At 38.2% G+C, this 131,359-nt stretch overlaps 12 protein-coding genes across 16 annotated transcripts in view; 4 read left to right on the forward strand and 8 right to left on the reverse strand.

Moving 5' to 3' along the window:
- Nucleotides 1-1,332, reverse strand: part of LOC105233097 (gustatory receptor 5a for trehalose-like) — a 2,870-nt gene extending 1,538 nt beyond the window's left edge. Inside the window, exons 1-4 of the mRNA XM_011215053.2 lie at nucleotides 1,141-1,332; nucleotides 861-1,055; nucleotides 534-805; nucleotides 318-472 (exon numbers count right to left, since the gene is read on the reverse strand). Of these exons, the coding sequence (XP_011213355.2) occupies nucleotides 318-472; nucleotides 534-805; nucleotides 861-1,055; nucleotides 1,141-1,303 (785 nt within the window). The 5' untranslated portion in view covers nucleotides 1,304-1,332. The remainder of the gene's footprint in view (nucleotides 1-317; nucleotides 473-533; nucleotides 806-860; nucleotides 1,056-1,140) is intronic.
- A 9,053-nt stretch (nucleotides 1,333-10,385) lies between these two features.
- LOC115066667 (gustatory receptor for sugar taste 64f) lies at nucleotides 10,386-19,040 on the reverse strand. Its single transcript, XM_049459242.1, has 9 exons — nucleotides 18,762-19,040; nucleotides 18,209-18,342; nucleotides 18,088-18,156; nucleotides 14,908-15,099; nucleotides 14,290-14,484; nucleotides 11,583-11,854; nucleotides 11,353-11,507; nucleotides 10,998-11,250; nucleotides 10,386-10,614 (listed from the first exon to the last, which is right to left on the reverse strand). Exons 1-9 carry the CDS (start codon nucleotides 18,899-18,901, stop codon nucleotides 10,492-10,494), a joined length of 1,533 nt encoding a protein of 510 aa, XP_049315199.1. The 5' UTR covers nucleotides 18,902-19,040; the 3' UTR covers nucleotides 10,386-10,491.
- Nucleotides 19,041-25,185: 6,145 nt separating this feature from the next.
- Nucleotides 25,186-35,195, reverse strand: LOC105233089 (gustatory receptor for sugar taste 64e). The gene is made up of 10 exons (XM_049459245.1): nucleotides 34,948-35,195; nucleotides 34,769-34,845; nucleotides 34,364-34,438; nucleotides 30,276-30,467; nucleotides 29,993-30,187; nucleotides 29,640-29,914; nucleotides 29,323-29,477; nucleotides 29,043-29,205; nucleotides 26,865-26,954; nucleotides 25,186-25,339 (listed from the first exon to the last, which is right to left on the reverse strand). The coding sequence occupies exons 1-10, from the start codon at nucleotides 35,046-35,048 to the stop codon at nucleotides 25,256-25,258; spliced, it is 1,407 nt and encodes a 468-aa protein (XP_049315202.1). The 5' UTR covers nucleotides 35,049-35,195; the 3' UTR covers nucleotides 25,186-25,255.
- A 7,589-nt stretch (nucleotides 35,196-42,784) lies between these two features.
- On the reverse strand, nucleotides 42,785-48,867 carry LOC105233096 (gustatory receptor for sugar taste 64c-like). Its single transcript, XM_011215052.3, has 9 exons — nucleotides 48,786-48,867; nucleotides 48,482-48,676; nucleotides 48,147-48,347; nucleotides 47,928-48,088; nucleotides 46,572-46,694; nucleotides 46,245-46,399; nucleotides 44,504-44,666; nucleotides 44,252-44,341; nucleotides 42,785-42,977 (listed from the first exon to the last, which is right to left on the reverse strand). The coding sequence occupies exons 1-9, from the start codon at nucleotides 48,865-48,867 to the stop codon at nucleotides 42,882-42,884; spliced, it is 1,266 nt and encodes a 421-aa protein (XP_011213354.2). The 3' UTR covers nucleotides 42,785-42,881.
- Nucleotides 48,868-55,691: 6,824 nt separating this feature from the next.
- LOC105233095 (gustatory receptor for sugar taste 64b) lies at nucleotides 55,692-63,340 on the reverse strand. The gene is made up of 8 exons (XM_049457841.1): nucleotides 63,292-63,340; nucleotides 61,191-61,382; nucleotides 58,341-58,538; nucleotides 58,086-58,246; nucleotides 57,850-57,972; nucleotides 56,614-56,768; nucleotides 56,373-56,538; nucleotides 55,692-56,083 (listed from the first exon to the last, which is right to left on the reverse strand). The coding sequence occupies exons 1-8, from the start codon at nucleotides 63,338-63,340 to the stop codon at nucleotides 55,730-55,732; spliced, it is 1,398 nt and encodes a 465-aa protein (XP_049313798.1). The 3' UTR covers nucleotides 55,692-55,729.
- A 2,550-nt stretch (nucleotides 63,341-65,890) lies between these two features.
- On the reverse strand, nucleotides 65,891-76,410 carry LOC105233094 (gustatory receptor for sugar taste 64a). Its single transcript, XM_049459244.1, has 9 exons — nucleotides 75,949-76,410; nucleotides 73,775-73,966; nucleotides 73,476-73,670; nucleotides 73,231-73,406; nucleotides 70,561-70,683; nucleotides 70,350-70,504; nucleotides 69,528-69,690; nucleotides 69,236-69,325; nucleotides 65,891-66,706 (listed from the first exon to the last, which is right to left on the reverse strand). The coding sequence occupies exons 1-9, from the start codon at nucleotides 76,250-76,252 to the stop codon at nucleotides 66,617-66,619; spliced, it is 1,488 nt and encodes a 495-aa protein (XP_049315201.1). The 5' UTR covers nucleotides 76,253-76,410; the 3' UTR covers nucleotides 65,891-66,616.
- A 3,853-nt stretch (nucleotides 76,411-80,263) lies between these two features.
- Nucleotides 80,264-93,376, forward strand: LOC105233093 (centrosomal protein cep290). Its single transcript, XM_049459224.1, has 17 exons — nucleotides 80,264-80,647; nucleotides 80,713-80,816; nucleotides 80,888-81,067; nucleotides 81,131-81,565; nucleotides 82,082-82,668; nucleotides 82,730-82,919; nucleotides 82,981-83,104; nucleotides 83,157-84,287; nucleotides 85,687-85,840; nucleotides 85,898-86,123; nucleotides 86,184-86,971; nucleotides 88,970-89,102; nucleotides 89,175-89,734; nucleotides 89,800-89,932; nucleotides 89,996-91,035; nucleotides 91,098-91,293; nucleotides 92,911-93,376. The coding sequence occupies exons 1-17, from the start codon at nucleotides 80,425-80,427 to the stop codon at nucleotides 93,238-93,240; spliced, it is 6,534 nt and encodes a 2,177-aa protein (XP_049315181.1). The 5' UTR covers nucleotides 80,264-80,424; the 3' UTR covers nucleotides 93,241-93,376.
- LOC105233088 (nedd8-activating enzyme E1 catalytic subunit) lies at nucleotides 93,255-95,145 on the reverse strand. Its single transcript, XM_011215044.4, has 5 exons — nucleotides 94,851-95,145; nucleotides 94,110-94,779; nucleotides 93,944-94,025; nucleotides 93,649-93,874; nucleotides 93,255-93,585 (listed from the first exon to the last, which is right to left on the reverse strand). Exons 1-5 carry the CDS (start codon nucleotides 95,032-95,034, stop codon nucleotides 93,377-93,379), a joined length of 1,371 nt encoding a protein of 456 aa, XP_011213346.2. The 5' UTR covers nucleotides 95,035-95,145; the 3' UTR covers nucleotides 93,255-93,376.
- A 736-nt stretch (nucleotides 95,146-95,881) lies between these two features.
- Nucleotides 95,882-102,428, forward strand: LOC105233087 (citron Rho-interacting kinase). The gene is made up of 7 exons (XM_011215043.4): nucleotides 95,882-96,336; nucleotides 96,396-96,640; nucleotides 96,708-97,058; nucleotides 97,193-98,575; nucleotides 98,638-99,330; nucleotides 99,573-100,626; nucleotides 100,677-102,428. The coding sequence occupies exons 1-7, from the start codon at nucleotides 96,057-96,059 to the stop codon at nucleotides 102,344-102,346; spliced, it is 5,676 nt and encodes a 1,891-aa protein (XP_011213345.2). The 5' UTR covers nucleotides 95,882-96,056; the 3' UTR covers nucleotides 102,347-102,428.
- A 1,294-nt stretch (nucleotides 102,429-103,722) lies between these two features.
- LOC105233086 (protein LSM14 homolog B) lies at nucleotides 103,723-111,766 on the forward strand. 5 transcript variants are annotated; one of them, XM_029553332.2, is made up of 7 exons: nucleotides 103,723-104,300; nucleotides 105,055-105,915; nucleotides 106,768-107,216; nucleotides 107,329-107,499; nucleotides 107,982-108,211; nucleotides 108,299-108,630; nucleotides 109,207-111,766. In XM_029553332.2, exons 1-7 carry the CDS (start codon nucleotides 104,180-104,182, stop codon nucleotides 109,212-109,214), a joined length of 2,172 nt encoding a protein of 723 aa, XP_029409192.2. In that variant the 5' UTR covers nucleotides 103,723-104,179; the 3' UTR covers nucleotides 109,215-111,766. The 5 variants fall into 5 exon arrangements, with proteins under 5 accessions (XP_029409192.2, XP_049315190.1, XP_049315189.1 ...); XM_049459233.1 differs by having other exon boundaries at nucleotides 103,724-104,300; nucleotides 105,055-105,492; nucleotides 107,386-107,472; XM_049459232.1 differs by having other exon boundaries at nucleotides 103,725-104,300; nucleotides 105,055-105,492; nucleotides 107,329-107,472.
- Nucleotides 111,767-121,371: 9,605 nt separating this feature from the next.
- Nucleotides 121,372-122,584, forward strand: LOC105233085 (fat body protein 2). The gene is made up of 4 exons (XM_049459261.1): nucleotides 121,372-121,569; nucleotides 121,638-121,865; nucleotides 121,943-122,116; nucleotides 122,193-122,584. Exons 1-4 carry the CDS (start codon nucleotides 121,474-121,476, stop codon nucleotides 122,472-122,474), a joined length of 780 nt encoding a protein of 259 aa, XP_049315218.1. The 5' UTR covers nucleotides 121,372-121,473; the 3' UTR covers nucleotides 122,475-122,584.
- A 5,048-nt stretch (nucleotides 122,585-127,632) lies between these two features.
- On the reverse strand, nucleotides 127,633-129,977 carry LOC105233084 (alcohol dehydrogenase). Its single transcript, XM_011215040.4, has 4 exons — nucleotides 129,568-129,977; nucleotides 129,265-129,492; nucleotides 128,015-128,188; nucleotides 127,633-127,949 (listed from the first exon to the last, which is right to left on the reverse strand). Exons 1-4 carry the CDS (start codon nucleotides 129,658-129,660, stop codon nucleotides 127,686-127,688), a joined length of 759 nt encoding a protein of 252 aa, XP_011213342.1. The 5' UTR covers nucleotides 129,661-129,977; the 3' UTR covers nucleotides 127,633-127,685.
- Between the last annotated feature and the right edge of the window lie 1,382 nt (nucleotides 129,978-131,359).

Genomic DNA, 131,359 nt, shown 5'->3' on the forward strand with positions numbered 1-131,359 from the left:
TGAGAGTAAGTCATGCCGCCTGAATGGATGAAAACGCTCCAGCTCAGAGGGTATACGACACATTACCCGCCAAGGTAAGCAGAAGAAGACCTGGAGAAGAACCTGACTACTCTTGGAATCCCCTAAATGACGTAATTTCCTTTTTAAATAGCTATGGAGCTCAATGCTTTTCCCGTGACAAGCTTTGGGAGGACCCAATTTCTTATCCACCTACCTAAATAACGCCGGAACGCTTTTTGGTGGGAAAATCCGACATTTCAGTGTTTATATAAATTCAAACAAATATATTGCTGATTGAGGTCTTTTAGAATACTAACTTGATGCTCCTTAACAATTGGATGCAAACGAAAAAGAGATTATTAGCGAACGAGAGCATAGTTATGCCGGATACAGCAGAGTCCACTTGTTCTATGAGATCACAAATTAAACGGTATTGCAAGCGGGTTCGCGTCCAATAAGATTCGGGCATCACCTGAAATCGATGGGAAGTAGCTGAGAACTAAAAGTTATATAATTTACTCCAAATATATTACCTGCCCCTTGATAAGCTCCAAACCGCTCTGTACTTGACCGAACAAAGATGAGAGCCCTATGCCAATTATCATTAGAAAGACATCCATGTAACTCCAACCAAACGTCATGAACACATTTAGTATCTTTCCGAACCAAGCCAACCATGTGGAATAATCGAAAACTAAAAATATGTGTGAGGAAACCGCTGTGAAATATGATTCGACGGCATCGCTCTGTGTGGCGCAATGAATTGCAAAGTGAATAGCCGAAATGGTGCTCAATAGATGCTCAGCTGAAAAGGATGATTGAATTAAACCTCTGCATAAATATTTCATAGAATCACGTACTCAGCGACAATGAGATCAGCACAAATGTGACCTTATGGACCCGTACTGACAACGCCTCGCGCTCACGCCACGACTGATGGGCCGGCATCAGCAGTTCCACACGCTGCCATTTTCGCATCAACTGCGGCCATTTTCCGGCCAGACGCAGGAAGCCGATTGAAACTAAGAGAGCATTTACATGGAATACCAATGGTGCTAAAAATATATGTAAGTACAACAATAAAACTTAAGAATGCTAGTATCTTAACCATCGATTGTACATATGTACATAAGAACTTACAAATGCTGTCCACCTCCAATGCACTTCTCACGGTCATATTCAGAGTTAGACCAGTGCAAGCGGTTGTTAGTAGCGTATATATTAAGCAATAGTAAGTACGGAAGCTTATCCAGCTGAACGATAATCCCTTTGCAGTAGCGGCGAGTATTCCGCGAACCGGCATAAGACCGAAGCACTGAGCAATCACAAACACTGAAATGGAAAAAGCTGTGAGTATTTTTTTGACCAAGTACTAAAAAACATATTGAACAATTTAAATTAAATCAACTCCACCCCAAAAGCTCCACAATATTTCGCTAAATTAAAATGTAGCTCTTCTTGATAAAAAAAAACTTACTTAATCGTGCCAATCTAGACTCTAGAGTAGTCCAAAACGTTCGAGTCTTTGACAACATATTCTGGGAGTAAGGAAAAGGATTCCTTTCTGCTATATTAGACATATATTTGTATGTTTTTATAAAAATATTTTTATTAACAAATATTTACAAAATAGCAACTATATAGTTAAATCTTCAGAATACACTTTTTCACGAGCGGGTTCCTAATTTACAACTTTTTTTAAAGAAAAACCACAAAAACTTCAAATTTAATGTTTATTTTCATTCGAAAGAACGTTCTTTGTTATTTCTTTTGAAATATTGTCTCTTCATCGAATATTGTCGAGATCACGGTCTACGATTTCAGTCATGACGGTTACGCTCTCAGGCATCATTTTTGAAAAAATGATGGACCGATGATTTTACCGGCTCACAAACCACACCAAATCCTTGTTTTCTTTTCGGATAAAATGGCAGCTCTTGAATGTCTTCAGGTTGCTCTTCGTCCCCAAGTGCGGCAATTTGCTTGTTTAAATACCCATTGAGTCAGAAATGGGTCTAACAGCTAAAGAAAGTTTGGCTCGAAACCATCTGATATTCTTGGAGTTTTCAAATGGCCATTGAGCGAAGCAAAGCTGTTTTGTACGCTTTTAACTTAAGATCTCGACGTAAACTATGAGCGATAGCTGCTATATTTTCTTCCTGCGTGCTCTGCGTGATGTATTCGGTGGAATATTATCAAATAATGAATGCTGGAGCTCAAGATGAAACAAAATAACATGACAGCTGGACATAACTCATATATGATCTGTCAAAAAAGTCTATTGAAAAAAGTACGTCAACTTACCATCAAAGTACATACGTTTTAGCTTTATCAATTTTTCATAATGTTAGAGTTTGGCGTACCGAAACTGGTTCACCCGACCGTTTCGACACTACTGCGGGTTTGGCGGAAATTTTCAACAAATTTTACTAATTGAGTAATGGTTTTGGTCCCTGAAAGTGTAAAGAGTGATTGACCTCATCTTAGAAGATTAGATATATTAAATGAAACAACTGCAATGATCAAAAATAATAAGATCTGAACAGGGTTGATCCCAGCAGGAGTCTCATTTTAATAGCTTAGAATGCCGGTACGTTGTGATCCCTAAAACTCCTATATAATAGATCATAAAACAAATCGACAAAGTTGAGACGGTTAATGTCAGTTTCGGTAATGTCACCTGCTTTACCGAAAGTAAGACTAGCGAGATATTTCAACCTTTTTCTCGCAGGCTGGGCAAAGGAGGAGAAAGAGCGTAGATGTTTTCACCTCACTCTCCTCAGTAAAACTCTGAAAAGTTGCGAACAAGTAAGAACTACTATGATTGTACTAAGATGAAACTCAGTCGACCAGTGCCTACTAAAGCGTACGTGAAATACATTGATCCAGTGCTATAACGCAAGACGGCAATGATTATTCAACTCGTTCCCATACCGATGTGACCAGGGCAAAAGTGTATGCACTATCTAGCTGCTCTGCTTTACGGTTACCAGCTATTCCGCTATGACGAGGCACCCAAACGAGTGTATTTCTAGTGAGAGCAGACACTTCTTGCCTACCTTTGAATGCACAATACTAATATTATCGATCTGTTGTCGGAGTGAATGCTCCCTCTCTGAAAGAACCTGAGCTTCGCAGCAGTCTACTGACACCTTACACATCCAACCTTACTTCTAGCATCGACCTATCCGTGAAAAAGCTCTCAAGCGATTTCCTGCTTATCCACATATCCCTTTTCGACATGTGAGAAAAAAATATCCGCTAGGATAATCCCTACGACGAAGTAATTCAACTTTTCAGGAATGCAGTTGAAGAAGGAGAGAATTCGGCGTATCCTTGTTCAGACCCCTTCATATGCACAGTTGTACTGAGCCTTAAAGGGCACTTCGCAACAATGCAACTGGCGGTAGTGTGCATGGGTACGTATTTTATGTTAAACGGCATTAAGTGCTATTGTTGGTATAGTATGCAGTGTACCGAAGATGCTTTCCATTAGAAAATTTAATTGGATAAAATTGAAAAATGAAATGGGAAATTTTTTAAAAAAAAAAAATTTTGGAAATTGGAAAGATTTGGAGATATGGAGATGGTCCAATTTATATATACGTAGTATAATGAAAAGGAACGACTTTCTGGTTTCACTGGCAAATGGTCAGTTTAAAACAAAAAATAATAATTCGCACAATATTGCAATACTCAGAATTTTTTGGACGTATAATTGATGTCCAAATACCTCTTAATCTTACATCAGAGTTTCCATGACTAAACCTTTACCATATGTTTCTACAGGATAGTTATTAAAAACAAATAAAAATAAAGAGCAAAAAGGCAGCTGCGCCGAAACAAAGCAAGACCTTTAATTTATCCCTTTCATGAGCTTGGGAAGGAACAAAATGTCGATCAAATATTAATTCAATTGTAATTTGTGCCACATTTGTTGCACAACGTCAATAATAAATAAGAAGAAAGGAAATAAGTGAGGATAGTAAAGCTGAATTGTTGAATACCTTAACACTCTGAACCCACGTCAATGTCCACTAAATCTTAGCAAATCTCAAACACACCGAATTTACAATACAATATCGACTTATAATATTTTTTGTTAAGCACAGCTGCCATTTTAAAGGTACTCTTGTTTTTAGTCAAAATTTCAAATAACGGGTGAACCAAGTAAAGGTACTTTTTTCAATAGCCTTTCTTTGATAGATCACGCGTGTGTCGTGTCACGCTGTCATGTTATTTTTGTTCAGTATTTTTTAATATTTCATCATGGGAGGACTTACGCCTGAAAAACGTTTACAATTCGTTCAACTTTATTACGAAAATTCATGTTCTGTAAAGAATGTGTTTCGCGCGCTTCGATCAACTTATGACCTAGTACATAATCGGCCAACAGAACGTACTATTCGCAACACTACCACCCTTGAGATACAGCATTCATTTTTTGATAATATTCGATCGAATAGACCACGTCCAGCATACAGTGGAGAAAATATAGCAACCGTAGCAGTATATTTTTTACAAAACCCACGGAGCTAAATATTTTTTCAAGTAGTTTGGAAGCAAAATACAAATTTTTCGAATTGATAATATGTAATCCGATAAATATCAGTTACAATTAAGAGTATATACTTCGAAAATCTTACTTAAAGGGGCCTATCAAGCAATTTTTCCGAGTACTAAGCGAAAAAAACCTTCGCTTTTTACCCACCCTAACATACATTTAACCCTACAGCAGATTCAATTAGTGCAAAGAGCTATGTGCAGCCGTTTAGAGCAATAATAAAAGTAAACAGATATTTTATACTTACCCGGCCCGACTGCTTCATGAAAGCTGCCATTATGACAAAAGTCAGCGCGCGTGCCACGTCGGATGCCTCCTTTTTAAATACAATATTACCAAAAAAATAGGAAATTATGAAGAAGTAAAGAAGTTGAGTTTTTATGAAAGCAAATAAGTACAGCCTAAATTAAATGCTAAATGTTACATTAATTGTCCTAATCGCTATTAGCACATAATTACCCAAAGGTTAGCGTTATTTCATACCTGGATTGAAGTTTTAATCGTACTTACGTGTTATCCAGTATCGTTGTGGCTTCAGCTTATACACTTCTCTGTTTTTCTTTAATTTTTTATTCAGCATAATTGATATTTGCTTTTGTGACAACTTGTGCGTTGTAAGGTAAGGTAAGTCATTGTTAATTACTTGAGATTGCTTTGATGACATTCCTTCGATTGCCTTCTCCGTTTACTAGAACTAAAGTGAGTATTAAGAAAATTAAATTAGGCAATGGGAATCGAAACAATTATGTAAGTTTGTACAAAAAATATACACCTTTGAACGACCACTTATCTGCAAGCTAGATAATGGTATTTAGTTTATAATATATATTCAATACAAGTGAAGATGTAGACACCTAATTAAAGGTATCAAAATACTCGCTACTCTATCTAGTACGTAATTCTACTATTCTTCATGATTTATACAAGTTGTTTGTTCCATTGTCTTCCCTCAACGATTTGGTGTATAGAGCTCAGCACAGCTGGCTGTAATAACTAATATGTTATAATAGGTTTCAGACAAGGTGACTCACTATCGTGCGACTTCTTCAACTATGTACTCCTACTCGTAGAGAAAATAATTCAAGCTATCTATAATAGTGTACAGCGGCTGGCGTACAACGATGATATTGATAACATTGACCTCAACAATCGCGCCGCTAGTTCTGCTTTCTCCAGATGGGACAAGGAAACAAAGCAAATGGATTTAGTATCGAAAAACAGAAAAACGAAATATCTCCTGTCATCAAACAAACAGTCGTCACACTCGCGAGTTGGCTTTCACGACAGTATTGATAGTCATAACTTCACAGTCGTAGATAATTTCGTCTTTCTGGGAACCACCATCAACCTCAAAAACAACGTCAGCATCGAAAAACAACGCAGAATAACTCTTGCCAACGCGTGCAACTTCGGACTGCGTAGGCAATTGAGAAGTCCTCTCTCGATGAAAAAAAAACCAAACTCTATAAGTCACTCATTATTCCCGTCCTGCTATGTGGTGCAAAGGCATGTACGATGGCAACAACTGATGAGTGGACGTTGCGAGTTTTCGAGAGAAAGGTTCTGCGAAAGATTTGTGGTCCTTTGCGTATTGGACACGGCAAATATCGCATTCGATAAAACGATGAGCCGTATGAGATTTACAACGACATTGACATATTTCAGCGAATTTAAAGACAGAGACTGCGCTGGCAGGGACTATACTCCAGCTCTGATAGTATTCCACGCAGTACCCGCCAGGGGTAGCAAAGGAAGAGGAAGACCTACACGCCGTTAGAGACATCAGTTGGAGAAGGATCTGACTGCACTTAGTATCTCGAATTGGCGCTAAATTTCTAAAAGAAAAAATGACTAGCGCGCTGTTGTAAACTCGACTATAACCACGTAAGCAATCTTGACTATAACCACGTAAGCCAATAAGGAAGAAGAGGAAGGAGTTTTTTTCAGAGTTAGAAGAAATCCCTTGTCTACGCAAATTACCAAGAGAGGATTGAGACTTTGAACTGATAGAAGAGAATATTCGCACGTTATTGCTGACATACCGCTCGAATTGCTGCAAAAGTTGTCAAAAGTTGGTCCTTTTGGTTGAACATTATTCGAGCCAGCCGAAACGGTCACTAACCCGAAATCAGTTTTAAGACAAAAAAGCTTTTTAATAAAGGTTCATGTTTGGTTATGTCTAAAAACGCATCCTTTATATTGGGAACTGGATCAAGCTTCAATGTGAATAAATCATTTCTTCAAAGCTTTTTGTTATTTCCAATACTATATTGCCATGCTTCTCTATCGGTACCCAAGTGATACATAGATCCACTAAATATGGAGAAACGTGACTCGTTAGTTAAAACAATTCAACTAAATATAGCACCTATAACTAATTATACAAGTATAACTTTTCTTATTTACTGAATATCAGAGCTGATGTCTAAAGGATGTTCCGAATAATTTTACAGAAGCACGTAAGCATAGCATAATACCTAATCAAAATATATATATAAACAATCTCTTGCAACATCCAATTTATAAATAACAAGCACACAACAGCAAGTTCCTAGAACACATTCACCGTTCACCAGTATTTTGCTGTAGATGCGTAATTTTCTTCTCTTTCAGAGAAACCTACATCAGTCGTATTTTTGCAATTTATTTATAATTTAGTCATGGAATACTACAAACATGTAGACAATCTTGACTATGCAGATGTCCCTAAAAGTTTTTAATTCACCTCATGTTGCACACACATACTCGTATACATATATTATTGTCAGCGAGACCAAGTCTAATTTATTTTTATATTTTCTGACTTCTTTGCTGATAAACGAGAGATTTACTCCGATTTTCAAGTCCTTTCCGATAGTTACTTATCTACGCTTTTGACGAATTGAATTTATCACGTTGCCAATTACTGAAATATAGTTGGCAAAATGTCGAGTTTTCATAACAAGTTGCTATGTAAGTAAGCAAGTGTGTATATTCCTACTGTAAACGAGTATTTTGTGTGGTTTTCAGCATTAACATTGTAACCCAGACAGTTTTGTGTATTAAGTGGACAATGAACGCAAAGGACCGATATCATTTATCTGTATCTTTAATCGCGTAATTGCACTTTTTGCCTTGCTTACATTTCGCGTTATTAGCATACACTTCCACACATATTTTTCGAGCTTTATTTACGCTGCTAAATATGAAATTGATTGTGCCACTCGGATACTTGACAGGTATAAAACCTTGCAAAAAGGAAATATCTATTTAATTGCTTATACGCCACGTCTTCCGTTTCTTAAAGTAGCTTATTATTAATTTTATATTAAAAACATAATAAAACTATTGCTAACAATATTAATAGCAATATTTGTAATAAAGTCGAGCGGACTTGAAGGAGGTATTCTATTCACCGTACTTTACTGTGATTGTGTCCTTTTAAGTACAAAATTATTCCATATTATTCATAGCAAGGGATGTAGTGCAGGTCGCCTCCATGTTGGTGTATCCTGAGCATCCTGGGCATCCTGCGTTCTTTATGGTCTTTCAACACCAGGACGACTTTAGCTGTGAAACTGGATTATGAATAGGATTAACTCCATAGCATTTTGGTAGAACCCTGGGCTGGTAATTGCGACTTTCTGATACCTGAGTATGAGAAGACACTCATTAAAAATGGCTAACGCTCACTTTGACCTCGTGACGACGTGGAATTCGCCAGCACTAATAAACCTCTGCTAGACACATGAAAAGCTCTACAGGGGCTCCCTCCAGATAAAGGTGAGTATATAGCTTTCCTAAAGGTGGTCAGAAGAAACTCTGGACTGCCGAGTGGCACCATGATCTTCATAAACTCATTAGATATGCCGATGACCGATCGGTGTCCTATACACGAAGGCAGTCTCTCGAGTGGAACAAATATTCTTTTAACTTACGCATCCTGTTTCTGTATTCAAATCTCAAAACCAACCAAAATTTGTACTTACCTGAGGAAATCACGTTTTATCTGTATGTCATAATGTCGAGCTATTAATTTTCGTTGCGAAAGAACTGTATGGAATGGCTATCGGAAAAAACTAGAAGTCAAAAATCAGAAATAAAAATTAGAAACTAAACGAGGTTTTTGGCTGGAAGTGTGCACTTTTTCTCATTCTTCTTCTTCTTTACTGGCGTGGATACCGCTTACCGGTTATAGTTCAGTTAACAACAGTGCGCTAGTCGTTTCTTTTTTTGTATTTGGTGCCAATTCAAGATACCAAGTCCAGCCAGGTTCTTCTTCACCTGATCTTACCAACTGAGTGGACCTCTTCCTTTGATTTCATCGGCGGATACTGAAATGAAAAGCCATAAAACTGGAATAATCTCTTCCATCCGGCAACATAATTTAGCGAGCTTAGCCGATGTTTCTTGAATCGCTGAGCTATATCAAGGTCGCCGATTAACTTGTACAGCTCATCGTTGCATCGACTGCCGTACTCGCCGTTGCCAATGCGCAAAAGACCATAAATTTTCTGCAAAACCTTTCTCTCAATCACTCTTAAGTCCGACTCATCAGATGATGTCATTGTCCATGCGCTGAACTAATGGCGCGGTTGTTGCGGCCAATGATACCGTTATGTTTTAGAAAAGATCCAAAGGTACAGCTTATCTTTTGGAAAAATCGATGCTTTTACCAAAATACCAGGTAAAGGCATCTTCGAGGTATGACAATTCAGTATTACACCATCCCCTACCATCCCCTTCAAAGTAGTCCCCTTGGGCAGCTATACAGCGATTCCAGATCGTTTTCCATGCTTTGTAACATTTCTGGAACGCTTCGACTGGGATATTCGCGAGTACCCTCGTCACGACCGCGTGTGACTTATCCCTTTAATTTATATTGCTTACAGTTACGGAATTATGCTTCAATAATGTTTTAAACAAACTAATAAAGGGTGATTTTTTAAGAGCTTGATAACTTTTTTTTTAAAAAAAAACGCATAAAATTTGCAAAATCTCATCGGTTCTTTATTTGAAACGTTAGATTGGTTCATGACATTTACTTTTTGAAGATAATTTCATTTAAATGTTGACCGCGGCTGCGTCTTAGGTGGTCCATTCGGAAAGTCCAATTTTGGGCAACTTTTTCGAGCATTTCGGCCGGAATAGCCCGAATTTCTTCGGAAATGTTGTCTTCCAAAGCTGGAATAGTTGCTGGCTTATTTCTGTAGACTTTAGACTTGACGTAGCCCCACAAAAAATAGTCTAAAGGCGTTAAATCGCATGATCTTGGTGGCCAACTTACGGGTCCATTTCTTGAGATGAATTGTTGTCCGAAGTTTTCCCTCAAAATAGCCATAGAATCGCGAGCTGTGTGGCATGTAGCGCCATCTTGTTGAAACCACATGTCAACCAAGTTCAGTTCTTCCATTTTTGGCAACAAAAAGTTTGTTAGCATCGAACGATAGCGATCGCCATTCACCGTAACGTTGCGTCCAACAGCATCTTTGAAAAAATACGGTCCAATGATTCCACCAGCGTACAAACCACACCAAACAGTGCATTTTTCGGGATGCATGGGCAGTTCTTGAACGGCTTCTGGTTGCTCTTCACCCCAAATGCGGCAATTTTGCTTATTTACGTAGCCATTCAACCAGAAATGAGCCTCATCGCTGAACAAAACAAATAAAATTCAATGATTTGCAAGCGTTGCTCGTTAGTAAGTCTATTCATGATGAAATGTCAAAGCATACTGAGCATCTTTCTCTTTGACACCATGTCTGAAATCCCACGTGATCTGTCAAATACTAATGCATGAAAATCCTAACCTCAAAAAAATCACCCGTTACATCAAATTTTTTACATTATTATTTTTATGTTTAATACAGAAAATCTATTCGGCTTACAGAGTCTATAACATTTATACTTGTATAACAATTAATTGCATTCCAGCTACTTACTTAAGTTCAATGCAATGTGTTGTTGCCTGGAGATGACAGTGTACGTATGCTGCTAACACATTCTGCAAGTTTGCTATCCTGATGGAATTGTATAAGCACCAGCTCATATGTCACTATAGTTCCGGCAACCTAATAACATTGAACACACAATAACAGAAAGCAGCAGACAAGAAGACCAGAATCCCAGAAAACCAGAAAAGCAAGAAAGCAGACTATTAATTATGTAGCTTGAATATGGTAAAGTGATACTCGTGTATGACAAAAGGAAGGTCAATTTAAGGATAGACAACAAAAAGCGTGTAAACGGAAATCAGAAATCAGATTGCACAAAAAGGAAGTAAGTAAAGTTCAACACACAACAAAGCAAAACAGGTCGAAGACAGTGCAGTGAGGCATGGACAGGAAAGTGTGAGTGCAGAAGTAATGAATAGGCGAATAATCGCCGAAGTGCCTGCACACGTGACTGCTCATGGACAAACGACCGGCGAAATGCAAGGCTGCACGGTACTTACGCTCAGCACCAATTTCCGTGTGAGATAAAAGAATTTCATGCCACTTAATGCAACCAAATCGGTGCTAATATCCTCCGAGAAACGTTTCACCTCAGTGCACCAAGACTCCTTCGGCACGCAGCGTAGCACGCGCAACGGCTTCCGTGACTCATCATTGATGCTGGCCGAATACAATGAAACGGCCAACGTGCGGCCGATAAGAAAGAAGAACGAGAAGTAAAAGTACGCGACATGGGCGAGCGATGGCATTTTACTACAATAAGACAGAGAAAAACAGACGAGACATAAAATTGCCGGCTATTATTCACCAAGCGAACTAAATTATATACCATTACCGAGGCATGCGTAAACTCACTTAAGACTACGCAGCAGTTGCACACAAATGAAATACAAATTATTCGAGAAGGATATCATCGTGATGAGCGATATGGCGCCGTCAATGCGTGTGCAGAGCTCGCACAAGTTCCGGTATTGTTTGCGGCGCGTCGACCAATACATCTCAGGCATACGCTGTGTCGGTCAGGCGGCCATGGAAAGCAATTAAAAATGTAAGGCGATATTTGAAAGTGTGTAACGTAAGCTCACCATGCCCTTGAACTTGAATAAGTTATCGTTGAGCTGCCTAAATTTCGCTGCCAAACCAATGCTAACAATCATCACGAAGACGTCCATATAATTCCAGATGAAAGTGCAGAGTATGTTCTGCACTTTGCCCCAAATAGCAAGCGGCACGGAGTAGGAGAAAATCATAAATAAGTGCTGATTGGTTAAAATAAAGAAGTTTTCGATTGGGTCCTCGCTCTGCGGACAATACTTGGAATAGTGTATATTGGATAAGATATTCAGCAAGTGTTCGCCTGAAAATATAAAAATAAAATTAAAGAAAACCACATGCCCGTAGCATATTCAAACGAAGGCATTTCGGCAAAAAAGCACAATTTAGGCTTTTTGGCTACCCACAGGATACTTGGTCTAAGTCGTGAGGGCCTCATTGGAACCGTTGTCAATATTGGACATCGATCATGGTACCGCCCGTTTTTAGTGGAAATCATGTGCGTTAGGAACTTATCTTATCTTCAAAAGATACCGTAATTTTTCCGTACGGTGTGCACGAATCATATTGGTCGCATTAGTCGCTGAAGCGTGGACCAATACGTGTATTGCTAAACCCTTAACTCCATCGTCATTGATTGTTATTTGCCTTTACATCATAAAGCCAAGCTTTGCCATTCGATTCGTCAGTCACGCCATTCTGCCCTACTCCTCACTCAATCTTCTGATTTCGCTGCGTTGGTACTCTTTTCTTCATAGCACTTTTAGAGCTATAGAACACCACGCTCTCACATTATCGCACACTTGTTTTCATTCAGTCATAAACAATGTTATCCGGTGGCACTCGTTCGGTTGACAGTTTCTCTAGATCGGCTCTCTGGCTTGTTTGCTTCTCATCTTTCCGCTTCTGCACCGTTACTCGCCTGCCCAGTCTTGTGGACTTGTCGTAAACTCTTTTGAGTTCCATTGCCATTACGGGTATCTCTTGTGTGATGATGTCCGCTATAATTCCAAGTGCTTCGTGGAATGCGCACGTGATCCTAATTGCACTGAGCTGCATTGCAAAGTTCCCTTTCTTATCATACGTCTTTTGCTGTAGTTCTGGTCCCTGTATGGGCGCCGCGTTCATCAGAATTGATTGGCTCGCCTATTTTGATTTGGTGACCATTATTCTAGCTAGAGCGGCTGTTACACGTGCTGTTTTCTCACAAACCTTTTCGATGTGCGCCTTGTAGCTAAATCTATTGGCTATAACCTTCTGTTTTTTGTCCAGCGAATGGAAGATTTGTTGCCATGAGCCATTCTTTGATTGTTGACGCCGCATAATTGCAGAGGTTCTCAAGTTGGCCAAGTTCTTTTGCTGCTACATTTATGGCAATATCATCAGCGTACCCGATGATCTGTACCTTCTACGGCAGTGGGAGACGCAAGACTCCGTCGAAAAATACGCTTCACAACAAGGGGTCAAGTACAAAACCTTGTGAAACTCCGCCCGTTCTGCATTTTCTTTATCCGTCATCCGTATCACGATCAGACAAGTGGCTGGATATAATTTTAATCAAGCAAGCCGAGGTCTCGTTACGTTCTAGTGCACTTATAATATGGGGCCAGTATGCCGAGTTAAACGTGTTTCGACGTCAAACGTGACTACTGCGCAGTATTCCTTTGTACCATACAGCCATTTGGTACATTCTATTGTCTTGTTAGCTATGTCAGTAAGCATCTTAATCGCATCAGTGGTTGATTTCTGTTTGCTGAATTACTCATGTCCATTTAATCACCCAACAGAGTCGATAATTCGAGCAAGCATAGATCGGTTTAGCTCCATGATTATTTTAGTGGATACTGCGTATCCTCAGAGATGGCATACAGTGCGTGCCAATTACTGATATACAGCAGAGTATCATGGAAGACCCGAAAGAGTCAATCCAACATTTGGAGCCGTGCCCATCCACTTTATGGAAGATTTTATGGAAGGATATTGGTTTCGGGCTTGAGAAATCCAACTCTTGCCAAATTTTCATAAAATTTCTTCAGGGATGAAGGTCACTTTTGGTTAAAAAAACAAAATTGTCGCGTTTGCAGTAATGATAACCCAGAAGACACTATTCACTAACTGTTTGGTGTGATCTATGGACAGAGGAACTCATTGATCCATATTTCTTTAAAACTGAAGCTGTTCATAATGTTACACACAATGGGAAACGCTACAGGGCCCTGATTTCATTGACTTTACAATAAGTTTTGCGCAGCTGAATGACAGGATGTTGATATGGACGACATTTGGTTCCAAGAAAACATGTCATACATCCAACAAAACAATCAATTTATTGAAAGAAACTCTTGAGGAGCGCACTATCTCGCGTCGTGAACTTATGGCGTGGCCTCCAAAATAAATCTCAAGATCTGGACTATTTGGGAGGGGGTTATGTGTAGTTACTTGCCTAAGGCGATTAACGCCTTGGAAGAACGATAAAAATTTCAAAAATCGGCAAGTAATTCCTCGGCTTTTAGCTATTAAACCCGAAATTTACCGTTCCTTACATTTCCGAATGTGAAATATGTTTTAAAGTATAATATATATATTATTCCGTTTTACACGAACGTGAGCATGGCTCTTTTCTCAGACTGCTAATTGTAAGAGGTTTCATCATTTTCTCTCATTTCCCTACTCCTTCACTTGCACCTACCCCCACTACCATATGTACTCTATGTCATATCAAATGATCATCCAACTTACCGAGTGACAACGTCATGGCCACAACTGTCACCATTTTAATCCTGTACGCCAGACGTCCTTTCTCCATTTGCGTTAAATACTCCGGCAAGTCGCACTCGATTTCGTACCAATCCACCATCAATGCCGGCCATTTGCGCGCCAATACGATGGCACTGATGCAAACCACAATAATGGACAGACGAAATATCAGCGGCTCTGTACGATGACCAAATGTATGTACGAGTTTGAATATGTGAGTAAGAGAGCAAGCGTCGATGTTGGCGATCCAGGTCACAAAACGAACGGCGCCGAACGTAGGACGGTAAACAATTGAGGAATGATGCAGACATGACAGAGATAAATGTTTATGTAATAAAGAAGTTACAATGCAATTTCATTAAAGTAAAATTGTATGTTTGGCTTTGTATTTTTCCTGTGTGACTTAAACAAGAAAAACAATAAAGCGAAACATTAAAATGATAGCCGTCTAAGTGTCAAAGGCAAAGCTCAATTTATGTGCATGCGACCACTTGGATTTTCACATTTTCTACCGTGACTGTGATTAAGTTGCCTCGGTTCTACATCCAGTGCTCTGCATGCAATTCTCTGCATTTATGCGCTTAAGTTCTGGTGACTTACCCACACTGTCGAAGTTGATTGGTTTGTGAAGCACTTTGTTCATTGTCAATCCCAAATCAATTGTTGTCGTTGTTATGAACAACAAACAATATAAGGTCCGGATATTTGTCCATGAAAACGACAACTGCCCTGGGTGGGGCGCTGTGACTCCCTTGACCGGCATTATAGCGAAGAACTCGGCGAAGAGCAGTACTGGTTGATCAACGGCGGGAGAATGAAAATGTCACAAAAGAAAAATGTTGATTAGTGGAGGACAATGTGCAATTACTTATCAATATGTGGTGTTGTTGTGTTGGTGATAAATATCTTAAGAGTCAATATGTGAAACTAGGAACCACAGACTTTATTATGTGTTACTTAATTGTTGCTGTGGACTGCGACATATGTGATATTGGCTTCTGATTGCACAAGGTTATGGCTATCGAGGGAAAGAAATTGAGTAGTTCAGTGGAAGAGAATTTGGTGCAAAAAGTCGTATATAGAGTGGGACAGTATAGCATGTATTAAGGTTAGTGCCATTGCGGCGTTTAATTCAAAGAAACTTTATAAAACAATATGTATATAGCATCTTGCAATAAGTTAACAAATTAGGATAGGTTAACTAGGAATCGGCAGGGACTAGATTGATCTTCTTAGATGGTATTATAATATGGCCGAATTTACAACAGCGTGTCAGTCGTTCTTCCTTTTAGTGTCTCTTGATTCGCTGAACTATGTCAACGTCGCCGTCTATCTCGTAAAGCTCATCGTTGCTTTCGATTCTACACCATTTCTAGCAAGTCCTATATGATCGTTGTTAAGTGAAGGCACATAGTTTAATGGATTGTATCTTAGAATATTTCATCCATGGCTCGTTTGATGTTGAAACGTAATTGCAGTTTTAAAATTGCAAGCAACATAATTCAGTAAAAATTCTTTCCAGAAGTTGAAACACTTAAGGAGTTCTGAAAGCTCCAACTATAGTACTGGATCAGTTACCTGAATAGCATTGGCCCACATTGCCGTCGATAATAACACTGAGAACCAGCTGAACTTACAATATCTACACAGACGGATCAAAAATAGCTACTACAGTGGACGCAGGAATCTATCGCTCTGAGCTAATGATCTAATGCGACCCTTCAAGCTGCTGGAATATTAAAATATCTTCCTAGCGGAAATCCTTGTGGTCAGACAAGCGACTGACGAAGCTTAGAACGCAGAAAACAACAAACAAACGTCGATAGCCAGACGGCAATTGCGGCAATAATCTCACATCACAATATGTCAGAGAATGTCCTTAGAAGCAAGGAGGCAGTAGATGTAATGGTTGTCGGAAAGCGGCTGAATATACATATGGTGAGTTCCAGGCAAAAAATAAATTCTGCAAAATTAAATAGCTGATTAGTTTGCCAAAAGTGCCATCTATTAACGTAATATGAAATGCTTTAGGGACATGCAGGATCGCCCACACCTCGACGGAAGAGAAGGACGATATGACCAAAGTGTCCTTTTATGAGCGGCTAGAGCGCGCTTATTACAACTGGCCCCGCCACGATATAAAATTGTGCTTGGCAATTTTAACGCCAGAGTGGGCAAAAGAGCTATCATTGGTATGACAGTGGTCTGGTCTTCAAGTGCGCTGATGCTGATCGACTTCGATAGAGCCCGAAATATGGTTGTCTTTAGCTGTAGCTACTTCGCTGTCTCCAGATCAAAAAGTTCATAACCAGATCGATTATGTTGTGATAGATGGAGGTCTGGTCTCCAGCGTCCTTGATGTGCATACTCTCCGATGACCTAAAATAAACTCGGACCACTTGTTGCCTCTGTACAGCTAAGCATGCCCGTCAACAAACAAAGGTATGACGTCCAGAAGCTACTAACTGGCAGCGAAAGGGTTTCTAATCGAATTGCACTCCTGCTCTCTCAGAGCACTCCTTAGGAACTCGGTATAAAGGAACTTTGTGACGGCATTTCAAGCTCTTAATGTACAGCTACAAGCGAAACCATTAGTTTTTGTAAAAATGGAAAGACCAGCTGGTAAGATGCGGACTGTCGTGTCGCAGTAGAATGAAAGCAGACAGCCAACCTCGCATAGCTGTTGTTGACCACAATACGACCGGGGTGGGATAGTTACCGAAAGTTGAAGAGAAAGGCGAAACGCATATGCAGACAAAAAAAAGAACGAGGCCGAAATGCGTGAGCATGAAGAGCTTGTGAAGCTGGCCGACAGGTATAATATCCAAAAGTTCGGCAACTAACAGTAGGTTTCAAGACCGGAGCGTATTCTTGTAGGACCTAAAGTGAGGAACACTTCACCAGCCTGCCGAAAGCTATAACACCTGGAGATGGCGAACCCGATTCCCCAATAGATGACGATGCAGCTACCCGCTTGAAAAACAATAAAGTGGCAGAGGCCGATGGATTACCAGCGGAGCTATTCAAATACGGCGGCGAAAAATTGACAAGGTGCATCCATCAACTTCTTTGCAAGATATGTTCGGATGAAAACATGCTCAACGGTTTGAACCTAAGTGGAATCTGCCCAATTCATAAAAAGGGGACCCCAAAATCTCCAAGTACCGTGGGATAAGCCTCATCAATATCACATGTAAGCACTTATCGATCGTAGAGTGTGAAAGACTGTCAACAAACTGTTCTTTTTAGTGAACCCACCGTCAACAAACTGATTGGACCTTAGCTGTGTGGCTTTAGACCTAGAAAATCTACAATCGACCAGATTTTCACATTGCGTCAAATCTTAGAAAAGATCCGTGAAAGGAAGATCGACACGTACCACAGCTTCGATGTTAAAGGTGCCCTGAACAGTACGAAAAGGAACTGCCTATATCTCCTTTCATCAAACAAACAGTCAGGAGTGTTCGAAGGAAAAATTTTTTTTGCGGAAGACTTATGGTGCTTTGCACAATGGAAACAGTGGACACAGTCGATGGAACGATAATCTCTACGAGATATACGGGGACATTGACATAACATAGTTCAACGAATTTAAAGACAGAAGAATAGAACACTCCAACTTTGAAGGTTTTCGATAAATTGTAGTAAGTGAGAAAAAACAATTGATCTACAAACACAAACTCTAAACTAACGCGGCAGTCAGAAAAAGCATTTAATTTAAAGATGTAGAGATCGCTTTCATATTTTGTAAGTCAAATGTCAAGTATGTATTTGACTCACCTCTACCGACAGCCTGATGAAAGCTGCCATCGTGTTGAAAATCCTCCTTCACCGATTTGGCCAAAATTTCTGACAAAAATTTATCAATGAACAATAGCAATGGTGTTAATTAGTCACTTACTTGGTGGTTTATCTATTTGCAGTTGCATCAGTTCCCTTTGAGCCACAAACTCCGTGCAGGTACGTCTAATTAGGGTAGATTTGTGGTTCGGTTTCTGCGGTCCATATGTGGCGGCAGCATCAGAGCCATTTTGGCTGTAAATTACACATAATTTAATAATCAAATGAAATGGGGTGACTGAACAGTTTTGGAAATATTGCCGATTTAAAATAATGTTGATCCAAAAATCATGGCAGACCGCAAAGCCATGGTCAATATTTTGAGCAACACATTCGTTTGTAGTGCTACTAGGCGTCTCAATTTTAGTAGACGGCCAGCTTGGATTTCTCATCTGAAGACATTGGACTGTTTTCGGAAGTACCGTTCAAATTTTGTGCCCAGGCTTTTTAAACATAATCAGGAACACTTTTTTAAAATTTAAAATTAAAAGACACCCACATGGTAGGTAAGTTTGCGGATCCTTCTAACTCACTTGAACTATTTTTTAAAGAATCACCCTTTAAAATTTCACACGCTTCATGCACAAAAACACTTACTAGTACGAGCCACTCACCTAAGCCGACGTATACCGCGCTCGCATTGGCGCCGCCACAATCTACGATTCTTGCGTGCATCATGTTGTTGTTGTACACGTAAGCGCGCATCCGCGGCTACGTTACCGATTTTCCAACCGATTTTAAATGCGAACTTCATAACATTACTTCACAGATGAGTTATTTTGGTGGAAAATCGAATTGCAACGTCGTTATTGTAGCTTCAAATGCGGCACGTTGCAACATGAGTGGCGTGGCACACTCGACTGGCAATGCTCCAAACACAATGTAGTCCTGATTAGCATTATTTACTTGCAAGCCGGTACCTTCGATTATCACACGCGATTTATGTACGTGTAATGAGTGTAGATTTGCTTATGATTGCGGCACCTGGCGCATTTCCCACAATCTGCATGCGAAGTAAATTTATCAGTGTCCCAACAGTTAATAGCTGACTGAGCAATTTCGCAGTGTGAAAAAGAATTATCATAGCAAGTAAGGAAGAGCTAAATTCGGTTGCAACAGAACATTTTATAACACGACAATTGAAAAGTCTCCGACCTTACACATACATAGATGGCGCTACTAAAAATAAAACCATATGCTTTTTAGTTAGCCGTAACTTTTAAAAGGCACGTGTATAAATTTGACTGTTGTCAGATCATTAGTTTATGATAAATTATATCATTTTGAGTTAAGCAACTTTTGTTATTATGAAAAAAAATGGTTAAAAAGGAATTTCGCGGATTAATAAAATATTGCTTTTGGAATGGAAATATACAGTTGAAGCAAAAACTTGGCTCGATGATGAGTTTCCGGACACTGCTTCAGGTAAATCAACGATCAAGAATTGATATTGCTAAGTTTAGACGTGGTAAAATGAGCACCGAAGATAGCGAAAGCAGGGTACGCCCAAAAGATGGGTTTTTATGATTCAGAGCAGTGCTTGGAGATGTTCAAGCGTAATACGAGGTATGACAATTAAGTAATGAGACTGATTTCATAAAAACAGTACATTTGAAAATTATTCTACAACTCTGCCACCCCCTTCAAAGTAGACCCTTGGGCAGCTATACAACGATTCCAGCGCGTTTTCCATGCTTCGTAACATTTCTGGAACGCTTGGACTGGGATGTCCGCGAGTACCCTCGTCACGGCCGCCTGGATGTCCGTAATCGACTAAAATGGGTTTCTTTGACCACCGATTAGGTTTTAGGAAACAAAAAAAGTCACAGGGTGACATGTCGGGCGAATAAGGCGGCTGTTGCAACACGGCGATCGCTTTAGAAGCCAAATACTGGGACACGCTGAGGGCGGTGTGGCACGGCGCGTTGTCGTGATGAAGGATCCAGTTACGAGCGATGTCTGGGCGCACCCAGTTGATTCGTTTTCGCAATCTTTCGTGTACTTGGCAATAGTAGACTTGATTCACAGTTTTCCCCGGTGGAACAAATTCTTTGTGGACGATTCCACGGCTATTAAAAAAGGCAATAATCATCGTTTTCACCGGGGGGCGCGCGGGGACAACCATTAAGAGCTTTGCCGTTTGGTTTCCGGGTCTTATTGGAAAAACCAGCACTCATCGCCTATAATAACTCGATCAAGCTGCGTCGGATCGTTTTCCACTTGTTCCAAACAGTCTTCTGCGACGGTCATTCGATGCTTTTTTGATTTCGTTTTTCCATTTTAGTGACGAGCACTACATACACACGTCTACTCAACTTGACGCAGCAGGCGAACGAAACAAGCTAGAGCGATGGTATATCAATGGAGAGGGGAGGGATGCCGGAAAAATAGAAAAGAAATTTCAAGGTCACAGGTTTACCACAAGCGTGGCAATAAAATCAGTCTCATTACTTAATTGTCAAACCTCGTAGCCCCGAGTTTTTTGCATCGATATATGAGAACGGATGAAATGTGGTTCCAACATTTCACTCTGAAATGCAATCAACAGTCATTCGAGTGGACTGCACATGATGAATCCGCTTCAAAGCGTGGAAACCCCGACAGTAGGCTGGTAAGGTTATTGCGTCTGTATTTGGGATGTGCATGGCATGAATTTTAATGACTGTAGTAAAAAATGAAGAACTATCAACAGCGGCTATTACATATTGGACCGCTTAACAGACGCACTTGAAGGAAAAGAAAGTGCTGTTTCACCCAGACAATGCACTGTATCAAAAATCATTGAAAACGGTGGTCAAAATGCGAAAATTTGGTTTCGAATTGCTTCCACATCCACCGTGTTCTCTAGATCTGGCTTCCAGCGCCTAAAAATGATTCTCGCTGGGAAGAAATTTTCGTGAAATGAAGAGAAGATCGCCAAAACTGATGGCTACTTCGAAGCAAAAGACAAATTGTATTACAAAAATGGCGTCGAAAAGCTGAAAGATCGGTATAATCAGTGTATGACCTCAAAGGGAACTGTGCTAAATAAAAAAGTGTGATTTTTTTTTCAAATGACCTATTACTCTCAAAATTTGCAAGAATCCGACCCGGGAGATGCAAGTGTTGGCAGAACTTTGTAGTAAATAATAACATATTTTATAGTCTCCTCTTCTTCTAACTTCTCACTGCTTCTAGAATCGTCCCTATATGACGTTCTCGGAAAACTGGCAGAAGAAGAAGGTTTTCTTTAATTACCATGATCTCCGCATGGAAGACACTATAGTAGTCTGGTAGGTGGAAGGCGAGTTTGGTATTTATTTGCTGAAAAGGTAACACCTCCACTCGATTATCTAGTTTAAGCCCATCCATATCAATGCCCTTCTTTAGATGGGAATGCAATATTGGGGATCAAATTTAAATTCAATTCTATAGGTTGTCGAAGATCCGTGGCAATCGGTACAAAGGAGAACTTAATAGATTTCATATCATGCTCATTGTGATTGGCGACTAATAGGAAAGATATCCCAAGTCTAACAGCTCAATTCGCTGCCAGTTGTTTGCAAAATAAGTCTCTAAGTCCGTGTGTAAAATGACGTTAAGAACCTGGCCTGGCGTTGTTCATAGAGCTCCACTGCCCCAAATACTAGCTGTTCCTTGTATCCTTTTACTAAGGCCACCATACTAATATACCGTAAGTCATAAATGACCTTCTTTGCCCTAACGTCAAAGCAAACCTACTTTCTATGACAGCTTCCTATGTAAAATTAGACTTACGTAGCTTCGCAGATCTTCTATTGCGAGCATTTTACGATTTAATAATGGTGGCACAATTTCTACAACTCAATATTTCCTAGTGAACAATATTAGCTCTGTCTTGCTAGCATTTAATATTGCTTGCACAAGGAGATTATACCGTTGCCTTGAGGTATAATCCATGCTAAATTTTATGAAGATATTTTACAAATAAAAGGGGGGTCTCTCATCCGAGGCTGTTGTTTCTTTGCATTGGGGGTGTTTTTTACGTGGCGGGTTCCAAACTCAGCGCACAAATCTATGCAGGGGATGTTTCAGCCTTCTCACTTTAGCTCGCCTTCAAACGGATGCCTTCTTAGGCTACCCAGAGGATACTTGGATCCAACGAGAAGTCGTGAGCTGCTTGACGGTCATATGTAAAAGAATCGTTTCTGGCCACTCACAAGTGAATGGTGATCAGAGAACTTTCCTCACTTGCGTGAACTTCTACACATGACTCCCTCCTCCAGCGTAAACACCACCAACAATGTCAGCCTGGAAATCCAACGAAGGATTACTCTTGCCAACAGGTGCTACTTGAGGAGTAAAGTCCTTAGTAGGCAATTGAGGAGTAAAGACATCTCTCGACAAACAAAAACCAAACTCTATAAGTCGCTCATAATTCCCGTCCTGCTATATGGTGCAGAGGCTTGGACGATGACAACAACTCGATGAGTCGACGTGCGAGTTTTCGAGAGAAAAGTTCGCACGAAAATTTAATTCCATTTTTGGCCGAGATGAATTTTTTAATTCGATGTAAATAAAACAATTACGATTAAATGACATAACGTTCAGCGAATGTTATGGTAAAAAATGTCAAACTTTCCAATGGAAATGTCAGATTGCACCTGGCAACACTAGTCCATACGATATATCCCATAGATTTATGACATTTAATATTGCTTGCACAAGGAGATTATACCGTTGCCTTAGGGTATAATTCATGCTAAATTTTATGAAGATATTTTTCCAAATAAAAAAGTTGTCCATGCGATGACTTGATTGGGCTCAACCAGACCATATCGTATAGTCATATACAGTTCCGATATCAGCGGTTTCGATAAATAAGCAGATAGAGCTTCTGGATAATAAATAATTTATTTAATTCAAATCGCTCCAACCAAAATCTGAAGCTTACATCATTCTTTCTTTTATTGCCCTCAACTTCATATTAGCTTATCTTTTGCACTACCTTACAAATCGGTAGAGTTTAAATCTTCCACAAAGTAATCCTCATGACTCTTATGCAAGCAAGGAAATGACAAAATGTCTTACAATGCAAATGAATTTGCTCCTTTCAATTACAGAAAACTCATTTCTTTCAATTTACCTCGGGGCAGCAACATTCTTTTAATATCTTTTGGTTGTTGGTGCACCCTCTTCAATGGAATTTTAATTACAAATTCACTACAACTTTAATTAACACCAATAATGATTCGCATTTCTGCATACTGCAATTATGTAATACACAAATACATGCATAAGTAAACACATATATACAAATGTGCATATATATTATATATTTTTCTTCCTGCTCACGATATCCATTTTCAATTCATTTCTTAGATAACGGCAGGTACTCACCTGTGTTGTGTAGTTTTATTTCAACCTTGCTGGAAGATAGGTTTGCCTATTCGATAAGCTAACTTGAAATAATATGCTGAATTTATAACTGAAAGAAAAATAGACTCTGAGGCTGTCACTAACTGACCGAATCAACCTTTCAGCCCTCAAAGGGGTTTGAGAAATTGAAAATGACAATAAATATCAGTTGGGCATAGCTCAGCTATTCGCCATTGCCAAAAACTAGATTCTTGAAAAACGACACAGGTATGGTAATATCAAAACATATATGTATGAAGGTCCACAGCAAAAAACTCCTATTGGAATTCTTTCCAAAGAACGAAGTAAAAATAATTTTAAAAATCGGAACGCTTTAATTCTAGGTTATGAAGCAGAAGTCTGACTACAAGTATGCTTAAAGTATTCATAGAACTCTGAGGTGTCGCCGCACTCTCCTTCATCTTCAACAGCGCAACAGCGCATTCCAAGACTCCAATTGGAATTGAAATACTAGGTACTTCAAAAGCAAATGCACTTAATAAATACTTTTATAATTTATTTAGTTTTTTGTTTGAGGCTCTTATAACCTTACCGAAAAGAACATAATCCCGCGACAGTGCCTTGTAATCTTTATTCAGCCTTGTAATCTAAAGGGTGATTTTTTAAGAGCTTGATAACTTTTAAAAAAAAAAAAAAACGCATAAAATTTGCAAAATCTCATCGGTTCTTTATTTGAAACGTTAGATTGGTTCATGACATTTACTTTTTGATGATAATTTCATTTAAATGTTGACCGCGGCTGCGTCTTAGGTGGTCCATTCGGAAAGTCTAATTTTGGGCAACTTTTTCGAGCATTTCGGCCGGAATAGCCCGAATTTCTTCGGAAATGTTGTCTTCCAAAGCTGGAATAGTTGCTGGCTTATTTCTGTAGACTTTAGACTTGACGTAGCCCCACAAAAATAGTCTAAAGACGTTAAATCGCATGATCTTGGTGGCCAACTTACGGGTCCATTTCTTGAGATGAATTGTTGTCCGAAGTTTTCCCTCAAATGGCCATAGAATCGCGAGCTGTGTGGCATGTAGCGCCATCTTGTTGAAACCACATGTCAACCAAGTTCAGTTCTTCCATTTTTGGCAACAAAAAGTTTGTTAGCATCGAACGATAGCGATCGCCATTCACCGTAACGTTGCGTCCAACAGCATCTTTGAAAAAATACGGTCCAATGATTCCACCAGCGTACAAACCACACCAAACAGTGCATTTTTTCGGGATGCATGGGCAGTTCTTGAACGGCTTCTGGTTGCTCTTCACCCCAAATGCGCAATTTTGCTTATTTACGTAGCCATTCAACCAGAAATGAGCCTCATCGCTGAACAAAATTTGTCCGAAAAAAAAAAAAACCGAACACTGATTTTGGTAATAAATTCAATGATTTGCAAGCGTTGCTCGTTAGTAAGTCTATTCATGATGAAATGTCAAAGCATACTGAGCATCTTATAACCTTACCGAAAAGAACATAATCCCGCGACAGTGCCTTGTAATCTTTATTCAGCCTTGTAATATATATATTGTACAATATAAGCCTTTTCGAATACATGGACCACGGATCACCCGACTTTTGCCCTCAGTTAATTGTCAATCAATCCTCGCCCTATATCCTCAGTGAAACACCCTGTTATTACAGTTTCGCAATATATTTCAAACAAACATACTAGCTGCATATACATATATGTACTTGCTCACAATATATCTACTACGCCCGATAAACGCTCAGCCTTCGTAGCAATCGTTCACTTTACCCTCCTTATTGAATTGCAATAAAACCAATTCGTAGGTTACAATGCTGCCGGCTACCTATAAAATACAGAAATGAACTGATGAAATGATATAACATACGAATGCATACATATAAAGAACTCTGAAAGTAAGTGCTCGAGTATACTATATAAATATGCAGAGAAAATAAAACAGTTAATCAAAATATAATAAAATAGAATTGTAAGAAAGAGAAATATGCTTTGGTAAGTCGGTTTATTATTTTGCGGATATGAGAGATATTCCACATAGTTAGTATATTAAACGATTGATGCCTATGCACTGTATATGTAAGTCTTTTAATTCTTAAGGGCCTTCCGAGACCATCATTTGAAAAAATTTGACCTTGGTGTCGCACAGATGTTTATGCAATACACGTCGCCATATCAAATTATAGGGTTTCCAAAAGCTCATTTTAAAAGCCAACACGACATTGTTCAACATTAGAACATTGTGTTTGATATCTTCAAATACGAGTACTTATATCGAGTTTTATGCCCGAAAAATAATTTTTGCGGATGGTTTCTCTTCAGCACTTTATGTTAGTTTAGATTATGTTATATACACTAGCTGTCGGTCACGCTTTACATAAAGCTTTAGACCCGAGCTCAAGTTTACGTTGTGCAATCCATTTTATAGTCCTTGCGAGACCATGTGACATGCGTGTTTTTCTTTAGACCTCCTACACATGATTTTGGCGATCCTGTATAACCCTAAGACATTGCAACTCCCCTTATCTGTTTGTCAGCCCTTTTGGAAATGTCATGGTATATCACTCTTAGCGCATTGTGTATTTCCTTTGAACTGATTCGGTATCCAATCAGGCGGCACTTTCAATAATCTTATCAGCTATTTCGTTTCCCGGAATTCCTTTTTGACCAGAAACCCTGCATATACTCAGCAACCTTCCCGCAATTACTACATCCACTGCGTTCTTGCTTTCAAGAACATTCTCAGAAGAAATGCGATGTAGGATTGCGGCTTTAATTGTCGATTGGCTATCGAAGTATACATTGATGTTCGTTTTGTCATTTTCTGCCTTACTAGTTATCTCAATAGCTTTCCTGAGCACAGAGACTTCTGCCTGAAAAATACTGCAGTATGCCTTGAACGGTCGCTGAGATCAAGCTGCGCACAATGGATCCCGACGCCCACTTCATCAGCCAAAAGTAGCTCGCACAACTTAAAAGTGATAATTTTGGCTTGTGAGACGGAGACGGTCCTGTGCGGCCACGTGAGAAACTGGAAGCATTAATAGATTTAAATTATTTTCAAAGACGAGAACGGCTTTTGAGCGATCCCGTACATCCGTAAACGATGATCAATCTGAAGCAGTCTTCTATTAACGAATAAATAGGGTTGCTAATAACAGACCTTAATATTTTGCAATATAAAAATTGAATTTAGAAATGCAGCAACTTTCTAGACAACCTTAAATGAATTACAGTGACTTAATGTTTTCTTCAGTGGCTCTCGTCCATGTGGTATTGCTTGCACATCAAATGAACAGTTTCACATACATAAACAAGTAATAGATACAAACATTTATATACGATTTACTTACCGTAAGCACAAGACCACGGGTAAGATGAAAGAATTTCATGCCTGACAACGCAACTACATCTGTGGTCACTTCTTCCGAGAAGCGTTTAAGCTGCCAGCATAAGTGGAAGTAAGTGGCATCGCAACGTGGGTATGGATATTCCGAAATAGAGAATGAGAAAATAAAATAATAAATGTATATAATGTATACTAGATATAAACTTTTACAATATCAAAGCCAGTGTATTCTTTCTAATTCACTTTTCTACTCACAACCTGTCGTAAAGCATCGTAAAATCGTAAAATTATAAATTTTTACACTTGTTTAAAAAAATATGTTGTTGGATTTCATACAAAAATGAGTTTACCATTTACAATTTTCAATGCTATGTTTTCGAATCGTTATAACTTACAACTTTATGAGACTTGTGAATTGCACAAGTATTTTGTTATACCCGTCGTAATCGTAAAACAATAACACATTCTTCGAGAGTTTTTTAAGACCACACATTTGTCAGATCTCCAAATTATTAGCTAATTGCACTTAAGATCCGATCTCAGGGATTTAGTATTTCGATTTCTGCTCCAATGCGTTAGGTTTTTTGCTTACCATCGTTCTGACACATCGTCCTTTCGGTTTTTTTCGTTACTCTTCTTATGTTCGCTTGACTGATATTAGCACTGTTGATGTGAGATGTCATCGACGTCATACAACAGTAGACGCAAGAAACGTGCTGTTTCCACGGGGCGGACCAAAAGAAGAAGGGTGTCAGATATGTAATATTAGCAGACCATACAAAGTGGTGAAAGAAGGGTGTCAGATATGTAGTATTAGCAGACCATGCAAAGTGGCACCCAGTGGCATACGGGGACTCATTGCACGCTGGACCTATGTTTGATATGTCAGCATCTATTCTGGATAAGTAGGAGTTTAACCTTATACAGTATCCGGAACGAAGCTGCGCAAGGATCACTCTCGTTTCTCGCAGCAACTCGAGCTTTTCGTTTGCAAAAGGTTGTGGGTTGACTCCAAGTACGCCATTCACTGAGATGGAGTCGGTGAAGTTGTTAATGGCTTCACTATGCATGTCTGAAATTAGTTGCTTCCGAAGTCTAGTCGGCGTATAGTTTTATAACAACGTAGTTGATATGCTCCGGGAGGTGATTCCGCTCCAAGCAGGTGACTGCAGGGATGACCTTAACAGAAATTGCTTGGAGAAGCGACATCAAGAGGCATCCTGTCGTATTCCGGAATGCAATGGTCTGACATGTTTGTAGCTTCTTCGTCTGCCTCTCACTATTTGAAGACAGGCCGGCCGATTGCCTTGTATGTTGTCAACAACAAGCAGTAATCGTGTGTGTCGCATTCTTAACGCCGTCGACTGTGATATAAAGGTCATGTCTTTACTCATTCGTCCAATTTATGGGAAAGAAGAAGCGAGAAGGGCCGAAGAGATAGCCATTTACGTTTGAGCACATGCTATCGATTACATTGCTCGATTATCATTCCCGGAATTGATCCGGATTTTATCCGTCCAAGGGCTATACTTTTGGAGATCTAACCACTTTTAGATCTGGATCACTGGAGCAACGCCTTGCCGAAAGGTTGCTCCGTATCCTCCTGACTCGTGCTGGCATTGAGTCCAACACGGCCTCAGAGGATTTCTTCTGCTGCATCTGCGCCAAAAGGCTCCATTCAAACTCCACCTCGGTTAGCTGTTATACATGCCTTAGCATAGAGCCACCTTAAGATCTGCTTAAGTCTTAAGACACTCAGAGAGTGTACCGCGAATTACGTGGCTCTATGTTTCCAACGTACTACTGCGACCTTAGCCTCTACGGCTGTGCAGTCTCCACCTAGTTCGCGCACTGCGCCGCCACTCCGCCGGAATGGCGGTCTATACGAGCTCAAATAAGCAGGATGACTCGCATTATGACCAATCTCCAACTAATGATCCGACAGCTGTTAAATCTATACACGGGCATTTTGAAGGTTAAGGCTAACCAAAAATCATATCGACTTCATGTATCATGCCGGGTACTTTTCAATTGATATGTTATTATTTATATGGTAAATAGATTAAATGGGATGTACCTTCATCTCATCCATGCCCCATAATATTTAATCGCTGATATACGAACCCAAGCTTTATGCCATAATATAAGCGATTTACAAACGAATAAAAAAGAGAACACTTACCTCACGGCACCAGGACACACTTGGCACACTTCGAAATACTACCAGTGGCCGTTTTGATTCATCATTAATTTCAGCACTATACAAAGACAACATTAAGGTGCGCATCAAGAGGAAGCCCAAAGAGAACCAAAAGTACATTGTATGTGAAAAAGATGGTTTTTTTCTGAAAATAAAATTAAAAACTGTTATAAGTAAAAATTTTGACCAAGAAAACATATCAGCAACGAAACTTGTGATAAAGAAAATATTAGATACAAAAGAGTATGTTTTCAAAACTCACTGTAGACTTTTAAGAATTTTACCGCAGATGAAAAACAAGTTATTGGAGAAACACAGCAGTGTGATTAACGAAATCGTATCATCAGTTGCTTCACATAATTTACACAAATTACGATAGTTTATGCGATTTTCAATCCAGAATTTCTCGCTTGTTGGCTGAAGAGAAATGAGCGAGACAGTTAATATTTTCTTAATAAATTTATCAAAACTAGAGAACACACAAATGAAGAATAGAGTATACGATGTGTTGGTAAATCAGGATCTAAAGATCAAAACATTTAAAAACACAAAAATAGCAACAAATAATGGCCAGCTTACCCGCTTAGCTACACGCAACATATGCTCGTTGAGTTGGCGAAAACGTGCCGAGAGCGCCACGCTCACCGCCATCACGAATATGTCATTGAAATTCCATGCGAACGTCGATATCACATTCAACACTTTGCCGAAGATGCCCGCCCAATCGGTGTAATCAAAGAAATAGAAATACTGCGACCAATTGGTATATAGAAAACTCCGGATAGGGTGCCCTGGCATGGTGGGACACGCATTCACATAATAGATAATGCCCAACATGCTAAGCAAGTGTTCCACTGCACAGCGAAAGTGAAATAATGAAATGAAAGCAATCGCTTAACACTCTCACGGAGGTAACTGCAGCTTACACTCACCCATGGAGCACATAGTCGCCACCAGAGTGATCATTTTTATGCGATGGGCCAACGCTGCTCTCTGCATTTCCGTCTTCAGCGGTGGCAACTTGGACTCAATACTTTCCCACTTCACCATTAACGCAGGCCACTTGCGAGCCAATTGAAAAAATGCCATCGCAATTAGAAATATTGAAACATAAAAGACGATCGCTTCTGCAAACAAAAACAAAGCAAAAATTTATTAATTAATATATAAAATAAGGACTTTATAAGAAAACTTATGTTTATGCTGTGAACTTACCCACTGTATCGAAGTTAAATCTTTCGCGAAAAGCAAAGGCGATGGTGCACAGGCTGGCCGGTCCAAGGCAAAAAATCACCAGCATTGCGTAGCAGGTGCGCACAGATTTCCACGAAAAATACACCTTCGAAGCAGTTTTCGACAATATGCCACAAACAGGCATCAAGGCGAAGAACTGAGCTAGCAGCAAAACTGAGAAAAAATTTTGATTTAAAAACGAAACTTCAAATTTCTCAACACATAGGATGACCTTATCAAGGCCACATATGTGTTAGTTCATCTAGGTTAGGTTAGATTAGATATGATGGCTAATCGCACTTGGACTACTATATGCAGTCCTTTATGAAGTCATAAAAATTGAACTCATTCTCACCAGTTCGGCGATATATCTGAAAGTGTGCTTCCAAGTGTTAAAACGTGGATCTCGCATTTGCGGGAAAATTTAAAAGGAAGTGCTGAGATGTTTCGCCCTCTCTTCTACCATGCAGTTCCTTAGAGCATGGACACCGATAGAGCATTTGCATGTTAGAATCCCCACATCTAAGGAGAGGCTAGCCTTACCAAGGGCAAACTGATAACTGAGTCTCTCATGATCGGTCTGGGATCAAAAGAATTTTACGACAGAACCGGTGAGTTTCCGCGAAACTCAACTAATCCAGTAGTAGAACACACGAGGAGAGCAATACGAATACCTCACGAATATTAAAGGTATTGACCGAAGTCTAAACATACGGTTAAGTACTGTAATTTACCATTAGCTTCAAGACCAGTTAAACTTCAAGTGAACAACTTTCTATTCCAAAAGCATCAGAATCTTGGAGTCTCGTTGAAGAACTAGAATCGACTAGCTCTTCAAATGATGTTATACAGAAACCGCTAAGAAAATGACAACCGATTCTTTATTTCATTTACCAGGATGTTCAAAAGTGCCGCAACAAATTTCACAGGATGAACTTAATGCCTTAGTTCGAGATCTAAGCCTTCCGAACTTTAGTATCCAGACTAAAAGGTTGGAACGTTCTCTAAAGTGATGTAAATATTCCTTTTTACAGAAGGATCTTGCGACAGATCCGGTGGTAGCCCAGCACAAGTCAAGTTTTCGCGAAACTCAACAAATCCAGTAGCTGAACACACGAGGAGAATAGTGCGCCGATCCGTTTCCATTCTACTGATAAGCCTTTCCTTGTCAGCTTGTCAGCTTTACAGTTGCCTGCGATTCTTTTACCAAGGCTGAATGCTCGGTGAGTGAGCTCAAGGCTCTGCTATCAGAGTTTCTCTGATGGAGAATGCACTCCGGAGCAATAAATCTAGTCATGATATTAAGGATATAGGGATAGATGAACAATTTTATTAATATTTAACACTAAAAAAATATCGTACATCTTAATCAATATAAAGGATGTAAAGTCCAAATTAATAATCACTGTCTTCATTTGGTAAGTTACTGAGAAGCCGATCCCTCTTGCGACGAACAAAAATTACGTTACATAGGTCTCCAATTATTCCCGGCATTGGAGCATTCGAGAGAACTGTTATCCGCAAGTCTTTAAACTGTCCGCGTGAGTGATAAATATCGACGAAAAAGGAACCACGAACTGTATGAGCTCTACATCGACAAGAATATAGTTAAATACATAAAGATGAGAGTTAATCACTAAACCATTTTAAACTATCTGCAGAAGGCTGGATACACAAAAAAAACGGGATGTTTGAATGCCGCATAATTTAATGCAAAAAAACCTTCTGGACCGAATCAACGCCTGAGATATGCTGCTGAAACGGAACGAACTCGACCCATTTTTGAAATGGATATTGACTGGCGACGAAAAATGGATCTCATACGACAATACCAAGCGAAAACGTCGTGGTCGAAGGCCGGTGAATCGTCCTATACAGTGGTCATGCCGAGATTGACAGCCAGGAAGGTTTTGTTGAGTGTTTGGTGAGTTTGGAAGGGACTCGTCCACTAAGAGCTGCTCCCATATGGCCAGACGCTTAATTCTACCATCTACTGCGAACAACTGGACCGCTTAAAGCAGGCGATCGACCAAACGCGTCCAGAATTGGCCAACAGGAAGGGGAAACAGATTATCGAACGAAACGGCGCATATTTGAACTAAATCCGATCACTGCAACACTCTTTATAAAGCATTGAATAAAGAGCAAAAAAGCGGAAGGGAAATATTATATTTCACAACCTAACATTATAATTGTTTATCACGAGCAAGTGTTTTTATGGGTACATATTATTCCGAGAGAGTCGTGAACGCGTTGCCGACAAACCACACAGGACGGCCATCAACATCAACTGGTGATGAACACGTCAATAAAATAAAGGAGTTGGTGCTTGAGAATCGACGATTAACAGAGACCTTATATCAGAAGGACCAGTGAAAACCTTTTTGTAAGATCATTTGGTCCTAAAAACAATTAAAGCACGACTATGCCAAAATCACTTAAGTTTTTGGAAAAACTGTGCCGTGCATTGAGACAAAAGGGTATTGCTTTGGGGGTAACTACATAGATTTCGAAGAATAAATTAAGAATTTTAAAATTATGAACAAAGTCTTACTACTATTTGCCCACAAATCTTTAAAATAGGTTATGAATTTCACAAAAATATATTTACAATAATAAATATATATACAATAATAAACACCTATATATAAACCCTCGGTTTATTGATTTACAGTCTGTCAAGTAAGAGCGTGGTCGTGTGAGTTTATAAAAAAAATTATTTTATGATATATATATATTTTATATTATTTTTTCATTTTTATAACGGGTGATTTTTTGAGGTTAGGATTTTCATGCATTAGTATTTGACAGATCACGTGGGATTTCAGACATGGTGTCAAAGAGAAAGATGCTCAGTATGCTTTGACATTTCATCATGAATAGACTTACTAACGAGCAACGCTTGCAAATCATTGAATTTTATTACCAAAATCAGTGTTCGGTTCGAAATGTGTTTATCGACAAATTTTGTTCAGCGATGAGGCTCATTTCTGGTTGAATGGCTACGTAAATAAGCAAAATTGCCGCATTTGGGGTGAAGAGCAACCAGAAGCCGTTCAAGAACTGCCCATGCATCCCGAAAAATGCACTGTTTGGTGTGGTTTGTACGCTGGTGGAATCATTGGACCGTATTTTTTCAAAGATGCTGTTGGACGCAACGTTACGGTGAATGGCGATCGCTATCGTTCGATGCTAACAAACTTTTTGTTGCCAAAATGGAAGAACTGAACTTGGTTGACATGTGGTTTCAACAAGATGGCGCTACATGCCACACAGCTCGCGATTCTATGGCCATTTTGAGGGAAAACTTCGGACAACAATTCATCTCAAGAAATGGACCCGTAAGTTGGCCACCAAGATCATGCGATTTAACGCCTTTAGACTATTTTTTGTGGGGCTACGTCAAGTCTAAAGTCTACAGAAATAAGCCAGCAACTATTCCAGCTTTGGAAGACAACATTTCCGAAGAAATTCGGGCTATTCCGGCCGAAATGCTCGAAAAAGTTGCCCAAAATTGGACTTTCCGAATGGACCACCTAAGACGCAGCCGCGGTCAACATTTAAATGAAATTATCTTCAAAGAGTAAATGTCATGAACCAATCTAACGTTTCAAATAAAGAACCGATGAGATTTTGCAAATTTTATGCGTTTTTTTTTTTAAAAAAGTTATCAAGCTCTTAAAAAATCACCCTTTATAAATATTGAATACATTACAAACAATGGTGCAATTCGGTCAATAATATGCCCAATGAAAATGACATTTGCAAAATCTCTATCAATATTCTCAGGCGCCCAAGCTAGTCGCTTTGTCACAAGTTTTTCAGTCGTCAGAGGCTTCTTCACAGCTTCGTAGCGCGACGCGTACTTAGCACTCATGGCGTTTAACATGAACCTTTGTTGACAATGCATCAAGTACAAAGCTTCCCTCTATCGGCTCACGAAGGAATTAGAACGAAATCTTTCGTTCACTGTCGATAAAGTCGACCACGCTCTTACTTGACAGGCTGTATGTAAAACATAGGTAGTTATAATGTAAATGGAATGGATATTTTCCCTACATAAAACTTACCTGGTCCAATAGCTTCTAAAAAACTGCCCGAATGTTCATAATCTTTTTTTGTACCGCGCCGAAATAAATTTCGTACTGCAAACAAAAAAAAATGTATGAAATAAAAACTGGCTGACATTTTTAAATGCTGCGACATGACAATTCTGTCACTCTAATGAAAATATTTTATGAATATTGGCACAAACTGTTAATTGATTCGCTGCAATTGTGTACCTATGCTGGTATATTCAGATATGGATGTGTATTCACTGGCATTTAATATTAAAAGTAACAATGTTAATAACAGTAGCGAATTAAAAAAAAAAAAAAAACTAGTCGATCTGGTTATATTTTGGAAAACAGCAGTGTATTTACATATTATTAACATATGTACATATGTATATACATATTTGATTTCGAGCTCACCTCGCACCATGCCAATCTGCCTTTTACGCTGTTTTGCTGATTTTGGCTTAGCACTCCATTCTTTTATTTCAAGCAAACTGTATTGTAGAATAAGTAAGCAAAAATAATGTTACTCGAATGAAATATACAATATATACAAAAATATAATATATTCGCGTGTTAAAGATCACAATGCCTACTCGCTGCCCACTTTGCGACCACGCTGCCACACTTTGATATTCTGCAAGCGCACTTGCTGACGTTGCAGCCAATTTTTCGTGACGTTTGCCGCCACCTTCATGTCGTATTGCAAATTTTCAACGTTTAATTAAGGATTTACGAGCGTGGGCACTTGATGATTTCTGCCGGCGAATAAATATGTGCGCGCCTACACATATGCAACAATCCGTTGCCGAATTTCATTTACTACTGACGGCGTGTGAAAAAGCGCTTTACTCACCGGGACACGAACATTTACAACATTGTTGCAAATTAAATATTTAAGCTGACATGTGACGACGCCCACTCTTCGCTGCGACGCGCATATTCAAATGCAATTACAAAACGCTGTTGTTGTAGCTGCAGGCAATGCCGCTGCACTTAATAGCTTTGTTATTTTTAACAGCAGAAACTCGTTAAGATACGGAATTATAAACATTATGCGACAATTTCTTTGTAGAAAATTGCAACAATTTTCGATTTATTTAGTCAAAATTTATTACATTGAAAGGGTTGAAATGATTTACCAGATATTTTTATACTCTTGCAGCATGTTGCTACAAAGTATAATAGTTTTGTTCACTTAACGGTTGTACATATCACCTAAAACTAAGCGAAATATATACATATAGGGTTATATACTATATGTATACATAAATGATCAGGATGATAAGAAAAGTTAAAAATAACTAATATTAATGATAAGAAAGGGCTTTATGGAAGTCGGTCAGAAAATTAGACGATGGGCCTGGCACCGCCTACTTTTTGGTGAAACCACATTTCCTGGGACCCGACTTACCGATTTCAACAAAAGTTGGTACATAGCATTGTTCTCATATTTCTATGTCACAGTGTGAAAATGGGTGAAATCGGACTACCACCACACCTACTTCCCATGTAACACAATTAATTCACAGTAATCAATAAATTTGATATGATTCCTTCACTATCTAGTACACATATCATGAAGAAGTTAATACGACTTGCCACCTTATGACCAAAAATTTCCCAAATCCAAACAAAACTGTTCAGGCCCCTGTGTGCCGAATATGTGGACCCCAGTGTCTATAGTTGACTTTAGACTGAAAATATCGGTCAAAATGTAAGATATACAATTGAAATTTAGAGAGAATCTTTTCCTGATAATAGTAATTCCGTGTATCAAAAATTAATTGAATCGAGTCAATACTTCTCTGAGCCCGCACATACCTAATAAAAGGATTTTTGAACTTCTGGGTGACTTTCTGCTAGATATATCGGCCAATATTTGAGTTATCTCAATGAAAATTACAGAACATAACAGTATATCTTTGCACTTAAAATACAATATATCAAATTTTGCGAAAACTTGATCTAGTCTCCACATAACAAATATCAGGATTTTCGACAGCCGGTTGACTTTACTCCATGTGATTGGTCATTGTATTTAAGATGTCAACGACGTTTGGTTCCAACAATCTCACTACTTACCCTACAGCCAACGAGACAATGAATTTATTGTAAAAAACTTTTGCTGGCCCCATTATCTCGCGTCGTGGACCTATGGCGTGGCCTTCAAGATTGTGCAGTTTAACACCGCTCGAAAATTTTTTGCGCTTTTATGTGAAGTCACGTGTTTATGCAGATAATCCCGAGGCGATTGACGCCTTGGAAGAGAATATTCAGCACTTTATTGCTGACTTACGATCTCAATTGCTGCCAGTTGTAAAATTGGATATCTCGTCTGGAATTTATTCGAGCTTGCCGCGACGGTCACTTATACGTAATCAATTTAAAACATAATGGCAATAAAGATATCTAAATTAAATAAATTATGAACTCACTTCAGTTCTTTAAGTTGACTCGTCTTCTCCTACAATGATATAGTTTGTGACCTAAATGAATAAATGTGGCTCAGTACTTCCCTAATCCTATGTATTCGGCTTATAGGTTAAAGTGTGAAATAATTTAATTATGGTGTACCAGAATTCCCAATCGATGACGATGGAGAGGACAATATATTGCTCGACTATGAATAAGTTCGAATAGCAATTACCCGCTGAGCTATTCAAAAAACTGATATTGATAGTAGGACGAAAGCATGCCCAACGATTGGAATTTAATTGTGCTTTGCCCAATCCGGGGCAAACCAGGGAGACCCCACAATATATGCCAACTACCGTGAGATAAGCCTCCTCAACATCGCACCTACGCTATTGTTTACAGTCATAACTTCGAAGTCGTAGATAATTTCGTCTATCTTGAAACCAGTTTTAACACCAATAACAACGTTAGACTCGAACGCAGAATAACTCTGGACAACAGGTGCTACTTCGGACTGAGTAGACAATTGAAGAGTGAAGTCCTCTCTCGGCGAACAAAGACCAATTTCTACAACTGACGAGTCCGCGTTATGAGTTTTCAATAGAAAGGTTCTGCGCAGAATTTATGATGTGATTATTTTTATACGAGATATATAACAGCATTGACAATACGAGGGCTGTCCGATAAATAACCGACCTCAACGTGAAGCTAGCGGAACATCTGAAAAAAAAGTTTCTACTTCAAATTGTGCATATTATAATAGCTACTCGTCAAAATTTCAGAAATTTATCTTGCGCAATTATCTGTTGACAGTCGTTTTTGTGAGTCTATTTCGGTGATTTCCCCAAAATGGAAAAAATTGAATATCGAGCTGTAATCAAATTTTTATTTTTGAAAGGCAATACGCCTTCACAAATCAAAGATGAGTTGGACTCTGTGTATGGTGACTCTGCACCATCGTTTACCACCGTAAAATTTTGGGCAGCTGAATTTAAACGTGGTCGCAGGAGCTTGGAAGATGATGAACGTCCTGGGCGTCCAAAAACTGTAACCACTAACGATAACATCGCTAAAGTTCATCAATTGGTACTAGACGACCGCCGGATTAAAGTTAGGGAAATAGCTGAGATTATGAAGATGTCAAAAGAAACTGTTTGTCACATATTAAACCAAGATTTGGGCATGAGAAAGCTGTCCGCGCGTTGAGTGCCGCGTTTGCTTACGCTAGACCACAAACGTGCGCGCATGAACATTTCCAGCGCTCTGTTGGCTCAGTTTAGAGGCAATAAAACCCGTTTTTGCCGCCGATTGATAACTGTAGACGAAACTTGGATTCATCATTATACGCCCGAAACAAAAATCCAATCTAAACAGAGGATTGAAAAGGGGGAACCAGCCCCAAAAAAACCTAAAGCTGTGTATTCGGCTGGGAAAGTGATGGCGAGTGTTTTTTGGGACAGCCATGGAATTTTTTTTATCGACTATCTTGAAAAAGGAAAAACTATAACAGGAGCATACTACGCATCATTATTGGACAAGCTAAAGGAAGAAATTTCGAAAAATCGGCCACATTTGCAAAAAAAGACACCTCACACCTCAACAGGCGCCATGGCGAAAATCCACGAATTGCGGTTCGAACTGCTTGACCATCCACCTTATTCACCGGATCTAGCACCAAGCGACTTTTTTTTGTTTCCTCAACTTAAAACTGCGCTCGGCGGCCAGAGATTTTCGTCAAATAAGGAGGCAATCTCTTTCGTGAACTCGTATTTTGACGCCAAGTAATATTTGGAAGGGTTGCAGAGATGGGAGCATCGCTGGGAGAAGTGTGTGGAGTTACAAGGAGACTATGTAGAAAAATAAAAAAAAAAATTGAAAAAGTCGCGTGCATCATGGTTATTATTTATCGGACAGCCCTCGTAAGAGGAATGTGATGACCTCCACTTCGTTAGAAAGACCAGGAGGAAGGCACAACATTAGGCCGAATTGTCCGACGTGTTCGGGGTACTTTGAAGACTCTGGGCATGTATTATTTTATTATCCTCGCCAGCGAAAAGGACGAACGACTTATTATTATTACAGATTTCCGTGATTCTAGGTTCGTACAAAGGTTAGCGAGTCATATACGAGGTATGACAATTAAGTAATGAGACTGATTCCATAAAAACTGTATATTTGAAAATTATTCTACAACTCTCCCATCCCCTTGGGCAGCTATACAGCGATTCCAGCGCGTTTTCCATGCTTCGTAACATTTCTGAAACGCTTCGACTGGGGTTTCCGCGAGTACTCTCGTCAAGGCCGCCTGGATGTCCGTAATCGATTCAAAATGAGTTCCTTTGACCGCCGATTTTGTTCTAGGAAACAAAAAAAAAATGTCACAGGGTGACAAGTCGGGCGAATAAGGCGGCTATTGCAACACGGCGATCCCTTTAGAGGCCAAATACTTGGACACGCTGAAGGCGATGTGGCACGGCGAGTTGTCGTGATGAAGGATCCAGTTACGAGCGATATCTGAGCACACCCTGTTGTCTCGTTTTCGCAATTTTTTGAGTACTTGGCAATAGTAGACATGATTCACAGTTTTCCCCGATGGAACGAATTCTTTGTGGACGAGCGTGTCATGCGAGCTTTTTTCGGGCGGGGGACGCTCGGAGACAACCATTGTGAGCTTTGGCGTTTGGTTTCCACGACTAAGAGCACTATCATCTTACATATATCAATGGAGAGGAAAGAGATGCCGGAAAAAGAGAAAGGAAATTTCAAGATCACAGGTTTACCATAAGCGCGGCAATAAAATCAGTCTCATTACTTAATTGTCAAACCTCGTATCACAAAAAAATATAAAAGTAAATACTTGACAGTTAGAGTAATGTAGGTTGTTGTCTAATATTGATGATATATCTGCATTCATTCGCCAGTGAAAATCCATCCACCTTTACTAATTCTGGTTTCAGGCTTCTAAACAGATGATTAAGCAATCGGTTTTAGAGCTAAGCTTTCAAAGGGCAGTATTACTGATCCATACTCAAACTCTTTGGAGATTGCTCGACTTTTCTTTCGATTGCATCGTGATATTTCCTAATAAACTAATATAATCTTTAGCAAAAAAGTATTTAGTTATTCGTACACTCATATTAAATTTTGGCAACACTATATGGCTTGCTTCTTGAATAACATCACTAAATCATCCATTTATTTGTGTACGATATATATATATATAATATATGTTAATCTATTCCCTGACTTAACAGTTATTTTGGGCTAAGCTGAAATAATGATTATTCTGGCATTCTTTCTTAGGAAACACTTAAACAACAATCGTCATCAGCGTCTCTCCAATCCGTGTCTTCGCTTGCCAACATTACATATTAATAAATAAATTTAGTCAGTGTCTGGTATCTGTCAGCTAACTGTCAAGAAGGTGTTTTAAATGCTAATTGACAGCAAGAAATATTCTTTTAAAAATAGACCTATTCACACACAAATGAATACTCTATGCCACTGAACTTGATGTTGCTACAACCAGTCTCATTCGTACGCAGCCGCTAGGAATAACCGGAGACGATATGTCAAAATATATGTACATATTCGTGTAGTGATACACCAAAAATATGCTGAAGACAGGAATACAAAAAGATGAATATGAAAAAAAAATGTTAAATTAAAGAACAAGGTACATTGTTATCAGATTAAAGTGAAGCAAAAGCGTGGGTCGCAGCAAGTGTACACTGTTTCTGAAATGACATTTTTGTCACCCATATCGCCATCAACGTAGCTGAGAGCTGCGGCCGACCATAAATGTCAACGCGACAGACGCGCACACAGAATTTATTGGCATAAATAGCAGATTCACAACAGCCTCCACATCGAGCGCAGCCGTCGGGCGAAGCGAAGAGAACCAACCAGTGTTAGGAAGCCACGCGCAGCGATAACGCGGCGAATATTGTTTGATAGCATCAATTGTCGGCGCACAACAATGGCACCCTTGTGACGACTCATTAGCGCCACGTCGAGTTTTGATAAAGCCAATTTAATGTGCCAAAATTTCTCCATGAAGAAGAGGAGAAGAAAGCATAAAATTCCAGCATAATTCTGGTTTAAGGCGAAATTGCGCAAATTGCTCCTTTGTTTCACATCAAATTTAAAAGCTTCTCTCATTGCTCTCACATTACGATTTAGTTAGCGGCGAGCGCTTGTTCCAAATATTAAAGTTGAATTATTTTCAACAATTTACAAATTATTAAATGGATTCTTTCTTGTTATGAACTTTTTTAAAGAAAAACCGGTGAAACTTAAAGCTTAATGAAGAATGTTTATTATCATTCGAAAGAACACTCATTAACATTTATTTTTTGAAGATTGTCTCTTTCAAATGTTGGCTACTTCATTCGTTGAATCCAATGACTCGTTCGAGCATTTCGGCTGGTGATGTTTTTCTCCAAGGCCTTAACCACAGAAGTCTAACGGTGTAATATCAAACAATCTTGATCAATCGACCGGACAAAAACTTGAAACTATCTGCTCACTGAATCGTTCTTTCAATAAATCCATTTATTGATGCGATGTGTGAGAAGTGGCGTCGTATTGGTTGAAACCGATATCACGTGTTTCAATTTGAGGCATCAAATAGTCGATTATCATGCGCAGGGCCACTCTAGATATTCGTGCAACTCGACAGCTTCGTTCTATGAGTGGTGGTTTAACTGAAAGTACGCTATTCACTGAGATGAGGTCAGTGCTTGACTTAAATGTGTTGCGTAGTCTAGTCGGCATACATTCAATGATCTCGGCGTAATCACTGCATTACCTCTTGATGCTTCTACGGATTCAGGCATTGTGTTTCTTAACAGGAAGCATGCAGACCTCACTATGTAAGAGTTCGACAGGAGGCATTAGAAGAAATCCTGTAAACGTGTGGAGTGCAGTCGTCTGCCACATCTGAAGTTTCTGGGTCTGCGATTACCTTGTATGTTGCTCACAACGTTTCTTTGTTCTTGTATTATCGGCCAGCGACTTGAGAATTTTGTTGCGAATCTGTTATTTGGCAAGGAACACAGACTGCCAAGTGTAACACCTAAAATTTTAGGGTTATTATCAGTCGGAATTTCAACGCCATCAGCTCTGATATTAAAATATTGCCTCCAGTTCGGCACTATGGTCGCTACGGATTTAGTGGTGGAACTTCAGGCTCCTTGAAGAGAGGAAGCGATAAAGGTCGGTGAGACAGCTGTTTACTTTCAAACACTTTTCATCTTTATCGTTCAATCACCATTATATAAGGTGATGGAAATTACGTATGGTCGTTGCAAGAGTTTCGAAATATAGAAGTTAAACAGTAGTTGAGAGAGGACTCCACCCTTCGAAACCCCTGTTTGATCCTTCATAACTTAAAGTTTTGTCTTTGATATAGTACGAATTATTACCGACCGGTCAGATAGTGTATAGTACACCCCTTCTGTCCTGGATGGAGTATAGATTGTTCTATGTCTTCTAGTAGAGCAGTATGATTGGCTGTGTCAAAAGCTTTTGATAAAGTTAATGCTATTAGGATCATCTTCTCACAGAGTGTTTTTTGATTTATGCGACAAACTTTCTGGGCATTTCTGAAACTAAGAGCTGTAGCGGTGCTGTGTACTTTCCATAGGTTTTTGAAACCCCAGATTTCAGTGGAGGGATTGCTGTTCAAGATCTCCCAATATTTTGCAACTAAGTGTATTGCTGTCCCTAGTAGGAGCACACATCACAATTTTCGTTCAAAATAAAAGGAGCGTGAGCCATAATTCCCCAACTCAAAATTTTACTGTCAATCAATAGCTTTGTTAAACCATATACGAGTATATGTGTATACTTACCTCACCACTGGCTAAAAGCCAATAAATAAATGTAACTATTTAACTATTTATATTATTTTAAGTCACCATAAATATTTATTTTTATTTGCGAATGAAAGATTAGTATCCTTAATGAGTGCATATGTATGTGCTTTTAGTTTGAAAAATAATTTATCTTTGCACACATTATTTAGGTGGTTTCCATTAACATTAGATCTTTCAAAGTGCGCTATTCCATATTTAACGGTGTATACCCAATTGTTGGCCTTTCTAAACGCTTAAACATTGCGTGATGTGCAAAAGTCTGTAACCACATCCTTATCCTCCACCTGATCGATTAGCACCAATTCGTACACAACAATAGTGCCAGCCATCTGATGAGTACAAGGGAATATATGTATGTATATACACTCGATTTCAAACATCACTATATACATACATATATATAAAACATACACTATATTCACCAATCCAATGAAATAGCTTAAGACGGAGCTTTAGTAATCAAAATTGGGATTTAAGTGATTGCTTTCGGCGAAGAAATATCTTTAAAGTCATGAAATAAAGATAATACTAAGAATATTAAGGGCACAATTATTTTCACAACTGCAGGTTTCCTTTAACTATATAAGAATCTCATAACTAAGTAATACATAAATGTTTCTTGGTACTAAAGATGTCTTCTATGAGCGCCTGGAGCACACCCATGAGAACCCCCCCCTGCCACGATGTCGAAATTATGCTTGGCAACTTTAAAGCCAGGGTGGGCAAAGAAGGTACATATATTTGGCACAACGGTCTGTAAATTCAGAATCCACGATAAAACATTTCCACATGGGTTGAGGCGGATCGACTTCGCCGCATAAGAAAATTTATCAAGCCACTTAGCTGTTTTCGTCCGTCTCGATCCGTTTTTGAAGCGGACGATTACTGTTAATGAAAAGTGGATTAGCTAGGCAAGCAAAAAAGGTATTGGTCAAATCGCGGTGGGCCATGATTAATGGTCAAGAGGGATTCGCTAGGCTTTTGGCAGGATTTACAGAAAATCATTTACTATGAGCTACTCTGCTACGTCCAAATTCTTAAATGGGTTTCTTACTGCCAAAAATTAGGCCGTTTGAAGTAGACTGCCGCCCAGAAGCGGCCAGCTTTGATCAATAGGTTGAAAATTTTGTTCTATCAGGCCACAGACGCTCCACGAGCTTGGTTGAAAGACGAATTATTTTACCATTAAAAATTTGCTTGTAAAAAAAATTATGAACAAGGACTGTTATGTTTCAATAGAGATAAGGGTTTCTATGTGAGTGGCTACCTTAACTAACTACCTTGGCAGAGAGTTCACGGTATATTTAACATAATTCTGATCATTTTAACTATGTTAAATAAAACATTCAATTTAATGCAAAATAATAGATTTCTTTTTACTAGACTTATTATTTCACACACGCTCCGAGAGCATTCAATTCATGGTTCCTTCTTTTCACTTTTACTAGACCGTAAATATGTATTCTTAAAAAAATCTCAATTTTCGCATGTCCCGCTCAAGCTATTTCACCGCATGGATAAGCATAGAAGTGCAAAATATAATTTCTATGCGTGTTTTTCAGTGAATGGTTCATTGATTGTCTAAAAATGATGACTCACTTACCGCAAATATGAGGCGACGCGTCAGAAAGAAGAAACTCTTGCCACTAAAAGCAAACAAGTCGTGTATGATGATTTCATTTAAACGTTTGAGCTAAAAAATAAGAACAATAGTTTTCCAAAACTGTATGAATGTTGAAATAGATTCGTAATGTTTCGCACAAGCAAATACTCGAAGGAGAAATGTTTTGGCAAGAGACTGCATACGTGGACAAGTGATTTTGTACGAACACGAATAAACACACATTTTACTCACTTCAAGGCACCAAAACTTCGTTGGGATCTCATACATAGTCGACATTATTTGCTTTGCCTCGTCATGCACCGCACCGGCTGACAGCATCATTGTTAAGATGCGCACCAACACGAAGAGCAATGAGAACCAAAAATAAAACTCTTTCATAAAGTTGTCTCGATTGCTGTGTGGCAGAGGTAAGAAAAATAAAGCAGTAACAAAATTTGTTAGTCGCTGTGTCAGACAGTTGCAGGATATTTTTATATTTATTATGATATAAAAGCAAATCGATCAATCAGCTGTTCAAGAAAATATATTCAGTAAAGGACGAAAAAAATATTGTTGAAAATATTTTAATATTTTTACGCAGTTCTCGCTACTTTCGCTTTTCTTATTCTGTTTGTAGTTGTTACATATTAAAGACTACACTTTCATTTCGTTAATGTTGCTGTCCCTGTCGGTCGTGGTACCCATTAAGTGAATCATAGATTTAATTATAGCCATGAAAATTTCTCATTATTTCAAGCTTAAGTATTTCCATGAACAAATTGCACGTTGTGCTAATATGGATATTGATCTGGTCTAAGAAAGTTTGAGACGATGTTGTAACACCCAGCAGAAACCGTTGTAAAACCTACAAAATTTTTGTCATGTCCTCCTGGCTATTTTGTACTAGTATGGGCAAAAAATAGTAAGATTTTTTAATTTAAACCTCGCGCAAAAACCAATTCTCGGAAATATTTTTTACTAAGTTTATATGACTGTCACTGACATTTTTCCCAAAACTCACATCAAAATAATCATTAGTGTGTAGTATACACTTGTCGTTCTGAAGTACATAAAGTGCCTTCGGCGATTTTTACGATGAGTGAAATTATTCAACAAAGAAGTTCTATTAAATTTTGTGTGCAAAATCAAATTTCTGATACCGAAACGTTCAGAATGTTGGAAAAGGCCTTCCATGATATACATATATACAAGTATGTTTACCGCGAGCAAGTGTTTTGATCTCTACAAATTATTTCAAGAGGGTCGAGAACGCGTAGACAACGACCCACGTCCAGAACGGCCATCAATATCAACTGATGATCAACACGTCAATAAAATAAAGGAATTGGTGCTCGAGAATCGACGATTAACAGTCAGAGATCGTACTGGCATCGTTGGAATATTGGAGGGATCAGTGAAAATCATTTTGAAAGATCATTTGGGCCTAATAAAAGTGAAAGCTCGATTGGTTCCAAAATCACTAAATTTTTTCGCATCGCGATAGTATTAGCGATGAGTCTTGGATATAGTATATGCTTATAATCCGCGAACAGATGGTCAATCGGCCGGATGGCGTGGCAAAGATGAAGCGAAACCCAAAAACCACGCCAATAAAGGTGATCAAGGTTATGTTAACAGTTTTCTTTGATTATCGGGGCGTGGTGCACGCTAAATTCCTTTCGACCCGCCATACTGTCAACAAGGAATACTATTTGAGTGTCATGCGTAGTTTGCACGAAGCTATTCGGTAAAAGAGGCCATATTTATGAGCCGGCAACTCTTGGGTTTTGCACCACGATAATGCACCGTCGCACACTGCATTGATTCTTCGTGAGTTTTTCGCCAAATTTTCAATTAATACCGTGCCTTAATCACCGTATTTGCTTGATTTAACTTCGTGTGACTTCAGTCAATTCTATGTAAATCCTACCAATTGCTTATTCTATTTGTTACTCTCAAAGACAAAGTGACTATGTTGCGGAATAGAACTTACTTGAAGCTGTGAAATATTTGCACGCATATAAAGTAGAGATTATTGCAACAAGACACAAGTATCAAGGTTGACAGTCCATCGTCGAAAAGACGCAGCAAATCTACTAGGCTCATGAAATCGTTACGCACCTCATGCCAGAAGTCATTAGGCATTTGCTGCGGATTACAAAAAATGTTTTATATTATTTAAAGCAATGAATATGCGTAAAGCATTCTAAAGCTGTACAGATAATTACAAGTGCAGATAAAAATATATATATCGAAAATGTCAGACAGATATGTGCTCGAAAGCAGAAATTTAGGTTATGAACCTAACGATCTTATTTACCTTTTTCGCATGTCGCTTAATTCGCCAATGCATTTGTCGGAAACGTATCGCAAAACAGCGAAAGATCATACTTAAAAATATATCCACATAGTTCCAAGCAAACGTTGTCGATATGGTGATCCACTGAAAATAAATATAGTTAAATTGCATCAAACGGCCGTCTCTGGAAATTCTTGCCGCGGTATTTCTGAGTTATGCGCTCTTGCAAAATCATTTCATGTGAAACAACAGCACAGGTAGTCTATTCAATTTTTTCTAAGATTAAGTAATCATTATAGTCCTATATTTCTTTCAGACTTCTTAATTAATTCTCAATTTGATTCCACCTATTTCAAATAAGCAGGATGCTACTACAAGAGTTTCGCAAATATTTACGTCTTTTAAACTTAACCGGACATGTCTCGAGAACCTTTTTGAATTGTCAGGAACTTTCAGTGAAGATCATACGAATTTTTCTTAACCTCGGAGCGCTAATAATTATCGAAAACTTTTCCGGAATAATTAGATTCTAAGCAGGGTATATTAACTCCATACGATGTTTCTAACACGCAAAATAAAACGTCGGAGACCCTATAAAGTATACATATAAACGATCATCGTAACGGTCTGAGCCGATTTCGTGTATACGCGAATAAGTCCCTAAATTTTTAAGATATCGATATGAAATTTTACACATGTTCTTTCTTCATAAAGCAGCTGCTGATTTGTAAAAACTGTCGATATCGGACAACTATATCATATAGCTGCCATACAATTCGTCTTTTTAAACTCAAGACTTTGTATGAAAAACTTTTTAATTTGGCTAAGTTTCTTCACCAAATTCGGCACAGATTAGTACTTAATGACACGCAATAATATCCGATAAAATTGTTCAAATCGATACACTATAGCCAATAGCTGTCATACAAACCGACCGATCAAACTCAAGTCCTTGTACGTTACATTTTTTATTAGACGAGTTATCTCCACGAAATTTGGCGTGGATTATTTTCCCAGGCATCGCTTTAATTTCCGAAGAAATTGTTCAGATCGAACAACTATAGAATATAGCTGTGATACAAACTGACCGATCAAACTCAAGTTCTTCTACGTTAAACTTTTTAATTAGACGAGTTATCTCTACGAAATTTGTCACAGACTATTGCTCAAGACATTGCTGCAATCTCTGAAGAAATTGTTCAGATCGGACAACTATAGAATATAGCTGTCATACAAACTGACCAGTCAAAGTTAAGATAAGCATCTATTTATACTCTCTTATGGCAAAATATGCACCTGTAAATGGTATTGTAGCATCTGTGCACCCGAAGCTAACAAATTTCTTAAGAGGCATTTGCATGAATGGAAATCAATTACCTGCACCAATGGAATCAGCCAAGCGTGGTAGTTGAATATCGAAAAAATCTGCAAACGTTCGCGCATGTAATAATTTTTCCAAAAATCCACCGTTAAATTGCACTTCTTAATTTGAAAATCATTATTGAAAATTGCAGTTCCAATATACACAGAGTGTTCCACTACGAAAAGCGAAATTCTTGCAATTGCAACAAAATGGATATTGCCAACATTGCTTACTTGCCGCACCGAACAGTAAAATAGCACCAAATTTACGAACATTATTAGTGAAGTTACGGGATTCTCCATTAGCATAGGACTTCTGTAGAAACACAGCAAGTTCGCAGCGATACATATGCTTTATCAAATCTGGCCATTTTCGTGCGAGCTGCAAAAAGCTGCTGACGCTCACTGCCGATATGATGCTGAAGCTGAAAGGACCTGCAAGAAACATACATATCGATTATAGGGAAAAGTAAACGCCCTCGAGCGAGTAAGTACTCATGTAGACACAAGCACAGAAGCACAGGAGGCATGGGACGTACTGCTGCCACAAATTTTCATTAATATTTTACCCACTGTATACAGCTTCAGGCCGAACTCCATCACCACCTTCGTCGATAGCACCACATCGATGAGTGAAAAGGCGATCATGATGAGGGAAAGGCATGATATGAGCGTGCACCAGCTGAAGTGAACACGCTCCGCATACGATTTGCGGCACGCACCACTCACCGGCAACGTGGCCAACACTTGTGAGATCATCATAACTATGTAAATACACAAGAATCGAAATGTTTTTATAAAAAAATCAAATATTGATAATATGCAATATGTGGATGCAACATGGCGCACGCGTCAGCTGCTTCATGTACTTACATGGTCTCAAGGCATGATGCATGGTGTTGGTGTTCTGCTGTGATGGCTCGCTGCTCGCCGCCACTCGATTGCCCTTTGCCATTTTCGCTGCTGCAAATATTCTTTCGACTCCAGCAGCTGCAAGGCACCGCTTTCAATAACTCAAAATACGCGAATGCAGTGCTACAGCTCAACGGTTCGAATTTTTGCATATTCCACTTCACCGCTGCACTTTTATTTTTGATTCTTTGCCACGTACTTAAGCATTAACAACAACAACATTCGCGTGCGAAGCATATTCATGTTGGAAAATTGCAAACTAACGACTCTCCCTGATATCAATCAGCATAGCTGCGCGGAAAGTTAAATAGCAGTAACGAGAAAATAAAAGTTCAATGCCAAATGTGGCACATACCAATGAGGGAAGGACCTTTCAGATTCCTTCGGCGATAGCATTTTTGCCTTTGCTCTGATTGAATATATAAATGAATGGTGTGAAAGCAGTTGAGTTGCACAAATAGTCGCAAAATATGTGTTGTAATAAGAAAAAAAGCTCTTAATTGGTTTTTGAAAATTCAATTGCATGAAAAATCTCATCAAAAGTATAAAGAGCACAATTTTTGAACAACATTTAACAGTACAAGTACTTCGTACATTTAAACGAGTTGTCACATACAATCGTGCACAATAAATCAGTGTTTTATATGCAAATTAATAAACTGCTAAGCGAAGAGATGCCGCCTTATGTTAAAAGCTTGTTTTTTTTTTTTTTGTATCAAACTAGACACAGATGAGACATCCACAATAGTACTACCACTTTATCCACATAAGGCAGTGAAAGTGTAACAACTGGAGATGATGAACCCGATTCACCAATCGAATCCGATGAAATAGATGTTCCATTGCCCGACTAAGATGAAGTTCGAATAGCAATTACCCGTCTGGAGAACAATAGTAAAGCGGCAGGTACCGAAGGATTGCTGGCCGATCTATTCAATCACAGCAGTGAAGAACTGATAATGAGCATGCATCAGCTTCTTTGTAAGATATGGTCAGATGAAAGCATGCCCGATGATTGAAATATAAGTGTGCTCTGCTAAATCTATAAAAAGGGTGACCCCATAATCTGCGGCAATTACCATGGGATAGTAGTGTGTGAACTGACCGAAGCCCGCCATCAGCAAACTGAATAGCTCTTATTAGTGTGGCTTTAGACCTGGAAAATCTACTATCCACCAGTTTTTACTATGCGCCAAATTTTGGAAAACCCGACCCGTAAAAGGAAGAACACACACCACCTCTTCGTCGATTTTAAAGCTGCTTTTGACAGCACGAAAGGAGCTGTCTTTATGCCGCTATGGCCGAATTTAGTATCCCCGCAAAACTAATATGACTATGTAAAACTATGTGTACAGCTGCTGGCGTATGCCGATGATGTTGATATCATGGTCCCCAATAACCGCACTGTTAGTGCTGCATTCTCCAGGTCTGGTAATAAGGCAAGACGAAATATCTCCTGACATCAAACAAACAGTCGTTGCACTCGCGACTTGGCTCCCACGTTCCACATCGCGGTTGCATTTGGCAAGAAGCTCGTTACGTGCTATCCTTCAATTTTTCTTATGTTGAATTTTGCCACTTGAACAATCGATAATTGATATTATTCTTAAACAGCATGGTAGCTTTAATTTATAGAATAGAAGTTGAAGAAATTGAGATTAATTTGAATTGGCTAATGACTAATTTTCTTAAATAGATAAGTCAAACTAAGTTAAAGGCTGTTTGGGTCAGAACAAATTAGGTCGAATCGAGATATCAGTTAAGAGCCGGAGGTGAATGAGTTGCCCGATGCTTTCAATAGGTACCAGTTCAGTAAAATTCCATCATCTCTTGAATTACAACAACACATTCTAAGCTTACAATGTAGCTGCAACGGAGCTTCGAGAGACATTGTACAAGCTTTGAAAATGGCACTATGTACGAGGTTTGACAATTAAGTAATGAGGACTGATTTTATTGCCGCGCTTGTGGTAAACCTGTGACCTTGAAATTCCCTTTCTCTTTTTAGGCATCCCTCCCCTCTCCATTGATATATGTACCATCGCTCTAGCTTGTTTAGTTCGCCTGCTGGCGTCAAGTTGAGTAGGACGTGTGTTTATAGTGTTCGTCACGAAAATGGAAAAGCGAAATCAAGAGTAAGGCGTCCGCGATAAAATTTTGCGCCAGATTGGCGAAACAGCTTCGGAAACCAAACGCCAAAGCTGACAATAGTTGTCTCCGCGCGCCCCCCGCCCCCCCCCCCCCCCCGAAAAAGCTCGCATGAGCAAGTCGAAGGTGAAAACGATGATTTTTTGCCTTTTTTGATAGCCGTGGAATCGTCCACAAAGAATTCGTTCCACCGGAAAAAACTATGAATCAAGTCTACTATTGCCAAGTACACGACAAGACTGCGAAAACGAGTCAACAGGGTGCGCCAGACATCGCTCGTAATTGGATCCTTCATCATAACAACGCGCCGTGCCACACCGCTCTCAGCGTGTTCCAGTATTAGGCCTCTAAAGGGATCGCCGTGTTGCAACAGCCGCCTTATTCGCCCAACATGTCACCCTGTGACTTTTTTTGTTTCCTAAAACAAAACCGGTGTCCAAAGGAACCCATTTTGAGTCGATTACGGACATCTAGGCGGCCGTGACGAGGGTACTTGGGAACATCCCAGACGCAGCGTTCCAGAAATGTTACGAAGCATGGAAAACGCGCTGGAATCGCTGTATAGCTGCCCAAGGAGAGTACTTTGAAGGGGATGGTAGAGTTGTAGAATAATTTTCAAATATACGGTTTTAATGGAATCAGTCTCATTACTTAATTGTCATACCTTGTAATATTACTAGCACGATGAGCACTTTCATTGGTGAGAGTTTTTTGGTTTGACACAAACTGAAGTGTGTTTAATATTAATACAATTAATCGTGCTGCCGTCCGATACTTTCTCACTTGGAAGATGACCCAACATGTTTTTCTATTTAATTAATTTTATTTAGAGACGTTTTAATTACATTTTAGTCCATTTTGTTTCGCCAAAATATACCAACGGAGGTATTGAAATTTAATTGCTTCGCAATAACCGCAAGTGCATCCGATCTATAAGCTGACTATCAAATTCAGGCTCAAATTAAGGACACATGACCACAATAATGTCGGTCTCACTAAAATTCTTAGTACTTAGAACTGAAATGTCATGAATGGAATTGAAATTGAAACTGCAAAAATGGCAAAACAAATAATGCCTCAGTTTGGATGTAAACAAATAACCATGAATGTGGTAAACAACAAATGCCCAAGCAAATTTGCTGCCGAATTCCAGAAATGTTCAACTTTCAGCCGGCAGTCGTTCATTCATAAAATGCCACGTTAGTTGTTTTTGTTATTGCAAGAAGCCAATTTATGCCGCAGACACGGAGCATAGCTCGAAGTCATACAATGCTCACACCAGAATGTAACAATCAAATTTGTGCAACACGTCGAATGAGCAACACGAAGACATACATATGCAGGCACATTGCATGGCTGCCCAACTTTTCAAAGTACGTGTTGGAAGTTATGCAGCTATGAAAGAGGTGGCCAAGATCAAATGGGGCCGTTTTAATTGATTTTAATACTTAAATATTAATTAAAATGGCAATTGTCATGCCAACAAATAATTTGTGAATTTTCGCTCTCTGAGCACCAATAAACTTCAAAGTTGTAATAGAAGTCATACAAAATATTGGAGCAGATTGAGAATACATACAGAAATTTATGAAATTTACAGGTCTTTACATCAAACAGAATAATGGCAAATATCGGTGCACTTAAAATCCGTGGTTTTAAATTAAACTTACAATTATGTGAATTAAAAGATGGTTACAGTTCCTCATTAAAATTATACTTTGTATTACTTGGAGAATTTGAGGCTACCTAAAAGGCGTTCATACGGATTAGTGAAATTTGCAGAAGCCTAATTTATTTATTGGGCAAACACCTCTTCATTCGACGAAAATTTCTTTCCAGAGCACATTCTTTTGAGGTCTGAGAACTGAAAATAGTCGCTAGCGGCCAGATCTGGAGAATACAATTGATGCGGCAGCAATTTTCATCACAATTCATAGATTTTTGCAACGTTTTCTATGATCTATGACACCGTGTATTGTCGGGGAAAAACACTACTTTTCCTTCAAATGCGGCCGTTTTTCGACGATTAAGGGATCGTCCCTTGGTGTGCGCTCCGAAAAATCACTGATTAAATAAATACGTTCATGACGAATACAAAATGATATGAAATGAATAATTTTTATTGGCTACCTTGAAAAGGAAGAACCATCAACAGTGACTGTTACATAGCGATATTAGTTCGTTTGCAGATTAAGGGGACGTCTCAGCGTGAAATTTTTCGAGAAATCGATTTTTTTATTGCATTATCGAATAATACGTATATACACTAAAATAAACATTCTTTCAAATTTTGAAATCGAAATGTCAAAATACCTTCCTTCGTCCCAGAAACCAGCAAGCACCTTACCTAGATTAAAAACCATCCATGCAACCTAAATTACAACAACTCTACAATTATATACCAAATGTTACTCATTGATTCAATTTAAATATAACTTTGTAAAATGCACTTTTCTCCTCGACGATTTTATTTGACTCTAGTTGTTCTGTGCAGGGGTTGCCGGGACAATTAATTCATGTCCGACTGATACTCTTGTCATGCTCTTGCATCAAATAACCATATACATACGTTTTCATACGGTAAGTAGCAACTTTTTCTGCTTCAAAAATTACGAAAAATTACCTGTCTTTGAATACGTAAAATTTTGGATACTGCGATTCTAACCCCGTTCAAAACAAACCCAGATATTAAACCTTCGCAGATTGGATTTCAATAGTTGCTTCCACTTAAGTTTCAATTACCAAACCCGTTGACGATAAGTCTCTTTATCACATCGACCCCGCCGCTTTGTTGTTCTTCAGACGAGTAATTGCTATTCGAACTTCTTCATGGTCGGAGAATGGAACATCTGTTCCATCGTCATCGATTGGGGAATCAGGTTCGCCTTCTCCTGGTATTATACTTTCACTGCCATTCAGCAGGCTGGAGAAGTGTTAACTCCATAATTTTAGTATGCTTTGGGCATCAGTCACTAGATCACCTCTGGAGGTTCTGCAAGAGTATGCTCCGGTCTTGAAACCTTCTCTTAGTCGCCGCATCTTTTCGTAGAACTTTCGAGCATTACCCCTGTCGACCAGCTTATCAAGCTCTTCGTACTCACGCATTTCGGCCTCTTTCTTTTTCCGTCTGCAAATGCGTCTCGCTTGCCTCTTCAACTCTCGGTGTCTATCCCATCCCGCACGTGTTGTGGTCGATCGTAACGTTGCGAGGTAGGCAGCCTGCTTTCTCTCCGCTGCGATACGGCAATCCGCATCGTACCAGCTGTTCTTTTGCATTTTTCGAAAAGCCCCTAGGTACCGAATATGTGGACCCCAGTATCTATAGTTGGCTTTTGACCGGAAATATCAGTAAATGTATGTGATACAATATATAGTTAAAATTTAGAGAGAATCTTTTCCTGATTATAGTATATCTAATATAAAGATATTGATATCAGCGGCCTCAACCCCCACGCCGTTAGTTCTGCTTTCTCCAGACTGAAGAAGGAAGCAAAGCAAATGGATCTGGCAGTGAACGAGGGCAAGACGAAATATCTCCTGTCACTGTCACGTTACTATTGACAGTCGTAACTTCGAAGTTGTAGATAATTTCGTCTATCTTGGAACCAGCATTAACAGCAAGAACAATGTCAGCCTGAATATCCAACGTAGGATAACTCTTGCCAATAGGTGCTACTTCGGACTGAGTAGGCAATTGAGAAGTAAAGTCCTCTCTCGACGAACAAAAACCAAACTCTATAAGTCACTCATAATTCCCGTCCTGCTATATGGTGCAGAGGCTTGGACGATGACAACAACCGATGAGTCGACGTTGCGAGTTTTCGAGAGAAAGGTTCTGCGAAAGATTTATGGTCCTTTGCGCGTTGGTTACGGCCAATATCGCATTCGATGAGATGTATGACATAGTTCAGCGGCTACTCGGGCTAGGTCGTATCGTCCGAATGGACGAAAACACTCCAGCTCTGAAAGTATTCGACGCAGTACCCGCCGGGAGAAGCAGAGGAAGAGGAAGACCTCCACTCCGTTGGAAAGACCAGGTGGAGAAGAACCTGGCTTCGCTTGGAATCTCCAATTGGCGCCACCTTGCGAAAAGAAGAAACGACTGGCACGCTGTTGTTAACTCGGCTATAATCGCGTAAGCGGTGTCTACGCCAATAAAGAAGAAGAATCACAGGTGACGAGTCATGGATCTTTGAGTTTGATCCCGAAAAGGCCAATGTAAAGCAGGCATTTGAGGGCGACTGGGGGTATCCAAGGAGCATTCCCCTCGGCTCTCAAGGCTATTTCAGAGAATGCCTTCCGTGACGATTTCAATGCTTGGAAATCGTGCTGGCAGCGCTATATCGACACAGAAGGAGCCTATTTTGAAAGCTTTTAAAGAATTGTAACGATTGGTTCAATAATTTTTTTTAAATCGACTCAGTACTATTACTTTCCGGACTACCTCTGTATCTCGACTCTATCAGTCTATCGGTCAGTAAGGAGGATGTCTTAATGGAACTTAGTGCACATATTTTTAGTTTTGAATTCGGGCCAAGGCCTTATAAATATAATAATAATCATTTTGCACACTTCTTTATGGATTAAGGTGGTAATTTTGATGTTTAGAAGAATTCTGCAAGAGACATTTCTATAAAAACTTCCACTAAAATTCTTTATTTGTTAAAGTGAAACATTATTTATCCCTTTATTTTTTACATACATTATTTTTTACGTACATACGCTCACGTTCTAATCAATACGCAGTTCATTTAAGTTCACTCATTTCCAGTTTCGTACTCAATCGGCCTGCAATAGCTCGTAACTTGCTGAATGGAGCCCTTGTTGATGACATCAGTAACCATCACCTCATAGGTAAAGATTGTGCCGGCCATCTGCAGGCAAGAAAACGTAAAAGAAATTATATTACAACACACGTATATTATATTTATGGTATATTTCAGTCGGTGAAAGGACAAAGGTTGCGCATACAGACAAAGATAAAGACAGGAATTATGTATTAGGTATATATATTGACTTGCCGCCAAAATTAGTTGTCGCGTAATGAAGAAGAAACCGCAGCCAGACCAAGCTGTTAAGTCGAAAGCCAACTGCTCGCTGAACCGTTGGGCCTGCAAAAGATTAGTGCATGGTGAATAAATGCCAAACCAACAAATAATTATTTACACAAACACACGTAAGTGCCTATGGGTATATGCAGACATATGTATATATGTGCATACATACATATATGGAAGTGAATGAAACTATCCAACTTGAATTATTGAGTGAGTTTACCAATAACAAAATAGCGCAAATGGCATGGAATCATGGTGTAAAGAAAGAAAAAGTAACATTGGCAAAAGCATTGACATTTATTATGATTTTAAATGACGCGTGGTGTTAACCGTATATGCCCACCTCCACACACCACGACGTGCTTGGTACGCTGCGCAGCGTACACAATATCCGCTTGCTGTAGTCATTAACAGAGGAGGCCATGAAAAGTGTAAGGATGGTGCGAAAGATGGCGAAAAACAAGGAATACCAGAAAGCAGTAACAGCAACCAGGTCAACGCCGATGTTTCTGTGAATGAAAAATTAAAAAAAAAACAGTAATGGCTTAATTTTTTATAGATAATGTAGGATGAAAGGTACGCACTGGAAACTATTGAACAGCTGAAAGCAGATAAAGTACATGTTATTACTGCATGCTAATAGTATCAGCGGCGCTATTTTGTCGTTAAGTAAACGCATAAGATGTATCAACTCGAGGAAATGTTCTCGTACTTCAGTCCAGAAGAGCATTGGTAAGGCCTACAATATATAAATTAAAAATTACTATTAATTGTTATAAATAAAGACACTGAGAAATAAAGTGTGATTAATTATTATAACTAAAAGAGAATATTAATTTTGATGAATAAGCAAAAACAAAAACAAGAAAAAACTTAAAAAAAAAACGTCACCTCGGCAAGAATGCCGCTATAATACCCTTCACAAGTGCATCCTGATCCTGATCGATCGACTTTATTTGATCGAGCAATGTGAATGTTATATAGTTATAGTTTTCAGATCTGAGCAAGTTCGAACAATGTAGCAATGTCTCTCATAAGAATCTATCCCACGATGATTTATCAAATAAACAAGTTTTCCATACAAGGTCTTCAGATGTATCAGTCTGTATGTATTTTTTTTATATACAGTAGTAGGAGGAAGCACCGAAAACCGGAATGTGGTACTAAACCTAACCTACTCTCATCTCATGTCTCTCCCAGAAGACCACTGCACAATTTATTACTACATGGGAGAGAAGAAGACATTTAAGTCTCTTCTATTGTACGGACTGACTACCGCCTAATCTATTGTAAATGTCTCGTATCACAATTAGAGCTGGCGCTTCGCTGACAACTTTCCATTTTACAGAGGACTCGCATAGAAATACAGTCAAATTTTCCACCGTGAGGTTACCTCCAAATGTGGTTTTCAGCTTTTCCCTAATAATTGAAAATCGACGGCAATAAAATACACGTCGGACAATATGAACTAAAATGACTAAGTCTAAAGCACCCATGGCCACTGAGTATTTGCGTTAAGTGGAAACCCATGTCCCCATGTTGTCTGACTATCCACGAATTTATAGTATGTCCGGAATCAGTCTGTGTGTCCACCGCCCTTTGCAAGAGGTTTACGACGTTGCTGTCACATTGCGATGCTTTTGATTCTCTCCTCTCTTTTTTGCTGTGTGTCTCTGATAAGTTGTAGATTCCCGATTTATAAGTGAAACTTTTCTCAGCTTGTCTAATAGTAAGTACCATCAGCTGTGGATTCTTATGGAATCAAGCAATTATTGTTATCGAGGCTAGATATACCATATTCGTTTTCGCTAAGTATTTACCTTGTTGTGCACCGATTCGATCCGTAGATGCAGTTGATGAAAACGTGATGCCAACCCCACGCTTACACAAATGATGAAGGCATCAGTAAATGACCTGGGGTAAGCCAAGGTTAAATTAATCCACTGTGAATGATAAAAGTTCGATTATACCGTTAGAAACTTGGCAAATATTATAAACATTTTAGATAAATTAGACAACACACTTTCATTTTGGTTAAAACTGCAATTGAACTCACCTCCACCACAGGCAAATACCAAAAGTTAAACGGTACAACTTTGCTTAAGTGTGGCCTTTCCCGTCTGTAGAGGCTTTCCCAGAAGGTGATGTTGTATTTGCATTGCGTGCGTTCTAAATTGCTTTTATGAAACGAATTAAACACAAGAAAACTGTGCTCCACTGAAATAAATGCCAAAACACACATAAAATTCACCTCAGAATAAAACTTATTTTTTTTTAGCGGAAACTTTTTCCTCGCCATCACTGTACCTACCCATGGCACTGAACATAACCAGACAGGTTAATGCGTAAATGCGTGCTTTCATATTATATGTCGCATATATACGATATGGCGGTCGCAGGAATATCTCTTCTGTGCGGCGCCAGGCTCGCATGATAAATGGCCACTTTATGGCCAAACGCCAAAAGTACACATGCTCCAGCATGCACACCACAAACAAAGATATTGTACCTGTCGTCATAAAAGATAAGCGTATTACAACAGAATTATGAGAAGAACATATGTGCATATACTCGTATATGTAACAGGGTGGCTCAATAATTATTTAGTCCGGAAAAGAAAAACGAAAATTTTAAAATATTTCCAATTAATTTTTCAGCATTACCGATTATAATCAACCCTGCGATTTTCCACCTTTTTCAAGTCATGTAAAAAATAAATTTTCTAGCTTCCTAAAATAGACGATAAAATCTACATCGGACTCAAATTTTGTACCGACCTCTTCACGTTTGAAAACACGGAGCCAAATTTTCCACTGTCATATACATAGTTCTCATAATCAGCCTAATTTGGCATGGTAGAGTCCTACGACTTGACAAGCTATCCAATAGGGGTAATGCTCGAAAATTTTACGAAAAAATACGGTGACTTACAGAAGATTTCAGCACCGGAGGGTAGTCTTATAGAACCCCCAGAGGTGAACTCTTGACTGATGGCCAGAGCATACCGAAATTTTGGAAGTAACTCTTCTGCAGCCTGCTGAATGGCAGTGAAAGCATAACACAAGGAGATAGTGAACTCGATTCCCCAATCGATGAAGATGGAATAGATGTTCCACTACCCGACTATGATGAAGTTCGAATAGCAATCATCCGCCTGAAGAAAAACGTAAACGAAAGTGGACAACAGCCGATGTGTTGCTGGCCGAGCTATTCAAGTACGGCGGCGAAGAACTGATAAGGAGCATGCATCAGCTTCTTTGTTGAATATGGCAGGACGAAAACATGCCCGAAAACTAGAATTAAGCTTTGTCCAATCCACAAAAAGCAAGGCCCCACAATCTGCGGCAACTATTGTTGGATAAACCCTCCAACATCGCATATAAGATTCTATCGAGCGTAGTGTATGAAGTGACTTAAGCTCACCGTCAACAGACTCATTAGACCTTGTCAGTGGGGCACAGACCTGTAGAATCTACAGTCTACCAAATTTGAATCAAGCGCCAAACCTTAGAAAAACCCCGTGATGGGAAGACCAACACATACCACCTCTTCTTCGATTTCAAAGCTGCTTTTGACAGTACGAAAAGCAACTGCCTTCATGCCGCTATGTCTAGATTTGATGTCCCCATAAAACTAATACGGCTGTGTAAACTGACGTTGAGCAAAAGCTCTGTCAAGATTGGGAAGAACCTCTCTGAACCAAACTCCCTATCATGCAACTTCTTTAATCTACTGCTGGAGATAACCGCGTAAACGGTGTCTATGCGAATAAAGAAGACAAGTCCTACGACCGTTGTAACCTTCTCTCGGAAATCGTTGTAGGTGACAATCTGAGTAGGTTCGCCATTGAAGCGTACTGCTCAACTGGTCCTAAGTTTCTGCTGTGTACCAGTGGATCCACATTTTCCTCACAGTTTCACTTTTTATCTGAAGTGAGCAATCCATCTCAGCTAGCTCGTTGAACGTCAATTGACAATCGGCCGACATATTATTGCATAACGCCATTTTTGGATCACCTTAAGTGACTTTTCAAAAATCAAAATGAGACTATGTTGAACTGGTTAAACCCATCGCCATCGATAACGAAAATTCCACAGCCAAGAGCTTTTTGACTTCACTGCACGTTTTTCCTACCAAAATCAAGAATCTAATCACCGATTGATATTGCATTTCTCCACTTTTATAAAATGTGGGAACACGATATTTTTAAAGGTTGTTAAAATAAAACTACGGAGGGATTCGTTCGGTTGAGTATTAGACAGTTATCGTCTAGGAGAAGCTGTTTCTAGGAGGGTACAATTTCTCCAGGTTTAAGGAACTGATTCGCCTCCCCCGTGACAAATTCCGTCTCCTCGTCGCGATTTACACAGGGCACTGTAGGCTCAGAAATACCTATTCAACATGGGCATAGTCTCCTGTGCTAACTGCCGGTTCTACGACCTGGAACAGGAACCACCAGCATACCTAATCCTGGATTGCACAGCAATCTGTGGAAAAAGGCTTAAGGCCCTGGATTCCATTTATATCAGCAGGGATAACATCACCTCAGTAGCACCCGGCAAACTCCTGGAACTATTCAGGCTCCTTAGACTCTGGGAAGACATGTGATATAGAAGAGGGCACAATAAACCCTAGGTCGCGGTGCATTACCTCATAATACTATCTATCTATATCCTGTTTATTCTGATACGGATATCGGTATGTTCCAGAGGCAGATAATGTATAAGATTTGTGCTTTAGCAACAGCGCTCAATTCATTCCAAGCTCAACCAATCTTAAGATAACATTATCGTAGTCTTCCAAATGAATACACCTCCTTCATTTTGGGAAACTAATTCTACGACGCCAAAGTAACTTCGGGGGATAATAATGATAAATGCTTTATACCTTTGGGAGATAATAAAGTCGATTGACAATAGAAATATCAATTTTCTCACACTTAATGAAATTTCTCAACCAGTCTAAGTTTATAGGTTAGATCGGTTACTTCCAGCACCACCTTCGTATGTTTCATAAAAATTTCATTTGACACAACCAATTGAAATATATATACATAAATTCTTGATATTTTAATAATACTTTGCTGAATAGAATTTCATGTTGTACTTTGATGAGTTTAATATAACCGATTTTCTTTTTAGTTTTTTATGCATCTACTTACCTGAATTGTGAAAATTTAAACCAAATTTGAACACCAAATATCCCACAGTGAAAAATTCCAGTGTATTTAAAAGCAATATAATCCCCGAATAAAGGGTATGTAGGCTAAACCAAGTATAATAGACTCGATGCACATCATTGGCCAATATGTTGGAGACGGGCAACAAACCGAAAAATTGCGATATGAAAACGACTGTAGAATATTTAAATAATAATAAATATATTGGAAGTTTTTTTATTTTTGTTGGAGGCAAATTAAATCTAACTAAAAGGTTTTAAATCAAATTTTAGATTATTTTCAAACAACTCGTGCTTTTAGAAATATCAAATTTCAGCAAAATGATACCATACCTGCTTCCATTAAACTTTAAAAATGATTCTTTGGAAGAAAATCATTGTTTAGGCAATATCTTCCTTCATTCACAAATAAATATGCAGATTCTCTGACTTTAATACTATCACTTAACAATGAAATAAACTTTTTGAATAAAAATGTGTTTTTTTTCTTTGACCTTATGGTCTAGATTAATGCACTTGCTGTAACGGTGCTCTAACATTTCCATACTTGTTGAAACTTCGAGGCCTTCAAAACATAATTTCATAATTGTTTAGGGTGTGTTTGGGCACATATTCTTTCTTGTGAAGTTGTGACGAACTAAAAATTTGACATAATAAGAAACCGTTTGTAGTTTGCAATCCAGGAAGAAGGCGAATTATCAGAAAGATATATTCGAAGCCTTATATGAAATACGCACTCCTCAGTACCTCATAAATATTGTTATGAGTTATTTTGAAAATAGAAGGCTGGTCTACGGCACCAACGAAGGCACCAAGAGCGACCCTATTTCAAGTTGAGTACCACAAGGTTCAGTATTAAGCCCTTTTTTATGGAATCTCGTGTATGTGGGGTGCTAAGACTACAACAACCAAAAAACGTTAAGCTAATCGCATATGCGGACGACCTTATAGTGGTAGCAGTAGCTAAAAAACTTGATGACCTCGAAGATAAATGTAATGAATGGACACCTGGATTTACATCTGACCCATATATTAAGCGATCATGGGTGCTTCAGAGGCTATCTATTCAAATTTCAAAATGACGTCAGTCTGTATTGTTCAATGTGTACGGAGGACACTTATTTGTCAGTCCTTCGATAAGTGGAAAGCTGGTCGCGAAGCTGGTCATGACTAATTTCGGACAGCAGAATAGGTGTCAGTCAGTCCGTGCTATAGAGGAGACGTAAAATGTCTTCTCACTCCCACGAACTAATGCCATATCTGGTGGTTCCGTGGACGAATCTTGAGTTGGGAGTAGGTTAGGTTTAGCGGATTAAAGCTTCACACTCCGGCTTTCGATGCTTCCCCCTACTATAAAAAAATGTGTTGAGTCGATTTCGTCTTGTTCGTCTGTCTATCTGTCTGTACTTATGGGAACTAGTCTCGCGGTTTTTGAGATATCGATCAGTCATGTACATATGTTCTTTTCTCTCAAAGAAGATACTAATTTCTTGAAACCGCTGATATCGAATCACTGTAAGATAAAACTGTAGCAACTAATCGATCAATATCAATACATATATAGGAAATTTTTTTCTTCACGAAATTTGGCAGAGATTATTATTCAAGACATCTCTGTAATCTCCGAGCAGATTATTCAGACCGGACCACTATAGCAAATAGCTGTCATTCAAACTGGCCCATCAAAATCTAGATAAAGATCTTGTTATATACTTTTATGCTATAAGCAATGTTTCTGGAAAAAGTATTCTAGCGCCGGTGCAGCTGAAGTTCACTTCCTTGTTTTTTTTTCCAGAATGCCAACTCTCACATCTCTTGTTCTAATATTGACATATGGCAGGAAATGTTCACCAGAAACTGTTGCTGGTGTGAACATTTTAGGCAAATTACATTTTCGTGCTAATATTTTCGGTAGTTATTTAAAAGTTGTGCAGACCCGAAAATTATTCACGACAAAGCTTTGCGAATTAGTTTTAAGCTTTGCAAATTGCATAAAATATAATATAAACCACCACATACACCACTTTACAAAGTAGCGCACTAAAGTGCACGCGCTTGTGCGACAACAGTAACATCGTACGTACCTTTGGAGACACAATTGTGGAATGTTTGATCCTCCAGCTGCTGCGACATTCCCGCTTTTACTGGCACTCACGCACGCACCAAAGACACGAAAGCAAATGCTACAATTACCGGCAAAAGTTTAAGCTTTTATCGCTGAACATAATCGCAGATATGTATTTGACAGCCATTTACTCAAGCCAGGCTATACTCTTAATACGTATTTATATTCGTATATGTATGTAAGTACATACTACTACTTGTTGACAAGGGCAATGTGCAAACAAAATTTGTTAAGTTGGCAAAATGTAAGGATTATACGAATGCGAATGGAAATTCATTTTCTACAAAAAAGTTATTTACAAAAAGTGATTTCAACTCGCATTTCAGATTAAAACACAACTGAATGAATCCCAGAATTAGTACTTCCACTTGGGTAAAATGTTTTTAAAAGTTCTTGTGTTGAGTTGGGTTTTAGATTATGTGACTAAGGTAAGTAAGCAAACCTTAAATTCTACATCTTACAAATCAGTTCGTGTTCACTCAGCGTACCACCAACTACAATTCTGGTAATAATCAAACTCAATAAAATCTTTAAAGATATCGTTCAAAATCTACAGATAAGTTAGGAGTGATATGAACCCTCAATCACACAGATGGATTGCCTGTATGTCGAATTTGTGATTGTAAGAAAAGAGAAATCGGAATCGGCTGGAAAACAGGATCAGCTTGTTTATTCTCATATCGTTATATTGATATGTGACTCTATTCTTGTGTCCATGTACTTTTCTTATCAATCTATAACGTTACAACCATAATTTTTGGCATACTTTTTTCATCACCATTTCCTTACGTTATGCCATTACTAGTGGCATAACCTTGGTTATGCTTATTAGAACCTAAGGATTATAAACGAAAAGCTCTATGTAGCACTAATATAAAGACTAACCAAAACCTAGAGCACCCTACTATAATAGTAGAAATTCAAATGCAAAATCCCGTTTAAAAGCACTTTCTATGGAAAGCTACAAAATTTCGTCGATATTAAAATTGCTTAGTTTTAGTCATTAATTTGCGTAAGAGATAATAAAACCAAAGGCCAGAAGGAGTTTCTGAAATGATAGTCGAGATATTATAATTGCGTGACGCATTATTATAACAGGTTATCCAGGTTTAGATCAATAGCCTTATTTTAGCAGGTCACGCGTGAGTCCTGTCGAGCTTTTATGTTATTTTTGTTCAGTACAGTTTGGCATTTCATCAAGGAAAGACTTACGTCTGAACAGCATTTGAAATTCATTCAACTTTAATACACAAATTCACGCTCTATAAAGGATATCTATCGCTCAACTTATGATCAACATAATCGGCCTACTGAGCGTACTATTCGTAACACCATCACCCGTCTTGACACCCAGCATTCATGCAGATGCAGACCCAGCAGATGCTATTCGGCCAAAAAACTACTACCAGCACGCAGTGAAGAATATACTTATCGTAGCCGCAGTTGAGAGTGTACACCAAAGCGCCGTTCGCACCAACTCGGGCTGTCGTATGGAATGACTTGGCTCCATTCTGGCTTAATGGGTATGTAAACAAGCAAAATTGCCACATTTGGGACGAAGAGCAACCTGAAGCGATTCAAGAGCTGTCATTTCATTCAGAAAAAAACACGGTTTGGTGCGGTTTGTAAGCCGGTGGAATCATCGGTCGACATTTCTTCAAAAATGATGCCGGTGAGAACGTAATCACGCCATTACAACCGACTATTTTATGCCTGAAATTAAACCTCGTGATTTTGGCGCATTTGATTTCAGCAAGATGGCGCCAGTTCCCACACATCGCATTCATCAATAGTTTTATGGAAAGAACATTTGGGTGAGCAGATAATGTCACGTTTTGAGCCGATCGAATGGATATCAAGATGGTATGACATCACACCGTTAGACTTAATCATGACTCCATAACGTTTTCCATTGACGGTAACATTATGACCGTCTACATTTTTGAAAAATGAAGGACTAATGATTCCCTCTGTCTATAGAGGACACTAAACAGTGACTTTTTAAGGAATTAGTGACGTTTCAACAATAGCTTGTGTAGCTTCATCGCTGAAAAATTTGTCTTTCAAAATTTATAAAAGTTGTTCTGGAGTAAGTCTGTACATTATGAAAAGCTGAGTATAAATGAAGTGACAGCTGTCAAAAAAAAATACCTGATAGAGACTTGAAATTAATGCTTACATATTCGGAATTAATGCTCGTCAAAGTACGAGTATGTTATGGGAGACAATCTCACAAACCCGGTCTTATCTATATACATATGTAGTTCTCTTAAAACTTATCTTAGAGCTCAAGTAAATCTCATTACGTCACATTTCGACACTTTCGATTTTCAAAAAAATATTAAGTATTGGAATTTATACTTTTTCATAAATAAAGGAAATCATTTGCTGAAATCTCCGAAGTGACAAAAAGGCAGCGAGAATTTCTAGCATGTGATGAGGACGTTAAAGTCTCACTACCCTTAAGCAAAATCTTACACTAAGCGCAGAATTGCGCAAAAACGAATAAAAATACAGTGTATATGTATGTGTATGCATATGTAAGTAGATTACTTATTTATTTACTTTTATTTATGTTCGAAAATTTTCACATTTTGCCGGAAATGAGAAGCCAAAACTGAGGTAAATATTTTAAATGGTCCTTTAGCTGACATTGCATGTAAACTCCGGTTAATACAGTTATTTTCTGCTTCCCCTCCTTCTCTAGCCGATTTTTGACATGTGTAAATGTGTAGGTGTGCAGGTTTGGCTTACAGCTCTCGATGGTGGGTGGTGTAACTCGTTGAATATACATACCATTTTCATACATACATACTCGTACATATGACGACAAATGCATGGTTACACTTGTAGATTTGTCCTTGCATTAATATTCGGTCCGCATGTGTGAATGCGGTTGCAATTGCTCGGAGGCGTTGCTTGCCATGTTGCTAATTAAATCGTGTGACAATCGCAGATAGACATGACAACAAAATCATCAGCAGCAACCTCTATAGTAACAGGGACAATGCTCCGCACGAGGGCTATATGTATGTATAAGACACGCACACACATAAGTTTGTACGTATGTATGTTTTCCATTTGGCAGGAGTTCACCATTACTCATTAGGAACCACAAGCGGATATAATAAAACTTGAACCAGAAAAGCTCGTTGTAAGCACAGGTGGCATGAAGGGAGACCAGCATTGTTGTATGTGTGTGTGTAAGTGTTTGTTGTTTACTTTGCTTTTCCTTGTAATGGGCGTGCGTTGTTGTCATATCGCTCGGTGAGTGTTTAAAGGCACTAAGCGCATAGATGTGGCAGACCTTTGGAACGGTTGGGTTCATCGAATTGCAGCAAAACCAATTCATAGGTGACAATGGTGCCTGCCATCTGCATATGAGTAGAAAATGATAACAATAACAAATAAGTATAATATGTATGTTATTATTGTATAAGGAAATGTGCAACAACATTATAAGGAGTATGTGAATATGTATATCTACTAGTCGTGCATTAAGGGCGGGTAAGGTTTTTAAATTTTTAAACTCTTATTCGATCAGCAACATATTACAAGGGTATAAAAATTTAAAAACCTGCAAAAAATTTGTTCCTAATAACAGTTTGCCCTTATGTCGAAAATGTGTTGAATCGGATCAATACTTAACTTGGCCTCCATATACATACAAATTTTGTACATCCAGTTGACTTTATACCGCATATATCGTCTAATATTTGAGTTATATTAGTGAAAAGAAACAGTGTTATACTAATAACAGTGTATCTTTGAAATGTTTAAAATCCGGCAAAAACGTGCCTTAGCCCCGGTATTACTCTTACTAGGATTTCCAGTTAGCTTTCATCCTCATAAATTAGAGATGTTTTGTGAAGTACTTTAGAGAAACTCGGAGATAAATTTTTCTGTTTAAAAATGAGGCAATGCTAAAAATAAATAAAACCGGCTTAATATTTGTCAAAAAAGTCTTGCGGTATTTTATTGAATCAATTCGTGTGGCACTCATACATCGAGCTTCTTAGTGACTCCAAGCTTCTAAAATGGTTCATAACGGTTTGATGACTACTATGCCGGTCTTTCGACCAATTCAGCAATTTTATCGCAATTTTCGACGACAGGCCTTCCGGAGCGTGGCGCATCTTCGACCACCTCTACACCAGAACGAAAACATTGAAACCATCGTTGGGTCCATAAACTGCACAAATTTTATTGGCGGCTTGAGATGCATTTTTGCCTTTATCGTAGTAATACTGTAAAATATGCCGTATTTCTCTTTATTTTGCTCCATGTTTGCGACGCTATACTCACGAACGACTTAAAAGAAACGACAATCAATCAAACACGTGTTAGAGCGTGAATGAGCTTTCCAAAAAGGTATAACATGACCCGATGCGACGAATAAACTTCGAGTTAACTTAATAACGTTTATATCTTTCAACATCTAAGATATCTTTGCTAAATTAAGTGATCGCATAAAATTGGATTGCTATAGCTTCATTCTGAAAATATGTACATGAAATTGGTTCACGACGTAGAAGGCACTTTTTTCAATAGCAATAGATGAGAGAACACTTCGGTGAGTAGACAATTTCACGTTTTGGGCCAGTCGATTGGCTACCAAGGTCGTGTGATATCACACAGTTAAATTTTTTTCTTGTGAGGACTTATAAAGTCTAAGGGCTAAGCGACAATCTCGCTTCGATTAGGTGCTTGAAGCAAAGCTTCACGCATGACATTCGCCAGTTACCAGTCGAAATGCCCGAGCGAGTCATCGAAAATTGAACTCAACGGTTGAACGCGGCCAACATTTAAAAGAGATAACAAAAAATAAATGCCAAAGAATGTTATTTCGAATGATAATAAAATATTTCCCACTAAATTTGAAGTTTCTTCTTTAAAAAAGTAAGGAATCTCTCCTTTACTATGTAAGTAAGTGATTTTCATTATTCTACGATACCGATATATGTAAACTCAACCGAAGGGTTATATGAGGAAAAGCCAACCAAATAATTTGAGATCATTATATATGTAGTACCACATAGCTCTTTATAAGAGTATAAAAAGTGGTTTGAAAAGTATGTAGGCTAACATAGACTCACTTTTTTTTGGATAAATTTGATTTTATTATTCAGTATAGCTAACTTCGAGGGCGATACAGCAAAAATAGCGGGGAAAAAATTTTAAAAATCATTTTTACATTACATTTTCCTTAAGCCTCAAAATAAGCCTCAGTTTCTGCGATTACCTATTCTTTGTTCCTAAATTTCTTACCCCTGAACATCTTCAGATCTTCTGAGAAGGGGAAATAATCACTGGGAGCCAGATCTGGGGAATACGGAAGATGCGGAAGCACTTCGAAGTCCACTTCATAAAATTTTGATATCGCATTCATTGGTATGTGACACGCTGGACTGTTCTGATGAAACAGCACTTTCTACTTCTTCAAATTGCGCCGTTTTTCTCGATTTCGTACTTCAAACACGCCAACAACGCAATGTAATAGTCATTAATGGTTTTCCCATTGGCTGATAGTCGCTGAATATTATACCAAAATACTGATGTCTTCAACTAACCAGCCGACTTTTGCGCGTTTCCAGCTTTGGTGTCGGTTCAAACCTTGGCTTCAGCAGTATTTTCCTCTCAAAAGCAATGCTTTTTATTCATTTTTTTAATTAACACAAGTTGCTAATGGTTTGACAGCTGTCAAATTTACACACGTAACGTTTAAATGTATGGGGCTCACTAAAAATCATATGGATTTAATCTTAGTACTACCCTCTATATAACAGCCTACGAACTTTTCAAACCACCTTTTATTTATCTAAGCCTTATTTATCTAAAGCCGAGTCAGAATTAATAAGCAGTGCTGACAGCAAAGCAACACAAGAGCCGGCACATATACTCACCCCAAATAGTAAACGCCTGGTTAGAAAGTAAAATTTCTTTCCGGATAAAGCCACCGTCGTAGTTGCCATTTGAAATATTAATCGTTCCACCTGTTGTTGGAAGAATTTCTTAGTAAAAGCTTATATTGGATTATTTATTAAACTAATTATTCAACAAGAATGGTGCTTGGAAGGATTATAGAAATTGGTATGACAATAACAATACCTTAAAAATATAACTGTATACATATAAATATACAAACATGCATCGACCAGCTTAACTAATGCAGATTTAGCGCCTCAACCTACTCACCTCAACACACCAGGTCTTCGCCGACACACGCCGCAGCACAGCCAAAGCGTCTTTTGCCTCGTCATTGATGGATGCTGCTGTTAGAAAAACAAAAGCCGTCCGTCCGATTAAGAAGAGTAGCGAAAACCAAAAGTAAACGTAATTAATTGGCCAACGCAATTTACTTCAGATGGCATGCACATTCACATCGACGTAGTACATATGTATGTGTATATACATATACACACAGAGCCAGACAGGAAGGCGAGCAAAGCGCAGGAAAGCACGATGAGAAAGTGAAAAGAAATGTGTGAAAAAGTAATTAATGTAAATCCACAGCTTTTAGCTTTAAGAACCGAATAACAGTGTGTGGTAAGAACCTGAAGAGATTAGCTGTAAATCTGAAATGAGAATTTCGACACTTTAACACGCAATTCTCTTTTAATTCCTCGCTTAACTCGTCGCTTCTCTGAGGAAATTAAAACAGTTTGACAAGTGTAACATGGGTCGCTTAACCTTTCAGCACACGAACATGCAAACCAAAGAAAATATTTAAAATTTTACTCAAGATATACGTGATACAGACAGAGCATCAAACATCACTGACCCGTCTCGCCATTCTGAAAATTTTGGCATAATTACTTAAATATTTTGTTCTTTAGCCATCCTTATTATGTTTATTAGTTGCTTTAATTCGACAAAACGCAAAAATAGAAAAATGGCGAATCGAACAAACAACTAGCGTAATAAATAATATGGAACGGTGTTAAATGGTTCTGCTATAAATTGCCATTTGTGCAGACACAATCGATGTGTAGTAGTTTTTCAAAAAACTCAACTTACTTGAAGATGTTCAGCAATTGGTAGCAAACGAAATAGAGATTATTAGCACAGGAGAGTAAAATAATGCCTGACAAGTCATCATCCACATATTCGAGTAGTTCCAACAATTTAACATAATGATCTCTTATTTCCATAAAAATCGACTCAGGTACTTCCTGAAATCCAGCTAATTGTTATAACTATATACATTCATTGTATGAATTGTAAATACCTTATTTAACAAATTATTTATACGCATTTTCATTTGCTCGAAGCGATAAGCGATGCCTTTGCCGACCATCATTATGAATAGATCCATGTAGTTCCAAACGAAAGTGCATACGAAATTCACAACCTACATAAAATATATAAATATAATATTCTTATATAAGGGCAACGGAGTTTCTGAAGCGATAAACAAAAAAGAGAGTAGATTCTTAAACTCTCGCCTAATGAACATTGTGTTTTAGAAAGGTCTGTCAAAATCATTGACATCCATATCATAATTGTTGGTATGGAGAGACCTGCCCAAATTTATATGGACTTGTTAATGTCAAACAAAAAGTATAGTAAAAAAAAGAATTCATTATTGAAATTAATGGTTTTATATAATCTGGGTAAAATAATCTAATTTGGTCAAATATGCACCCTTTGATTCGATAACTTGTTGTCATTTTGAAGCTAATTAATGGCACCCTCATAGCCAATCCTTGTCTCTATTGGAATACAACTGGAACAGTCGATTTTCACAAGCTTCTCTTGAGGTGAATTTTTCACTGACAAATTTATTCGACGGAATGGAGGATGGAGCCGTGTGAAGAAGTTCACGCAAGTGAGAGAAAGTTCTCTGAGTGGCCAAAAAAGATTATTTTACATATGGCCCAAGCATCTCATGATATCCGGTCTTAGACCAAGTATCCTCTGAATAGCCAAAAATCCGTTTAAAGGCGAGCTAAAGTGAGAAGAGTTGAGAGCTGAGTTTGGGGCCGGCCACGTAAAAAACACTACCAATGAAGAGGTAACAATAGCCTCGGATAAATGACCCCTCTTTTGGGAACGATAAGCTGGATGATTTATACGATGACATTTATATAGTTCAGCGAATTAAGAGACAGCGGATAGGCTGGCTAGGTCATGTCGTCCGAATGGATGAAAACGCCCAGCTCTGGACGCAGTGAAGATCTCCACTCCGTTACTCTACGCCAATAAATAAGAAGAAGAATTCGACATACAACGGAACATTTGATGCCAAGTCGGGTTAAACCAGACCTTCTAATAAGTCTCTATCAATATGAATGTGTTTTGGTGTTTTCATGATTGTACACAAATGCTCCTCTATTGACCAAAGCTAGACGCTTTTGTCTATCTAATTGTTCTCAGTATAGTTCAGAATGTAGAGTGTGGACTTAGGAGAACATTTCATAATATCGTGTGTTTCCCTGGTAATTTCACAAAAAAATATAGCACAGCTTTTCTGATCCTCAATGCTGACTTGGACATGGTATGCGTCGACTACAACCTTATTAGCTTGGCACTGTGGTCCATTTGTTTTAGAAATGGATGATTTTGTTGCGTTTCAGCAGCGGTTCATAAATGGAAACTCGCCCATGACGTTTTTGTCTTAAATCTTGTAATACCCATACTTCGACCTTCTTCTTGTGTCCAACTTTATTTAAATGGTCTCCAGCAGTTTTTTATTCAATTTGTAGCTCCTGAGCAATTGAAACAGAACCGGTTGGACTTGACGATGTCCACAAATTTATGTTTTCGACAAATGCTTTTCAGAGCTTCGTTCATCTATGACATCAAAATATCCACGGCTAAATCGACGAAACCGAACCAACACGATTAATTTTTAGCTTCTTGGCTAGAGTTTTCGCCTTTATAGAAGAAAAATGTAAAAGATGGCGTATTTTCTCTTGCTTGGTGTACATTTTTGACGCGTGCAGCAATCCCCAACCTCCCTGTGTTTTTTAGTATGAAATCTTATACGAACGCACTTACACAAGACGTGATACAGATTGCTCCAACCATCTATTGGGAGAATAATCATTTTTTTTTACTTCTTCGATGGTACACTAAATAGAGGCCACCACAAAACCAATCTCTAAACGAAATCACAATTAATTTTTAATCCTTCATAGATTGTGATTTAATCCGCTGGAATTCAAACCATTTGTCTACTATGGGAAGATATTTCTTAGAAAATTTAGGACAGAATAAAGAACGGCACGAATTGACTGAACCAAAATCCAATCGGATGGACTGACCATGCCGCTGTCAAGACGGTTGTTGGTTGTAGAAAATTCCAAGGTGTTTACTTAAAAAAGGATTTTCACGCTTACTAAACTTCTTTGAGGAATATATGTCAACTGGAGTTTATACGTAATATCTACTATTGATAAGAAATTATTCCGCAATCTGCTCTAACTAATGATAATTCAGCCAATTAAGTAGCGAATGTAAGTTATTATCGGAAGCAGAAATCTTATAAACTTGAGTATATGTACTATATATTAAAACCACAAATCTATCCAACATATATTTAACAATTTTGATCAAAAAAAAAATATTTTAAATAATGCATAATGGAAGAGAATAGTATAATTCAACGACGAACTGAGGTTGTGATCCAATCTTGACATCTTTCATATTTCTTATAGATAATAGGGTAAATACTTATACAGTTTGACCAGATCAAACGAAATATAAAATACTACTTTTTTTACTAACAAAAGTGAACAGCATCACATCCACAAAGAGTGCACCTAAGTATCGCCGAGTTTAGGTAAGAGACCCAAAGAAGATGAAACGTGGCTTTTCTTTCTGTCGAAAGAAGTCCATGTCTGTTATATGTAACTGAGACTAATCTGATCAAAAGGAGGAAAAAATTGCCACTTACCAAAATAAGACTGCCAACTAGTGTAGTGTTGGGGAATAGCTCGTAGACATAATCATAATTTTTATAGGTGTAATCCTCGAAAGTAAAATGAACTGTACTATTTTGTAAAGTGGCGCAGAAATTTGCTCTGCGATATTGCGAGACTACAGCTGATGCCAGATACAACAAATGTTCCACTACATAAAAAAAATATTTCAATATAGGAATTTGTTGAAATAAACCGTTAGTTTTTAAAAATAGAATACCTGCTGAGAGGAATATTATTGTGACCGCAGCACGACGCACACGTGTCGACAAATCACGTTTCGGCGTTTCATATGGCTTGCGTATGAAGATCATTTCAGTGCGGGTCCAAAAGCGAATAAGCCGGGGCCAACGTTGCGCCAACGAAAGAAACAGTATCGTCGATGATTGTACGCAAGTAAAAAACACAACGCCGACTGTGTGAAAGGTTAATAACAAGTAATTAAACAAATATTAATAAATTGGAAATATTTTGCTTTCTTTTGATGTGAATGAAGATCCACAAAGTTGGTAAGCTTACCTAGATTTTTCGCGTTTACACCAATTCTAGCCAAATGTTTCATCATCGCTAGATTTAATGCAGAGCTAGCAACTAAAAATATCAATGTGATCAGCACCCGTAAGCTCTTGAATGAAAATCGTACGTGACGCGGGTTCGGCTGGCCTACTCCTTGCACCGGCATTAGCGAGAAACATTGACCTATAATGAGTACTACGAAAGCCTTATGTAGATTAGAAATATATATATATGACTGATTTGATTGTATGAAGACTTAATAATTTTGGGCATAATAAAACAAGCAAAACCATTAAAACTAAGAGAAAGATCTTAACATTGTTTATACATCTAGGAGTGCTTGCAAAAACGGTTTTTGCATTCATAAGACGGCCCGAGGTATCCATATTTTTTGGACTGACTTGGCTTCATGATATTATAGCAAATCAGCAGTTGAGAGGTAGGAGAGGAACAATATAGTTTTTGTACCAAGACTTGAAGATCCACCAAACTGCTCGAAGTTCAGATCCTGGAGCCATATGGAGAAGTTCACGGAAGTGAGGAAAGTTCTCTGAGCGCCATACACTTGGGAGTGATCAGAGATGATTCTTTTACATATGGCTCAAGCAGATCACGACTTTCGGTCTTAGACTAAATATCGACTGGGATAGCCAAAAAACATCCGTTTGAAGGCGAATTATCCCTCTCCAGAGTTGTGAGCTGGGGTTTGGACCCGCCACAACACACCTCTAATGTAAAGGGCACAACAACGTCGGGTGAGAGACCCCATTTTGATGACGATCACTGGAAACCGCCGTACAAAAATTGCGATGGACAGGACAAGGACTGAGACGAATAGGTGGCATTTGCCATAGCGGCTATATAAAGGAGCGCAAATCCGGTGTGGGATTCGTCGTAGGAGAGAGATTCGGTCACCGAGTCCCCGCATTCACCATGTTGGATCAACGTCTAACCACAATTCGACAGAAGAGAAGGGTAATGTGACCAAGCTATTCACAAACGGCGGCGAACTGATAAGGAGCATGCATCAGCTCCTTTGCACTATATAGTCGGACGAAAGCATGTCCGAAAATTGGAATTTAGTTGTGCTCTATCCAATCCACAAAAAAGGAGACCCCACAATCTGTGCCAACTACCGTAGGATAAGCCTCAACAATCCCCGCAAAACTAATTAGGCAGTGTAAACTGAGGTTGAGCAATAGGAAAATCTCCGTTAGGATCGGGACAGAACTTGGCTCCCATGTCACTGTTGACATTTATAACTTCGAAGTTGTAGATATTTTCGTCTATTTTAGAACCAGTTTTAACATCAACAACAACGCCAACTTGGAAATTCAACGCAGAATAACTCTTGCCAGCAGGTGCGGACTCAGTAGGCAATTTAAAAGTAAAGTTTTCTCTCGACGAACAAAGACCAAATTCTAAAAGTCTCTCATCATCCCCATCCTACTTTATGGTGCAGAGGCATAGACGATGATAACATCTGTTGAATCGGCGTTACAAGTTTTCGAGAGAAAAGGTTCTGCAGAAAATTTAAGGTCCTTTGTGCAATGGCAATTGCGAATATCGCATTCGATAGAACGATGAGCTGTACGAGTTATACAACGGCATTGACATAGTTCAGCAGTTTCTCACTATGGTTACTCTAGTGAATAATGCGCATCCTCACAAACACCGTTACTGCTGTTAAGCAGAGTACCGAAGAAGACCCGTATGAGTCCATTAGTCCCGCAAGAAATTTAGCTATACCCTACCCCCTTAGGGAAGTTTTTGCTGAAGGAGCTTGGTTTGCGGGCTTAGAAAATCCAACTCGTACAAGTATGAAAGAACCATCAAGCATTATTAATTCTAATTTGAAGATTTTATTAAGAATCTGTCATAAAATTACAGTAAGCCAGGCAAGAAGTACGAATTATGGTTTATTTAAGGCAAGGACACTTCTGCTTCATAATATTCGCAATTTCATGGCTATCCAGATTATTTTATGAATGTGACGAAAGACAAAAGAGGTACATCAATTAAGGAATTCTTTTTGAAAGATGTATCAGATGTTTTGCCTTAAATGATGGTATACAATTAGTCAATAATATAATGAAATTTATTTTAAAGTTTATTGAATGAGACTTGAATGAAAACTTTTAAATTGAAAGCCTCGTAATTTCGTTATTTAAACTCACTTGGACTTACAGCTCGATGAAAGATGTCCAATCTGCTGTAATCGGTGTGCTCGCTAGGCTTTTTATAGTGAAAATCATCTTCTTTGTAAGTAAAATATTCAATTGGGGTACGCCGTCCGGTCATTCCAACTGGTTTCATCACATCACTATCCTCTATATTCTCCAGAAATATTTTTTCGATCGGTTTTCCTAGACTTATATTTTTGATTTTTTCATTTGCACTTTTTGACGGTAAAATTTTACTTCCCTCGAAGGCCTGTTGATGCTTTGACAAAATTTCACGCAACTTATTTCGGCTAAGCATTTTTGGCCACGATTTTCGATTATTATTCTTTACTGTTATTAGTGCCAAACTACGAGTGTGTTTGCGAAGTGAAAATGAGAGACTAATATTAAGTGCTCAGCATTGGTGATATTTTATATGTAGTAATTTGTGTGTTTTGGTTTTTCAAAAACAAGTCAGGTACATATGGGCGGATTTATGAGCCCGTAAGTGTGTACTTGTCAACAAGTTCATGCCCCGTGGGAAATAAAAGTAATTAATCAAAACTTTTCTGAGAAGGTCTTCAGCTGTTGAATTTCGTGTTTCTGTATTATTCCTGTGAAAGTAAGTTCGATGCGTTTATGTATGGAAGTCGCTTTCTTTTGCATGGCCACCACGGGCAGGCTGGTAGAAATCCAAATGCTGAACCTAATTTTCGACGGTTTTCAAGCATAAATCGGACGATAGTGCTGCAATTTCATGTTCGATATTCGTACAAAGTTCATCAATCGTCGCTGGCTTGTTGTCATAAACCTAACACGTTGACCAAACTTTGGTTTCAATAAATCGATTGTGACCATCGGTGTGTGGCTTGTGGCGCCATCCTAGTGGCATCACATATTGTCCAAATCCATATCATCCAATTCAGGCCAAAAATATTCAGTTATCATTGAGCGGCAGCTTGATCAACACAAAAGAAGTACGGCCAAATGACGCCGCCGGCCCATAAACCGCACCAAACCGTAGTTTTTGGGATGCGTTAGTGACTCATGGAGTACGTGAGGATTGTTGCCTGACCAATAACGCATATTTTGCTTATTGACAAAGTCATTCAGCCAGAAATGAGCCTCATCGCTCATTTTCAAGTTGTTGCTCAGCCCAATTCACGAACATACAACGATTCTGGTGGTAAAGCGGCTTCAGTTCATGCGTCAATTTAATCTTGTAAAGATGTAGGCCAAGATCTTTTCGCAAAATTCGCCACAACGACGTCATAGAAATGCCAAACGCTGGAGAACGACGTGTGAGAGACTGATTTGGGTCTTTTTCAATTTCTGCTAGACGCTCAATTGCTTATCTGACAAGACGATTAGGACGATCATAAATTAGACGTAGCGCTCTTACAGTTTGACTGACTTCAAATTTTGACAATAAATTTAAATAATTTCGAATCGTTATTGAATCATATATCTGTATATCGTATATCGTCAATACTTCCTTGAGCCCCATATACCTAATATACATTTTTCGAACTTCCGAATGACTTTATACTGCATATATCGGCCTATACATGAGTAATGTTAATAAAAATGGTATATTTTTTGAAGAAACGTTTCCGACGGGGTGCTTTCTGACTTCATGTTACTCCCGCTTGTACATATCTGATAATATATGCAATAAAATAGGCGGCTTACTTTTGTCTAAAAGGCAATATTATTTTACATATTCGCAATTGTGGTTACCAGAGCTTTGGAAATGCTCGAAAACTTTGTTTTGGACATATTACGATAATGTCGTTACAAAACTACAGGATATGTTTTTCTTACTTTGTACATCAGGATCTACGATATACTAAATAAAATTTTGTAAAAAGCTAAAGCTTAACATAAGCTTCCTTTTCTAGACGCATCCATCACGAATACTTTTACGCCGAAAACGAACCTTCAACCTTTTCTTCCATGGAAAAAGTTATAGAACCCCTTACCGTTATGTAGAGATTAAGGCATCTGAATATAATAAATCACTGGCATTCGAAAACTCAATAGCTAACTTATAAAGTTAACTAAATCGTCTGTCAACTCCCCCATCGAACCGTTCGATAACCGTCTTTTGGATTGTTTTGCAACCTGCGAGTGATATAAAAAGTAGGAGCAGAACGAAATATCCATAATTTTGTAGACACTTTTACGGAAAGTGGATATTCAGTTGATTTGACATAACGGTGTTTTGCTAAAATAGATTAGAAAAGTTGTTAAAAACATATAAATTTCTCAGTTTTTTTCCAATCTGGTTGCCTTTAGTTCACATACTTTATACCTTCATATGTAACATAGCACATACATTATACGTAAGGAGCATGTGCCGCCAAAGTCGAAAGCTCTGCCACTTTTGCTATCTCAAAATTTTAACTGAAATCAAATAATAAATACTTCAAAAGCATGGTGTTTAGATAAACACCTGATTATTAGTTTGATATAAATTACACCATTTAAATTTTATGAACTCAAAATAACGGGCGGACTGTAACCTGGAAAGCAGCGCTAAGCTCTACTATTTTAGTGGAAACAAAATTAAGGAAAGGAAACAATTATTAATCCGAATTTGCCCATTTAATAGGAACTACGTCAACAAAGGCTAACTTCGAAAGCCTCATCGAGCCAATACATAGTACTGTGATCAAAATGAAAGGTGAATTTTATCCATTTGATTCAAAGTAAACCCCTCCCGCTGCAATACACTTTTGCCAACGAATTTTCCAGCCATCATAGCATTTGGAAAATCCTCCGTCGTGATGGTCAGCAGTGCCTTTTTCGATTCAGCTTTTATATCCTCAATTGAGTCAAAACAACACGAAGGCAAAAGGCGAATGCGGTGGTTGCGGCACGATATTAGTTGAAAATGTGGCGAAATGATCACGAATAACCCATGCAGTATGAGATGGTACATTATCGCATTTCTGTATTCAATATATTCCGACATAGTAAATATCGAAGAATTCGCTTTTAGAGCCTCATAAAACGAGGCGCATCTCAAATACTAATGAATATTTTCGAATGAAATTCAGCATAGATATCACTAACAGTGCTATCAACTTACAGAAACATATTTACCGATTCAAAAAACACGCGAAGTATAAATTAAAAATTCACCTTTCAATGTGATCACAGTAGTATACATGTGAAGTATGAGACAATACTTACGGTCAGTCGGTTCACGAATTTAGGCCACTGGAGTCGAACTCGGAGTCACTATTTACATGATAGCATACACGACCTTGTTAATGAACTCGGGCTAAACTGTCGCATTGCCAAGAAAAGGAAATCTATGACGAATTAAACACAACGTTTTCATTCCCCAGTAGAGAAGAATCGTCCACTGGTTCTGTAATAGACAATTTCAATGGTAAAATCTACATATTCCGACGAATCAAAGGGTGAAATAGAAAAAAGAAGTGGGCTTCTTTTGTAATAATTCATACACAAAAGATAACTTCAAACTATATGACTAACATTCAGTCGCTCAGGCGGAAATTGTTGACATGACTGAAAGTGTCAAATGGGCTTCTGCTCTAACGAGTAAGTCCATAAACCTTCTAGTAGATATCTAAGCGGCAATTAAGACTATCCGTATCGCCGATACTAAGTCTCACTGCGTTATGCAAGCAGGAAATATCTAAACACTAAAAACGAAAGATCAAATCTACTGATTTACTGGATAAGGCTTAATTTGGTCATCATTCGAGAGCACCACCAAAAAATGTATGTATGTGATAAGTTTTGTTTCGACATTTTAGGTGATGCTTGAATTATCTATTGCAAAGTGAAATAAGCTCTTGGAATTCAATATTGACTTAAGTGAATGAAGAAGTCATTCGATTTGGTAATAAACAAAAAAAGAAAAACTAATTTCTTTCATAAGTATGACATTTCAACTAATCGCGGACAAAATTACGATCTAAAAGTATTACAACAACTTTAATTTCGAGTTACATTTTCATTATTTGTGAGGTGGGTATGATTACTTGGAAGAATAGAATCCAGATTGACAAATGTGTAAAAATTCATCAAGATATATACAGTCGTATACTGCATAGACAGAGCGTCCAAATGGCAATCGACATTCTGGTAGTTTTGATCAACATAAACCGCTATAATAATATTCGATTTATTATGCTATAACAAGCGATTTAGTTACTTTTAGTTTTTCAAATAATTTGTCGATGAATTCTACAATATAAGCACTGGAAAAATTATTAAAAGAAATCACCCCAACACCAAAACACCCCTAATAACAGTTTTACACCATAGTCAAAAACCAGCTAGCGGTTTTGTTTTTTGTTTAGGTTTTTGTTTACCTGTAGTTGCCCGGGCGACCAAATATTTGATGTCATTAACGCTGTCAGTGCCACAAGCAGAAAAATTAAACGCCAACAAAATAGCAGGAATATCCAACGCGGGTATTTTCTTTTTAATAATAATAAGTGTAAAAGGAAAATGGAAATATCCGAATTAGTGTCGGCACGTAAATTTCGTGAATTTAATACAAAACAAAAGGAGGAATTATATGAAACTTTACTGCAGTTAATTGTGTCCATAGAGGAGATACCCAAGAAGTCGCTGCGACGCACTTTGGAGGTGACTTTGGCTGTCTTGCAGTACAAAGGCGATCAGGCCAGCGCGTTGCGCTCACGTCTGGAAGATAAAGAGAGCAGTGATGGTGAGGAAAAGCAATAAATAATTGGCATTTAAAAATATTCTACGAAATTTGGATGATTTTTATAGATGACTCACGTACCGAACGGTTGAAAGATGAGAACGAAAGGCTTAAAGTTATGTTGGAAAGACTAGATGATGAAAAGTCAGAACTGAAAGCCAAAGTTAAGGAGGTATTAAATTGAGTTTAATGACAAAGATAACCCTAATAAGGTCTTAAAATTTGATTCATATCTTTCAATAGCTCACTGAGGATATTTTTCAACTCCAAAAACGTCTACAAGAAGCCGCTCAAACTGCGGCCACAGAGGTTAGCGACAAAGACTCTTCCGATCCACTATCCGAGTTAGACAAACAAGAGGATCTACTACGAAATATCAATTCGAAAAATAAGCACATAAAACGTTTACTACGCGAAATAGAGGTTTGGCGATTTCAATATAGGATTAATTGTATAGAAACTGTTTTTCTTAACGCTACCTTGCAGGCGCTTCAAAATCAAAATATCGCACAGACAAAAACCATCATCGAATGTGAAACCGAGTTGCAACAGAACAAAACGAAGCTGCTACAACTTAGCGCCGATATAACGCTCGTCGACAGCGAACGAAAGGCGTTAAAAGAAACCGTTAACGAACTGAATATTGAAATTACCCGCTTGGAGGGCAATATTACTTATCTTGAGGAGGAACGTGAGAAAAGCGAACACGATTTGAAGGCTTTCATTGAAAAATTAGAAATAAGAGCACAATCTTGGAAGAATATGTTGGATGCAAAAGAAAAGGAAATGAAAAAGTTGCGTGCGCGTCTGGAAAAAGTCGGAGAGGCGGCGAGTTACTCAGAGCATACAACGCATCTAGGCAAGGAGGATTTGGGAAAAAATAACACCGATGATGATGAAGAAACTACCAAACTTTTACATGTAAGTAGGATAACGGTTTGGTATATAATCAGTCCCTCTTTGGAGATAGAAACCATCTGAACGTAAACATGAAAGCTTCTTCGCAAATTCTGAAAATTGGGTTGCAAGCGGAAGGTTTTTTAAACACGAAACTTCATTGACCGCCTCAGTCGTGCAATTTGACGCCTTTAGACTATTTTCTGTGGGGCTATGTCAAGTCTATGGTCTATGCCAATCAATGCCAACAAGCCAGCGACGATTGATGAACTTCGTATGAATATCGAACTTAAAATTGGAGCAGTATCGACCGATTTATGCGTGAAAACCGTCCAAAATTGGGTTCAGCGTTTTAAACTTCTGCAAGCGTGCCCGTGGTAATCATTCTAAAGAAATCGAGGTGCATACATAATGGCATCGATTGTACTTTCGCAAGAATACAAAATTTCTTTGACATCTTTTGTAGCACTCTTTTTGAAATACCCTTTACAATGTGGTACTTACCCCGTTCATTATGACTATAAATCCGTTTTCTTGCAGGCTGTCGAATCACGCGATAAACACATCGAGTCTCTAGAGGCCAAGATTAAATATTTGGCCGAAGAAATGATGTCTTCCACCAGACTAATGAACCAATTGTCTGCTGAAAAGGAGGAAGCGCGAAATCCTAATAAAAGTCGTGCTTGTTGCAAGACAATTGAGGAATCCCTTCAGGCGGCAAATGAACGTTGCCGCGAACTCTCGGAAATGTTGGAGCGCAGTGAGGAAGATAATGCGCTCAAATCCAAGCAAGCTCTGCAAGCGATTTCAGCACTGGACGCATATCAACGAGGCGAGGATGGACTAGTAAAGGCGTTACGTAAGTGCACTGCACTGGAACAAAAGGTAATCTCACGAGACAAGCAAATACGCGCGCTCATTATGGAGCTCAATTCGATGCATGAAATAGCACATGAAAATGGCATATTACGTAGACGTTTGAACATACCCGATGACATGATTATATCAGCGAAAAACTTGGTGGCGAAAGAGCGCAACAAAGAAAAAATGATCGAAAGGTTGACGTTAAAGCTGCGCGCCTCGGAGGAAATGCGGCTTCAGCTAAAGTTAGACAAGAGTGATTTGAGGTAAGAAATGCTTCGATCTTCGGAAAACACTTGCTATTTTTATTTACACATTTAACGGCAGGAAGGAGTTGTTGGAGTTACAGAAGCAACTACAAAAACCCACTCAAGCTACGGTCGAAGACGATAGGGCGACATTGGACAGCCTGCACATTCCTAGCGAAGTCGGCGAAGTTACAGACAGTGTAAATGCAAACAATGGCGAGAACAATGAGCAGGTTAAATTCTGCACGAACTGCAAGTTGACGCTAGATGTGAGTCTCTAAATAACTTTAGCGTTTAGCTTACAAATATAAATACATATACATCCAATAGATACCAGATGAAAGCAATCAGGTTATAGCCACCAGTCAGCTGAAATACCAGGATGTACTTGATGAAAATGACACATTACGCGCGGGTATGATGGAGATTCTAGAGAAACTTCGGGAATACGATGGTACAATTATTGTATTTTCCAACGAATATCTCAATAATCTTAATATTTTTAGCTTCCTCCGACCACATCACCATCGACACGGAAATGCTCTACCGACTGCTCGAGGCTTTGCGCACTAGCTCGGTGCCAAATACTCCGAAACGACTACAAAATGAATTGCTAGCTTTGAAGGCACGTGAAGAGGCTTTACGTACGCTTATACAGGAGCAACCACAAACACAAAGTCCGGCTGCCGAAGAAAGTGACGAACTCAGCTCTGTGGAAAGTATGCGTGAAGGTAGTGAGCTACGCAATGGCTACGAAGAAGATTTAACCCTCAATTTACCCAATCTTATGGACTCTTCCACACGGCCAACTACGCCGAACAAGAATATCATACAGAAAAAACTGCCAATAATAGATGGAGAATCAACGGTTTGTGTTACCGAAACACGTGATCTCGAAGTACAAATATCCGAGTTGAAAATCTACCGCCGGAGGTTTGAAGAAATGCAACAGCAAATGAAAGCAAGTGACAACGAACTGACACAGCGTTTGGCTGAACTGAATAAACAACTTATCAGCGCGCAGCTAGATCTCAATAATGAAAAATCATCTTACGCTTTCATGCGAGAGGAATATGATAACACGCTCAGCGAAGCCAAACAAAGTGAATTGCGTAATATCGAACAGGTGGTAACTTTGCAAAAGGAGCTGAACGCGCTAAAAGACAAATTGACTACTCTCGAAGTAGAACGCGCACAACTGTTGAATGCCGGAAACTACAGCAAGGAAGACTATTTACAAGTGCAAGCGGACAATACGAAGCTAAGAGCACAACTAGCATTTCTCGTTGAACAGCTTTTTGCCGGAAAATTGGGTGACGAACTTCGAATACCAGATATATGTTCCGATTATGGTATTATTGATGAAAACCTACAGTTGGACTATTTAACCATTGAGGAATATCGAGGTTTACAATTGTCGCTGAAAGAAGCACAGCAGCAACGCGAGGAATCGCTGCGAAAGTCAGCACAGCTAGAGAGTTTACTAGAGATTGCACAGTGTCAAATTCAGTCACAGCAAAAGTTATTGAATGAGATTACAGACAACCATGTTAACTTACGACATCTTGTGGCCGACCTACAGAGCAACACAGAAGAAAAGCTACTTATGGCGAAAATGCAACGAGAACTCGACGGAGGTAAGTATTGTTGTTTCACAATCATGTCATCAGGACTTTGATATCTGGATCCGTGGATAAAACTTTGGTATTTACAATATCTAAGAGCATGAGTGCATGGGCAGATTTTCCGGGGAAGGACTTTGCGGAGGATGCAAATTCAATTGAAAACCCTAAGTATATCGTATATCCTACGAGCTCAGTATTTCTTTTTTCTTCATTGGCGTAGACACCGCTTACGCGGTTATAGCCGAGTTTACAACAACGCGCCAATCGTTCTTAATTTGAGATTCCAATTTTAACCAGGTCCTATCCCACCTGGTTTTTCCAATGGAGATCTTCTGCTTCCCCCGGCGGTTGTGTTACCGAACTGCGTGGAATACTTTCGGAGCTGGAGTGTGTTCTTCCATTCGGATAACGTGACCTAGCCAGCGTAGCCGCTGACTCTTAATTCACTGAACTACGAGTATGTCAATGTCCTCATATAATTCGTGTAGGTCATTGTTCCTTCGAATACGATATTCGCCGTTACCAATTGCGCAAAGGACCATAAATCTTCCGCAGAACCTTTGCCTCGAAAACTCGTAACGCCGACTCATCAGATGTTGTCATCATCCATGCCTCTGTAGGACGATAATAACGAGTGACTTATGGTTTGATTTTTGTTCGTCGAGAGAGGACTTTACTTCTCCATTGCCTACTCAGTCTGAAGTAACATCTGTTGACAAAAGTTATTCTGCGTTGGATTTAGAGCCTGGCATTGTTGTTGGTATTAATACTTGTTCGAAGATAGTTGAAATTATCTACGACTTCGATGTTATGAGCGACGACTGTTTATTTAATGACAGGAGATTTCTTTTGCCTTCATTCACTATCACAATGATATCTTGTACCTTCCGATTAAGCTGTGCAGCTCGAATTATTTTCTCCAGCAGTAGATTGAAGAAGTCGCAGGATAGGGAGTCGCCTTGTCAGAAACCTCGTTTGAGTTTACACAGCCGTTCTGCAGGTCTGTGCCCCTCTGATAAGATCTAAACAGTTTGTTGACGGTGGGCTTTAATCTTTCACATAATACGCTCGATAGAACCTTATGTATATATGATGTTGAGCAGGCTTATCCCAGGGTAGTTCGCGCCGATTATAGTCCCGTTTTGTGGACTGGGAAGAGCACACTTAAATTCTTATTTTACTACGCCTCAATTTTTGCAAACTCTATAAATTCAAGAATCCCAATGGAGAAACTCGAAACATAAGACGATCTCTTCTCTGCTGAAAATATCTAGGTCTTAGGCTTCGATCGAATTTTCGGGTCTTATCTGTTTTCATGCAGATTATCATATTTATGTAACATAAATACGTTTTGACCAAAAACTAGGTTTATATAAAAGCTTTCTTTCTTCTTAATTCTTTTCGCTTAAAGCCAAACAGGAATTATCGAATTTGCACTTCGACTTTGACCAACTTAAACAGAAGTGCGCTCTATTAGAGCGTGATAACATCGCAAAGGAGCAAAAGTCTGTCGAACAATCCAAACGCTTTCAAATGGAAAGCCATAACAAGGAAGTTAAAATTAGGTAAGGATTTTACAAGTAAGCTTTAGAACCAGTTTAATACAGTTAAAAATTTACTAGATTTCTTCAAAAGTCGCTTTATGCTCTGCGGGAGAAATATGCCAAATTTACACCACTTATCTTCCTAACCAACTACATATTCGCATATACCAAATTTGTAAAGATGACTCTTCGAAATACTGAAAATAGTAAAGACAGTGAGCTAATCGAGTATGTTAAAAATGCAGTTGTCAGTAAGTTAAAAACCGAGAGTGGAGTCGCAGATGAGTCACAGAATTTAATTAAGGTATGATATGAGAAGAAAATAATATAAAGATATTTATTAAATGAAATAAAAAATCTTCAGATCATTAAGGCCGAAACACAGTGCAAGGTCCTTGAAGGAAGCCTAAACGAACTGCAAAAGAGGTACGAATCCCTGCAAGAGGAGCTGCTGGAGCAACGCTTAAGGTCAGCAAGAGAAACGGAGCACTGGCAGACAATTACAGCGCTTTTCGGCATAGATGGAAAGGACACAAGTGCAATAGTCCCTACTCTTGATGAAATAAAGGAAGTTGACGAAAAAATTTCGACGCAGAAAAATGTAGCCACCAATACTGAAACCCCAGTGCCAGCTGAACGTAAAATATCGACTAGCACAACTCCAAATGCCGTCAGGAGGAAATCAACCACGGTAATGTTAGATAAAAATCTCTCACCAATCGGCTCACCTATAAGACGCATACAAAGGGTAGATGCCACAACGCAAACCTCTGTGGTAAACCCGCCAGCAAGTGCGGTTGAAACTAGTGCGAAAGATCATGAAACGTCGCAAAAAATTATATCCAGAGACAGAGAAGATACTAATGTAACAGCTGATACGAGTGTGCCAGTACCTCAAGAGATCGCTACAGAGGAGAAAAATAAGGCAATCAAACCAGTTAACAATGTGGCGAGTAAAGAAACTAGCGACGCCATAGTACAAACGCCTGTTGAGAAGATGGCATGTCAAAGTGTGCAAACTGAAACTTCAATGGCCGTTGAACCAATAAAAACTCAGGATGAAAGCTCAAGCAAGGAGCTTCAAAAACGAATTATGGAAATGCAAGAACAAATGAACAGGCGAAATGTTGATCTTAACGAGTGCAAAAATGCGTAAGTTTCTAGTTTATAAGGTTTTCCTCAACTTTTATTTTTAATTTGAAAGGCAAAAGCAAATCAAAAAGCTTTGACTAGGTTTTAGGCATGTAGTTAAGCCAAATAACAGCTCCTTAGAAAGTTAATTTCGCGGAGTCGAGTAATAAAAAAATTCTACAGTTATCTCATTTTTAATACCTTCGAATTCGAAGAGACGAAATTTTTAATAAGATATGCCATACGACTAAAATTCTTTTGACTGCGGTGATATAATCCGTGTCCATGTAGATGGAACCTAGGGCCTTGAGCCTGCTTCTGCAAATTGCTAAACAATCCAGAATCAGGAGTTCTGGAGTTTCCTGTTCCCTGTCGCAGTTCGCACAAGATATTATGCCCAATTTTTAGAAGTACTCTCTGAGCCTACAGTGTCCTATATAAAGCGCGACAAGGAGGCGGAGTTCGGGGTACAACCCTCGCAAAAGCAGCTTGACATGACACATTCCTGCTGCCTGCTGCCAATACTGTTCTCTCCTCACTCTCGCCACCGTGCGGAGCAGCTCCTTAAAAGTGTGGGACCCCACTATGCATGGTTCCAACTCCATCATCCTGGAGGCTGCCGCAGAGCAGACTTGTTCGTCGGCAAGCTAATTGCCGGCGACCTCTTTATGCGGTTCAGCCATCCTTTACACTCCTCCAATAATAGCGATTTAACCTCATACGCTAAGATCGCCTTTAGTGCCGCTTGACTATCGCTAAGTATATCCATACGCTGGTTGCAATAGTTGCGGTGGATATTGAGTTATGTACACTGACTTTAGCTCGGATTTTTGCTTGAAATATGCTCGGAAAACGACCCATTGGTATGAATGGTTTGGTATGCAGTCCCACAATGCCTGCTTCAATGCCCTCCCTGTGTTCGAGCAGTATGTCTGGCGTGGAGTCATTCCACTCAGCCTTACTACCGAGATTAACATTAAAATTCTTCCCCTAGGGGCTTTATTTGTTAAGAGGATTTAGATGTCATAAGTACCAATAGGCCTTCCGATCATTGTGTACAGCCATCTTATGATACCTGCTTGCAGCCCCAGGATCTACCGGCTAGGCGTCTGCATATCACATGTTAGATCAACATACTTACTCCTCCGTAAGGTTGAGTCTAACGTGACGCCAAGAAATTTGACCTCTTTAGACACCTCAAACTCCCTGCCACCAAGTGTTAGGGGTCTCAAGCCCGGAAGAGATCTTCGCTTAGTAAAAGGGTTAACGGTTTCTTTTGCCGGGTTGATATTTTATCCTACCGTGTTGCACCATGCCTTTGCTAAACTTAAGCCCCTTTGAACTACTTATGTCGCAGAGTGTTCCCAAATTTTCCTCGCACCATTATGACAATGTCATCGGCGTACCCCTGGCATGGAAGCCCATTGGTATTGAGCACCTCATAGCAGGGTAGCCCCTCGTAATGCCAAGGCGAATCTTACATAGTACGCAGTAAAGCCTTCATCCATCTGCATACTGGAGCCAACACGTTCCTTTTCTCCAATGCTTTTTGCGTGGGACGCATTATCAAAAGCACCTTCGATGTCAAGAAAGGCACATTTCGCAACTTTGCCATTTTCCAGAAAATTCTGGAGTTCAGCCGTGAGTTAATACAGAACAATGTTAATAGATCTTCCGCATTCAGTGATGCAATCAAAGCGTTTAACTTACCAATCCAAGCGGGGTTAAATCTTCAAAATGAAAGTCCTTGGCCGAATAAAATCCAGGCCAGTTCTGGTAACGTTGTGGTGGAATTGTACTGGTTGTCGCAAGTTAAACTCATATCTATCCACAACAGATTTCGATATACTAAACATACTTATGTCTTGAGTGCACAGACTCCCGCATAACAATAACTATCACTTTGAATGCCACGCAAAACCACCTTACTGAACATCCCTCTCGCTTTGGTCCGAAGCCGTCGAAACAACCTGTTTATAACAACAAATATTATTACATTTTATTTTCTCCCATTTCCAGACTCTCGATAGCTAATAAACACATTGAAGAACTTCAGGGTAAGCTGGACTCTTGTAATACTTCAAATCAGCACGAAACCGAACACAAAGCAACTGTGGAAACAGCCGCCGACTCTAAGAGTGATATTATTGAAGTGAGAATATTAATTTTACATGTACGGTCCTTACATTATAATTTTTGTATTAATTTGAAACTCAATTCACAGAAAACCATATTCTCATTCCATACGTTGCTTGGTGAAAAAGACAAAGCCATTAGCAAATATCAAGAGCTCTTACAAACTGAACGGGAACAAGTTCAAATTGCCACCGCGAAACACAACAATGACATTGACGAACTCAAGAACACGATCGCGAATTTGAACTTCAACATCAAGACGAAAGACACCGAGATACTCGAATTGAAGACAAAGCTGGAAGTAGCGAGCGTACGAAGAAATTCTGCTGAGAAATTGGATGTGGCTACAGGCGCAGCCGGTGGTGGTGGCGACGATAGCGGTGATAACAGTTTAAACGAGTTGACCGATGAGAAAATTGAAGAGATGTTCCAACAAGAGCCTGTAGCGGTAGTGGCGGATGCACAAAATGAACGAGAACCTAAAGTCACAACAGAAGGGAATACCGAGCTGTTGGAGAAGCAGGACACAGAGTCACTAAAAGAGACAACAACATTGCTCAAACAAATAAAAGAACTGAAAGAGAAAGCCAGCTATTGGGAGAAAGCGCTTTTAGTTAAGGATGATGAGCTAACACTACTGAAAGAGAAGTACTAAGTTCAACAAATGTTTATAGATATGCTATGATTTTAACACAGAAAAGTATTTATTGTAGAGTGAGCCTTTATGAAGAGCGCGAAAAATCATTAGAGTGTTCTGTGAATCCAGAACTGGAGCAAATGCGAACGCTACTGGAGGAAAAGGACAAGCACATCAATGATCTGACGGAGACACTTAATAATTTTCATGTAATCTCTATTCAACTTAATTATATAAATTTTACTATTGAATAATGGCGTCTTCCCCCTCAGGATGACCAAAAACGCTTTATTAAGGATTCCTCCAGCTATTCGGCTGACCAGATAGCAAAACTGCATGCCGATCTGACGCGCACCGAAGCAACAAACAAAATTTACCATACGCAAGTCGAAGCACTGCGACGACAAATCACCAACCTGACACAGAGGGAGAAGCAAGCACGAGAACAGAATCAGTCGCTACGGAACCAGCTCATAAAACGTCCGGTGGTCTCAATTAAAACCGAACTAAATGCACGTGTTAAAACAGAGAACCTGCAGAAAAGGATACAAACACTCGAATTGGATCTGGAAGATGCTCGCGCACAAATACAACGCCAACAAATCGTACTCGAAGCAAAACGTGCGAAAAGTGCCTCCGAAGTAGGTTTGTGGGAGAAACAGAAACGTTGGCAGCAGAATGCTGAGAAATTCAAAGCTAAGTACGAGGAGACAGAAACCGCTTTGGAGAAAACACGTGCGCTATTGCAGTCGGCACGCAATATGATCGCCCGCTTGGAGAAGGAGAAGCAAACACACGACATGCGACACGGCAGAGCAAATCAAAGTGCAGGAATACAAGCTATGAAATGCTGTCGCACACCCTCTTGTCCGAACCTGCAACATGGTGGCTGCAAGTACACGCCGTCAGAGAGTCCCGAAACATATACTGGCGCAAGCAGCGAATGCAGTTCGCCGGTGCATAGCGCGCTCAACCGCCATAAGCATATTGACGCACATTTCTACGCTTCCGCTAGCCGTGATGTTAACGCGTACACTTCGACGGAAAAAAATCAACCGCATGCAGAGCTGATGGAGGCACTTAAAGCTCGGATCGAACTGCAACAACGCAAAATTCTGGCTATGGAGCTGGAAGGCAAAGGCAGCAACGCGCTGACAACCGAAATGGAGAAGTTACAGGAAAAATTGTCAGAGATTGAGGCGCAGAATATACGTTTGGAGGCGAAAAATCTGCAGTTGCAACTGGACAACGATCTCTTACGACAAGGCGATGGCACAGAGCGTTTGCAAAAACGCATCAAATACCTGGAAGAGTAAGTGTGCTTTAATCGTGTTTAACTTAGAGAAATCCGGTTTACTTGTTAATCTTTTACAGTTATATAATTGCTTTAAAAGAGGAAATGGCGCAATCGGAGGCACGACGAGAATTATGCAAGTGTACGGGTATCAAAGTGAATACTCAGTTGGGTCAATCAGCGGAGCAAACCATCCTTTCATTACGCGGTATTGTGGAGAAGCTACGCGCTGAAAATAAATTCTTGAAAGATGGACGAAGATCGTGCGATTCAAGAGTGAGTATAAAGTAAATTTAGTAAATCAATATGAGTCGGTTAGTACCGTTCCACGACAGTCGGGTCTTAGTAGCTGAAACAGACCCGGGATAATAGGCGACATAGGGCTGTCAACTCGACACCATTCCTCCAAATTACTTCAGGTATATTTGCCACTACAACAAAAGCATCTCTTATTAGTAAAACACATTGAGATAGCTCACATATTAGCCAATATAGGTGGTAAAAGTCACTCGGAAATTCGAAAATCTTTATATTGGGTATGTGGGGGCTAAGAGAAGTGTTGCTGTGATTCCACTCATTTTTGATACCCACAGGACAGATAGGTTGTTTAACGGATGCCTAATCACCGTTAGGATGGTAATGGTTAGCTATGTTTTCGTCGACGTCTTCTAACGGAAGGCCCAAGAAACGTGCAGTTTCGACTAAAAAGAGAGGTGTGTCATATGAGTGGGGTTCAGTGCATTCAAAGAGGTGACCAGTGTCATGCGGAGACTCATTGCACACAGGACATATATTGGATACGTCGGGGTCTATTCTGGATAGCTGCGCAGGGGTCACTCTTGTTTCGAGCTCTTCGTCTGCAATGACGATGAAGGTGTTAAAGCTCCACTGTAAATGGCGGTCAGTGCTTGTCGGAAGTGAGTTGCAACCCAAGTCTGGTCGGCGTATTGTCTGATGTCGTCGACTTAGTTGAATAATGGCCTCTGGATATTCCTAGGAGGTAGTTCCGCTCCAAGCAAGTGACTGCAAAGATGATATCTGCGAAAGCACCCCAGCAGGAACTGCTTGGTAGGAAGTTCATTATGTATTCGTAGTCCGGAGTGCAGTATTCTGACAGGTCTGGAGCTTCCTCGTCTGCATTTCAATGCATCCAGGCGACCATATTGGTGTGGCATATTTTAGGACCGACCGGCCGATTGCCTTGTAAGTTGTCAATAACGTTTCTTTGCTCTTTCCCCATGTGCTGCCGGCTAGCGACTTTGGCGATAATCGGCGTCATATGAGGAGTGAATGACTGTCAAAAGTCGCACCTAAAATTTTAGGATTATTGACAGTCGGAACCTTGACGCCATCGACTGCAATATTAAGGTCAAGTCTGTACTCCTTCGTCCAGTTTGTAAATATGATCGCAGAATGGGATCCATTGGTCCTTAAAATGGCTAAATTCATTGTATGTATTACAACTGACCGAGTTGGAGTTTGGATGGAGCCATTTGAAGCAAACGCAGCAGAAAAATTCCTCCGGCCCGGGTTGGACTCAATGCCAGCTCGAGTCCGGTAGATACGGAGCAACTCTGTTGTAAAGCATTGCTTCAGTGACGACATGCTTAAACTAAGACTTACCGATCTAAACGGGGTTGGATCTCCGAGAGGGAGAGCCCTTGGTCGGATAAAACCCGGGTTCAATTCCGGTATGCACAACAGGCTATTGTGGGATTAGCTAAACGGTTTTCTACTCGACTTGCACTCCTGATGTGAAAACTCAATGTGGAGGAGAGAGTGGAAAGGCCAGTGGTACCCTCTATTTCGGTATTCCAAAAAAAATATTTCAAATATTAATTTAATAATTTGCCTAGTCGAGCATATACGATTTATCCTTTTCTTCCTTTTCAGAATACAAACGAAGCTGCCAATGCCGACTTGAGTCGATTACAAAAATTGTACTCCGAATCGCTGGATAAAGTAGCAGGTTTGCAAGACGAATTGAATAGGAAGGCGAAATGCAAAATTTGTAGCAAGGCACAGAATATGGCGCAGACTAATGACGAACTGGCTTTCATAAAGGAGCAACTTAGCAAAAAAACACAACTTTTACAAAAAGCGAAATTTATACTCACACGTGCGGCAGCCAAGGAAAAGGTGCTCAAGGAGCAATTGCTAATGTGGAAGCGTAAATGTTCTGAGCTTCAAAATGTACCAGTTATAGATGAGATAAGTGAATAATTATACAGTTCCACTTTACAATAAATTATAGTTTTAAGTTATTGAATTAGTTCCATTGCTTTATAAATTATTGGAATTGTAGTTTCGAAAAGATGATAATATAAAATCATGTATTTCCATATAAGAAGCAAATTACTCATTTCATTTCCACTTCATTGGGATGGTATTTTAATATTAATTGTATTGTGGTGGGCATATTGACATCACTGACCATAATGCTTGCTCCATCATAAAGTCCCAACTCAGCCAGAGACATCGTGAGATTAGCACGTGTTTGTTGCTCTATACTTTTAACTGCTGACATGTACAGCGTTTTGTTTTTACCATCTATAATTGTGGTTAAGCCTAGACGTAAAAAAACATTTCGTTAAGATCGGGCATTTTAAGCATACTATTTTAAACACAAACCTGGACTCTTCAATTGAAAACGCTGACTTTCGCAGAGTATTTTAATTAAGTCATCGAGCGTAGTTGTGTTTGGATCATCGACATTTAAATCCTGTGGTGTGTTGCTGCAAGCCAGACATGTATCACTTTTTTCCGGTGGGTAAGTGTAAGTGTAAATGCCTTCGATGTCATTAAAATTCATGTAGTTGTTCATATTATCGTAGCAGCTCGTACCCAATTTGAAAACCTATAATATATAAATACATAAATACATAAATTTTAATAATTCATGGGTAAAAAAATGTTTTGCTTTTACCTCTGTGGCACAAGCAGCCGCAATAACAGCGTTGGTGCTTGCAACAGCTGGAATGATGTTTTTAATAACGCCTTGCACCAATCTTTCAATGTCAGCAATATTTTCAAAAGGAAAAAATACACATAGAAATGCTTGGGACTATTCTCATTAAGACGTGTTCACTTACCTATAGGTAATTCCCGAAATATTATATTGATTGGCACGCTCTAGTGAACGTTCGTACACCCATGCCACATGTTGCGGATCATCACCATCGAGTGGCGCGCTAAACGGATTCTCTTTTTCCCATTGAATTATTTTAACATATTCTATGCAGTGCTCTGGCAAACGCGGTGTATTAGCAATTGTACACAAGGGATATGTCACTTGTGGTGGAAACAAATCTAGAGTACATTCAATACATGATGTGAGTCCAGGTAAAATTACACGCGCATTTCCTTTAAAGCCTTCAGTGCCACCATCAATCAATGGTATTATCGTAGATGGATCAACACTACCATCTTCATTGTAGTCTAGCATAGATATTAGCATACCGTTTATCCAACGACGTGCAACAATGGAATCTAATCCACATACAATAATGTGAAATTGTGAATAAAAACTTTCATCAAAGTCTTGAATTTTAGCAAAATGTGAAGTTACATGACAAGTGGGTACACGCTCATTTATAAAACGTGCAGCACATTCTGCTTTCGATAATCCTAGGTCTTTGCGTCTGAAAAGGAATTGGCGATTCAAATTAGATAATTCAATTGTATCCATATCAATGACATGCAAATTGCCAAAACCCATCATAGCAAGATCCTTTAATAATTCACACCCAAGGCCACCGGCACCTACAAATTTATGTAATGTTTTATGTTTCTTAAAAAAATATATACATATATACACATAAGTTCATATTTACCGATGACTAGAATCTTAAGCACAGTCTGTAAAGCTTCTAAATTTTCGGCAGATGCGGTGAAGTCAGATTTGCAGAACGGACCCGGTCGTTCTAATATATGACGCAAACTATTCCACCGCTTGCTATTTAATGACGTAAGTGGGTTTGGCGAACCAGACAAAACCGATAATATATCTGCAGCCATTTTCACTTAACTACAAACTTAGCAAAAATAGTTTAACGAAATGTTGAAAAGCTGACTAAATATAAAAATTTAACTTTCAAATCAGCTGTTTTTCCAACTATTTCCCAGCCGGCAAAACACAAACCCGTAGTGTCTATACTTGAGAATTTTCCCCTTTTGTAGTACATTAATGAGGATAATACCCTCTGAAAGTGTATATGTTGTTTTTGCCAAAAAAAACTGTAATAACTTTATAAATGCAAGGATAGTAGGCAATGAAAAATTTTCGGGAGATACCTGGTTAAATAAAAAGTTGTCTATATATGGGCTTTGTTTGATCGATTACTTTGTAAGGCAGATATATGGTAGAGGAGGGATATCGGCGTGTATATAGAAATAAATAATAGTGTCTTATTCATCCATTACTTCACGCTTTCATATCGTCAGTGACATCTCCGCAGTAGATAGCTATTGGTAACCAATTGTCAAATTTATTCTGACAGAAGTTGGCAATGTTATTCTACGAGAACTTCATATATTCAGGATGTATTGCATTGTATATATGCGCATACATTGTATACATTTTGAAGAAAGTCTTTCTAGATATCATTCAGCGAAAACTATGTACTATGCTCCATTAAATGAAAACTGAGCTATCAAAACCGGAAAAATGTGTTATTGCCAGCAATAGTTGTTTAGAAAACTATTGTCAAGCACAACTAATAAGGAGAAGGCATTGGTTCTATTGGTAGCAATAAGGTTGTCTAGGTAGCATATATTAGTTATCGATATACCCCGTGATATTCATTTTAAAATATTACTTGCCCTGTGGCAAGGTTATTTTGGAATTCGCCGCGTTTGTTTGATTTCAAAAGTTCCAACGCTCATGTCCTTTTTGTTTGCTTGTTTGCATAGTTTATGCAGCTGCTGCGATCATTAATATATTGAAAATTGCAAAATAAAGCAATGTGAATTGTATATTACTTTGTCCTTGTGTAGTAAAGAGTTATTTGTAAAATATATAAACCGAGTTCTTTGTAAATATGGCTCCACAGCGTGAACCAATTAGTGTGCGTACAACTCGCCTAAATAATTTAATTCTCAACAGAAGCTGTTTCGCGGGTTTTGGAAATGGCGCCATACAAAGAAAGTCAATAGCGGTAGGCCGTCGAAGCACCTATGGTGCTGCAACCGTGAGTCCTGCTTTGTCGGAAGCCCTTACGCGCGAAAGTCTTCTAGATGCTTTATGTTTATTATACAATGAGTGCAGTAAAGATTCATTAAAGAAACGCGATCGTAATATTGCGGAATTTGTTCAAAAATGTAAGTGAAAAAGATTAATCAGTCTTTGGATATGATGCTATATATTTTATTTTGTTTAGATCGCCCAATAGTGGAGGAGGCTCAATCGCTACGTGCTAATGCTGATGATTTTACAGTAAAGACACTCATTGGTAAGGGATATTTCGGCAATGTTCATTTAGTTATTGAACGCCAGACGAATGATGTCTATGCCATGAAGAAGATAAAAAAATCGGTGGTTACCACATCACAAGTAAAAGAAGAACGTGATATAATGGCACGTCGAAATTCTGAATGGATAACAAATCTTCAATACGCATTTCAAGTATGTGTCAAAACTATATTTAAAAAAAGAAAACACTGTCACAATGAAATTTTATTTTATTTATTAGGATAATGACAATCTGTATTTAATAATGGAATTTCTTCCTGGCGGTGATTTATTAAGCTTAATGGCACGGCAAGGACCCTTTGACGAAGAACTTGCACGATTTTATCTCTCTGAACTTACGTTGGCTATACATTCGCTTCATGAAATAGGCTATGTACACCGCGATATCAAACCAGAAAACATTTTGATCGATCGCTTTGGACACATTAAACTTGCAGACTTTGGTAATGCAGCTGCTCTGGATCGTGATGGGCATGTGTTCAGTCTGTCTCCGGTTGGTACTCCAGATTACATCGCTCCTGAATTATTGCAGACAATATCCACATATAAACTAACGAAGTCAATGCATGATGTGAGTACTATCCCTCTTACTCTTCTAACTATGTCGGAATGTGATTTGTCCTTTTAAACCATTTAATTCTTAGCTGAGATATTCTGAAATTAGATTATGTTTGTTAATTTGATTTATTATTATTACTATTTTAGGTAAGCTGTGATTTTTGGTCAATGGGAATTATTGGTTATGAACTTATCTGTGAAATAACACCATTCCATGAAGAGAATGTTCACGAGACATACTCAAAGATTTTGAGCCATTGTGAAGACAGTCATTTAAAAGAGATTATAACATTTCCTTCGGATATAAATGTGTCCGAAAGCTACAAAAACCTCATTGGTTCACTGGTCACGAACCCAACTAATCGTCTGCCATATGAAAAAATTAAACGGCATCCATTTTTCGAATCTGTAAAATGGGAAACACTGCGATCCCAAGTACCACCCATCATTCCAACTGTAAATAGCGACGACGACACTTCTAACTTTGAAGATGTCATTCGTAATAAGAGGCGTACCAACACATTTGTTAAAAAATCAATTACTACAAATGTTCAGTCGAATGAATTCTGCGGTAAAGATCTGCCCTTTTTAGGTTATAGTTTTGTGCATATGGCAAAACAAAGTGCTGATGCGGAAGGAGCTGCTGATGACGCCCGCTTCAGCCGTTTGAATATAAAAATAAAAGATTTACAGTCAAACCTAAAAGAGCGTGTGGAAGAGATTAATAAACTGAAGCAACAGCTAATCCGGGCAGAACAAGCGGCCAAACAATCAAACACTCAATCTAAGATATTACAAGATGCCAAGGATGAAATTAATAAAATGAAGAATGTTATTAAGGAGAAGACTATGGAGTTGGCAGCATGTAAAACGCAAATAAAAACTCTTCAAAGTTCTGTAAAAGTAGAAGAGGAAATGTGGGAAAAGAAGGAGGCTACAATAACTGAACTATTACGGGTAAACCGCCAGAAATACGAAGAAGCAAAAATTGCTTCAGAACAGCGTTACGAGAAACTAATTGCAGAGAAAAAACACGAGTTGGCAAATATTATTCGAAAGTTAGATGCACGGGAAAGCGAATTGAACGGCAAAGCAGAAGAATGTAAGCATTTGCAGGAGAAAATGGAGAATTATAAGGAAATGCTACGTCAATATAAAGACCAAGCTCTGGCTGATAAGGAAGCTTTTGAAAGAAATAAACTACAACTAAGCGAAACATACGAACAAAAGTTGACAGAGCTTCGTTCCAAGTTGAGAAATGAAAAAGATTCAAAGTCTCGTCTTACAATGGAACTACGCGAAGTACGAAATGAAGTAGACGAATCAGTTAGTACATCTAAATCCCTACAAGAGTCGAAATTGGCCATGGAAAAGAATAATGATGAGATCTTAAAACGACTGAATAGAGAGTTGGAGGAGAACAATTTCTTACATTCACAAAACGCACAGTTGGAACAGCAATTAGAATCCGCACAAAAGGCATTACAGGACCAACAACATGAGATTAACCGTCTGGAACGCGAATTGAATGTTTGTATTGATAATAATCTATTTATTCATGTAAATATTTTGAAATTCATTCAATCCTTTAGGTAGCAGAATGTGGAAAGAATTTAGCACAATCTGCGCTTGCTACCCAGCAATCTACTCCTTATGAAACGGCTCCAGGCTCACTGACCGAATTACATGTTATAGAGGAACAGTTGCGCGCCGACTTGGAAACAGCAAAAGAAAACGAAAATGTACAGAAAACCCGAGCTGACAAATTGCAACAGATAGTTGAGAAACTTGAAGAAATGTTGGATAAATTCAATGAACAGGCGCTGTCGCTATCTCCAAGAAAAGGTGGCGCATCTAGTAATGAAAGTAATGAACATCTGGCTGCCCATCATATTCCCAGTAGCGTTGGTGATATGCTGGAAAAACAGAATGAGAAATTAGAAGATCGGCTCGTTGCCGTACGCGAGCAAATGATTGTTGAGCGACAGGCCGCACGCACAGCAAATTTGTCGCTTTGGAAAGTGGAGAAACAATTGGAGGAGGCTATTGCTGAGAAGAAAATGACGCAAAGGCGAATGGAATTAACTGAAGATAAAATAAAGAAAATCCAGTCGGAAAAAGATGAAGCCCTACGTCAATGCAAAACTGCGCATGAGGAAACAAAACAACGGGAGGAACGCATTCGTGAGCTGCGAGATGAAATATCTTCATTGAAACGTGACGTAATGAAGGAACATCGAATGTGGGAGAAGGCTGAACAGGAACGCATGCAATGCAAATCTGAGGTAACCAATAAAAGATTTCATTTGTAGGAGATAATATTTACTGTGCTAATATTAATTAAAACTTGAAAATAGATAGTGGCCCAAAAAAAAGCAACTGAGTAAACATATCTGCATGTGTCTGTCACTCTACAAAAAAAAATTAACACAAATTTAACAGTACATTTTTAACCTTAATGAATAATGCTAGAAAAAAAATTATTAAATACTTTATTTTATTGCAATATTACACAATGTCTTCGCAGATAATTGAGCATATATCCAATGCACAAAAATTAGAAGAACGTCTCTCAGACCTCAATCAAAAACTTCAGCAGATTCAACAGAAAAATGATGCCCTTCTGCTGGAGAACAAAAAATTACAACGCGAGCTAAATGAAGAGCGTGAAAGGAGTAATTCGGCAAACGACACATCATCTCACATTCAAATCGAATTGCAGAATCTAAAAGACAACTACGAACGCCTCAAGTATGCCTGCACCATAACAGATAACCAACTTACCGAAGTGGAGAGTATGTTAGAAGCGGAACAAAACCGTAATAAGACTCATCAAGAAAAGCTGGACAACTTACACGAAACCTTGCGTAAAAAGGAAGACCTCATAGCCCAACTCAGGAAAGAGCTATCCGATGAGCAAGTACAAAAAAGTGCTTCCGAATCGCGTGTACAAGCGCTTAACACGGAAATTACCGAATGTGCTGAGAATTTGGCACAAACGCAGAAGAAATTAATAGCTCAACAGCAACAACTGATGGAACAATCTAACCATTTGTACCAAACACAAGAACGCGTCGAGGTGCTCACGAATGAAACCGCAAACTTGCAAACGATAAACGGAAACCACGAACGGGAACTAACTTTGCTAAAAGAGGAGAATGCGCGTATTCTATCCGAATTGTTCCATACCAAAGAACATTGTGAACGCTTGCAGCAAGAGTTGAGAGACGCGCTGGTTAATTCCAATGAACTTCATGCCGAAATCGATGAGTTGCAAGAAATAATGGCCGAGAAGGAATCGTTCTATGTGCAGCGTGATATCAAATCGGAAGCCACATTAGCACAACACAAAAAACTAATAGACTACTTACAGCTGAAGGTGGAAGATTTATCTCATAAGAAAAAACTTACTTTCACTGAAAAATTATTCGGAAGTAGCGCACATAGCAACGCCAGTAAAAAAGAGAATATTTCACCAGCCGCCGTCGAAACATCAATATTATATCGCACATTGAAGGAAGAACTACGTCGCGAAAAACAACGGTCGAAAACACTCCAGGATCAAATTGACAAATTAAATGGTAAATAACACAGTTATGTTTGTAGTTGTGATTAAAATTTCTCTTTTCAGGTGTTTCGCAAAATATTGTTTGTTCCACTGGCGGAATGAGGTCCCCACTGAAAAGTGTAATAAAAAATGAAAGTAACACACAGGATAATGCCGACAAAACTGTAGGAACCTTACCCAAATCATCACGAAAAGAAAATCAAGCAGACGTTAAAGCAACTACCTCTAACCTGCAAGTCACAAATGAACAAGTACATCACCGCTTTGAGCTGGCATTACAGGAAACTAATAATTGCGATAATACCTGCATTGCTTGCAAAAAGCCATTAATTGCTGGTTCGCCCTATTGGAAATGTAAAGAGTGCAAAATTGCTGCACATCGTAAGTGTCGCAGTGATGTACATACACAGTGTGGCAACCAAATTGCTTTATTTTCTCAAACGGCTGATACCCACAGCCCTGAGGATCAGAGCGATATAGATTCGATCTCGAAATATTCATATGAGGGTAAATTGGATGACATTGGTGATGCGACCGAATCTGCATCAGATGTAGTCCAGAATGAGTATGCTGGAAATTTGATATTCTGTGTAGATGTGCAACATAGTAGTGAAAATTTAGAGCCCTTGGAAATCAATTGTGCATTCGAAATTGAGGAGCAAAAGATAATACTTCTAGGCTGCAATACTGGTCTATTCGCCTTGCATATTCAACAGCCACAGCGATTGATGCATATTGCTGGTATTGATTCTGTCAGCTGCATCGCCGTTTCTTTGCCACTTGCCAAAGCAGTATTGGTGGGAGCTCGTGGAGAGTCACTATTTCAATGCGATTTCCGTCAGCTTCTGTCGCGAAGTCAATCTTCTTCACCTTATGTGAAGAACAGCCTCGAAGCTTCTGTATTGGACCTACCGTTTTGTAATCGATCCACTAATGAAAAGTGGCAAATGGTAAAAATATCAAACGAAGCGGATAATGCTTTGGACTCGGTAGCTATAGCAGCAACATCTACTCGTATTGTAATTATGAAATATGACTTAAAGCAGCAAAAATTCGCACCTGTGCGAGCGCTAGATACCGCTACACCAGTTTCATCAATACTTTTTACACGCCTTACAGCAATTGTTAGCTCGGATAAGTTCTTTGAGATTGATTTGGAAACTTATGCCGCTGAAGAATTTGTCGATTTGTCCGATCACGCGCTTTCGCATATACATAATTGCCAGCCAGTTGTTGCCATACGAATCTCGCAGCAAGAATTCCTGCTCTGTTTTATGGAATGTGGTATTTTTGTGGATGAATACGGTTGTCGTTCGCGACCGTATGATTTGAATTGGGAATACACTCCCACAGGTTTCATATACCGTGAACCATTCCTCTATATTGCGCATTTCCAATCAGTACAAATATTAAGAATACATCGCTCTTATACAAAGGAGTTGGCCAGCGCAAACAATATGAAGGATATGGATGCAGATGTCGATGATAGCTGTTCAAACGCCAAACGCATTTATTTGAGATTCTATATGCCAACATTACTTACAGAGAGCGGAAAATTAAACGTTTATATGCTCGCAATACAAAAAGAAACTGGACTACAACAAATATATCATCTGGATTCATTACAAGCATTCAAACAAAAGCTAAACGAGTCATTGGAAACGATTTCTTCGATAGCAACTGCCATCACTGCTGAATCTATCCCCACCTCTAACCCTGATAGTATCGATTAACACAAATGTAATTTTTTTTACTTTTTATTCTAATAAAAATACACATTAGCTATTTAAATGTGATTTCTTATACACGTTACAACTGATACTATTTTTTTGTATTTGAAACGGACCACTTATTTAATAAAATATGTACAGGGTTTTAAGTACGTCTAATATTTTTTTTGTTATTAATTGGCATTGCCGTAGCAATATTATTATGTTAAAGAACATATTCCTTTCTGCATACACGATTGGATAAAAAATTTAAAAACTACATGTAAAATCTGATCTAATTACCCTATTTATCCTCCGTAGTTTAAAAAAATTTGTGCTAAATTGCAGATCTAACTTACTGCTGTTTGTAATTACTTAATGTATGTAGTAAGTTTGGCTTGATATAACACGTCTCTAAAGTATTTTGTCACAAATAACATTTTATAATTTCTCTTAATTATACTTTGACCTCATTTTGTAAAATTTTTAACTAGCAAATCAAAATTTTCATGAATTCAACATGTTTTTGATAAGTACATATTTACATACATATTCATCGCCCTATCGCCAACAAATTTCGAGTTTCGTTAACAAAAGTTTCCTTATATGAGTCAGTTCTAAAATAAAGTATACGTACACAATGGCAATTGCAACACATGCAATATATATTGACAACGATTCAAGATCCTATATTTATTGAACGTTTAGTATGCAATATTAATGAATCGTGATCCATATCACAACATTATTGAATATATTGAAATCCGGATCACATTTTGTGGATCATGCGATCAGTATTGAACGTATATCACATTTTGTATACCATATAAATTCGAAATGCGAGGGGCGAGGGGCGAGGAAACAAAGGAAAAAATTAAACAATTGCCCACTTTTAATTAAAAATTTATTTTTATTTACATACAATTTTTGAGAATTCTTAACAATGGTGTATAGCGTGTTTTGTTCCAATGCTGCCTTTGAATATGTGGGTATGCAAATGTTTGGTAATTATTAAATTAATTACTTGGAAAATACGGCTGTAAAGTTAACGATAGTATTGAAAAGTATTTCTGCCTACCGAAGTCCAATATTTTGAAAGAATTATAGAGGTAACTAACATATACACAACCAGTAACTCATAAGGCCTTTGCATAAAAAAGAGATGAACGAGTACAAGTATTCAAGCATTTCATTTACAATTATCAATTGTTATTAAGCAACTCACAGAAACATTAACAGAAGCCTCTGGTTGCGCTGTTGGGTAATTAAACGATAGTTGACTTGCAGGGAATATATTAAATGAAATTGATGTAGAAAATTTCACATCTCTATACTTGTGGACTATATTCCAATTGTTGCAACCCTGTTATGGCATCCACTCAACGATTGACAAACGAAACATATTTCTTTCCACTTCAGCCGAAGCACACGACCGAGATAGGTGAAAATTTTCAGAAAATCGCTTCTGAATTTGTGTAATTCGTTTTTCGACCAACAACGGATAAATAAGTGGAGTAGTTATCATTTAATATTTTCAGTGCGTGGCTAGTAAATATATTTTCTAAAAAGACAAGTGTAAATTGCGGGTTTTGCTATTGTCGCAGTGCTTTGCAACGCAGTTAGCAAAGCAGCACAGCGCTGGCCGCAGTAGCGCCGCCATTGGAAGAAGAAATTTTAATACGTCGCGTTTTTGCCAATCCATTTGTCGTGACGCACCTGGCAAGAGAAATCATATTTGTGAGCTAAAAAATCGGCACCAAATCAAAGGAAGTTTCAAGCTCTTTGTTGCAGTTTTTGGTTTGTGTTAAGCTGCTGAACTATTTTCTGGTATATATTGGGGGAAAAAATAGCTGAAAAATGAGTGCCGGAATGCCCGAGTTGGGCTCTAAGATCAGCTTGATCTCCAAAGCTGATATTCGGTACGAGGGTCGCCTATACACCGTAGATCCCCAGGAGTGCACTATTGCTCTTTCGAACGGTAAGTTACACCTACACATTAGTTGCATATACCGTTATGTGGAGCGCTAATCACACCATTTGCAAATTTGGGGGGAAAATGTTTCTTTGCTGTTGTGCAGTCGTTGTTGACGTCGGCGTCAACGTAATAGCGAAGGTAACAGCAAAGCAGTGTAAAAGCGAATTGAACGAAAAGGAGTGTAGAAAACCGTGCAGTGTAAAAAAAAAGAAAATGGTTTCTTTCATTTATGCTGTTTCATTTCACATCGTTCTTTAATTCCTTTGATTATTGCGTTTTGTTTGTTGGTGTATTCATGTTATTGAAAGTTTTTTTTGTTGATTTGTAGTTCTCTTATTTTTTAATGTCATGTTGGCACTGATTTTTTTCACTTCAGTAAATATATTTTTTATAAGTCAACATTTTTACATCAATTTATTGTTTTTATATATAATAATTTTCAATTAACTTTCTTGTGTGTTCGGGCCGTTATTCTGAACAACGATTAACGGAAATAACTGCTACCGTTATTAGTGTTTCCCACGATGTGTTTAATAATTTTGTATGTAATTTTTTTTTATGAATTTCTTAAGCTAATTTAAAATTTATATAATAAGTAAATTATGACATAAAAAATTAAATTCCATAGTCTAAAGCAAACTTTTTGAATAAATATTTATATATTTATCGGATATGTATATTCATTGACATGTTTTTCAAACTTAACATTTTAAGGAAGTTACTATAATAAACTGTTTCATATTTAACTTTATTTCAGTTCGATCGTTCGGAACAGAGGACCGGGAGACACAGTTTCAAATTGCTCCACAGAGCCAAATATATGATTATATACTTTTTAGAGGTTCTGATATCAAAGACATTCGGGTTGTTAATAACAGCCTTCCGCATCCAAATGACCCGGCTATAATGCAAGTGCAGCTACAAAATGGGCAGCATATGATGCCGCATTTCCCCATGCCCAATATGAATCCTCCCCATGCACCGCCGATGAACACAGTCGGAGGATATGGCAATCCTTTTGGAATGGGAGGACTAGGTATTGGAGGGGCTGGTGGTGCTGCGCCTTCATTAGCACCTGGATCTGGAGCACCGGGACCATATATATTAGGTGGTGGTAATCAACCACAATCAACTCAACCGCCTCAGCCACAACAGCAGCAGCAATCGAAATCACAACAACAACAAAAACAACCAAGTGAGTTACTTACCAACAACAACAACAATCTGACCCATGTTCAGCAACCAGACCAAATACAGGAACAAACACAACAGCTATCACTTCATAATAAAACAATTGCATCCACAATACCAACGAACCAGACCCAGTTGCAGCAACATAATGATTTAAACGCATCGACGCAAACGAATTTAACGCCAACGTCGAACACTTTAAATTTGGGAGCAATTGGTGGTGCTGGTAGTATAATTGGTAGTAATGGTAATAGTGGCGGTGTCATCGGTAGTAACCGTATAACTAGCGGCGGCGCCAGCCTCATTGGAGGTTTACTCGGTAGTGGTGGAGGTGCTTCTTCTGGTAGCAATATTACTATTTTAGGTGCAACTAACAAAGTGAAGAAAATAATGTCTCAAGCTGCACTTAAAGAGCACAAAGACCAAGGTGTGATGGTAACGCCTTTTTTGAATTGGAGAAAGTTTGATTTGTGCGCTTTATTTTATATTTTTTTTTATCTTTGAATTTTTTTTGTAAACAAATATTTTTTTAATTTAAATATCATCACTCTTTTAAGTTGATTTCGTATTAGTAAATATCGGTAGATTTGAATTATTCTAAAAGTCGTAATTGAATATTTTATAAAGCATTGACTAGCAATTACTTGCTCCTTGGTTTAAAGTGTTTCGACATCTGGACATTTTTATCATGTAGACGATCTGACTTGATACACATTTCGGACATATTCTTTAAAAATTACATTTTTTGTATAAAAGAAATAGGAATTCTCAATATTTTAGTACTTTTAAGTAATTTTTTTCAACAGTAGGGTCTTCGTGGGGCGAAGTTTTCAGAAGCCATATGCTAGTTAAAGTCAGTATTAATTTTTCATGTGATTGTTTCATTGTTTCGAGAATTAGATAAGTATACGGTTTTTTTAAGAGAGAGTTCTTTAAATTTATTTTGAACTCGATCTGCACGAATCCTTTACTAATGGTATTATTGAATAAAGAGTAATTAATAAATTGAGGACAATCTTTGGATTTCTAGTGAGAAGCCACGTTCAATACTTTTTTTAACTTTTGAAAGAACTCAAAATTAGCTTGAAAATAGCAGAAAAGAGGCAGAGATTCACTCTCATTTATTGCTTGCTGTCCCTTATTTAGTAGTTTCGAGTTATTTTTTTTTTATACTTATCTTTTTTTATTTTAGATAATTTAATTTAAAGCACATGCATTTTGTATAATAATGTATATATTCTTAAAAGAGTAATAAAATAATGTAATAATGTTTCTTTAGACATACTTGCCGGTGCATCGCGCTCAACGACACCTATGAGCCATGTTTCGCTAAAGAGCGGTTCACCCGATTTGGCTGCTCAGCAACAGCATCAAAATCAACATCCGAATCAGAACACTGGACATGGCGGCAACTCGCGTGATGCTGGCCACAAGCGACAAAATCATCAACAACGTGGTGGTAACAATAATCAACGCAACAATGATTTTTACCAACAGTCACGTGATCGACGTGATTCTGGACGTCACACCGACGGAAACTATAATAATCAACATGAGGTTCGTGGTGGTAATAATTATAGTAATCAACGTAATAACCATCAACGTGGTGGTGGTGGCGGCGGAGGCGGCCAAAATCATGCTTGGACCATGCACCGTGGTGGACCTAATAATGCTAACAATATGATGGTACGGAATCGAGGTGGCGGACGTGGACGGATGCAAAATCAAGTGAGTATGCAGGGTGAAAATTAGACGAAAGTCCAAAATCCAATTATGTTCGCAAAGACTAGCAAATGAAAATGACACAGCTATTTAAATTCTCTTTTTTGTTTGCTTTCAGGGCTTTCGACCAATGGGCGGTCCTGGCGGCAATCAAAATAAACCCCGGAATCCGAAGAATGCTATTAAATTTTTACAAGATTTCGACTTTGAGCAGGCCAATGTTAAATTCGAGGAGCTACGTTCCCAATTGTCCAAATTAAAGGTGGGCGAAGAACCCAAAACAGAGCAGGTATTCATTCGCTTTATTTTGCTTATTTTGTTTGTTTTATTTTTACGATTTATATTTCTTTTTACATCACAATTTATATTTTAAATAACATCATTAACAAATTCAACATAATACATATTTATTACTGTAATTTAATAAAATGAAATCCTCTTGAATTCAAGACGAACTTCTATGATATTGCAACCGAGACGAGATCGTAATTCGTATTATATAATTTACATTTTCTTGATTAAAATACATTAGAGTTCATCTCAAATTCAAAAGATTTCAATCTCATATTGTGCTGCGAAATTTGTAACCCCCTATATGTTATTTAACTTTTAATATTATTTTGCTTATTGTTGTATTTTTTCTTTACAACGTGAATTGTAAGTGTACAATATAACTTGTTATAATATAATGTTTCATAAATTTTTGTAGTGTCCACCGCTTCACTTAATTTATTTGTATTTCGCTAAAATCCTTCCAATATTCTTTTATAGATAAACGGTGAAACTGACAAAAAGGAAGACTCTGGTAATGAGACCGGCGCTGGCGAGCATGAACCGGAAGAAGAAGAAATTACTGTTGGATATGATAAGACGAAGTCCTTCTTTGATAATATTTCGTGCGAAGCAGCACAGGATCGTAGTAAGAATAAGAAAAACGACTGGCGTCAGGAGCGCAAGCTAAACAGTGAAACATTTGGATTTTCATCTACAAGACGTGGCGGGTAAGTTGTATTTTAAAACTTAAAAACACTCTTAAATTAAAGTAGAAACAAATATTGAGTATCACTGATTTGTACATACTCGTTTAGATATCGTGGCCGCGGTAACTATTACAACCGTAATATGGGTTCTTATGGCGGTGGTTACAATCGCAACTATCGCGGAGGCAGTAATTATCGTAATCGTAGCAGAAACCCGAATGCTGCTGCGAACAACGCAAACGGCGGTGCTTCTAATACTAATACTGGAAACTCCGGTACGTCTAATAATAACAATGGTGCCAACACGGCTGTAGCACTGAAAACTCAAGTGCAAACACCACAAACATCGGTCTCAGCGTCTGGTTCAACTCCAAATGCCACGAAATTAGCAACTGTGGAAAATAGCAACACACCGCAGCCAATCGCAGCTGGCGGAGTTGGTAAGTCTCCATAACCTCGCAAATGATAGTTGAAGTATACAAATTATTCCCTTAAAAATAGGCCGAGTAACTTTTTTTACTTATATGAATGCCGTCATTTATAAGCGTTATCAAATATTCGGTAGCAATATTATACCTCGCAATATGCGGCATACTCTATGCCAGTTTTGTACATCTAACAGTTGTTTGTATAATTATCAAGGACCCGAAGTAGAATATTGTAAAAAATGTTAAACTCATACTCAACATTTTTAAATATAAAATTTACCAACACCCGAAAAATTTTATTTAAAATTAAAATATTTTTGAAGCTTGAAAAAAATTTTTCAAACTCAAAACTATTTTGAAACAAATTAATTATTACTTGCTTACAACCACCTGACTAGTTTACAGCTTTTTATAATAATTTAAGATTTTTTAGCGCTAAAAAGCAACTCTGTCAAAAACATATGATTTCTGTCAAACTTGTTCCCAATCGTCTCCCTGTGGCACTTAAATAATTTATTTTCAGTATATAATTTTAAGGAATCCTTAGTTTTACTACATACATACTAAATTGTAACTTATTTTTTTCAGGCCAATAATGATAACAATCCTCAGAACCAAATAAAAAGGCATCAAATACTACATTAATAGCAAAAGAAGCCACAAGAAATCAACAAATATCAAATATATCAAGTACAGTACATAAATGAGAACATCATAAAAGGAAAAACGGAAAATATATATGCATCATAAATGGAAAATGTAACGGAAACTGGAACGTACGGAAGAAAAATATATTTATATACGGATGTTCTTCGCTTTTTGTCTGGAGTAGAAATATTAATTAAATGTGTTTTACCAAATATTTCTTCCACCAACTGCGATGCATAACAATAAGTCTACTTTTACAACATCAACATGTATTTGAGCGTTAAAAAAGAGTTCAATAAGACGTCAGCAATGCGAATAATATTAATAATGATGATTAAGAATATACAGAAAAGAAGAAGAAGAATAAATACAACGTGGAATCATTCAAAGATGTTAGTAAAATAGTTTTATTAAATCTGATACAAACTACACAAGTCCAAACGAAAGAATTAAAACAAAAAGCAGCGAAAACAATTAAAGAATTTGTATGTTAAAAAAATGAAATGAAAATGAATTTTAAGAAGCAAAAAGAGAGAATTAAATTGAATGAAAATATGAATGTTCTGTCGGAACTTTAAGAAGATCGCTCATCAGTGAGCAAGTTGGATGTAATTAATTAAAAGAAAGGGTAAAGCTACTACTGTAAAGGCAGAATTACATTGTAGAAATGGTGGTGGTATGTTTTCAACTTGGAAGCATACAAATACGAAAGCATTTACAAAACATTAAAACCAGAGAAAATAAAATTAGAAATAAAATACGACTTTTATGCTGAATCCTTAATTAAACAGGAAGGAAATTCAATTTATAAATTACAATTACCTATAATACAAAAAAAAAAAAAAAACAATTTTTAAAAGTTTGCAGAGGATGAGAGTGAGCCAAATAAAATCAGCATAAATTAAATTCAAGTAAAAAAGGAAACATATAAATAAATATATTAGCAGGTTAATACAACAAGAGAAATGTCGATACGCCCATACTTACAAACTACTCATGCACACAATCACACAAACACACACAAAGCTGGCCTACGATATGCAATGCAACTTCGGAGTAGTAAAAAAAAGAATGTTATCTCTAAAACGCACATAATACATATGTATAGCAAGTGGCGTCAACTTAGCGGTGGCGATATTATCACCTGTGTTAAGTTAATTGAAGGAACTGAATTTTGGGCAACACAGCAGGAAGCGAGGCGCAAGCATATGTTATAGTTGGAGAGGAAAGTAAAATTCTAAGAATTTTATACTAGGAATCAACAACCTACATTTTCTCAACTTTAATACTACAACTACAACAACAACTACTACTACTATTATAATTATTACTATTTTAATTTTAAGAGTTAAAATATTTTAAAACATTTACAATTAAATTGATTGGCTAAGCGCTAAAGCAAAAATGTTTGTCAATAATTGCACATATCCATTAAGAAACGTAACTGAACGATTGCGCGTGCAGATTGGTGCCAATGACATGTTTAACATTTGTTTTGCTTTAACAGGTTAGTTCGATTTGTTAATTAACAGTTTTCCTTTGCAAAGGCATGTAATTACGTCGTACACTCATCTCATATCATCATGTATATGATTAACTTAAAAAAAAGCAAAGTGCAAAAATAAAGTTTTCTTCGAGATAGTTTGAATAAAGAATTTTAAAGAGTTTTTCATACGCAACGCGTGCATGCTTAATCCAAAGCGGTTTTCAATTTAGTTTTGCGCAATTGATTTAACAAAACGCATAAATTCAGTACGCCAGGCATTCGCAACTCTTGCTATGGCTTTTGAAAAGTTTTAACACAACTAAAAATTATGCACAGCCTAGCCTGTTCTCGAGTGTGATATCCTTATGTGGCGTATTCACTAGAATTACACACTTTAAATATAAGCGAGTTTTTACGTATTGATTGCGTTGAAAATATACAGGACAGCAACATTTTGCATAAACGAAGCGGTTATCTTTTTATATAAACGTTAGTGTAGCTTTTAGGGCATTTTAACCAGTTGCTCTAGCTGAGTGCAGCCATCCATCCATTCATTACAAAACCACCATCGAATTCACATGCACACAAGTATATATACACACACACAAACATAACAAATGTAGATTATATTTACTGAAAATAACGTGCAAATGTAAGGGGATAATTCTATATTATACTACAGTAAAATTATAAATATATTATGTAAATGTGCTCACTCTCAGTATATATATACATATATATACACACTATGTATAAATACAATTAAAGAGTATAGCATTCAAAGTGGCAGAAACCCGTTGTCGGGGATTGTACGAGCGGGAATTACTACAAATACAAAATATACACAAATATGTATTTGATTTAAATGTAGCATAAATTCGAAAAAAAACAATACAGATCAAGATAAACCACTGCAAATAAATAAATAATAAAAAAAATTAAAATAAAAAATTTGATAATAAAAGATACTAATAAAAAAGGAAATATATTATTAAAAGTTTAAGTCAGTAATAAGCAATGGCATTTATTATCTTTTATTTTGCTTTCCAATTGCTGATAGGTGTTGGCTTTATTCGAATAAGCATGTGGGATCAGATGACGTTAGGTGACAATTCATTCGGGAAAATGTATGCTTTGGCACTAAAAAACAGTTTTTAATTTGTTAAGTGGTTGTAGGGAGAGGTTGAAGACATGCCTAGTTCTGGAAGAGCTTTGACCTCTTTAACTGATGAAAATATTAAAAATGTAAAGCCGATGGTGCTTGAAAGTCGTCAGACAAATGTTAAAGAGATGATAAGAGAGTTCCGACATCTCAGGCGAGTCCGTTCAATAGATTTTGGTGGATATTTTGGGTACTAAAAGCAAGCGTTCTTGCTCCACTTTTTGAAAAAGAGTACGGTTGTGATCGAATTTTAAAGCCAAGAACGCTATGAATACCATCGATCAACTAGCGTATTCACCATTTCACCGCTCCTTGGAACCCGTTTTCAGTCGATCGAGGAGATAAAACAAAATTCGGTGAAGGAGCTGGAGGCCATTCCAAAAAGTGCTTATGAAAAGTGTTTCGAGGACTGGAAAACACGTTGTCATAACTGTATTACATCTGCTGGGGATTGCTTTGAAAGCGACAAAATAAATTATAATGTACAGGTCTAACCCAAGCTCCTTGCGGTTATCGTCACTAATTTTAACGTTAATTAATTTTTTGTATTAATTTTTTCTATATTAATTTTTTTTTTTAATTAATTTCTTTTAAATTAATTTTTTTAAATTAATTTTTTTTAATATTTATTTTTTTTATTTTTTTTTTTAATTAACAAATTGGAGGTCTAGGAACATTTTTCAGACTTTCGGGAATAAATCAAAAATTAATTTTTTATAAAAAAAAAAACAATCAGGCACTGGTTTATCATGCTTCCAAATTTATCTTTGAAATCTACCGGCCGATTTTTTAGCTACTCTGGTCACCGAAGAGATCGCTGATGAATGAGCAAATCCAAATTGAAACGATGTTCATTGTCTTTTTTGACATCAAAGGCATCGTCCACCACGAATTTGTTCCACCTGGACAAACCGTCAACGGCAAGCTTTACGTGGAAGTCCTCAAAACACTCAAACGAAGGGTCAATTGGGTTCGACAAGACGTCGCAGCCGATTGGAAGTTGCATCACGACAACTCCCCGGCTCACACCGCCTTTCTTGTGAACAGATATCTAAGCAAAGCCGGCGTTCTAACGCTTCCGCAGCCGTCCCACAACTAAGATCTGCCCCCCCGGACTTTTTTAGTTCCCTTGCCTGAAAAGGCCGATGAAAAGCAAGACGACAGAGGCGAATCAAGCAGCATGCACCTCAAGGTTCTTCCGGAGAATGCCTTCCGGAATGGTTTCAATGTTTGGAAATCGCGCTGGCAGCGCTACATCGACGCAGAAAGAGCCTAAGCCAATAAATTTTCGATTCAGTCTTATTACTTTCCGGACAAACCCTGTACAACACACATAAGAATGTTACGCGCCGAATATGGTTAAAATTGCTAAAGCAGGCCCTAAGATATGTGATTTTATCGAATAGTGGGCGGTGCCACGTCCAATTTTTACACTGGCTCGTATAAAGCTCTCTCACAGGTGGTACTGTCGGTAATAGGTCTTATGAAAATTTTCGTAAGCAAATTTGGCTATCGTTGCTTTGTTGGTCAAGGAGATATGTTCATTAAACCTATTAAAGCGCGAGGCCACGCCCACTTTCCCATTTTTAGCCGAGATGTGCCCATTGCTACTGCGATCGTTTGTTCCAAATTGCAGTTCTAGTTATATCTTCATTTAGTGCTTAGTTATGGCCTTTTAGGCGTGGTAGTGGTCCGTTACCCAATTCAAAAACTAATTTTTTTGTACTAGGAACCCGCCTACCAAGTACCATCAAGACACCTAAAACAGCCATATATGCAGATCAATCCTGGATATTCTACAGCATTCGCGAGAAATCTTCTCTACTTCCTCTGCTTAGGAACTCCTGGAAACACACTTCTCTGGCAGTCAGTTAACCGCTGTGGAGATACAATCTGATATACCTACAAAGACGGTAGATCGATCTGATCCGATCCGATCCGATGGCCTGTGGTGCTCTATTGAATAACTACCGGAGGTTACAGAAAGCAATATAGGTAGGCAGCGGAACATTTTCAGTAACGAAAAAGCAGACGATTTGGTCAAACTATGTCTTTTTAGATGAATCTGATGTAGAGTTAATACCAGGCCCGTTGCGGACGATCAAAAGAGAGAAATCAGTAACCAACTGCAAGTTAATTTAGCCCTATAACAATATTTGCGGCAGCTGCACGCTAAAAAGAAAATAGGGAACACTTTTCCACTTTATCTATGAATGTTCAGCTCTAGCATAAACCAAACACAGTATACTTGGAACACATCAGGCACCAACCTTTCAATGGCTGTCTACAAAAAGCACAGCGATCATAAGTAGTGGTCTGATCTATGGTAGGCACTAATAAGCGAACGCAACTAATATTTCTTATCACTGTCATTAATGAATAATGAGTTAAAGTCTCAGAAATCGGCCAATTAGAAGTCATCCGATATTTATCTTTTCTCCGGTTGAGTCCTTGCAGTTCCGACTTTTACTCACCTTGGTAGGTCATCAAAATGGTTTCCCCGAGTAATAGCGGAGAGCGTGAAATAGAGAAAAAGGTCCAAAGTTATAGAAATACCGTACTCCGGGCAATTAGCTATTGCAGGAGTTGCACGCGAAACCAGTAGGTATGAAACTTGCATAGTTATATCTTCGATATTGTAACCATAACTAACGATTTGCATTTCCATTTAAGCCTACTTATCTGACACCCCTTTCTCTGTAATAACGGGGTTTTCAATACCTATGCTACAAAAGTAGACACATAGGGACAGCAAACCACGCCATATATTTTTCCCAATCTTTCGGCATTTCTTTTCAGTAAGGTTTGCCATTTCATCATGGAAAGATATTCCATCCAACAACGAGTCGAAATTATTAATATTTACTACCGAAATTCGAAGTCAGTGGCCTTAACTTTAAGAGCGGGGTTTTCAATAAGAGCGATACAAAACTTTTTTTGTTTAATAAAACTAAAAGTGTTTGCGATATCAATAAAATTATTTATTCCTGTGAAAGTAAATTCGCACGTCTCACATGAGTATTCATAGCATCCCGAAAAAAATTACGGTTTGGCGCGGTTTATGGGCCGGCGGCGTCATTGTGCCCTACTTCTTGGGTGATGATCAAGACCGGCACGTTACTGTGAATGGGAATCGCTATCGCTCAATGATAAACGAATAATTTTGGCCTGAATTGGATCATATGGACATGGACAATATGTGGCTCGAACAGGACTGCGCCAAAGGTCACACAGCAAATGTCACAATCGATTTATTGAGAACCAAGTTTGGTGAACGTGCTATCTGACGAAATGGCCAAGTCCGTCGCCTTGGTCATGCGATTTGTCGCCGTTAGACTATTTCATGTGTGGCTACGTTAAGTCTATGGTGTACGCCAACAAGCCAGCAACAATTGATGAACTTCGTACGAATATCGAACGAGAAATTGCAGCTGTATCGACCGAATTTCGAAAAATGTTTTCATATCATGGGAGACGTGATTAACGTGGGAATGAATGGTGGATTGGTAGAATTAGATTTAGCACTAACCAATTATGAGCCGTTTTCCAACTTAAATCGTCGTACCAGTTTTATATATTACGAGGGCTGCTATATATATTTCTAGTCTAGGCAACACTAAGTGTTGCCAGGTGCAATCTGACATTTCCATTGGAAAGTTTGACATTTTTTAGCATAACAACACTCAGAATGTTTTGTCATTTAATCGTGAATTGTTTTATTTACAGGGAATTAAAAAAATCATCTCGGCCAAAAAAGGGAATTAACTCCTGAACATTTTCGTGCGATCATTTTTCACAACTTTCGACGTGGATTATCATGACAAGAATGCATCGATGAACTAAAATCTTTGTATGGCTATGAAGCACCATCCTATAGCACTGTGAAAAACTGTTACAACGAATTCAATCGTGGCCGACGAATTCCGTGAAGGTCGTCCAAAAACAGCCGTTGTGTCAGAAAACATCGATGCCGTACGTGCACTGATAAGGCAAGCCTTCTTTCGATATTGCATGAACACCTGGCCGTAAAAAAGGTTTGTTCTCGTTGGATCCCGCACAATTTCACAATCGCTCAAAAAAAGGCTCGTGTGGATTGGTGTAAAGAAATGCTGAAAAAATACGATCGCGGTGCTTCAAAAGACGTTTATAATATCGTCGAAGATGACGAATCATGGATCTATGCGTATGCGCCCGAAACAAAACCGTAATCGACCGTGTGGGTCTTCCAAGATGAGCCAAATCCAACGAAAGTTGTTCGTGGAAGAAGCACTTCGAAGCAAATGGTCGGCAAAACTGGTCATGTGGCGACTGTTCCGCTTGAGCAACGTAGGACGGTCAATTCTGAGTGGTACACCACCATTTGTTTGCCTGAAGTCTTCGGAGAAATTCGAAAAACGAACAAGAGAAGACGAATCATTGTGCACCATGATAATGCGAGCTCTCACACATCGGCTCAAACCAGTGCCTTTTTGACCGGCCAAAACGTCGAATTGATGGGTCATCCGCCGTACGGCCCTGACTTGGCACCCAATGACTTCTTTTTGTTCCCACACATCAAGAAAATAATGCGTGGTCAACGATTTTCCTCGCCAGAAGATGCTGTTGAAGCATCGTAAAATAAAAAAATATTATTCAATAGCTGGAAAGCAGAACAGATGATTATTATAAAAAAAAACAATACAATTGGTTGAATATATTTACATCTTATTATTATTAAATTTCAAAGAAACAATTATATGTACATATGTATGTTTAACCAATTGAATTGTTTTTTCTCTCCTTCTTAAGATTTTAATTAATGTACATATAGTATATGTTTATGAACTTCGGATTCAGTGATAGCATTATAGCTATATAATTATACTATAGTATATATGTATGTATATAGGATAAGGAGATTCAAAACAAAATGTTTCAAAAGATCTGCTTGTATGTTCGCTTTTTATTGGAACATCGGTTTGGGGAAATTTTCATAAACATATAGTACATATTTATATTTATGACTGTCAAAAAAATTTGTAAGGTTTGGCTATTAGTAGGTGTGTACTGGAATTTTTTCAAAATATCTGGAAGTAAAACCAATATTGCGGTACCCTTTGAAATTTTATTTAAAAATGATGTGAAATTAAATAGCATAATAACGGGTGGGCGATCTAACGTTTTAAATTTGAATTATCTATATTTCGACATTGGAAACGTCAAATACCGTTCGGAAAGTGACTAATATTCAGTAAAAAGTCTAATAACGGGTGATTTTTTTGAGGTTAGGATTTTCATGCATTAGTATTTGACAGATCACGTGGGATTTCAGACATGGTGTCAAAGAGAAAGATGCTCAGTATGCTTTGACATTTCATCATGAATAGACTTACTAACGAGCAACGCTTGCAAATCATTGAATTTTATTACCAAAATCAGTGTTCGGTTCGAAATGTGTTTCGCGCTTTACGTCCGACAAATTTTGTTCAGCGATGAGGCTCATTTCTGGTTGAATGGCTACGTAAATAAGCAAAATTGCCGCATTTGGGGTGAAGAGCAACCAGAAGCCGTTCAAGAACTGCCCATGCATCCCGAAAAATGCACTGTTTGGTGTGGTTTGTACGCTGGTGGAATCATTGGACCGTATTTTTTCAAAGATGCTGTTGGACGCAACGTTACGGTGAATGGCGATCGCTATCGTTCGATGCTAACAAACTTTTTGTTGCCAAAAATGGAAGAACTGAACTTGGTTGACGTGTGGTTTCAACAAGATGGCGCTACATGCCACACAGCTCGCGATTCTATGGCCATTTTGAGGGAAAACTTCGGACAACAATTCATCTCAAGAAATGGACCCGTAAGTTGGCCACCAAGATCATGCGATTTAACGCCTTTAGACTATTTTTTGTGGGGCTACGTCAAGTCTAAAGTCTACAGAAATAAGCCAGCAACTATTCCAGCTTTGGAAGACAACATTTCCGAAGAAATTCGGGCTATTCCGGCCGAAATGCTCGAAAAAGTTGCCCAAAATTGGACTTTCCGAATGGACCACCTAAGACGCAGCCGCGGTCAACATTTAAATGAAATTATCTTCAAAAAGTAAATGTCATGAACCAATCTAACGTTTCAAATAAAGAACCGATGAGATTTTGCAAATTTTATGCGTTTTTTTTTTAAAAAAAGTTATCAAGCTCTTAAAAAATCACCCTTTATTTACGAAATTCTAGTGAATAGCGACTAGAAGAAAACTGAGAAATATTGAAAACTTTTCTTCAAAGATCGTTTGACCGAGGATGGTCACTTTTACCGAAAAATCATCTTTTCGGACGAGGCTCATTTCCACCTCGATGGTTACGTTAACAAGCAAAATTGTTGCATTTGGGGCACAGAAAACCCGCCCGTAATCGTGGAGAAGCCAATGCACCCAGCACGAATCACTGTATGGTGCGGATTTTGGTCTGGTGGAATCATCGGTCCATTTTTCTTCGAAAATGAAGAATGAACCGTGGTGAGCGACATCGCGCAATGTTAACCGAATTTTTCTTCAAGCAAATTGAAGAGGAACACTTGGACAACATTTAGTTCCAGCAGGACGGCGCTACGTGCCATACAGCAAACGCTACACTCATCGCCCTATCTTCGAAAATCGCATAATCAGCAAAAGAGGCGATGTGAATTGGCCTCCCAGAAGTTGCGATTGAACTTCGTTGGAGTATTTTCTGTGGGGAGCTGTTAAAGATAAATGTTACGTCAACCATCCAGAAACAATTCAAGATCTAAAGTACGAGATTCAAGCTACTGTAGCTGCCATAAGGCCTGAAGCCATCGAGAAAGTACACTCCAAAATTGGGTGGATCGGATAAGCTACTGTAAACTCAGCCGTGGTGGTCATTTGTCCGAAAATGTTTTTCACAAATAAATTTCATTTTTTTTGTTTCATTTTGCTTCCCTAAATTAAAGGTCTTATGATATGTTTTTTTGTTACGGTTAGCAACATTATTCAGTTGAATTTAAGTTACAGCTGTTAAACTTCAGATCAACCCAAATTTTTTTTGTATTATGAACTAAAACTAATTTCAGTCGAAGTTTCATTGAAACAAGAAAACATATTAACATTTGCATCCAAAAAAAAATAAAAACAAAAAAGTTTCCATGTAAGAAATTTATTTTGATCGTTTAGTTTGTATGGTAGCTACATATTTATATGCTATAGTGTCCGTTACCGGCACTTGCATCAAATAAATAGCTCCTCGGGGCGAAAAGGACGTGCGGATCGACTTCTCAAAAACTGAGGGACTTGTTCAAGATATACATACAGACAGAAAGACGAACATGGCTGATTCGACTCAGCTCATCGCGCTGATCATTTTTTTTACTAGTATGAGCAAAAAATTATGAACAATGATTTTAAAGTTTTTAATTTATTCTTCAAAATCTATGTCGTCGCCCTCTAAGGAAAACCCCCTTGACCTCAAAACTTGTGCTAACGTTTTTTTCAATCTACGAAACAGTTGTTAAAGTCAATTTCCCGAATAGCCTTCAATGCGCGTTGCGATTCATGTTTAATGTCTTCAATAGACTTCACCGGAGCGGTCGTTTGGGTTTGCTGAATAGCTAGAAGTCACAGGGAGCTTGCTAGCACGATTTTGATTGAAAATGTGTCGAAAATCTCACGAAGAAGCAATGCAGTATGCGACGATGCATTATCGTGTTGCAAAAACTCATAATTTTGGCCTCTTTCCACGACGTTAACACTTCGCGGTTTTTCGAAAAAATTTAGTGATTTTGGAACCAATCGTGCTTTCACTTTTCTTAAGCCCAAATAATTCTTCAAAATGGTTTTCACTGATCCTTCTGCTATTTCAAGGATGCCAGTAAGATCTCTGATTGTATCTTTGATTCTCAAGCACCAGCTCCTTTAGTTTATTGGTCGCGACAATTCTGTACGGCACTAGACATTTGATTCCGCACACAAAATTGATCGCAACTTCTTCGTAGAATAATTTCACCCATCGGAATGCATTTGATGTACTTCAGAACAACAAGATGTCACTAACAGCCAACCAACCTAAAGAAAACAATATTTCGACGAATGGGTTTTCGGGCGAAATTTAAACAAAAAGTCTTACTTTTTTTGCTCACATTTTTTTAGGGTCTCCGAATTGTTTTACACTTGGCACCAACTAACATTTGTGATAACTTAAGTTCATTGCAACTTTTTAACACCAACTAAGCCAGAGTTGTATTTAGAACTAAATGGCTTTTAAACAATGTCTGCTGCGGATTCATAACTGTGCCCTCGCACTTGCATGTGGCTTCCAGCCGAGCTCTTCACCCCTGAGGAAATAGAGAGAACCAACTCAAGACTGGCTGAAGAGCAGGCTCGAGAGACCCGTGAACCATATTGCCAATTGCGGATACTTCTGCAAAAGGAGTTCAAGGGTCCTCTCAGCGATAGTCCAGTCATTATAGTAAGTTCACCTCGTCTGTAACTACATATAAATGGGTATATCGAATTCCGAGATTCTTACCTAATTTAAGCTTAAATGACTGGACTACGACGCAAAAGCGATCTTCAAAAATGTAGTTCTCAGAAGCGATGCATGAGAAAGGTATTACAACTCGAGCGGTCATGGAACTTGTCACTCTTGGACGTGAAGAGCATTGTTGGCGAAACGTCCGTTGGCGAATCCATCTTCAGTCTGCAGCGATTTTTTGAAGAGTATCAAGTGGGAGTGCTGTAAGTGTGCTACTCGAACTTATGGAAAGGTGATCTGAAGGATGAAATTCTATTTGGGTCTTATTTCTACAAAACAGTTTACCGAATAGATAACTAACTTAAAATGTCGAGAAAGCTGTACAGCCTTTTCAGACCTTCAAGAAGTGCGCTGAACTAATTCAAATCTAGGTACAGGTCCGAAAGCATAACAAAACAGTATTTGAATTTCTCTATCTTAATACAGCCCTTACTTATTTATTGTGGGTGGGTTGTCTGGAGCAGTAGTTAAATTCATGTTAACCGAGGTCTATTGCTACGATACTAAACCTATTTCGACTCTACTAAATGTTTGCGCATTTGACCCTAACCTTCCACCAGTTTATTGCACTTCTCATGGAATAAGCTGATAAATACAATTAGGCGGAGACATACGGCAACAATTACACACTTTTAAAATGCGATTAGAGGCATAAATTATCGCATTTTAGGCATATGCGCGTATACTTGGGCATACATAGATATACTATGTATATATGTTCACACATGCATAAGAATATCGACAAGAAGAGGATGCTTGTGTGTTGTCACCCACCGGGGTCAGTCATCACCGCGAACTCATTGAGCTCTTATAAGTAAACTTCGTGCACACCTGGCTTATCAATAAAATTGGTCTCTCCACACACCAAAACACTGGACGTTTGATGGCAGTATCGCTCGACTACAAACGACTGGAACAATGGGCGGCTATAAAAGACGATGCAGCGACGAAGGAACTCATAGTCTAACGCTAAGCAGCGTATTGCAAATTAAGCAAAGTATTTCTGTGAAGATTTTTCAATTTCAATATTTATTAAGTACAAAATGTTCGATTTGAGCGGTAAAAATGTCGTCTATGTTGGAGGCTTCAGCGGTATTGGCTACCAAGTTTGCCATATGCTGATGAAGAAGCAGATAAGCGTAAGTCGAAATCAGCAATATGGTAATTAAAAACAATATGTATATATGCCTGTATCTATTGTGTATAGCACCTGATTGTGATGGGTCGCATGGAGAATATGGAGATGATGCAGAAGCTACAAGCCGAAAATAGCTCAGTCAATGTGATGTTCGTTCACATGAACCTGATGGATCGCGACAACATGGAACAGGCTGTTAAGCAAGTGATGGGCGTCATAAAACACATCGATGTACTGATCAATGGTGCAGGCGTGTTGGCCGACAAGGATATGGAAACCACAATGGGCGTGAACTTGGTAAAAACGAACTCCCCTTTGTAGTGGAGATTCAACTAATACTCACAGAGAAAACTTATCTACATATGTATTTCTAGATGGGCATGATGAATATGGTTTGGTTGAGTATGCCGTACATGGATAAAACGCAAATGGGTCAAGGCGGTATTGTGATGAATATTGCCTCCGTTTATGGTTTGGAACCAGCACCTGCCTTCCCAGTATATGCCGCTGCCAAGCACGGCGTCATTGGTTTTACACGCTCAATGGCGGTAAGTTCTTTCTCTACTATGCTTATTTTGCAAATATACAAATATATCCATAACATAAATATTTTCCTTTCTTCAGGACAAGCGTCATTATCAACACACTGGTGTGGCTTTCATTGTTGTATGCCCCGGTCTCACTACCAGTGAAGCGATGATGAATTTACGCGAGAAGTCGGTGATGGGTCAGCAATCGTATGTTGGAGAGTTGGTCGAAGCGATGGACAAAGCCAAACAGCAATCACCTGATGAGTGTGCGATGAATATGGTCAAAGCGATGGAGATGATGAAAAATGGTGCTATCTATTTGTGCAACATGGGTCAACTGAAAGAGGTGATGCCAACCAACCACTGGCATATGTAAATTCGCCGATACCCCTCATTCGGCAGAACAATTAGAATTCTCGAAAAAAATTTAAAAAAGTAAGAGATTTTCTAAAGGCAAGCAATAAATTTTGAAAACAGCACCAAAAAGCTTTCATTGCGTATTATAAGAGTACATTTAATAGTCAAAACATTGTTTTTTACTCTGAAAAGGGTAATATTAAGTTTGCCACCAAGTTTGAAACATCCAAAAGCATACATAAATGATCAGCCTGACGATGTGAGCCGATTTAGACATGTCGGTTTGTCTGTCTGAATATACGTGAAGTAGTCCCTAAGTTTTCGAGATATCGATTTGAAATTCCGCAAACGCCCTTTTCTTCCCAAGAAGCTACTCCATGATGTCGGATCACTTTCGAGCCATCAAAATCAAGTCCTTGCATGGATATTTTTTGTTGTTTTATTTTTCTAATGCTAAGCAATTTTGAATTTAATAACAAACAACTAAGGAGGTACTAAGGACGGGTATAACCGAACATTTCATACTCTTGCAACTTGAAAGGATTAAAGGCGGGGTATTATTCTCAGGTACATAAGGTTAGTTATATGGGGTCTAGGGCGAGTTTTTACCTGATTTCATTCATTCTAAGCACAAAAATGCGCCGTTATTAGAAAAACACGCTCTCTCAATTTTATTTAAGATAACTCACATATTGGCCGATATATGCGGTATAAAGTCACTCAGAAGTTCGAAAATCTTTATATTAGGTATATGGGGGCTAAGGGAAGTATTGACCTGATTGAAACTTTTTCGATACACAGAGATACTATCAACAGGATAGATTCTCTCAAATTTTTAATTATATAGGGTGGGCCATATAAAATTTTAAATTTCGAAGATAGGGCGTAAAAGATTGAGTGTAGCGTTTGCTGTATGGCACGTAGCGCCGTCCTGCTGGAACCAAATGTTGTCCAAGTCTTCCTCGTCAATTAGCTTGAAGAAAAATTCGGTTAACATTGCGCGATATCGCTCACCATTGATGGTTACGGCGGTTCCTTCTTCATTTTCGAAGAAAAATGGGCCGATGATTCCACCAGACCAAAGTCCGCACCATACAGTGATTCTATGCCCAAAATGCGACAATTTTGCTTGTTAACGCAACCATTGAGGTGGAAATGAGTCTCGTCCGAAAAGATGATTTTTTCGGTAAAATTGACCATCCTCGATCAAACGATCTTCTTGCCCAATATGCAAATTGTAGCATAGTGAATATACGTAGCGACCCATTTCGTAAATTATAGACTTTTTACTGAATATCTGTCACTTTCCGAATGGTATTTGACGTTTCCAATGTCGAAATATAGATAATTCAAATTTAAAACGTTAGATGGCCCACCCGTTATATCTCACATATTGACCGATATTTTCGGTACCCAGTATCTTGAACAGTTTTGGTTCCATTCATACAACTTTTGATCATAAGGTGACATACTTCAAAGGCATTATATGTGTAAAGTTTTTTCCCGTTATATTGTATAGGCGTGGTGGTGGTCCGATTTCCCTAGTTTTCCCAGTATGTCAGTAGAATGCCATATATCGGTCGGGCAGGTATGGAGATAAATGTTTCACCTAGATACGAAATTCTCATCGTCTAGTTTTGACCCTGACTCCATTAAGGGGGTATTCTGGTCTAGACGCATGAATTTTAGGCATTTTTTAAACTAAGATAAAAAAAAATTTAAAGAAAAAAAAACCAAAATTCGTCGAGATACCGGCCGGTGGAGTGGGGGCTTAAAAAACAAACGGTGCGTCCTGGTTGACGTGATTTCAACCCTTGTAGAGATCTAAAACACAAAAAACAAGAAGATTCTTCATTAGTAAGGATGTCGTTATCGGGTTGGCCATTACAAAAAAAAAAAAAAAAAAAAAAATGGCGTCGACTTAAAAAAAAAATTTTTTTGACTCGAGTTTTTCGACCTTTTCGAATTTTTTTAAAATACTTCAAATCAAAATTTTTGGAAATCCAAGACAGACACGATAGAGCATTGTAACTACAAAGAAGATATGTACCAGAAGTAGTTTCGAGAAAAACGCGTTTAAAGTTTAGGAGACAATTCTAATGAACACGGACGCCACGTCACAAAATCGGCTGTATCACCGAAAATAAGTCGAATTTTGAAAAATCCGTCCAAGGTCATATTTTTGAAAGTCTGAACTTTCAAAATATGCAAAAAAATCGATTTTTTCAAAATCGTAGACCAGAATACCCCCTTAACACCACAAATATATTGCATGGTAAAAAATTATGAACTTTCCTTTTGGCACTTTACTCAGATTAATGGTTGTTATACCCTGAACAAGGTATATTAAGTTTACCACGACGAAACGTTGGAGACCCTGTAAAATATACATATGCACATATATCTATAAACCATAAATGATCACATATTCTTGTGCGGTAAACTTTTTATTTGACAAAGTGTCTTCACGAAATACGGCAACGGTATGATCTCAAATAAATTGTTTAGAATGTACGTGCGTGAAAAGCTTTTTCATTTGATATTTTCAAGAAATTTTGCATGGATTATTGTTCAAGGCCACGGTACAATCTCAGTAGAAATTGTTCAGATCGGATCAGTAGAGCTGTAACAACAACAATTTAATCATCGAGAATCGCTTTATTGTTTTTCAAAATGATCTCCATTAAGATCTATTTATTTTTGTTGTGTTTGAACCAAAATTTTCGAAAAACGTTGGGCTGGAAAATAAAGGAAGTTAATCGGTGGCAAGTCAAGACTTTAAGGTAGATTACTCATCAAATCGATGTTTTAAGTGATAAAAAATGCATTTGTTTCACATTGTCGCAGTGAAGAGTGAACCGTCTTCTGTGCTCGATTTTCCAGATTTCTTGAAAGACAACTGACAAACAGATATTTGTATATAATCCGTATTTATTGTTTTGCATTGTTCTATTGGTAAGGTTGCGATATATCCAGTTGTTCCAAAAAAACAGGCAACCAAGCTTGGAAGTGCTTCGTCCGCGAACAACTTTTGTTGTACACCCGGCTTATTTTGAAACACCCATGAAGCTGACTGTTCTTAACTTTGGGGAGCATACGGCAAATCCACATTTCAATATCTCTCATGATTTCTTAGACGAGTTTTTAAGCCCATCTATAGTATTTTTTAACATTTCTCTCAACCAACTGTGAATAATTTTTTTTTATTAAAACCTTATGCAATATTGACTGTATGCTTGTACTAATATTCTCTATAGTTGCCTCTATCTCACGATAGGTCACATGTCCATTTAGCAATATTACTTTGTGCATAGCATTAATAGTGTCGGGAACAACAACTGATTTGGGTCGACCTTCACGAAATCCGTCTGGAGTGAACTACGACCTCGATTGGATTCACCATACTATCGATAAACACTAGCACTTGATGCAGCTTCATCGCCAAAACCTTAATTAAGTTTATCAATGTATCGTAGCAGAGTTAATCCACTTCGAAAGTTATAAAAAATAATCGCTCGAAAATGTTCGCGGTTTAATTCCAATTTTTGGCCGAGATGGACATATTAAGTTACTGTAAGCAAACGAAAAACGGTAGTACTTATGTCAAAACGTTCTGAGTATGTACAACATTATAAATTTCAAACCTTAGGATAAAGTTGTGAGTTGCCAAATTGCTAAACTAAGGTTACCAAATTCCGAAATATAAGGCAATCTACGTGGCTTCGGAGCAACCGAAGTTGTCGTTTTTTTGTGGTGTAAAACGGGTTCTACCACAAAATTCAAAAATTGATGATTGATTGATTTTTATTACCGTATTAAATTCTAAAACACTTCTAGAATATTGTCCTAAATTTTCACGTTGATCCGAGTAACAGTTGCAGAGACACAGTCTTGAGAACTTGTGCACTCGAGGCTAGCTAGCTTGAGTTTGTCGTCTGTGTTTTGAAGTTGGTTAGCAAGATTTTTTCGGAACTACCTAATCTATCTTCATGAAATTTTACACAGGTCTTTGAGATACAATTCTTAAAGACTCGGAAGACGGATTTTTTTTTTGAACAACTATTTGAAAAAAGTCGCGAAATATTCAATTATTTTATTGTAAAAATGTCTGCCAAATATCCAATTTTTAGTTATTTTTCTTCGACCAAGTTCTAAGTTAAAGTTTTAACCAAAACATGTATTTTTTCACTTTAGATCGTCGCAATGGCCGAGTTTAAAATATTTTTTTTCCCAAAATTTCAGAATTTCTTTGTTAATAGTGTATGTAACAGTAAAAAATTCTAATAATATATTTAATTTTTTATGAGAAAAAAATTTTTGAAAAAATTACCCGAGAGACACGGTTATGGTTTGAAATATATATTTTTTTTATTTATGAATTGTTTTAAGTTTTAACATAATTGAGATATAAAATATTCTATCTCCTAAGTTGGATTAAACTGGATAGGTGTGCTAAATTTTACTAAAATAGGTTCAGTAGTTTGGGACTTTACCCGGGACAAAACGTGCACGTAATTTTTATATATGTTTAAAGATTTTATTTTGTCCTAGACTTAAATTTACTTAACAAGTATTCTAAACACAGCAGTATATTAAATTTCCGATATTGAATAGAATTTTCGATTTCTAATTAAGGTTAATTGTTAGGTTAGGAATACATATATTTTCGTTTGTTCACATAAGCTTATATATTTTACTGACTATCACTAGAGTTATGTAAGAATAAATTTAAATGTCTAGTTGCATGGCTTCTATTCGAGTTTAGTTAATTTACATACATAGGTGTTATGAAATTTCAAAAACCGTTTTCCATGAGATCGACTGCAATTCAAAAACTTTGCTGGCAGTTACAGCATATGCACGTATAAGTAATAGTGAAGTTTTAAGTTAATAATTAGATAAAAAATATAATTTAATGGATACCAAACTTATCATCGGCAATGACACAAAGTTTTTAAGAGCAAGCATTAATTTAAATAGATTCCTTTGGGCTTAAATAATTATCAAAAATGAATGCTTTTGTATAAACATATTTTTAAAAGGCGTTTTTTATGAAACTTATTTTTTAGCAGGCGATATTAAATTATATTTCGAAGTAATTCTGTGTCAGTAGCCGTAGAAAACAAATTAAATAACATATTTGACACTTTTAATTTTTCACCTTTTCAAATCTATTATGTTATGGTTCCCTTTCAATGGCTGTTTTGCTTTCAAAACTTTTCTTTTCCATTTAGATATCGGGATAGTGATATTCCCTTAGAATTCCGGCACTTAAAATCCACACTGAACCGTTTTTGGCAGTCTTAATGGCTGTTACTAAATTATAGGCACAATTTTCCGGGCTTTGATTGTTGCACAACGTCTTGGGCAGTGGTGGCATACGATCGAATGTGGTCAATGCATCCATACGTAACGATGAAACCATTTGTGTCTCCGTTGTGCTCGGGCAGATCGTGATGAAACCGACTTTTGTTTGGCTATAATAATATGGATCCTGTAAAATCAATGAATATCATCAATCATATTTAAGCAAAATTAATTAGTATTATGTTGACAAACCGAAAGTGCTCGTGTGAATCCATTAACACCATATTTAGAAGCGGTATACACAGCATATGCACCATAAGCATCCAAACTGACGACGGAGGAAATGTTTACAATTAGACCGCCATTCCCACCTTTCGATTTGTCCATTAGACGCAAAGCCGCAAAAGTGCTGTAAATGACACCTAACTGGAATACATACGCACATACATGTGTTACATTCATACATAAAATCTCGCAAGTAGATATTTATACGCTAACGAAATACTCTGCAGTGAAACTTTAAACTAATCCCAATAGTACTAGTTTAAGCTCAGAACTTCTAGGCGAACAGTTTGCTGGCAGAAACTTTTTTATTTGGCAAGGTATCTTCACGAAATTTGGCATAGATTGTTATCAAAAATAACGCAATAATCGTCGAAAAAATTGTTCCGATCGAACCACTATAACATATAGCTGCCATACAAATTGAATGATAAAGAACAAGTCCTTACAAAGAAAACTTTTTTATTTGGCAAGGTATCTTCACGAAATTTGGCACAGATTGTTATCAAGAAAAACGCTATGATCTTCGAAAAATTTAATCCAATCGGACCACTATAGCATACAGCTGCCATACAAATTGAATCATAGAGAAGAAGTCCTTATAAGGAAAACTTTTTTATTTGGCAAGGTATCTTCACGAAATTTGGCATAGATTGTTATCAAAAATAACGCAATAATCGTCGAAAAAATTGTTCCGATCGAACCACTATAACATATAGCTGCCATACAAATTGAATGATAAAGAACAAGTCCTTACAAAGAAAACTTTTTTATTTGGCAAGGTATCTTTCCGAAATTTAGCAAAGATTGTTATTAATAAAAACTCTATCATCTTCGAAAAAATTAATCCGATCGAACCACTATAGTATTTAGCTGCCATACAAACCGATCCATCAGAATCAAATTTTTTTAAGGCAACTTTTTTATTTGTGAAGAGTATGCTAGCTTCGGTGCTATTAAAATTAATGATTTTTCTTGTCTTATTTCACTTCAACGATTCACAAAAAATTTAGTTCTGTCCAAAAATTTAAAAATTTCTTGAAGCATAAAGAGTTCTAGAGTCCGACTAGTTCGTTTTATACCACTTGTGAAGTAGTTCATGCCTCGTTACTGTCACATCAGGTTAATTTCGAATGCGAAAAAGTCTAATCGCATTGATTTAAATGAAAACAAAACACAACGGTTAGATGATAGTCTCTCTGCGACTTTTTTCAACTCACCAAATTGATTTGTATTGTTCGTTCGATTTCATGCTCATTCATTATGCCACTACCGTTCACCACAATATCGAAGCGACCCATAGTGTCATGTGCTTCTGTGAAGGCACCCTCTATATTCTCCACATCTGTTAAGTCCATTTTGATATAGAATACATTAGCAGCTTTATTGATAGCTTGTAATGTCTCAAGCATTTCAGCATCCTCAACCACATCCATAATCGCTATATTCTAATTGGAATATTGATTGCAGTTTACTGTGGTACCATTGAATTAACTAGCTGTTGTTATGTGCTTAGTACTTACGGCCACCCCTTGTTCTAAGAGGCTTTTGCAACAACAGAAACCGATGCCACCAAATCCACCCACATAAATAACATTTTTATTTTTTAAATCCATACTTTTGTGGTGGCTGATAATTTCGGCCGAACTGCGATCGCGTGTTTAATTACTGATCGCAACTCCACTTGCCGGTCTGTCACTCCACTTATTTTCGTAATTTTATGTGCCATGCTGGGTGTGCGTGCTACTCTAAACGTATGCACAGCTGAAAAAGGCACATTTTTCATTTTTCTTCGAAATAAATATTTTTACATTGCATTGTTTTTATAAATGAATTAAAAATCTTTATCATTTTTTAAAGCAAATAATAAGTTTATTTTAAACATTTAATTGCCTGCCGCTGTTACTACTCTGCACTCATCAGCTATTATTGTGCAATAATTTATTTTTAATTTCTCATTGCCTTGTATTTATTGCTTATTTTCATTGTTATAATTTATCAGCTTTTGCTTTTGTGCGACACATTCGCAAACAACAATGAAAGCACAAATATTTGACCGGTAAGCGCTCTGTTGATACAAGTATGAGTGCTTTACGCCGGAGCATCTGTGCTACAGTGTGTTGCGCTGTTGGATATGGGATTAAAACTACACAATATACAAAAGAAATAATTAAATCTGATTTTTCATGCAGCATTGTTATTCTATCGCCGATATTTGCATCTAAGCACAATCAAATCATTTTCCATTTAAGATTTACATAAATGATGAGTTAAGTCGATTTAGGCGTCCGTTTGTCTGTATATACAGAAGTCGTACAATCTTGCAGATATCGATCTGAAAATTTTCTCACGTCCTTTTCTCCCCAAGAAGCTGCTCATTTGTCGGAACCGCCGATATCGGACCACTATATGGCTGCCATACAAACTGATTGATCAAAATCCAGTCCTTGTTTGGAAACCTTTTTGATTTGAAGAGTTATCTTAACGAAATTTGACATGACTTATTATCCATAGCAACGGAACATTTTCCGAAGAAAATACTATTAAAAAACTGTATAGTGCGAAATGTACATTTGTGAAGGTCTGACAATTATGAAGAAACTGGAAACGTAGATGTGAAGCCACTAAGAGAAAGGAATCCCGTGATATCTAAATGTGAGTACAAAAGTATTGTTCTCTTGTCAAATAGAAACTAATTTACAGTACAGTATATAAGAGAAGTCGTCTCCCTCAAAGTAATCCCCTTCGCCCCCTTACACTTGTGGCAACGTTTTGTCCGATTCTCGAAACAGTTCTTAAAATCAGTTTCCGGAATAATCTTCAATGCGCGTAGCGATTCACGCTTAATATCTTCAATTGACGCAAACCGGCTTCCTCGGAGCGGTCGTCTGAGTTTTCTGAACAGCCAGTAGTCACACGGAGCTAAATCAGGTGAATACGGTGGTTGCGGCACGATATTGTTTGAAAATTTGGCGAAAAACTCACAAAAAAAAATCAATGCAGCATGCGACGGCGCATTATCGTGGTACTTCTTTTTACGAATAGCCTCGAGATTGTGTTGCAAAACACTCAGATATTATTCCTTAGTGACAGTTTGGCAGGTCGGAAGGAATTCGGAGTGCACTACACCTCGATAATCCAAAAGAAAGCTGTCATATAAACCTGATTTTTGTCGCGGTTTCCGGGTCGTTAGCATAGATCCAAGGCTAATCGCCGGAATAATACGTTTCATGACATCCTGGTCTTCGGAAAGTACTGTTTCATAGACGTTAACGCGACGCTGTTTTTCGAAAAAATTTAGTGACTTTGGAACCA

The sequence above is a fragment of the Bactrocera dorsalis genome, chromosome 5, assembly GCF_023373825.1.
Source record: "Bactrocera dorsalis isolate Fly_Bdor chromosome 5, ASM2337382v1, whole genome shotgun sequence".
NCBI lineage: Eukaryota > Metazoa > Arthropoda > Insecta > Diptera > Tephritidae > Bactrocera > Bactrocera dorsalis.

Bases quoted from the DNA above. Each gene is read 5' to 3' on its own strand.
- LOC115066667 (XM_049459242.1), bottom strand. From the start codon at position 18,901: ATGAAGTTCGCATTTAAAATCGGTTGGAAAATCGGTAACGTAGCCGCG. The intron at 18,343-18,761 runs GTGAGTGGCTCG...TGTAATTTACAG, and splicing joins CGCGGTATACGTCGGCTTAG to CCAAAATGGCTCTGATGCTG. The intron at 15,100-18,087 runs GTGAGTCAAATA...TTGATCAACCAG, and splicing joins TCATCAGGCTGTCGGTAGAG to TACTGCTCTTCGCCGAGTTC.
- LOC105233089 (XM_049459245.1), bottom strand. From the start codon at position 35,048: ATGAAGGTGGCGGCAAACGTCACGAAAAATTGGCTGCAACGTCAGCAA. The intron at 30,468-34,363 runs GTAAGTTTTATG...ATTTTTTCTCAG, and splicing joins TTTAGAAGCTATTGGACCAG to TTTTGCTGCTAGCTCAGTTC. The intron at 29,478-29,639 runs GTAAGCTGGCCA...ATTTCTCTTCAG, and splicing joins TGTTGCGTGTAGCTAAGCGG to CCAACAAGCGAGAAATTCTG.
- LOC105233096 (XM_011215052.3), bottom strand. From the start codon at position 48,867: ATGGCAAAGGGCAATCGAGTGGCGGCGAGCAGCGAGCCATCACAGCAG. The intron at 48,677-48,785 runs GTAAGTACATGA...GTATTTACATAG, and splicing joins GCATCATGCCTTGAGACCAT to TTATGATGATCTCACAAGTG. The intron at 46,400-46,571 runs GTAAATAAGATC...TGTAATCCGCAG, and splicing joins TTAAGCGACATGCGAAAAAG to CAAATGCCTAATGACTTCTG.
- LOC105233095 (XM_049457841.1), bottom strand. From the start codon at position 63,340: ATGTCGCAGCAGCTGGAGGATCAAACATTCCACAATTGTGTCTCCAAA. The intron at 56,539-56,613 runs GTGCGTACCTTT...TTTCATTCACAG, and splicing joins CAGCTGTTCAATAGTTTCCA to AAACATCGGCGTTGACCTGG. The intron at 56,084-56,372 runs GTGGGCATATAC...AATCTTTTGCAG, and splicing joins GCACGTCGTGGTGTGTGGAG to GCCCAACGGTTCAGCGAGCA.
- LOC105233094 (XM_049459244.1), bottom strand. From the start codon at position 76,252: ATGCTTAGCCGAAATAAGTTGCGTGAAATTTTGTCAAAGCATCAACAG. The intron at 73,967-75,948 runs GTGAGTTTAAAT...AGGCTTTCGTAG, and splicing joins TCATCGAGCTGTAAGTCCAA to TACTCATTATAGGTCAATGT. The intron at 69,691-70,349 runs GTAAGTTGAGTT...TGCCATCTGAAG, and splicing joins CAATTGCTGAACATCTTCAA to TAAATTGCGTTGGCCAATTA.
- LOC105233093 (XM_049459224.1), top strand. From the start codon at position 80,425: ATGGAAATATCCGAATTAGTGTCGGCACGTAAATTTCGTGAATTTAAT. The intron at 82,669-82,729 runs GTAAGAAATGCT...ATTTAACGGCAG, and splicing joins TTAGACAAGAGTGATTTGAG to GAAGGAGTTGTTGGAGTTAC. The intron at 89,103-89,174 runs GTGAGAATATTA...CTCAATTCACAG, and splicing joins CTAAGAGTGATATTATTGAA to AAAACCATATTCTCATTCCA.
- LOC105233088 (XM_011215044.4), bottom strand. From the start codon at position 95,034: ATGGCTGCAGATATATTATCGGTTTTGTCTGGTTCGCCAAACCCACTT. The intron at 94,026-94,109 runs GTAAGTGAACAC...TGACATTGAAAG, and splicing joins ATTTCGGGAATTACCTATAG to ATTGGTGCAAGGCGTTATTA. The intron at 93,586-93,648 runs GTTTGTGTTTAA...TTTTACGTCTAG, and splicing joins TTTTCAATTGAAGAGTCCAG to GCTTAACCACAATTATAGAT.
- LOC105233087 (XM_011215043.4), top strand. From the start codon at position 96,057: ATGGCTCCACAGCGTGAACCAATTAGTGTGCGTACAACTCGCCTAAAT. The intron at 96,641-96,707 runs GTATGTGTCAAA...TTTATTTATTAG, and splicing joins ATCTTCAATACGCATTTCAA to GATAATGACAATCTGTATTT. The intron at 100,627-100,676 runs GTAAATAACACA...TTCTCTTTTCAG, and splicing joins TCAAATTGACAAATTAAATG to GTGTTTCGCAAAATATTGTT.
- LOC105233086 (XM_029553332.2), top strand. From the start codon at position 104,180: ATGAGTGCCGGAATGCCCGAGTTGGGCTCTAAGATCAGCTTGATCTCC. The intron at 104,301-105,054 runs GTAAGTTACACC...ACTTTATTTCAG, and splicing joins CACTATTGCTCTTTCGAACG to TTCGATCGTTCGGAACAGAG. The intron at 108,212-108,298 runs GTAAGTTGTATT...ATACTCGTTTAG, and splicing joins TCATCTACAAGACGTGGCGG to ATATCGTGGCCGCGGTAACT.
- LOC105233085 (XM_049459261.1), top strand. From the start codon at position 121,474: ATGTTCGATTTGAGCGGTAAAAATGTCGTCTATGTTGGAGGCTTCAGC. The intron at 121,570-121,637 runs GTAAGTCGAAAT...TATTGTGTATAG, and splicing joins TGATGAAGAAGCAGATAAGC to CACCTGATTGTGATGGGTCG. The intron at 121,866-121,942 runs GTAAAAACGAAC...ATGTATTTCTAG, and splicing joins CCACAATGGGCGTGAACTTG to ATGGGCATGATGAATATGGT.
- LOC105233084 (XM_011215040.4), bottom strand. From the start codon at position 129,660: ATGGATTTAAAAAATAAAAATGTTATTTATGTGGGTGGATTTGGTGGC. The intron at 128,189-129,264 runs GTGAGTTGAAAA...TATGTATTCCAG, and splicing joins GAACAATACAAATCAATTTG to TTAGGTGTCATTTACAGCAC. The intron at 127,950-128,014 runs GTTTGTCAACAT...TTGATTTTACAG, and splicing joins GATTCACACGAGCACTTTCG to GATCCATATTATTATAGCCA.